The sequence below is a fragment of the Schistocerca cancellata genome, chromosome 6 (assembly GCF_023864275.1).
Source record: "Schistocerca cancellata isolate TAMUIC-IGC-003103 chromosome 6, iqSchCanc2.1, whole genome shotgun sequence".
In the NCBI taxonomy this organism is placed as follows: Eukaryota; Metazoa; Arthropoda; class Insecta; order Orthoptera; family Acrididae; genus Schistocerca; species Schistocerca cancellata.
The window spans coordinates 437,120,136-437,264,314 of NC_064631.1; the positions used below are offsets into that span (position 1 = coordinate 437,120,136).

General features: G+C 39.9%; 1 protein-coding gene across 1 annotated transcript; it reads right to left on the bottom strand.

The window, feature by feature from the left end:
- Positions 1-6,016: 6,016 nt before the first annotated feature.
- LOC126191236 (vacuolar fusion protein MON1 homolog A) lies at positions 6,017-112,715 on the bottom strand. The gene is made up of 8 exons (XM_049932040.1): positions 112,403-112,715; positions 106,674-106,849; positions 94,413-94,610; positions 81,844-82,087; positions 81,582-81,757; positions 59,324-59,444; positions 38,174-38,455; positions 6,017-7,023 (listed from the first exon to the last, which is right to left on the bottom strand). Exons 1-8 carry the CDS (start codon positions 112,682-112,684, stop codon positions 6,883-6,885), a joined length of 1,620 nt encoding a protein of 539 aa, XP_049787997.1. The 5' UTR covers positions 112,685-112,715; the 3' UTR covers positions 6,017-6,882.
- Positions 112,716-144,179: the final 31,464 nt, after the last annotated feature.

A 144,179-nucleotide genomic window follows, 5' to 3' on the forward strand; every position in this document is an offset into this window, starting at 1 on the left:
AGAGAAGAGAAAACACTACAACAACATGGTAAGAGAAGCGGAGGATGATTTCAAGCATCACAGAGCAAGGCAGATGTACCAGAATATAAAAAAGTCCTTGGGAAAATTCACTAAAAGGGAACAGTTTATAAAGGACCATAATGGGAAAATACTTACAAACAAGAATGACATACAAGAAACATGGAAGACATACTTTACACAGCTGCTCAACTGCAATGATCCACAATATTACTTTACATTTGAAGAACCAGATACAGTTGATATACAAGTCACCACACCATCAGTAAATGAAATAAGACAAACAAAGAAATTAAAGAACAACAAGGCCTGTGGGGAAGACCAGGTATATGCTGAGCTTTTAAAAAATGGAGGACCACAATTGGAAATAGAACTACATTCCTTAATTGAAACAATTTGGGAGACAGAAAACATACCGACCGATTGGAAAACTGCAATTATATGCCCCATCTTTAAGAAGAATGATCCCCTTGTCTGTGATAACTACAGAGGAATTGCCCTACTCGATGTCACGTATAAAATTTTGTCGATGTGTATACTACACAGACTGATTCCCATAACCGAAGAACTGATTGGGGACTACCAATGTGGTTTCCGCACTAACAGATCCACTTTGGATCACTTATTCACATTGAGACAAATAACTGAGAAGGCATGGGAATTTAATGTAGATATCCATATTCTATTTATAGACTTCAAGAAGGCCTATGATAGCATACACCGACAGACACTCTTAAACACCATGAAAGAATTTGAAATACCATTAAAATTAATCAAATTAGTTAAAATGTGTTTGGAAGAAACCATATGCAAAGTTAAGACACCTGCAGGAGAGACTGAAAATTTTAAGGTGTACACTGGACTGAGACAAGGGGATGCCATCTCACCTATTCTATTTAATATTATCTTAGAGAAGATTGATAGAGAATTCACCAAAACTAATCCACAAGGGATCCAACTGCAGGGACAGAACATTACTAGACTTGCTTAAGCAGATTATGTAGCCTTAATAAGCACTTCAAAAGCTGAATTAATCAGTATGATGCAAAATTATTACAAAATAGCTGAGAAAGCTGGACTTCATGTGAATGAAGAAAAGACAGAATATCTAGTCATAAGTAAAAAACTCCAAAAGAATACACCACTGACTGTAAATGGTCTCACTTTCAAGGCAGTTGACCACTTCAAGTACTTAGGGAGTCTTTTTAGCAGAGACAATAGAGCAGAAAAAGAAATAGACGCCCGTCTAGCAGCAGCTAACAGAACTTTTTACAGCTGTATCAAAATTTTAAGGATGAGATCACTTAGTACTGAATTCAAAATCCGTTTTTATCAGTCAACTATTGTACCAGTAGCATTATATGGACGTGAAGCTATTACATTCAGGAAAAAAGATGAAGAAAAACTGTTGATATTTGAAAGAAAAATACTAAGAAAAATATTTGGACCAATCTTCGATGAAAATGTCATGGAGTGGAGGATAAGGAAAAATGAAGAACTACGGGAGCTGTACAAACATAGTACCATTGTGGAAATGTTAAAGAAGAGAAGACTGAACTGGGCTGGTCATGTAGCAAGGATGCCGGAGAACAGACTACCCAAAATAGCATCCACTAAGAAATTAGAAGGAAAGAGAAGAAGAGGAAGACCTCGAATTAGGTGGATGGAGAATATCCGGGAAGATGCAGCTAGGATGGGCATCAACTCTGATTGGACAACAATTTCCCTGGATAGAAATAATTGGAAGAGGCTCGTAGAGCAGGTGTATGGTCGATAAGGCCTTAGCCACGTGTAAAGTAAAAGTAAAGTATATATTTAACAATGTGTGTTAGAACGTGTTTATGGTCCAGCCATAGGAATATTTATTTAATTTCAAGTTATTTAAATGTAAATCCAGTATTTTTTGTGCGTTTCAATATGTTTGTGAGTTTGTGCTGGCTTGGAGACATGGTGGGAGAAGCGCTCTAGCCAAACACAGCACTCATTACTACGGTAGCCAACTACGGAAGCCAATAGAGAGACTGTATGGAAGTGGGGAAGGAGCATTGGGTTGCAGAGGACACTGGGGAATGCTGGACGGGAAGGCGCGATGGACAATCACAGGAAATACTTGAAGAGTGTTGAGCAGTTTGCACATGGTCGCGGGAGATAAAAATATTTCGTAGTGCCGACTTGTGCACTTGTGAGATTTCTGTGGCTTCTGCAGTGAAGACATAATATGCATTTAGAAGTGAATATCTCGTGAGCTATGTTGTTGTTCATAATGAATTATGTGAAGTAGGAATCTATTGTTTCCCTGTTATTCAACTTATATTTTATTTAATTGCTGGATCATCGACACCAATAAGTGTTTTGCAGTAATAAACGGCATCCTTAAAGGTACTTCTGCTATCGTACTCATCATTTAAAGTTGTTAAAAATAGTAACTGCAGATTTTATTTAGTTGCAATCTTTCATTTATAAAAATTATGTTACATTAAAAATTCACAATTGCCGAGTGTCAGGAACCTTTGACCATTCGATTCATATGTATATTCATATTGTATCCTGTAAACTCAGCAGTATTTGGCTTGTAATGCAGCAACTATGTATCCCAGCCCCCAGACAACGAAATCAGCCAAAACTTTTAATATTTCAACTCTGAGTCTGAGGGTACATAGTTGAGGATCATAGTTTTTATTTGAAAGATCCACAATGCAAGTGTGGCCTGCACCGTACAGTCAGGGCGTTGACATCATTGTGGAGTTTACCTGTACTGGGGTGTGATGGAGCAAGTCGTCTCGGATATTTAGCAGAGGTGAGGTTGGAATGGGTGGAGAATATTTCTGGCTTCTTAAGAAGTGAATAGGGTGCAAACACTGCCAGATACAATGTAAGAATACTTTACTTCTCAGTAATTCAATCCTTCTCAGAGTGATTTCTTACAATGGAGTTTTACACAAACAATTACACTACCTCCCTATATCTTAGTCCTTTCCAGTAACTCTCGGTTCCTGTTCACTGTGAGAAATGAGTGCTCTGCTTGTAACTCATTCTGATGATACACCATGAAATACTTGAATTGCAATAGGAGATGAGAGCGAGGCAGCGCTCATGCATTCCTATATTCTGACACCCACAACAATACTTATTATCTTTCATTGCAATTCATATAACAGGACACCTTACTCACACAAGAAGACAAGTGTCCCTCTGTATATTCTGAAAACACATAGAAATACTATTATTCATTAATACTTCTAGAGACATGCTATACAGAGCTTGTTCTTTACTAACAGGCAGAAAATTCAAGGTAAAAATTGTGGCTGGATACTTCTTGGTAAATCAGTTGCCTCCATCCAATGTGTACAGTCTTCTCGTAGTTTACTGCAGCATTGCCGAACTGTCACTCTATAGTGACAGCTCTCGACAACTCTGATGACCCCTGGTACTGACCAGCTGTGACCCGAACTGTCGAGACTGCCTCCAACTGCCTTTTATATATTTCTTTTTCAGGGTCTCTAACAGTGTTGCTTTCTCCAGCTGTTACTGGAGGTCGTTTTAATGACAGAAATCTTGCCAGAAGTTACTCGAACCACCTAAAATAGTTGGAAACACCCAACTTGGGCTCTTACTTCCGTGTTTTGGCTGCTGTTACAGACAGGTCTGTTATTCTGGGGTCGTCTGGCCCAGGCCAGACCACACTACTTTCTCTTCTGGGTGTGATAACAGCTATGTTTGCACCACTACTCGGCCATGCTCATTGTGACTTTCCAGTACTATCCTTGTGTGTGGTGTTTAACACTGAGTACTTTAAGATGTTTACTTTCTTTTTATAGTGCCTCAGACATTTCTCATATCAATAAAATTTGACAGTGATAACTCTTCCAATAAAAACTTTATCCCTCATGTTAATAAACCTTGACAGTCACAGCAGCACTGTTACAGTGTGCAAAGAAAATTGTCAAACAACAATGCCAGACAACATTTCATTGTTGTAAATACAGAGTTTTGTTTCATGTTCGCTTTCCTTTTATGATTATATCAGGGAAACCTCAGACTATCTTTTAGGAACAAACATAAAAAATTAGATATATGCACAGACAAGGAAAGTTGAAGTTTTGGCATTAAATATGGACAACCAATCTTCTCTTCTTTATTTCAATGACAAAATTTTCCAACAAAACGGTTCTCTTCCTACTACCATCTAGACCAAAATCCTACAGAACACATCTGGAATTTTGCAAACAATAAGATCCACAGTCTTAAAATGTCAGGCATATCACTTGCTAACCTGAAAAAATAACAGCTGATACTTTCACTTAGATAAATGTTGTGTGTCACCCAGGATGGTGCAAGTCTTGTGACATAAGGCTATGTCAGCAACTTCTATGTCAATTTCGATTATTTTATTTTCAAGCATCTTTCCAGTTGCCTCACAAAACTGAATGGTACTGCTTCCAGACCTTGCACCAGAGAACAATTTGAGATGGTCACTGGAAATCAAACCAGGGACCCTGGTGTTTCTAGGCAATAATGATAGTCACCAGACCCCACTGCCAATTTGATTATGCAGCTGTGAAATTAGTTTTTGCTCTTGTGACATTAGAAAACCAGAAAAGTCAAGTATTATTCCTAAAAAGTGCATGATGAGCACTAGAGGAGAGAGATTTTAACCAACAAGGAAACTGGAAATATGATACAATCAGTTGGCAGAGATTTGAACACTGTGCAGTGTACCTCTGAAGCAAGTGATGTTTACACGAATCACAGTCTGTCCTAACCTAAAACCTTCTTATTCAAAGTCACCATTTATTAATTTCAGATGGTGGTTCTCACTCTAATAGAGAAGCAATGGACAACTCTAACAGAATTTGGTGTTAAAACAAAACCAGCAAACAGAATTCATAAAACACTAATAAATACTGTACCTACAGTGAAATACTGGAGAGAAAATTTTTTCCATTCAATAAAAGTCTTGGATAACGGATTGCCATCAAAGAAACAGTACTGTGCAAATGACAGTATCAATAAGCCATACAAGTGCAGAAGTGGTTGCAGCAATAGTATACTGTTATTTCTTGTTATGTTTCTCTCAGTGTTGAGTGGCAGTTCTTCACTCAAGGCTTCAGCTGGTGGGGAAAGAGACAGTATTTTCAAGATGAGGTTTTTATCGAGAAGGAAACTACTGCTCACTTGAAAGTAGCCAATGAAATTTTAGATTTATTTCTTAGAGTGATTCACAACTGCCACTCACTGCATCAATTATTGATTCTCTGCAAGTCTTCCCTTATTTTGCTACTTACCTCTGGTGTTGAATTTTCCCTATAGATAATAGCATCATATGTGAACAGTCATATGGAGCTTCCGACACTAGTAACATAGTATTTATTTATTTTTAGTTATGCAGCATGTATACATTTTTGTTTACCTTATTTGACTTATGAGATGTTCTTCAGCTTCACTGTAAAGAACTGAAAATTTGTCACTCCCATAGTAACAGCAGGTACAAGAAGTGAAGTATGCCAACTGAACATAATCCAGAAAATCAGAAAGGTCTGTTACATGGCATGATAGATAACCTTTACTGTTTAACTATGTTATGAAAGTATGACAAAAGTCTATAATTCATACCTTCATAGCCACCAAAATAGTACAATTTTTATGAAGAAAATCAACAAAGATTTAAGTATGCTGTCTAACTTTTATGGATGACTTGGCAATAACTTACAAGCTATTCTAGGAATTTTCATTGATAAAAAAGTTGAAGACCTTTTTCGAAAGGAAAAAGCAGCAAAATACATGCTAACAAAAGTAGGTAAAGTAAGTTAAGTAAAAAAGTTGAAATGCCATGCAGAAATCGGTAATTAGAGACATTCCTAAAATTTCTCTAAGTATTTCTAGCCACACATTCCTACCCCTTATCTAAACCACCATTTTAAGATGAGCAGTCCCCTATATTAGCATTATTGTTGTTGCTGTTGTTATTGTTGCTCTTGTTGTTGTGAATGCACACATATTTTGTACTGGAATGTTTTATTACAGCGAACAATATACACTGAGGCTACACAGTAGCCAAGGTCTATAACAGTATCTGAGAAGTTGCAAACGGAAGTGATCATACACACTTAAAATTCTCCACCATTCAGATACTGTAATTTATAACAACTCTTACAAAAAAGAGAACAGTTTTTCATCATGTACATAAGTATTCTGCTCACTACAGCATTCCACAGTATATATGACAAAACAGACTGAATTATGATTACGATCAATCATATATGTACATAAATAAGCAATATATATCACAGTATCCCTGAATGAACGATATTATAAAGGAGATCCAAACCTCTTTCTCTCTCCTTTCTTTCTCATTCAAAAAGGAGAAACACCTGACTATGTTTGCTACTGCATATCATCATTATGCAAGAATTCTGGATTTTGTGAACTGAAGATAATTGTCTTTTCTGCAAATCAATTCGTTTTGAATTTAGCATTTCTTGTGTAACTTTTGATGAAACTATGCTATTTCCAAAAAGGCACCAACAATCATCATCTCATTCACAAGAGAATGTCTAATTTACCTATATTAATACAGTTTATATTGTTTTCAAGTGGACTATTTAGCTTGTTATGTTTGGTCTGTTTTGTGTTCTTGAATGTATCATATATTTCAACAGAGAAGAAATGGCACCTGATCCAAAGACATCAATGTCAACAAAATCTTTACAATTCTGTTATTGCTGTAAAGCTGAAGGAAAGGCCAGAATTGCAGGAATAATTCAATTTTTTGGACGGGGCAACATAACTGGCGTTAGAAACAGTCTATTTTTAAGGTAGTAGCATTCAAACTCACAGCTTCATAAGTAATACACAAATACTTAATTAAAAGGTTGGTGCGTTTAATATAAACAGACGTTCCTCTTCTTTCTTAATCCAACGCAGAAGTTTATTGACTGCATTAATTGCACTGAGCTTTGTAACCAATGGTTCGAATGTTATATAGAGCTCGAACCCTGTAGTAACCTGAAAAATGAAAAGATAAAGTCAATATAATTACTACAAAGGCCAGCCTAAAGGATTAATTTCGGTAAATCAAAAATTATACTTTACAGATTAAATTATGATGATAAAACTGTGGGTTAGACCGCTATCTGAACACAGATCCACAACTCCCTCTCAGAAGCATCCTACAATTAACATCACACTAACACACTATCGACCAACTCAGAGCTGTAACTTCCATTGACTCTGCCTCTTTCCTTCCAGACTCTGCTTAGTGGAAAGATCTTTTCTCAGAAATAACCATGAGGCTTTGGATATGCCATTGCAATATTTGGAAGCAAACGGGAAGAGTCCAAGGCAAGCTGAGGTTTTGAGTTAGTCCACGAGGCATTATGAAGTAATTGATCCCATAAAAGGCAGGGATCTAGTTTCAAAAACACGGCCAGCATAAAGTTTTAATTTTTCACATGTTAGATACGCAACAACACTCTGCAGAAAGTGAAAGTTCTTCCATAAGTGTATACTAAACTATATCACATGGAAACCATTAGAAAATATAGCACAGATATCATTCTTTCTTTTGCGATAATGTAACAGGATGAATGACCAAAGATTTCCAAGTTGTACCAGTAGAGTCAACACACATGTTCTGTACCAAATAAGCCTTCCCATCCTCTGTAACAACATAAATTCAGTTGCTTACTAGACTTATATAATAACCTAACTAACTCATTACCAACGTTAATTCTGAAACTTGCAGTGAAAGATGTTTCAACATGCCTGACCTCATTACTCTTTCAGAGAGAAAGAGAGAGAGAGAGAGAGAGAGAGAGAGAGAGAGAGAGAGAGAGAGAGAATCATGTCAGAAACCCATCACAGTATGAGAAAGTAGATGTTAAGACAAGGTACCACAACCCACAAAGCAATTCAATCTAACTCTAAAGATCTGTGGTGAGCCATATCAAGAACCGTAGTCACAGTTGAGCTCACCTAAACAAATAGCATCTGCTCCCAATAACACTCAACACACAACAGCTGGTGATTTACCCTATCTTAGTATGTGAGAAAGTTATAACTTTATACAAATTTTAAGCAAGCTGTCTTGGACTGAATATTTTTTCTACTAAAAAAGTTTCATGTTTTACAGCTGTTGAAGAGGAAATAATTACAGAAAAATTTACAAAAACATACTGAGATGTGTGCTGGGAAGATGCATCCTCTGACATGTACCACTGATGCATAAACTGAAAAAAATTTAAATGATGACACCAAATGTGATTTTGATGACTTTGAAAAACAGTTGCTGCAACTAGAAACAGACAATGTAAGAGCCCTTTGGGGGAAATCGTTTAGCTGACATGGCCATGGGCAGTTCCCTGTTAACAGGCATTTCATGTAAGTTAAACGTTTTCATAGATGAACAATGGAACTGAAACACTGTTGGACTTGGACACATTCTGCTAGTGTGTAGCACTTGAAAAATTTTCAACAGTAGTTCGACTTGGAATCATTCAAAGTTGGGGGACTACAAATTTAGGCAGACAGTGCTAAGCTTTGAAATTAAAGTTCAGGCTTTAATTACTTGTTGTGAAGTGGGATGTGATAGAGAATTGAACATTGAGCATTAATTAACAGCCATCCGGAACATGCGTGACTCACAATGTGCTGTTATGTGTTGAAAGTACAATAAATTCAATTTATTCTGCTAAATTCTGAGACAATCCTTGGCAGTTTAGTTGACATACGTCATTGTTCCAAGATCTGATGAACTTCTTAATTTTTTTTGTGAGCTTACAGTATAAGTGAGCACCTCTTCTGCAGGAGCCACAGACATCCATAAAAATTTAAGCCCTCAGTAGGAGCAGCTAGATGGCAATATACATCCCTTATAAAGCTCACTTTTATGATTTATCTAGGTACTTTGCATTTACTTACAAATCTGTTCAGCCCACAAACAAGTCTATATCTTTCACAGACAAAATGCGATATCTTAATGGTTTTAAATATTTCATTACAAGAGAATTACTTGTTTTCTCTGAAAATTATGGTAGTGAAAAAAAGAAAGATTCCTGGATGTTTAGTTCTCCTATTAGATTCTACAGAGTTTGGTCCTTTCTAAAAATTTTGTGTAAGGTTCTTCACAGTCATATTCTATTAAACTTAAAACACCACTGACACCTTTGCCAATGACCCTAGCAACACTGTAATCTTATCTATCTCCTATGAGACATTACCTACAAACAAATCCGGGGTATGGCTATGGGCACCTGCATGGCACCATCCTATGCCAACCTCTTCATGGGTGATCTAAAGGAATCCTTCCTAAACACCCAGAATCCTAAACCCCTCACGTGGTTCACATTCATTTATGACATATTTGCTATCTGGATCGAAGGTGAGGACACCCTATCCACATTCCTCCAGAACCTCAACAATTTCTCCCCCATTTGCTTCACCTGGTCCTACTGCACAAAACAAGCCACCTTCCTAGATGTTGACTTCCACCTCAGAGATGGCTACATCAGTACCTCCATCCATATAAAAACTACTGACCTCCTCTTCGACAGATGCCACCCATTCCATACCAAGAAGTCCCTTCCATACAGCCTAGTTATCTGGATCTCCCAAAGTCCCGCAGTCCGGCCACAAATGAGCATTCCCCTCGTAACTTAGTACCACCCAGGACTGGAGCAACTGAATTACATTCTTTGCCAGGTTTTTGATTACCTCTTATCATGCCCTGAAATGAGAAGTGTCGTGCCCACTATCCTTCCCACTCCTCCAACAGTGGTCTTCCGCCGTCCACCGAACCTACACAATATACTCGTCCATCCTTACACAACCTCTGCTCCCAATCCCTTACCTCATGGCTCATACCCCTATAATAGACCCAGATGCAAGACCTGTCCCATACATCCTCCTACCACCACCTACTCCAGTCCAGTCCAGTCACTAACATCACCTAGATCCCATCAAAGGCTGGGCTATCTGTGAAACCAGTCATGTGATTTCAAAGCTAAGCTGCAACCACTGTGCTACATTCTGTGTAGGCATGCCAACCAACAAGCTGTCTGTCCACATGAATGGCCACCGACAAACTGTGGCCAAGAAACAAGTGGACCGCCCTGTTGCTGAACACACTGTCAAACATGATATCCTTCATTTCAATGACTGCTTCACAGCCTGTGCCATATGGATCCTTCCCACCAACACTAGCTTGTCTGAACTGCACAGGTGGAACTTTCCCTGCAATACATCTTACGTTCCCATAACTCTTCTAGCCTCAACCTTCGTTAGTCACTGTCCTCACCCATCCAGCCCCCTCCCTGATCCCATTCCAGTGCTACACAATGATCATTTCACCACCACACCCAGTCCTTTTATTTCTTTTTATCTCTCTCCTTTCCACTATCCTCCCCCCCTTTCCCACCTCTCCCCTGCCCTGTGTCTAAATTGCAGCATTTCACAGTCTGCCACCCCAACCATACTACCCCTCTCCCACCCCGCCCCAGCCTCCTCCTTAACCCCAACCAGTCGCCACTTCCATCATGCACTGGTGCTACTCACAGTGTGTTTTCAGTTGTCTGGAACAGCAGAGTTGTTTGTTTGTGTGTGTGTGTGTGTGTGTGTGTGTGTGTGTGTGTGTGTGTGTGTGTGTGTGTGTGTGTGTGTGTGTGTGTTGCTGACAAAGACATTAATGGCCAAAAGCTATGATCGTGTGAATCTTTTTGTAGTGCCTAACGCAACTCAGCATCTCCGCTATATGGTGAGTAGCAGCTTTCCTTCTCTAATACTGTTACTATCTCCTACGATATGATATCGGTTTATGAGGTGATATGGGTACTCCACTTTTTAAAAAAAAGGTTTTGTGTAACAACTCACTGAACACTGTCAAAAGCTTTTTCGAAGCCTATAAATGATAAATGTGTTTCCTAGTCTAATTCTCTTCTTTTTTATTTTGAATACAGCATATGTCCTTTCCAAAAACTAGTCCCTGGCTTTTTTGACTAAAACATTGCAATACATTTTAGTCAATAATTTAAAATTCCTCTGTAATTACTATCCTCAGATACAGGGGTTGGACAAAAACATGGAAACATCACAAGAAATGCACGTTGTTGTGGTCTTCAGTCCTGAGACTGGTTTGATGCAGCTCTCCATGCTACTCTAGCCTGTGCAAGCTTCTTCATCTCCCAGTACTTACTGCAACCTACATCCTTCTGATTCTGCTTAGTGTATTCATCTCTTGGTCTCCCTCTATGACTTTTACCCTCCAAACTGCCCCCCAATTCTAAATTTGTGATTCCTTGATGCTTCAGAACATGCCCTACCAACCGGTCCCTTCTATTGTCAAGTTGTGCCCCAAACTCCTCTTCTCCCCAATTCTATTCAATACCTCCTCATTAGTTATGTGATCTACCCATCTAATCTCCAGCATTCTTCTGTAGCATCACATTTTGAAAACTTCTATTCTCTTCTTCTCCAAACTATTTATCGTCCATGTTTCACTTCCATACATGGCTACACTCCATACAAATACTTTCAGAAACGACTTCCTGACACTTAAATCTATACCCGATGTTAACAAATTTCTCTGCTTCAGAAACGCTTTCCTTGCCACTGCCAGTCTACATTTTATATCCTCTCTACTTCAACCACCATCAATTATTTTGCTCCCAAAATAGCAAAACTCCTTTACCACTTTAAGTGCCTCAGTTCCTAATCTAATTCCCTCAGCATCACCCGACTTAATTCGACTACATTCCATTATCCTCGTTTTGCTTTTGTTGATGTTCATCTTATATCCTCCTTTCAAGACACTATCCATTCCGTTCAACTGCTCTTCCAAGTCCTTTGCTGTCTCTGACAGAATTACGTCATCTGCGAACCTCAAAGTTTTTATTTCTTCTCCATGGATTTTAATACCTACTCCGAATTTTTCTTTTGTTTGCTTTACTGCTTGCTCAATATACATACTGAATAACATCGAGGAGAGGCTACAATCCTGTCTCACTCCCTTCCCAACCACTGCTTCCCTTTCATGCCCCTCAACTCTTATAACTGCCATCCGGTTTCTGTACAAATTGTAAATAGCATTTCGCTCCCTGTATTTTACCCGTCACCTATACAATTTGAAAGAGAGTATTCCAGTCAACACTGTCAAAAGCTTTCTCTGAGTCTACAAATGCTAGAAACATAGGTTTGCCTTTCCTTTATCTATTTTATAAGATAAGTCATAGGGTCAGTATTGCCTCACGTGTTCCAACATTTCTACGGAATCAAAACTGATCTTCCCCGAGGTCGGCTTCTACCAGTTTTTCCATTTGTCTGTAAATAATTCGCGTTAGTATTTTGCAGCTGTGGCTTATTAAACTGATAGTTCGGTAATTCTCACATCTGTCTACACCTGCTTTCTTTGGGATTGGAATTATTATATTCTTCTTGAAGTCTGAGGGTATTTCACCTGTCTCACACATCTTGCTCACCAGATGGTAGAGTTTGTCAGGACTGGCTCTCCCAAGACCGTCAGTAGTTCTAATTGAATGTTGTCTACTCCCAGGGCCTTGTTTCGACTCAGGTCTTTCAGTGCTCTGTCAAACTCTTCACGCAGTATCGCATCTCCCATTTCATCTTCATCTACACCCTCTTCCATTTCCATAATATTGTCCTCAAGTACATCACCCTTGTATAGACCCTCTATATACTCCTTCCACCTTTCTGCTTTCCCTTCTTTGCTTAGAACTGGGTTTCCAACTGAGCTCTTTATATTCGTACAAGTGGTTCTCCTTTCTCCAAAGGTCTCTCTAATTTTCCTGTAGGCAGTATCTATCTTACCCCTAGTGAGAGAAGCCTCTACATCCTTACATTTGTCCTCTAGCCATCCCTGCTTAGCCATTTTGCACTTCCTGTCGATCTCATTTTTGAGATGTTTGTATTCCTTTTTGGCTGCTTCATTTACTGCGTTTTTTTTTATATTTTCTCCTTTCATCAATTAAATTCAATATTTCTTCAGTTACCCAAGTATATCTACTAGCTCTCGTCTTTTTTACCTACTTGATCCTCTGATGCCTTCAATACTTCATCCATCAGAGCTACCCATTCTTCTACTGTACTCCTTTCCGCCATTCCTGTCAATTGTCCCCTTATACTCTCCCTGAAACTCTGTACAACCTCTGGTTTAGTCAGTTTATCCAGGTCCCATCTCCTTAAATTCCCACCTTTTTGCAGTTTCTTCAGTTTTAATCTGCAGTTCATAACCAATAGATTGTGGTCGGAGTCCACATCTGCCCCTGGAAATGTCTTACAATTTAAAACCTGGTTCCTAAATCTCTGTCTTACCATTATATAATCTACCTAATACCTTCTAGTACCTCCAGGATTCTTCCAAGAAATGCACACTTTAACATAAATGCAGATGGTGGTTAAGCCTACAAGTTGTATTTGACTTCAAATGGCACCTGTTCAATGTCGTCAATATGCTGCAAGTGTCGGTCGTGGTCAGAACAGTGTTCTTTGTAGTTGTGAGTGTACATTATGTCAGAGCTAAGAGAATTCAAATGTGGGCAAATTGTTGGTGCTTGTATGGTGGGTGCTTCCACAACCAACGTCACTGAAGTGTTTGATGTTTCAAGAGTCACTGTATCAAAGATTTACACCACATACGGGGAAAATGGAAAAACTTCACATACTAAGTTACAACACAGATAAAAATGTGTGTTGATTGAGCATGACGGATTGTCATTGAAAAGGATTGTGATGAAAAAAAAGAGGACAGAGCAGCTGCAAAAATCACTGGAGATCTGAATGTCGCATTCACAAATCTTTTTAGTGGCAAAACATCATGAAGGGAGTTCCAAAAGCAGGAAACTGCAGGACGAGCTGGAATTCCAAAACCACTCATCAGTGATGCAGATGCCCGTAACAAGGAAAACATGGAGCCAGAGTCATAAAAAATGGATCATGAAGCAATGGAAGAAAGACATTTGGTCTAATGAGTTATCACACACTTCCCAACTTCAGGCTGAGTTTACATCCAAAGAGTGAAACCTTGTGATGGTTCAGTGACGATCTGGGCAGCCATACCGTTGTTTTCCATGGGCCCCAAAGTATAACATCTGTCAAGGATTATGTGAAAATTTTGGCTGATCAGGTCCATCCCATGGTACAATGTTTGTTCTCCAATGATGGTGCTGTGTTCCAAGACAAGAGGTCCCAGACTCACAGCTCACGTCATCCAGAACTGATTTTGTGAACATGAGGATGGGTTATCACATCAACACATCTCAATGTTATTTGGCCTTTGTGGTCTACTATGGAGAAAAGAATGCATAATCACTACCCATCTCCATCACTGCTACCTGAACCTGCCACTATTTTGCAGGAAAAATAGTATCCTGTTAACCATGGTTTCTGTACTTGAGTGAACACTTATTTCCCTTGTCTCAGCTTCAAAAAAAAAAAAAAAAAAAAAGCTTTTAAGAAAGGGTATATTCATTGATAAAAAGCAGAGTTTAGTGAGAAATACATGTAGCAACTGCTCAGTTAAAATTCCAACTATGACACAAGCAATGCAAAAACTGTAGGTTTGGTACTCAAGATGCTGATTTAAATGAAATTTTGTTTTTGCTAAGTTACTGTGTAACATATAACGTAAGTCAAATGTTAATCTCATTTGTGGAAGGATTTTGTTTTTATGCATTTTTAAAGTAATTATAATCTGTGTGATTTATTAAAATTGTATAACTGGTGTTTGTGAAGTTAAAAAGCTGTTTGTGTCAAATGATTTATCACCAATGGAAGTTCATAACAAAGTTGGTAAGCATTTATATGGATTCTGATGCTTTTTTTAAGTAATTAAAAAAAATGGATGACTGTATTCATATGTGCCCATACTTCTATTGAAGATATCTTATGTGGAATATGATGTAAAAACTGCAGTCACAGCTAACAACATCCACAATTTGAGCAATATGGTACTGAATGACACTGATTAAAAGTGTACAGAGTAGCTTATGCCCTAAATATGCCAGAATATGGTGCATTTTCCATTAAGAATCAACTATGGGAAATCTTTGTGCAAAATAGGCACTATGTTTGTTGAATGTAAACCATAAGAAAATGAGGAAGCAAATCTTGCAGTAAAGGTTTTAACATATTAAGAGGAATCCAACAGATTTTGTGTACAAGTTTGTTACTGTGGATGTAATTTGAGTTTACCACTTCACTTCAGAAACAGTGTAGCCCAATGGAAAAGACGTAAAATCATCTTTTATCTGGATCTACACTCCGCAAACCACCTTGGCATTTGTGGCAGAGGGTATGTCCTGTAGCAGTCTTTCTTACTCCTATCTTGTTCCAATAACTCTCTTTAAGAATGCAAAATGCATGATTAACAAAAACTTTTGACTCTAGCTACCAGAATCTTTAGGTCTGAAGTTCACTGAGAAAATACCATGCTTCTATGGCCTTTATCAGTATGGAAAGTTTGGAAGGTGATACAATTTTTAAACAAAAATACAATTAAGAAAAAAAGAAATCTGTGCAGACAGTACAGTTTACACAAGTGACGCAGTAGAAAACTGTTGAAAGAAGGCGTCGATCGGTCTAGCAGGTGTAAACAGTTCCAATAAAAGTTAAGTGAAAAGTGGTGATAACTGCAAGTTATATAACAAAAAGAGTCAGGAAAAGTATCCAGTGCAAATATTGTAAATGGTGGTTTCACAAAAACTGTCGCAAAATAAACATAAAATTAATAATTGTGGACTACTAGTGGTTGTGTGATGCGTGTGTAACAGAAACGTGTGAAAAGAAGTATATGAACATTATCAGAGCCAAGGATTCAATAACTGAAATGTTGCAAGGTGATACTGAAGCGCTACAAATAAAGTGTGCTGCTTTAGAACACACATGCAAAATCGTGGGGAGCAGCAATAATCTTAAAGTGAATGAAAACAAATGTACTGTAACTGTTAAATCACGTAAACCCAAGAAATGTACTGCAGCTGAAAAAATAGAACATGACAATTCAGGAAAGAGTAGTGTAAGAATAGCAGATGAGCACCAACGTTCCATAAATATTCAAAACCTGGAGGGAAAAAAGCAGCTTGTGTCTGACAATGCTGAAGGCACCTCTGCAGTGTTAAAAATCACAAAAACAAACAAAATTTCCAAAGAGCAATTCTTCAGCCACGCAAAAACAAATACATCATGCATTCAAATTAAAAATATTTGGAGACAGCCATGCCCGCAATGTTTCAAACTTTGTATCAAACTCTGCTTAGGAGAACGTGAGTGTGTCAGCTGTTGTTAAGCCTGGAGCAAAATTCAAAAATGTAACCAGCAATATACAAAAAGAATGTGCCAGTTCCACTAAAAGTGACTGTGTTGTTCTCCTAGCGAGATCAAAATGTTTACTGCAGTGAGGCCAGTGCATTTATAAGAAATCTGATCATTATCTTGCAGTTGCAATCAACTACAAATGTGATAGTAGTGAATTTACCTCTGAGGTTTGATCTGGCAGGCTGGTCTTGTGTAAATAGTGAAATTCAACGAACAAATGAAAAATTACAACATTTCTGTTCCAAGTTTAAAAACTTAGGCCTTCTTGATGTCAACAGCTACGAAAACACTATTTTCACAATGCATGGTCAACATTTAAATCTATCTGATAAAAAGAGACTTGCATAAGACATAAACAAAGCTGTTGGCATAATAATTCGTAAAAACTGCTGTGAAAACAGACGGGCTATCGCCCTAAATCCCAACACACAAGGAAATTAGTTGAAAGGGCCAACTCCAACTGGATTTGGCCCAATATCAACAATCCAGAACAGGAGGAAATTCAAAGTGACAAACTAAGAGTATCATTAAGGCTCATGCACTTAAATCTACAATATCTTAGAAATAAGCTCACTGTTTTGCAGAGTTTTGTAAATGATCATTCACCTCATGTAGTTGTGTTAACGACCATGGACTGAAATCTGAGGAAATTATTTACTTTAAACTAGATGGCTATTTACTAGGAAATAGCTACTGTAGACAGCATCATAAAGGTGGAGGTGTAGCAGTATTTGTTAGAGAGCAGCTCAAATTAAATAAATTAAACTATCTAGATCTGTATAATAATGAAGGCTTGACTGAAGTGACAGGCGTCGAACTGCATACAAAGGTTGTGGACAGGGCACAGTGAAACAGAAAATTATTGGGATTTATCGTCCACCCAAATCATAGGTAGGGCATTTCATAGATATTTTTAGTAGAATAGTGGGACACTGTGACCCAAACGAGGTAACAATACTTGGTGACTTGAATATAGAGGCAACATCTTGCAATAACCATAAAAGCAGACTAACAGATACCCTTAACTCCTATAATCTTATGAATGCTGTAAACTCAGATACAAGAATAACTCAGTTTACTTCTAGTAGAACAGACTACATAATACTAAGTAAAGAAGTAAAAGATAGTATTAGATAGTATTAGATGCTGGAATGTGGACTTCCACTACTCAGACCACAAATGTCAATTTGTAGACTATGAACACACAAGCTTCCAAGAAAGGACTCAGGTCGTAGAACATAAAAGAATGCTTAAAGACAAAAACATTAATGCTATTAAAAGTAAACTAGCATCTGAGGAATGGCAACTAGTTCTTCAGCAAAAAAGGTCCGAATACAAATGGGCCAAACTTTATGATATTATTTTACAATATCTTAATTTTTTGCTGCCCAGTGAAAGAAATCAAGAAAGTAGTAACTCACAACCAAAATGTAAAAAACACCAGACTGTCTCTTCCAGCTTACATGATTCAACTCAGGCAAAATATCAAGGATCTAAGTGTGCTACATAACTCAACTAAATTGCAAATATTTAAGGATAAGTAAATTCAAGCTAAAAAACAATTTCAGGGACAGCTCTCAAATTTAAGAAAACAGATCCTAGATAAGGAAATAGCTCAGTCAACAAATATAGGGAAGACTTCATGGAATATAATAGATAGATATTGCAAAGCCACTTCTAAGTTAGATGCTCAAATAGACAGAATCCAATATGAAGGAAACCATATTAATGATCCAGATAAAATCTGCAATATATTTAATGAATATTTTATATCTTCAGCTGTGAATCCAGTTAGTAACACAGGTCTGACTTGGATGGTAAAGCCTTACCCTAGGCTGGAAACAGCTTTTGAATTTAAGGAAGTGAGTGTGGAGGAAATAGGAAAAATAATAAATAACTTAAACAATAAGACCTCATCTGGCTGGGATGGACAGAGTAGTATTATAATTAAAAAATGCAATGAGGAATTAGTTGGAATAGTTACCCATATGGTCAACAGTAGTATCAGGGAGCACACATTTCCAAATTTATTGAAGAAAAGTATAGTTAAACCTGTGCATAAAAAAGGATCGAAAGAAGAGCTATCAAACTTCAGGCTCATATCACTAACACCAATTTTTGGTAAATATTTGAAACTGTTTTGTCGACACAACTTATTTATTATTTTACAAAGAATAATTTACTAGCAGACACACAGCATGGCTTCAGAAAGCATCACAGTACCATTACGGCAGTTACCAAATTTCTCCACAAGGTGTATGATGCCCTGGATGACGGAATGCAGACAGCAGGGGTATTTTTAGACCTTACTAAAGCATTTGACTCAGCAAACTGGAAACTTACAATTAAATGCCACATCCATACAACTACTGATCACTTATCTAACCAATCGTAAGCAGTGTACTAAGCTGAGTTATGAAATTAATGATCAGATCAAACATTTCCAATCCAGCTATGAAACAGTAAAACAAGGTGTATCTCAGGGCTCCGTATTGGGCCCTTTCCTTTTCCTGGTCTACATTAATGATTTAGAGACACATCTGTACTCCCAATTAGTAAGTTATGCAGATGATACATCACTTTTGTTCTTTAGCAAACAAACTAATGACTTCACATTGGCTGCAACTGATGGCTTAAGTCAAATAACTACTTACTTCGATGATCAAGGTCTAAAAGTCAATATTAGCAAATCCCAGCTATTGACATTTAAACCTGGTAATTCATACTAAAGCTGTATTGATAATATAAGTGACATCAAAAAAATAGACACTGACAAATGTAAATTTTTGGGAATATACCTAGACGAAAATCTTAGATGGGTAGAACATATCAATTTTTATGCAATAAAATCAGCAGTTCACTGCACTTAATTAGCAAACTATCAAAATCAGTCTCTGAACAAACATTAAAAACTGCTTATTATGGGACAATATTTGCATATACACTCCTGGAAATGGAAAAAAGAACACATTGACACCGGTGTGTCAGACCCACCATACTTGCTCCGGACACTGCGAGAGGGCTGTACAAGCAATGATCACACGCACGGCACAGCGGACACACCAGGAACCGCGGTGTTGGCCGTCGAATGGCGCTAGCTGCGCAGCATTTGTGCACCGCCGCCGTCAGTGTCAGCCAGTTTGCCGTGGCATACGGAGCTCCATCGCAGTCTTTAACACTGGTAGCATGCCGCGACAGCGTGGACGTGAACCGTATGTGCAGTTGACGGACTTTGAGCTAGGGCGTATAGTGGGCATGCAGGAGGCCGGGTGGACGTACCGCCGAATTGCTCAACACGTGGGGCGTGAGGTCTCCACAGTACATCGATGTTGTCGCCAGTGGTCGGCGGAAGGTGCACGTGCCCGTCGACCTGGGACTGGACCGCAGCGACGCACGGATGCACGCCAAGACCGTAGGATCCTACGCAGTGCCGTAGGGGACCGCACCGCCACTTCCCAGCAAATTAGGGACACTGTTGCTCCTGGGGTATCAGCGAGGACCATTCGCAACTGTCTCCATGAAGCTGGGCTACGGTCCCGCACACCGTTAGGCCGTCTTCCGCTCACGCCCCAACATCGTGCAGCCCGCCTCCAGTGGTGTCGCGACAGGCGTGAATGGAGGGACGAATGGAGACGTGTCATCTTCAGCGATGAGAGTCGCTTCTGCCTTGGTGCCAATGATGGTCGTATGCGTGTTTGGCGCCGTGCAGGTGAGCGCCACAATCAGGACTGCATACGACCGAGGCACACAGGGCCAACACCCGGCATCATGGTGTGGGGAGCGATCTCCTACACTGGCCGTACACCACTGGTGATCGTCGAGGGGACACTGAATAGTGCACGGTACATCCAAACCGTCATCGAACCCATCGTTCTACCATTCCTAAAACGGCAAGGTAACTTCCTGTTCCAACAGGACAATGCACGTCCGCATGTATCCCGTGCCACCCAACGTGCTCTAGAAGGTGTAAGTCAACTACCCTGGCCAGCAAGATCTCCGGATCTGTCCCCCACTGAGCATGTTTGGGACTGGATGAAGCGTCGTCTCACGCGGTCTGCACGTCCAGCACGAACGCTGGTCCAACTGAGGCGCCAGGTGGAAATGGCAGGGCAAGCCGTTCCACAGGACTACATCCAGCATCTCTACAATCGTCTCCATGGGAGAATAGCAGCCTGCATTGCTGCGAAAGGTGGATATACACTGTACTAGTGCCGACATTGTGCATGCTCTGTTGCCTGTGTCTATGTGCCTGTGGTTCTGTCAGTGTGATCATGTGATGTATCTGACCCCAGGAATGTGTCAATAAAGTTTCCCCCTCCTGGGACAATGAATTCACGGTGTTCTTATTTCAATTTCCAGGAGTGTATTAATTATGGAATAGAGGTAAGAGGATTTGCTACTGATAGACATGTGAACAGAATCCTAACACTGCAGAAAAAAGCAATCAGGACCATGCATCGACTTGGATACAGAGATTCATATAGCGAAACCTTTGTACAACAAATATCTAACAATATCTTCCTTGTATCTGTACAAATTAATAACATTCTTTGTGGCCCATAAAAATAATGAAACTAAGTGCTCTGATATGCATACCCATAACACAAGATCAAAAGATTGCTTCTTCAGAAACAGAACTAAACTAAAGACAACAGATCATAGTCCTTGGATTAATGGCCAGATATGGTTTAACAAACTGCCAAGTGTTATAAGATGCCACAGAGGTAAAGTACTCAAAAGGGCCTTAAAATTATTCTTAACTCTCAAATGTTTGTACTCATTGAATGAATACTGACATTAAAATGTAGCTATTATTAATGCAGGCCCAACTCTTCTATCTATACTATGTACTACTCTGAGGTGATTGTAATATATTTTATTTTTGTAACAACATGCTATAAATTCAAATGCCTATACTATGTAGCAACTGTATGTTTGCATTATGAAGTACTGTACCATATATTGCCAAGTGCATCACCCGTAAGTGGCTTCTTGTACACGTGAATTTCAAATTCCTACTGTTTGTAAAAAAATTGTATAAAAATGCTATGATGTTTGCAAAAGTCACCAGTTGGTGACTATATGCAAAAAAGATAATAATTAAAATAAAGAAACCCAACAGTTTGCAGGAAGAATGATTGCTGGTAAATCTCTATGTGAGCTCGAATCATCTCTCTCTATAATCACAGTCTTTTTGCAAAATATATGCAAGAGGAAGGAATAGATTTGTTAATTTTGCTGTGAACGTACATTCTTGGATCTTTAACAATAAACCACACCGTGATGCAAAACCTCTGTCTTTCAGCATCCGCCATTGGTGTTGGTTGACTATCTGTGCGATTCTTTTGTGATTACTAAATGAACCTGTAACAAAACACGCTGCTCTTCTTTGGATCTTCTCTACTTCCTCTATCAGTCCTATCTGGTATAGATCCCTTACTGATGCGCAATATTCACATATTGGTCGGACAAGTGTTTTTGAGCTGCTTCCTTTGTTGCTGGACTACATTTGCTGAGGGCTCTTCCAACAAATCTCAGTCTCAGCATCTACCTTAGTAATGATTTATTTTATGCAGTTGCTGCATTTCAGATCACTCCATATGGATACTCCTATGTATTTTATGGAAGCAATGCAATTGTGTAATCATACAATAGAAGATCTTTTTGTCTATGTATTTGCAATGCATTATATTTGTTTATGTTGAGGCTCAACTGCCACTCACTGCCCCAAGTGTTGATCCTTTGCAGCTGCTTCTGCACTTCACTACAATTTTCTAAGCGTCCCAACTTTTCTACATACAATAGCATCATCTGTGAAAAGCCTCATGGAACTTCCAGCACGCACATATGCGCTCACACGCACACACACATTGTGTACTGTTTGTTAGAAACTCTTCAACCCAGTCACACATCTGATCCAATATTGCGAACACTCGTATGCTGCTCACAAGGTGTCAATGCAGAACTGTATCGAATGCCTTTCAGAATTCAAGAAACATAGCATGTACGTGGGCATGTGTATCTATTGCTTTCTGTGTCTGATGAAGAAGCTAGGTTTTACACTATCATTGTTTTTGGAACCCACGTTGGTTCCTAGAAGAGATTTTCGTCCTTTAGAATTATCATTTCACATCATGTTTGCAAAACCAAAGAAATGCGGATAAATTTGACCATCGTGAATAAACTGACCATTAATCGACCGGACGTTGAACAGGTCCAGTCTTTCCTCTATCTCAGAGGTATAGTCACGACTACAGGAGGCGCTGAGAAGGGCATTTGTAGTTGTACAAACCCACCATTTGCTTTGTGGATACAACTGTACCCTTATTGGAGAAATAGGAACATCTCAAAGAAGACCAAACTCCGGTTTTTCAATAGCCATGTGAAGGCTGTTCTGTTGTATGGTTGCGAAACTTTGAAAGTGACTAACCATATCAAAAACAAGCTCCAAATTTTTATCAACTGCTGTCTCCAGAATATTTTAAATGTGAGATGCCAGATATATAGACAAATGGAGATCTTTGGAGGGAGATGGATCTGGACTGGGCATACACTGAGGAAACCAGATGGAGCTGTTGAAAGGGTGGCATTGGATTGGTACCCTCAAGGAGTTAGAAAATGTGGTCGTCCCAAACAGACCCGGAAAAGCACGATCGAGAGAGAAGCTGCAGAGGATGGGAAAACCTGATGTGAAGTGAACAGACTTGCTAGAAATCATACCAGGTGGAGGAATTTTGTCACGGCCCTATCTTCCAGAGGAAACAAAAGGAACTAAGTCTAAAAAGAGTCGAAGAAATATCATAATCCATGATTCTACAACCGACCATCATCAAAGATATAAGCCTACAGTTTTGGACATATGTTTGACAATGACGATCTGTGTTTTTTTCCAATCATTAGGAACACTTCCCTACTCCAAAGACCTATGATACACTGCTCCTAGAATGGGGCAAGTACTTTAACATACTCTATGTATACATTTCAAATCACTTCATATGCATACTTCTAGTATTTTATTTATCCCATCAGGTCTTGTGGCCTTCCCTCTGTTGAAGGAATTCAGCTGTTTTTCTATCCTGTGATTACTTATTTCGATGTTAGCCATTCTGTCATTCGTATGATAATTTAAAAGAGGCAATACACTTCCTCTGTGAAACAGTTTCGGAAAAAGACATTTACTATTTCAGGATTTTCTGTGTCCTGCTATGTTTCACTGCAATTACAGTCACAGAGTATCCAGACAGAGAACTTTGATCCATTTACTGATTTAACATAATAACTTCTTACAGGTTGCATATGCGGACAAGGAAAAAAAATTTCTGTGTTTTTTCCAGATCTCCCGGTTAAAAAATAAACTTTCTCCTGGGTGAAAATACAGTTTTTCCATGATAAGTGACAGTATACTTTCCTTCGAGATTGTAAAACTTGTCAATCCTTTGAATGGTTAAGGTTTTATACAGCGGTGTAGAACCTCCCGCAACTTTAGGAAATGAACCCGGAAAAAAAAAAGTTTTGGATATATCTTTGATTACCAGCAACATGCACGCGTTGCATATTTTCATATTACGAAAGTATATAGTCAATTTTCACCAAACACAGAACATTAGTTTCCGAAGCACTGAAATCGAGATTGCCATACGCTTTTGTAAGCCAATCAGAGCTCTTGTCACGTGATCATGCCAGGCGATGACAGCAGATGTTCATCGCATTTTCATGGGCTCCCAAAACCTGATTTCATAAATTGATCACTCAATACCGTTCCTCAGTGGTCACGAAAACACTTCAAAATCGATTCTGGAAATCCGCTTCTGTTTGCCTGTTTTCCATTTCTGCAATCAATTTTTGCTGCCATGTAAATGCAGCCGGTACTGAAATGTGCTTGGGCTGTCAGGTTTCATCTTTTTTTGTAAAAATTTTGGCTAATATTGATGGAGTGGCTTTTTGTACAGTGAAGGATAAGTAGAAATATTAGACTAAAGCTGTTTACACCTTGTCTAACTGAAGAGAAATAGTGATTGTGCTGACTGAATCAAACTACATTGGCCGTTTTCCAGGTGCCATAGCTAACTGGGCTAGCAAATCCACTTCAGATCTTAACGTGTAAACACAACAGCGAAAAACAGTTTCTGAATCTCAGTTTTCTCTTTCGGAAGATATGTCACGTGTAAAAGTAGTGATTCAGAGCATCACAAATAGGAAAAGTTTATAGTGTCAATTAATGTACATAGAGTAGCTACAAGAAAAGCTAAGGTTAAACATGTAATATTTGTCTTTTTTGCAGGTGTTGCACTTCAATATATCACACAAATGTGCCAGTAAAATTTTAAGTAATGACGTAAATGTCTGGTCTTCTGGGCTCAAAATACTTCTAAGAGGCTGGTCCTCAAAGTGTTAAACTTTGAATGAAAATGAAGCACACTGTGATTTAAAAAGTTCAAAGCATGTTCGCGCATGAGCACAGCTCATAATGTGTAAAATTAAAAAGTAACGCTTTTCAAAGGACCAATTGCAATAATTTCCCACAAACTGTTAGAATTCGTTTCAGCAGTTGTCAGAGAGCACCAGAAAACGGCCTGTGAAGCCACGATGACGTAAGTAGCCCATATGTTAGTGCGTTATGGCATTGAGAGATCTTACATTACATCATAAATGAAAAAGGACACCAGAGGATACTCCAAGAGCCACGGAATTTCGTTAACCATACTAAAATCCGTAATTTGGCTTAAAGAGCACTTTCGTATGTCCAGATTCACAAAGAAGTAGGCCCAAGCTGATATTAACTTTTCAGTATGGTTTTTGGAATGTAAATTTTCTTGATGTACCAGTGCTGTATTATCTCATGTTTAGTTCTATGGTATAATGCCATATGTTGCAAAAGATAACAATGTGCACTTGAAATTCTGCAAACAGTTGACACTAGCCAATAGTGTTTCAAATAAATCAACAGCCACTGTGGAATTTTTTTTAGCAAATCAATAAAAATAACTTCATTGTTCTGCAAGGCAATTAATACCAGACTTCCAAAAACCTAGAAATAAAATAAAATCAGAAAACAGACTAATAACATATTTCAGCCTTCCATAATTATGTTAATATTTTAATTCACTTTATAGCTCCCGGTCACAGAAATCTGTTTTGTTTTTGAGAGCTGTAAACCAAGAGGAAACAGCAAACAAAACTTAAACATGGTTCACGTGGAGAGTACCCCTCATCCCACTACAACTCTGATTGCTTTGCGCATGCGCGAATTTGGCAGCTTGGGTGCGCCAGAAAAATGTTTCTGGGTAGTATCTGGCTGCTTGTTTCTACTGCTGATACAGCTCGTATCTAGTTTACCTTGGATACAGCTAATAGCCGCATTTCAAGAAGCCAGAAGCGTGCGAAGTATAGCGTCCCCAGTGCCATATTACGAAAAGACAATATTTATAAAGAAGACATTCATAATTTGTAAGAGATTTTTTTTCATGTAGCCGTAAAATAATAATTTCTCTGTCCAGGTTTCAAATGCAAAGAAATAATTTATGACAAAATGATCTAAAGAGGTGACAAGATACACTCTTTTGTTAATTTTTTTAGTCGTCTTTATTACTTCTTCTCTTGTTTTTCTTGTGTGTCGAGGGACATCTTGCGTGTGCTGACAAATGTAAGCTTATTTGTATGAGTTAAGCATATAATATACTGATTTAATATTATTGTGCACTTTTAATTTGTAAGAGGTGATCCTGATTGCATGTCCGCCTTCCTTGAATTAACTTGCATTCAAGTAATTTACAGCTCAACAATTGCAGCGGCCGATGCAGCCAACGACGCCATTACATGGCGATATTAACTTATGAAAAAATTAGCGGAAGCTGAAAACTCGCCCGCTATTAGCATAATATTAATTTTTCTCCACAGCCGCCCGACGTTGCAGAAAATACTTAGCTCTAAGATTCTTATTTTCATAGCCGAGACCCAGAGCCAGGACTCTGACTACAATAAAATGGTTAACGGAGGTAAGAAAAATACTCTCGCGCGTGTGTGGGCCGCAATTTTAGTTAATAACTAAAGATTTCTTGCTTTAAAGTGAACTGACTAGCCGAGGAAATTAATATGCAAAGTTTATTACGTTGTTCAGCTTGTATGCTCATGTTTGTAAGATGCAGCGAGTGTAACATTCATTAACGTAACGAATAATTTGAAATTAATATTGTTAAAAAGGAGAACTTCAGGAATGCATTTAATCGTAAAATCAAAATTTAAATGAAATATCATTTTTATTAAGGCCCACCACGTAAGTCGGCAACAATCAAAGAATAATAATCACAATAATAATATATATATATTAAATTACGACGGCCGAAGTTACGCGAGATTGGCGCCGCAACTTTGGGGCCCGATTAATATGATTCTATTGTACTGAATGTAATTATGTATGTGTCTAATTGTTGTAAAATAATGCTTGTATGAATTCTTTTACATGTACAACAACAAAACCACACCCTGAGGAGATCTGGAGAGGAAAAAGAGTAGAAAAGAAAAAGGATTGCGAGAAAGAAAAATAAGTAAGGTAAGGCCTATTGTGCAAGCATCCTGTGTAGCTCTGTGCGGAATATCGAACCCATGTGCACATGAGATACCTTCGGTGTTTTGTGTGTTTATGTGTTTATTTTTGGAGGGTATAATAATTCGTTTTGTGTATTTATATGTTTATTTTTGGAGGGGATAATTATTTGTGTGTATATCAGTGTTAAAGATTTGCCAGTGGCTTAAAGTGAATTTAGTATGGGTAAGATAGGACAACCTAAAGCATCCGTACCAGAAGAACAAAATTCTGTTAATATGGAAAGTGAGGATCATTTGCAAAACGTAAACGAATCCCAAGCCACCGCCTCCGGTAACATAATTTCCGGAGCGGGGGGCGAGGATCTGTGGACGGTGAATGACGCTCCACAGCAGAATGGGAATAGAGTAACAACTCCACTGCCTGGGCAGGGGGGGCCAATCGAGTGCTAGATTAAGCGGGACACCAGTATGCTCACCGATTGCAGACCCATTTGCAGAATTTCTGCGCAGGTTAGAAGAAAGAGATAGGGAACGAGATCAGAAACTGGCTCAGATGCTCTATGAGCAAGAGCAACAAAGAGAACAGAAAGAAAGGGAAAAAGAAAGAATGTTAGAACAGAGGGAAAGAGAAAGAGATGAAAAACTGGCTCAGATGCTACGTGAGCAAGAGCAGCGCAATGAAGCAAAACTAGACAGTATCCGAAGCGAACTTGCCGAGATGCGGGACGCGTGCAAAGAAATACCCGATCTTGTGCAAAGCTTGGCCGGCGAGATGCAAAAACTACAGATATCGCAGGCTAGGCTTGAAGACAATGTCCAGACTTTAACCAACCGCGTGGATAATGTGGAGATAGATGCACGGAAAAGTATTGACGCATATTTGGAAGTGCAAGCTCAAAAAGTAGAAAAAGAATTAAATGAATGGCTAGAAGTAAAGGATCGCGAGATATCTGCAAGGATTGAAAGCGATGTAAAAGCAGCTGTAGAACAAGCGACTGCGGCCGCGAGTGTAAATATTGACGCTAGCGCTGCCGCACTACATGCCGAATTAGCACAGATAAAGTCCCGTGTGACAGCGGAGTTGCCAAATTGGCAACAGGAGGTCGCGCGAAGACTGTCTGCGTTGGAAAGCAATGTAAACAGTGGCGGACAGATCATGAATCCGACTCCGCGCACTGATTACTATAATAACGCTGACGGTAGGCAGGGTACGAGTGCGCAACCGCAACCTAATGCGAATTATGAGCACGAACAACATGCGATACCGTGCAGCGCACATCACGAAGTGATGAATGTCCCAGAATGTAGCAATCAGACGTGCAAAAAAGAGGACAATGTAATAAAACACAGGACATTCCAACCCTTCAATAGCGAAAAGCGAAATGTCCACCCTGTTGTATTTATGAAGAGCTTCAGGAATGTGTTTCCCAGGACATGGACGGAAAGACAAAGAATACAGTTCGTGGTCTCCTTTATTCAAGGTGACGCGGCACTGTGGGCCACCGACGTGTCCGAAAAATGTCTAACGATGCAACAGTTTGAAGGTGCATTCTTGCAAAAATTCTGGTCCGATAGCGTCCAAGAAAGACTACGAAAGGAGTTGTACAGTCCTGAAATGTACAATCCTAAGATGGGAACGTTACGCAAATATTTCGAAAAGTATATAAACAAAATCAGGTACTGGGATGAGCCAATGTCCGATCGTGACATAATCAGTTTGATAAAAATGAAGTTGCCCAGTGAAATTAAAAGATATTTCATCAATGTGCCGGAATACGATATAGAACAATTCATGGAAATAGTGGATTCTGTTGACTTATTGATCGAAGATACGAAAACCGAAAACAAGTGGAACTATGCAGGCTGTAATCAACAAAAAGCCGATTACAATAGCAGCCACAGTAACGGTAGTAACAACGGGAGTAAGCAAGAGCACCGGCAACAGAATCGAGGCACAAACAGTGGCAATGGTTATAACGGCAACGGTTATAATCGTCAAAATCGAAAGAGACATCATGATGGACGCATGAGTAATGGATATAATGGTAACGGCAATCCGCAATGGCGGAATAACCGAAACCAGTAGCGTGGTTGTAATGAACCGACATCACAGTGGCAACAAAACACAGCGCCACAATGGAACGCCAACCCAGGTCCATCACAGAGCATGTCAGGAAGTTACAACCGACCACCGCAAAACCAGAGCCATACACAATATCAAAATACACCATCGGGGAGGTAGGGTGGCCAACCCAACAGTAGCAACAACAACAACCAGAACCACAATGTGAGGTTAGTGGAAGTGACAGACAACTGTCAATCCACTAATGCTCATCCGTTAAACTAAAGACAGCCACAATACGCTCTCCGTTGTTGGCTGCAGGATGGTGTAGTGAGGGCACATTCACGGATGACAGCCATAAACTTTGTATGCTGAGATACAATGAAGGAACAAAAATAGAAAAGGAACTTGTAGACATACTGCAGAAATGCAACCGAACCGACAAAAGTGTTGTGCAGGCTATATTGCAAGCAGATATGTATGGAGCACCAATACACATAATAGTCGATACCGGTGCGTCAACCAATGTCATGAGTGCAAATTTTTACAAGTACTTGAGTCAAAATAATAGAATACCAGTATTGCCAGTGAAGAATTGTCGTGTTACAGGTGCAATAGGTGCACAATCTCATATCATAAAGCACCAGGTGCAAGTCGAGTTTACAGTAGGAAATGAAGCAATGAAAAGCTCGTTCCTAGTAGTTAAGGGATTAGGTGTTGCTTGCATCCTGGGGATGGAATTTTTACGCCAGAGGGACGCAAAAATCGACCTCTTGTGCGGGGAAGTAAGCCTTGTGAATGAGGACAGACGTGTAATTTTGCCATTGTTGAGGACACGGGACGTGCACGGTAAATATTGCCGGAACTTTCAGTCGAGATTCGAAGGAATACAGGTAATGAATTTATATTCTGACTTAAGTACAAGACAAGCATATTATAAAGAATTTATTACTGAAGATAAAGAGGAAAAAAGGAAACTGATAGCCATGAAAGTTATGGAGTCAGAACATTTGACTGAAGCACAACAAAACGAATTGACTCAGCTACTTACAGATTACAAGAATGTGTTTTCGGAAAAACCCGGTGTTATCGAGGGCTACACCTATGACATCGAAGTGGTACCTCACAATACTTTGTCACGCAAACTACACCATCCCGTGGTCAAAGAAGGAGGCAGTTACGAAGGAAATAAGAAAAATGCTTGATTGGGGGATAATTGAACCATCTCTATCCCCGTACAGCAGTCCGCTCGTGGCCGTAGCGAAAGCGGACGGCAGTATACGTCTCGTGCTTGATGCGCGCAATATTAACAAAATAATTGTACCTGTCAGAACGCGACCAGAAAACCTGGATGAACAGATACAGAAGTTTTATGGAGTTAAATATCTGACCTCTGTCGATATGCGTTCGTCGTATTGGCAAATCCCACTAACTGAATCATCAAGAAAGTACACTGCCTTTGTGTTTGTCGGCAGAAGTTACCAATTTAAAGTTTTACCATTTGGATTAAATGTTAGTGCAGGTGTCTTCATTGCAGCGCTCGATAAAGTATTAGGACTGGATTTGTTGGACCGAGTAACGTTGTATGTCGATGACTTATTAATAGCTACTCCCGATTGGGAAAGCCACATGGACACGCTGAGATGCGTACTAAAAAGATTTTCTGAGGTAGGCGTAATAGCAAACCTCGCAAAATCCAAATTTGGCAGGGAGAGAATAAAATTTCTTGGTCATGTAATATCACCTACAGGTATTGTGCCCGATCCGAAGAAAATGGCAGCAATTGAGAACTTCCCTCCTCCTAGAACCAAGAAACAGTTAAAGGCATTTCTGGGTCTAGTGTCATTTTTCAGACGATTCATACCTGACCAGCTTTTAAATGATAATACCCTGTTAAACTTGTTGAGAAAGAATACACCCTGGATATGGAATGAACTGTGCCAGCAGTCATTTGAGCAAATACGACAAGCCCTTCTAAATGCTAATCTACTGTCACATCCTGACATGTCAAAGGAATTTTGCCTTGCTACAGATGCCTCCACTGTCGGACTAGGCGCGTGTTTATTTCAAATCGATGGGGATGGTGGAAACAAGAACGTAAGAATAATCGGTTTTGCAAGCCGAGTGTTGTCAAGTTGTGAACGATCATATACAGTCGCCGAACTCGAAACACTAGCAGTAGTATGGGCCATGAAGAAGTTCAGATACTATGTGTACGGAAAAAATGTAAAAATTTTCTGTGATCATCAGGCCTTAAGTTTTTTGCTGACATGCAAGTTAATGCACGACAGGTTGACTAGGTGGGTGCTTGCTCTGCAGGAATATCAATTTCAAATAATGTATATACAAGGTTGTGACAACGTAGTGCCTGATGCTTTGTCACGGTTGCCGCAAGGTCTGCCTGAGTTAACAACAATACTAGAACAGGCAACGGAGTACAAAATTTTAGTTATGAAAGACCCTACTTGTCGAAAAAAGTTCCTGCAGACGTGCAAGCGACTGCCTAGTTTACAGGACGAAGATCCCGCCTTGGGAAAAGTCAAACAAGAACTCCTATCTTCGGGTGGAAATCAGATAGGTAGCCATTATTCTGTGCAAAATGGGGTATTATATTACCGGAAGGATGTTAACAAGGACTGGTGGTGTATCTGTGTACCGGAAGTATGTATCAGTGATTTAATCTGGCACGTGCACCTTTCGTGGGGACACGTGGGTATTGAAAAATGTAGAGCACTTCTTGCAAGACAATGTCATTTTAAGAATATGAAAAGAATAATTCAGAATGTTGTAAGGACATGTGTAGTTTGTCAAAGGACGAAACCTACAAATCTGCCCACGGTAAGTGAATTGCACCCTGTTGTTCCTAACAAACCATTACGACTAGTTTCTGTTGACATTCTAGGGCCACTACCCACTGGCAGAGGTGGTGTGAAATATGTATTTGCTGTATATGATGCCTTTTCCAAATTTCTAAAATTGTATCCTGTAAAAGCTTCAACGGCCACACCCCTCATTCAGAAATTACGAACAGATTATTTTGTTAATGTTGGCAAACCACAGATCATATTATCCGATAATGCCGCCTATTTTACTGGTCTCAAATGGAAAACGTTTCTACAAGAGCAAGGTGTTAAACACATTTTTGTAGCTCGATTTCACCCGTAGAGCAGTCTTGTAGAGCGTACCTTTAAAGAGTTGAACAGGTTCATGAGAACTTACATTCCGAATCGCCACACCAAGTGGGCAGAATACGTTTCAACTTTTGAGGAACTCCACAATAGATTGCCACATTCAGCCACCGGTTATACTCCATTAGAAGTCATGTTTGGAAAGAATGAAACCGACAGCTGGCTGTCACCATTACCAACTGTACCACGACAAGTTGTACCTCACGAACAAATTATAGCTGAGACTCTAAATAACTTAACGAGGTGCGCGGAGCGCCGAAAGAAGAAGCATGACAAGAAAATAAAGAAGGTAACAGTGTATCAACCAGATGACTTGGTGCTAATAAGGACTCATCCCAAGTCATCTCTGTTAGCGAAAAAGAATAAAAAATGGCAACCGGTGTATGCCGGGCCCTACAAAATCATAGACATACCACATGGATGTAGCTATTTGTTGGGTGACGTAGAATCGGGAGAGGTTAAAGGACTCTATCCATACAAAGACTTAAAGAAGTTTGCTCAGTAGAGCAACGTTTACATTTGTGTGTAGTAGGTTAAGTTTATAGTGTATTTTTTTTCTGTGGGTAAATGTTAAGATTTTAGTGTAACATTTAAAGACAATGAGGCACACAAGATTAGTGCGATTCAATTTTTGTAGATGTTAAGGAATAATAGTATTTTTAAACAATTGCATTTTGAAAAAAAAAATTCAACAGCATGTAACGACGAAAGAATTTTTCATTAGTGTGTCATGAATATTTTTGAACTGTAGTAGTAATGCAACTTATGAAATCTAATATTATAGTGTATAAGTCGTTTCATGTATTTATGTCTATACCGATCTTGAAATATGCTCAAGCATAATTTACTTAACAATATCAGTGCAGGGTGTACATCACCCAAGGTACCTCATGTGTTGTGGACAAGGTACAAAGCAAATCAGTAAACGCGACTACCGCTAAGCACTGTTAAAATATATTGCCATCTGCTAAGGCAGAGATTTGCACGAATTTGTAGTGTAAACAAAAGTCACAAATCTAACATTAATCTAGGAACTTGCACGCTAGGCCTAGATTATAAAATGTGTACAATAATGCGAGAGGCAAAGTTTTGTAAAGTCGAGCCTGGCTCTGGAGGGCAAGTACGCAATGAGTGGGCAGACATGACATGGGGACTTACCTCAGATGAGACGGAAATACAATTGTATAGTCAAAAAATCTGAAGGCAAGTACGACTCTAAGTGGAAAATGAAAAGAGATAATTAGTGCGAGAGACTGGTAAAATCCAGCACGAGCCAAAATCCAGTTCAGACTGAATGAAATACATTAGTGTTTGTGAACTAATCGAAACAGTTACTTTAAGCAGTGTGAAAAACTGTGAAGGTGAAACTGTGATACGGACAGTGAAGTGCTAGTATTGAACGTTCAACAGCGGTAAAGACGCCAAACGCCAATATTACGCACGAAAAACTGTGAATTTGCTTATAAATGTGAACTGTTAACGTGAAGTGAACCCACAGTAAATATTTTTGGGACAGGCTGTAATTTCAGTGAGTACAACAATGCGAGATTGGAATGCGATGCGTGGACTGTTGCAAGACAGCGACCGCAGAAACGGCGAATGTTTGTGCTAAGCTCGTATTGGGACACTCACCAGTGCCTGCGAGTGCGGCGAAAACATAATTTTATCAAGACCAAAAACTGACGTGTAATGGAAACAGTGGCGCATCAAAACTTCATTCACGGGAGAAGATCCATGTCATGTATTCTGCAAGACAGTGCTAGCTTGACACTCGGAAACTGGCGAAAACTTAACAACAACTGCCGCACTAATAAATTCTTCTTTCCCACTAGCGTAACCATCTGCAGCAGGAAACAAATATTACGTTGGTTGTGTGTATGTTTCATGTACTACGTCGGAGATGCGTAGCAGAGCTGACTCCTGCCAACAAGAGCGGGGGGCGAATATCATCCCACTCCGCCACGCCCGGGCGAGACAGAAGCGCATCACCAACGGTGCAGCCGATCAGCTGATTCTGACGATCCGCGACAGCGAGACACACGCTGGCGTCGGGCGGGCGTTGACCTCTCCGCAGCCGCCGCGAACGCCGAGCACCGAACACACCAACCGACGCCGTCGCGAGCCAAACGTCGCGGCGTAGATCATCAACGACACCGCAATCAAGTGTTATAATGACCTCATTTTTTGCATAGTGCAACAAAAATATTTGTATGCACATCCTGTACTCCAATGACATTCCAGAAACAATTAAGTGAAAGTGACCAAAGCAGTTAGTCTGTCGCTCCGCCGAGGTTTTCCCCAGGTTTCCCTACGGCCGCGCCAAATGGGGAGCGAACAGTTGACACCCCTGGGACTTCAAATATTCCGGACTAACTCGTGGTTATATACCTTGAACCTCATCTGTATTACACTTTGTGGGCAACACACCACAGTAATTTAACGCTTTAAATATACGATGTGACATATGTAGACTGTGAAAGAAAAATCTGCGTGTGGACACTGTGGACATGAAAGAGGAAATATTTATGTCAAAAAACACGAACATTTTTTATGACAAACATTTCGGGGGGCAATATAGCGTCCCCAGTGCCATATTACTAAAAGACAATATTTATAAAGAAGACATTCATAATTTGTAAGAGATTTTTTTTCATGTAGCCGTAAAATAATAATTTCTCTGTCCAGGTTTCAAATGCAAAGAAATAATTTATGACAAAATGATCTAAAGAGGTGACAAGATACACTCTTTTGTTAATTTTTTTAGTCGTCTTTATTACTTCTTCTCTTGTTTTTCTTGTGTGTCGAGGGACATCTTGCGTGTGCTGACAAATGTAAGCTTATTTGTATGAGTTAAGCATATAATATACTGATTTAATATTATTGTGCACTTTTAATTTGTAAGAGGTGATCCCGATTTCATGTCCGCCTTCCTTGAATTAACTTGCATTCAAGTAATTTACAGCTCAACAATTGCAGCGGCCGATGCAGCCAACGACGCCATTACGTGGCGATATTAACTTATGAAAAAATTAGCGGAAGCTGAAAACTCGCCTGCTATTAGCATAATATTAATTTTTCTCCACAGCCGCCCGACGTTGCAGAAAATACTTAGCTCTAAGATTCTTATTTTCATAGCCGAGACCCAGAGCCAGGACTCTGACTACAATAAAATGGTTAACGGAGGTAAGAAAAATACTCTCGCGCGTGTGTGGGCCGCAATTTTAGTTAATAACTAAAGATTTCTTGCTTTAAAGTGAACTGACTAGCCGAGGAAATTAATATGCAAAGTTTATTACGTTGTTCAGCTTGTATGCTCATGTTTGTAAGATGCAGCGAGTGTAACATTCATTAACGTAACGAATAATTTGAAATTAATATTGTTAAAAAGGAGAACTTCAGGAACGCATTTAATCGTAAAATCAAAATTTAAATGAAATATCATTTTTATTAAGGCCCACCATGTAAGTCGGCAACAATCAAAGAATAATAATCACAATAATAATATATATATTAAATTACGACGGCCGAAGTTACGCGAGAGAAGGTACTGCTCATACACGAATCAACTGTGCATGTACATAAGCCCACTGGCAACTTCTCAAACTAACTTAATGTTAACCATTGTGACATCATGCCCATCGGAAGCAGTTTGATGTAATGAATTATCGCAATCTTCATCCTAAAGCCTTCGACACATTTTGCTGTTGGCAGGTGCTTGTGTGTGAGCTGTTTTGTTGCTGTAAATGGTGTATTTCCTTTGCAACTTAAGTTTTATTTATTTATTTATTTTTCCTCGTTTACATTTTATTGCTGCAGTATTATACTGCAGTAATGAGCTAAAGTAAAATTCTTTGTTAGAGTATCAGTTTGACCAGTCACAATTACAAAAAATTAACTGAGAACTAAAACAAAGAAAAATTCCCGGAATTCTTAAAAATTCCCACGTTTTTTTCTGGTTTTCTCCTGGATGAAAAAATTCCTGGGTTTTTTCCAGATTTCCCGGCTGTCACACCCTGTTTTTAGGATTTTCTGTCATCGGTAGACAGAATTTTACTTTCAAATTTGCTTAACACTTCAATGCATGAGACTCCTTACAACAATTTTGGCTTCGTTTAACTTTTGTTTGTCTGTGAGGCACTGGCTATGTTTATATTTCCAGTGAAGTTTCCTTTGATTTCATAGCAGTTTTCTAATATGGCCATCTAACCACAGCGCGTCTTGTTTGTCCCTCATGACTTTGCTTGACGTGTACCTGTATAAAGCATATTGTATGATGCTCTTGAACTTTGTCCTCTGATAGTGCTGGAGATGAGACTTTCAAGCTGACCACTCAGGTAATCTGAAATCTGTTTCTTGCACTCTTACTGCATTTCTTTGTGTTACTATATACAGCTATATACTGTAAAAGCCTAGGGGTCACTGAATCCCTGTTCTACCCCAATTGTAACAAAAAGTTTGGGTCTGTCACCAGCAGGTCTATGATGTTATCTTCACAAGTCAGTTCTCCGATTAACTGCTCATGGTAATTTTCAGATAAAGCATTTAGAACAATTTCACGTGATTCTCTGCCCCTACTACACATCCTGATTCCTTGAGTCTCTCCCAGTCTATAGCTGGTGGATTAGAACCTCCACCTGAAACTGTAACATGACGACAAAATTCATGTGAAATGTTCTCCCAGTTTCCCCCGTAACTGTTCTGCCACTACTACTGTTGCTGCTGCTGCTGAGACAACCAAACAATACACATGCCTACAGAAGTACTCTGACAATGACAAAAATTAAGGTGCATGAGAACGAATTGTTGTAACATTTATCCTATTCACCAGATATGGTATCATCTGATTTAATATATTCCCACACCTAATGGAATCTTTGGATGGCAAACATTTTTAATCCAATGAGACCTCCTACAATTCTACACCTACATCTCACAGCTACTTTGTACTACTACTATCCATTATCTTTCCTTTTCCACTCACAAATGGAACAAGGGAAAAATGACCATCTATATGTCTCTATATGAGCTTTAATTTCTCTTATCTTGGCTTTATTGTCCCTACATGAAATACACTTTGGTAGCAACAGACTCACTTTGCAGCAAGCCGCAAATGCTGGTTCTCTACATTTTCTCAATAGTGTTTCGGGAAAAGCGTGTCACCTTCACTCCATGTATACCCACTTGAGTTCACTAAGCATTGTTGTAATACATGCACATTAATCAAACTTACAGGTAACAAATCTAGCAGCCCGCCTCTCAATTACTTTGATGTCTTCCTTGAACTCAGCCTGTTGGGTGTTCCAAGCAAACTTTCTGTATTCAAAAGTGGGACCCACTAGTGTTCTATAAATGGTCTCCTTTATAGATGAGCTACACTTTCCTAAAATTCTGCTGATAAACCAGTCAATCATTACCGTTCCTAGTATTGTCCTTACATGCTCATTCTATTTCGTATCACTCTGCAATGTTATGCCTCCTCACTTAATCAACATGACTATGTCAAGCATCACTCCACTAATACTATATTACAATAATTCTTCAGGTCAACTACAAATTTTGTCTAATTCATCTTGTATCTTCTTACAGTCACTCAATGATGTCACCTTCCTGTACACTAGGCATCAACTGCACACAGTCACAGATTGCTGCTCACCCTGCCTGTCAGATTATCTACACATACACTTTCAGAGGGTACTCCTGATGATAGCATTGTCTCTGGTGGACACTCACCATCCAGGACAATGTACTGGGTTCTATTATAAAAGAGGTCTTCAACCCGCTCAAATATCTGAGAACCTATTCCATATGCTGGACCTTCATTAACAATCTGCAATGGGGCATAATATCAAACTTTTTCCAGAGATCTATGAATAATACCAATTCAGGGATGAAAACCTCCTGTTGGAAAAATGTTGGGCACTGACTTAAAGAGGAACTGTGGCAAAAAAAAAATAAGTACACTTTTGCCATAAAATGGTTGTTCACTGCCTGGATGAGTAATTTTTTCCTTGCAATCTTAGTGCCAACTGTAGCTTACCCATCCAAGCATTGTCTCTCTCTCAAGCTGCTGATGAAGCAGCTTGAGCGGTCGACTTGCAGAGTGTAGTCGTTGATGAAGAGCCTGGTAAAGACCGAGTAGGCGCTCTGCTTCCTCTGGTGAGTTGTACGGTGCTTCCATTGCTGGGCTCCAAAACTGTGCAGTCGATCGGCACTTGTATAAGAAGTGGCGCATGTCTGCCACCCCAACTTGGGACACAGTCAATGTTGGCCGTGAGAGTGACTCATTGATTGCTTCCAGACAGTTACCTCGACGCAATTTCTGCAACAGAAGGCTTACAACATTATTTTGTACCAAATACACAATATGAGTAGTGTTAATTACTAGTATATCAGGATTGCTAAGTATTATATGTCAAATTTTACCAAAAGAATTTGCAATTGGTATACAAACTGGACACATTTTTTAAAATGTGCAGTATCTTATTTGTGCACATACAGTTACATTTACTACTGCAACAGCTATTTATAAGAACGTAGTTCTCGTGTATAATGAAATGTCACTGAACAAAATGCACAGTTATCCAAGTATGACCTACAACTGTCTCAGATCTTCCACAGATAAGTAACCCCCCTTACTTTCCCTATTACTCAGAAGCACTTAAGCAATCCTAGCAGGATTAAAACTCCTATGAGAGGGAGTGTTGGGGAGGCTGGATTTGTTTCGGACTAAACTGAATCTCATTTTGAACCGGTGTGTTCACTGTTCTGCAAAGAAGTACACCTGCTGCTAGGAATAATGTATCATCACATTAAGCAGCAGTTCCATTTCGGCTACTGATACACCTGGAAATCCACAGGCCATGACAGCCACATTTCATGGTATTGCACCTTTATATCTTTGTGTATCATTCAGTAGCCAGCCACCTCTGCGATATATTGCAAGTCATGTTCATCATTAATTTGTGTTTGTTAATGAATCCATAATAGGAAAAACAAATAATGTAAGGTCCAAGGTAAGTAACACTCACCAACATTACAGCGTGTATTTAAAGCAAACCTGATTTGCATCCCCATAGTGGTGCTACTAGCACAAGATGGCATCCGGTACAGTTGTTTATAGTGAGAAAGTGAACAAAAGTTATAGTTGTGTGGTGAAAAACGGAACATACGTAAATTATAACAGTGAAATAGTGAAGCTAAATGAACGTGTATCAAGCCTGCAATTAATTGTAGATGTACTAAGGCGGGACATTGCGCATTTAGAAAATGAAAATGCCAAACTGAAAAAGGCGCGTAATATCCTGATCGCCAAAGCAAGTAAAACACAGAACTGGGAGCACAGGACTAGCATGATCACAGAAGAAAGAAGCGAAAAGGTGATAAATACAACGAATGGAACGAACCGCGGCAATAAAAGCAGTTTCAGTGTCCTACCTACAATAAACGAGTGCTCTGAAGTGGATATAGGCCTAAAGGCAGAAACAACAAGGCAACATATGTTTACTAGGCCAAAAAGGGTTAGTCGTGTGAAACCCAGTGACTAGAATTCCCGTGGTAACAAAAAACTGTTTTCATGCATTAGATTCAGGTATAAATGTGGAATCCACGGAAAACTGTGATGACAGCAACACACCAAATCTATTTAGTGACAAGCACATGAGCAGAAACTTCCGCAATAAACGTGAATACAAACTCAAAGTGAAAATATTCTCTGACAGCCACGGACGTGAGATCACAAAAATACTACGTTACAGTCATTGTATACAAGCAACTAGTATTGTCAAACCAGGTGCACCCATCCAAGAACTCATTAGAAACATACAAACTGAAAATGATTGTCATATTGTCATAGCTGGAGCCAATAATGTGATGATGATGATGTTTGGTTTGTGGGGCGCTCAACTGCGTGGTTATCAGCGCCCGTACAATGACCCAATCTTTGCTCAGTCCAATTTCGCCACTTTCCTGGATGATGATGAAATGATGAGGACAACACAAACACCCAGTCATCTCGAGGCAGGTGAAAATCCCCGACCCCGCCGGGAATCGAACCCGGGACCCCATGCTCGGGAAACGAGAACGCTACCGCGAGACCACGAGTGGCAGACAGGAGCCAATAATGTATATAAAAATGACCTCCACAGTTCAACACGAAACCTTAAGGCAATACTAAATTCAACAGAAGAGAAATCAGTTTTTGTAGTCGGAATTCCACATAGGCATGACCTTTCGGAATGGTCATGTGTGAATGTGGAAATCATAAAAGCAAACAGGCAATACTCAAAGATTTGCAGGGCCTACCAAAATGCATATTTTATAAGTATGGACTCCTTGCAAAGAGACTGTTACACGAGACATGGTATGCACCTTAATAAGAGAGGCAAGAAGATTCTGTGCCAAAACATCAGCATGATACTGAAAGCATCTGACAACCAAGAAGTAATTGCTGCTCTTCCAGCTCCTTGCTTGACGCAAGCAGAGCCTGAAGAAATTGTTACTTCTATTACAGCAGTAGAGGTGGAAGCAGCAATTGTACCTACACACACAACAAACGCTGCAGCAGCAGTACCTACCACATTTCATCTACAGGATTCAACAGCAGCAGAAGATGAAGCAACATCCAAATCTCCACTGTCACCAGTTGCCACAACAATGCCTGCAGCAGCAGCAGCAGCAGCAGCAGCAGTACCTATCACAATTCATCAGCAAGATTCAACAGCAGCAGAAGAAGAAGCAACCACCTTATCCCCTCAGTCACCAGATGCCACAACAGTGCCTCCACACACCATAACAGCAGTTCCATCAATTCCTGTAGTAGCAGCCTCATCTACAATATCATCACAAAGAGGGAAGAGTAGGCATACAACAGTAGATGTGCTACCACTCCAAGTGAACAATTTTTTAGTAGAAGGCAACAAGAGGCAGAAATCCAAAAGATAAGCCCTGAAAAAGGTTTGAAAACCAATCACCATAGTGTTCAGTGTGTAAGCAATAAGAGCATGGATCTTAAAATATGTTACCTTAACGTTCAAGGACTAAAAGATAAAGAACTTATCATAACTGAGCTTGGTCTTGATAACCAGTTTGATATTTTTTGTCTGAGTGAACACTGGGCTAATGAGAATGAACTTGCAGTTGCCAAATTTGACAATTTTAGTATAGTAAATAGCTACTGTAGGAAAGAGCACATTAGAGGCGGTGTGGTAATTTATTCCAACCAGTCACTCAATTGTACAATAACCAAACTAGACCTAAATTCCTTGTGTGATGAACAGCACTTTGAAGTTAAGGGTATAATCATTAACAGCCATAAGCTAATAGTAGTATCCATGTACAGAACACCAAAGGGAAGCATTAACATATTTTTAGAAAAAATGGACATGCTATTGAGTGAATTAAGTAATATTAAATGGCTACACTATGATATTGCAATAGGAGGTGATTTGAATGCTGATTTTGATGTTACTAAATGTAAGGGTAGTGTTGCAGCTCTGGAAAACTTACTAAGACAATACAATTTACATCATATTAATAACAGGCCCACAAGAAACAAAGCATGTTTAGATAACATCTTTGTAAACTTCAAGACCACTGAAAACACATGCGAAGTTGTAGTGTTCCCATTCTCTGACTATGACTCTGTATCTCTAAATTATGCAAGTAAAATTCCCCTCAATAGGAGCAATGCAAACAGACCTGTCCCAACAGTTGTGATTACCAGACCCGTAACTGAGGATAAAACTAACACATTTCGTAATTCTCTTGCTGACAGAGACTGGTTTGGCCATTGTAGTGTCAATGGACATTACACATCAAGTAATGACCTGCCAGCCAAAATAATATTTGATAGATTTTTTAATGCATTCTTGACCCTATTTAACCATAGTATTCCCATAAAAAAATCAAAATAATGGACAGCAGCCACAAATCCAGATCTCAAAACAAACAAAATATATGGTACACTAAACAGCTGACAGATCTAAAGAAACAAGTTTTGTTACTGTACAACATATACAATATGAAGTCTGACTGTGCCAAATCAGCCTATGTGGAATGCAGGAATGAATACAAAAAAGCCATCCTGCAAGCCAAAAAAACCTACAATGCCAACAGCATACATAATTCCACCAATACCTGCAAAACCGCTTGGCAAGTAATTAACAGTGCTGCCACAGATACTAAAAAAGACAAAATTAATATCCCACCACAAACACTCAATGAGGTTTTTATTAATTCAGTGAAAGAAATAGGAGACGCAAATATCAAACCAGACATTAATCCATCAGAGTTACTCTCCCAAAATTGGGGTAGACAGTCACTAAATACAAGCATGCTAAACTTCTCCGAAGTATCGCCTAGATATGTACAAGGGGTCATAAAACAACTGAAATCATCTGATAGCTTAGATATATATGGCATATCATGCAACCTGCTAAAAAAAAAGTGTGTGATTGCATTCTGTACCCTTTAACCCATTGCATAAACAAGTGCTTACTTGAGGGAAATTTTCCTGACGAGTTAAAACTGTCTAGGATCGTCCCAGTATACAAAAAGGGAGATAAATACTCTCCAACTAGTTACAGGCCTATTTCAATAGTACCCACATTCTCCAAGGTAATAGAATGCATCATGTACCAACAATTATCATCTCGCTTTGAGAATCTATGAATAATTAATGCTACACAATATGGGTTTAGGAAGAATCTGTCGACCATTGATGCAATCAATATGGTAGTCAGTTACATCCTCAAAGTTTTTGAGAACAAAGGCTTTGCTCAGGTCTCATTCTGTGACCTAAGCAAGGCCTTCGACTGTGTTGAGCACACGCCACTACTAGAGAAACTAGAATTCTATGGCATCAAAGGAAACAGTCTCAGACTATTAAAAGCTTATCTCAACAACCGTAAACAGGTAGTTTGTGTTGGTAAGGAAATGTCAAACATAGAAAATGTTAAAGTAGGTGTGCCTCAGGGATCTGTACTGGGGCCCTTCCTGTTTCTGATAATGATCAATGACCTCCTCTCGTTTATTAGATCCACCACTGTATTGTATGCAGATGATACGACTTTTCTTCATAGCAGTAACAATCTTAATGATCTTAAAACCTGTGCTGAAAATACACTCACTCATGCAGCATATTGGTTCAGAGCAAATGGTTTCCTGCTAAATGAAAATAAAACTCAGCAGATAATCTTCACTCTAAGAGACAAGCCACTATCTGATGACCCAAGTTCTGTTAAATTCCTGGGAGTTTATTTAGACGAAAAGTTATCCTGGGACCAACATGTAAACTATATTAGTAGTAAGCTGTCTAGTGTTATTTATTTATTAAGACAACTCAGAAATTGTGTACCTGAAACATACATCAGATCATCTTATTTTGCATTTTTCCAAAGTATAATATCCTATGGCATTATCTTGTGGGGTAACTCTAGTCATATACACGACATCCTATTATTGCAGAAGAAACCCATTAGGATAATTACAAATTCTTCACATAAGGCTCACTGCAAACCCTTATTTACCAAACAAAAAATTATGACAGTAATAAACCTCTATATACACAATGTCTTAATCTTTACGAAGAAGAACCTACAAGATGTGAAACATAGAGAAAATGTACATTCTTACAACACAAGAAGCATCAAACACATATACACACCTTACCACAGACTATCAAAATCAATAAATAGCTATGAAGTCACAGGGCACAAACTATTTAATAAGCTGCCACATGCTATACAGGATCTTCCTGAACATACATCCAAAGAAAGACTGCATGAATGGTTTATTGCCCACCCGTTCTATGATATCAATCAATTCTTCAACTGTAAAATGCAGTAATCCAACAGATGACCCACTGTACATTTATTGTAATATAAGCTAAAATATTTCAGTAGTCAATACCTTATCACACTGTATTATAAATTGTAACTTCATTTGACGTTATCAATTGATGTAATGGCCTAAAGACAATAAAATCTTTATTATTATTATTATTATTATTATTATGCAAATACTGCGAAATTTGAGCAGACGTCACAGACATCATCTTTGAGATGTAGAAACACATCTACCAACTTTTGTTTATGTCACACTACTGCTTCTTGGTGTTGCAATTTTTTTCCATCAGTGTACAATGCGTAGTTACCTTTACTTCTTCCGTCATTTGTATTTAACCTTGTATTTGGCATTGCTGTAAGTAAAACAGGAAACTATACCCAAGACACTTGAACATAGGTTTTTGAAGTAATCAAATAATGAAGAAAGTACTTGAGGTATACATCAAATCAGTTGCACATATCATCAACTAGTTCAGGGATAATTAGGGATGTAGTGCTGTCATGGAATTGTGCAGTGAGAGAGAGGGAGAGAGCTCATATAAATAACTGCTGTGCTGCCTTGCAGAGATGTAACAAACATTTCACACTACCATGTGGCTATCATTCATCAGAAATACATCACACTAAAACACTATAAAAATGAGAAAATAGTAATAATCAAGAATATGCTGCGCAAAGAAGATGAAGCCATGATGAACGCTCACGCAAAAATTGATGGGATTGGGCAGGTTAAAATCTCGACGGATGAGTTGTTAATTCATAGTATTTCAAAGATCCAACTACAGCCATCAAATAATATACCAAGTATAGATCCTAATACAATTGGAGAAACAGGAAGATGTACGGAACATTACTTTGTATTAAAATACAATATCATTAAACCAAAGATACTGTGCATATTCTTTCAGTTATATGTACGGTATTAGTACACCACTAGGATCAAAATAAATAAATGAATGAATAAATAAATAAATAAAATAAAAAATTAAACAACCTTCACTAACATTTTTTGCTCTTCAGGTTACAATGGAAGTTATTTGATATCTGTTACCCACACACATTCATTAGTAACAGATATGCGCAAACACTCCTCCTTCATTCTTACACTGTTCTGGTTATTATTTTCTAATTTTACTTATGCAATGGTCTAATACAATGGTACATGTAACTGACTTTGGTATAAAAAGATTTTTTTTTTTTTTTGCCTATTCATAGCATTACTTTTGGCTCTGTACCACTACTTTAGTTTTTGCAAACATTATTTGTGTGCACGCCAAAGGAACACTGTACTGCATGCAGCTCATATGGCATTTATTTTCTAAATATGGCCCTATTTTGTACTGCTATGTCAGAGTCAATTGGTGTGCTCAAGGTCCACCTCGCACTTTATATGTTTTTATGACTGATGGCTTACATATGCAGTTACTGTTGTGTCCATTTTCCATTCTATAAGGCTTTATTATGGATAGGTTACATACCCAGCTACTTTTACACAATCTGATGATGCCACAAAAGCGTTAAACCCATCACTGGTATTAAATAATTTCACAACCGAGCCTGTTTTTATTCTAAACTTTTCTACACATTTGTGATAAGGCATAATTTTGTCATATCGTTCATAGTGTACAATAATGTATATGAAACACAAACATATTGACAAATTTCCTCTCTTGAGCTATTACCTAACTCCCATGTATCAGATTTACTTGTGAATGGGGCAATTAATAACAAAAATAATGAATAAACATATCTTTTGAAATACCAAATGATTATATTTTTTTACATTTATGAGATGTTAGCACTACCACACTACAGAAATATACAATTACGTAAATAGTGATTTTGGGCAATACATTTTTTCCACTGCAGTTTTACTTTGAACTATCTTACATACAATTTGATTTTGTACTGGAACATCCAAGAATGAAACAATTTGTCTCAAAGCCTAGGTAAAGATTAAGCATCCTCAAACTGAAGAATGGTGTAAATACTTCGGTGATTTCCTAGGCAGAACCCTACTGGGGGCTGCATGCCCTTGCCTTCCTCTATCCTTCAAATTGACTTGCCAAGTCAATTACACTGACACCCAGTCTCTATCAAAAGTTGTAAGAAGACAACTCGCAGTTCTCTCAACAAGAAAATCTGCCTGCCCATTCAGCTTGTTAGTAGTGTACAATAAGGTATATGAAACATGCCCACACCTACCTTGAGGTATTGCCTACATCTCATGTTTGGCAGTTTCTTGCCAAAAGCATGTGATTGTCCTGTACCACCCAACTTATTCACTACACTTCATCCTATGTGACTATTGCTTCTGCAGTTACAATCAGTGCTTAAAGGACATCATTTCAAACTAATGATGACATTATGGGGTTACTTATCACCGACATAGGAAAAAAACACTTTCCAGGTTACATGGAAAGGCAGGACCATCATTGTGACAAGTGTGTGAATATATTGATCACCATATTTTATGGACTATAAGACGCACTTTTTCTTCGAAAAATTGCCTCCAAAACTCAGGTTCATCTTATACTTGAAATTAATATAAAAATGTCCATTGTTTGATTTAAAATTCTTAAAAACGGCCATATACTCGATGCCACAGGAAACTTCTCTCTCTGGTGACATTGGATTCAAAAGGAGGCTGCAGTGCACAAATGTGACTAACACAAGTTGCAGGGATTCACAAGCTTGCTAACACTGTCTCCCTCTTACACTGACACCAAAAACCAAGAACACTGTCTAGCCTATGATATATAATTGCGATATACTGTGCCAGCGAAATTAAACTGAAAGTGATTTGTGTTATTGGCAACAGTACAATATTTTTGTTAGTAGCTAGTTTTGTAATTGATATAAAAAAAGGTATTCATATGACGCAGGTTATAAATTGAAAGTAATATAGTATATGGAGAAGAACATGGAAACACTGCAGCCGAGCAGCATTTCAGTCCTCCACCAACAGAAAAAAAATCATTCGCAATTGGCAGGCTAGTAGAGAAGAACTGACCAGAAAAAAGAGGAAGACTGAAGGTGCAAATAGAGGACTGAATGCAAAATTGCCAAGAAGATGATGCATTTTAATGGATTCAAGGACACCATCAAAGTGGCATTGGAATTAATACAAAAACGATTCAAATACACGTTTGTAAGCTAGTGCTATAGTGATAGTTGACACACTTTAAGGGTGAAGTTGGTTGATGCTACAGGTTTATAAAGCATTATGGGCTTCACATGTGAACCAAAACGAAATATTTCAGAAACTGCCACAAGAACATGAAGAGAAAATATTATCTTTCCATCGGTTTATTATTCAACATCGAAAGAAAACCGGCGTGCAACTAAGCCAAATGGCGAATATGGACAAAATTCCTCTGAAATTTGAGGTGCCAAGTAACAGAACTGTTTCTATGAAAGGTGCTAAAATTGTAACTATAAAAACAAGTGGACATGAAAAAATGCACTACACTGTTGCCCTTTCATGCTGCACTGACAGCAGTAAACTTAATCCAATGATCATTTTCAAGTGCAAAACAATGCCAAAACCTTCTGAAATACTGCCAGGTGGTGGTGTTCACGTACATGACAAGGGTTGCATGGACGAGGCTCATAAGACATTATGGGTTAACAGAGTGTGGGAGAGGAGGAAACATGCTCTGTTAAAGAAGAGTTCTCTTTATATGCTACATCAGTTTAACAGTCATTTGAAAAAATCTGTGGAACAGAAATTGAGGCAGGGAAATGCAGAGCTTGCTATTATTCTGGGAGGACTTATTTTACAATTGAAGTCTTGATAAATAAACCATTTCATGTGTATACGAGAGAGGCATGGAACAAGTGGATGATAGATGAAACACAACATCAGTTTGTGAAAAATAAGCTTTTGGTCAACAAGGCTTACGTCACACACACACACACACACACACACACACACACACACACACGACCAGCCTCTGTTGGCTGAAGCCAGACTAGCAGCAGTAGCAGTGTATGATAAGACAGGCAACTGAGTGGGTTAAGGAGGAGGGTGGGGCAGAGGGGAGGGGGAGGGATAGCAGGGTAGGGGTGGATGACAGTAAAGTGCAGCTGGGGACTGTGTACGGATGAACTGGATAGAGGGTAGGGCAGCTAGGTGCAGTCGGGACATTAGACAGAAGGCAGGGGAGAGAGAGAGGGAATAGCGGAAAAGGGCAGAAGCAAAAAGACTGGGTGCATTGATGGAATAGAAGACCGGGCAATGCTAGAATGTGATCAGGGAAGGTCTAGATGGGTGAGGACAATGACTAACAAAGGTTGATATCAGGAGGGTTACAGAAACCTAAGATATATTGCAGGGAGAGTTCCCGTCTGTACAATTCAGGAAAGCTGGTGTTGTTGGGAAGGATCCATATTAAGGCACAGGATGTGAAGCAGTCACTGAAATAAAGAACATAGTGTTGGGAAGTGTGGTCAGCAACAGGATGGTCCAGTTCTTTCTTGGCCATAGTTTGTCGGTGGCCATTCATGCAGACAGACAGCTTGTTTGTTGTCATACCCACATAGAATGCAGCACAGTTGTTGCTGCTTAGCTTGTAGATCACATGTCTGGTTTCACAGGTAGCCCTGTCTTTGATGGGATAGGTGATAGTTGTGACCAGACTGGAGTGATAGGTGGTGGAAGGATGTATGGGACAGGTATTGCATCTAGGTCTATTACATGGATATGAGCCATGAGGCAAGGTGTTGGGAGCAGGGACCACTTAGGCATGGGCGAGGATATTATGTAGGTTGGATGGACGGCAGAATATCACTGTCGGTGGGAGGGAAGAACAGTGGACAGGGCATTTCTCATTTCAGAGCATGACAAGAGGTAGTCAAAACCCTGACGGAGAATAATTCAGTTGCTCCAGTCCTGGGTGGTACAGAGTTATGAGGGATTATGCTCATCTGTCGCCGGATGGTGGGACTTTGGGACATGGTGGGCGGCTAGAAAAATAAGGTATGGGAGATTTGTTTTTGTAGAAGGTTGGGAGGGTAATTACAGTCTGTAAAGGCCTCCATGAGACCCTCGGTGTAGTTTGAGACAAACCATTCATCACTGCAGATGTATTGGCCACAGGTGGCTAGGCTGTATGGAAGGAACTTCTTGGTATGGAACAGGTGGCAGCTGTTGAAGTGGAGCAATTGCTGGTGGTTGGTAAGTCTGGTATGGACAGAGATACTGATGCCGCCATCTTTGAGGTGGAGGTCAACATCTAGGAAGGTGGCTTGTTGGGTTGAGTAGGACCCAGTGAAGCAAATGTGGGATAAGGTGTTGAGATTTTGGAGGAATGTGGGTAGGGTATCCTCACCTTCTGTCCAGATCATGAAGATGTCTTCAATGAATCTGAAACAGGTGAGGGGTTTATGGTTTCTGGGCATTAAGGAAGGATGCCTCTAGATAGCCGATAAACTGGTTGTCACAGGACGGTGCCATGCGGATGCCCACAGCCATACCCCAGATTTGTTTGTAGGTAATGCCTTCAATGGAAAAGTAATTGTAGGTGAAGATACAGTTGATCATGGTGACTAAGAAGGAGGTTGTTGGTTTGGAATCCATCGGGTGTTGGAAAACGTAATGTCTAATAGAGGTAAGTCCATGGGCATTAGGTATGTTATATAAAGTGAGATTGCATCAACTGTGATGAGCAGGCACCATGTAAATCATCAGTGGTGGAGCCTATGTCTGCAAGTAGGATTATAAGGCCGGTATGAGTTTTTATGTGAAGGACTGCAGTTTTTTCTGTGGATGTAAGGTTTGTTTGCTTGTTGAGGCATTTGGGGAATGATTGCGGGGCAAGGCTTGAGGTTAAGAAATTCTGCAAAGTTAACAGGGCGGAATTTGTGGGCAGTGGGGATGGTTCACGATTGGATGGGGGAATGAACTGAGTCAGGCAGTGTTCAACATTGGTCTTTGGTTGAGTCTGATTGATAGGGTTGGTGGCGAAAAAGTATTTCCACTATAGGGAGTGGGAGAAGGAGAGAAGGTCTTTAACAAGTTCTGCACGATTGAATTTGGGGGTGGGGCAAAAGGTGAGATCTTTGGAATGGACTGATATTTCTGTGAGGCTAAGGCTTTTGGAGGAAAGACTCATGACAGTTTCGGGTCTGTTTAAGTTCCAGGTAATGTGTGGTGGTGGGAGGGAGTTTTGGGGGATTTGGTAAATGTAGTAGGTCTATGAGACAAGGTTTGTCAGCTATGAGGGGATGCGTGTGAAGTTTGGAAGCTGTTGTAGAGGTGGTGGACAACTGTGCTCCAAGTGGAGAGTAGGATGTAAGCAGGGCGGAGAGTTTTTTGTGGTGGCATTGTACATGTCACTCTAGTTCTTGGAAGGCAAGAATTTCAATGTGTATTAGGGGTTCCAGGTATTTAAGATTGCACAGCAGGAGAATATGGATAGAGAGAAGGTATTGCAAGGTGGTTTGGGCTTGACTGATAAGGTTTTGCAGGACTATGTTAGCGAGGGCTAAGGATGTGCGGACTCTGAACCGATGGAGGTCATTGTTACATTCCTTCCCAGATTTTCCATTGTTTCATTTTGCCTGGTTTTCTTCCACCCTAACCGACTGCTGTTTTCCTTTGTTTCTATTTTTTAATGCATTACTATACTCTATATCCATCCTTTTTCTTCTTTCCTGTGTTTCTCTTGTCACATTACAAACCACACTGCACACACTGCTTAAGAACTGCACTTATGAACCATCTAGGTCGCGCGAAACAGACAGCTGCAAGACGACGACATCGTTGGTGCATGTACCACATTATCTCTGCTGATATCATTAATCCTATATCTTCAAATTGATCACTGTCCGTGCTTCACTCTTCCACATTTTCGCATGTTATTTCCTGCATCTTTCCTGTGCCACACGATCTTATATCTCATCCCACCAAAACCTCCCCAACCCCCACTCCTCCGTTCAGTCCCAGTTCACACCTACTAATTTCACTTATTGCAGTCACATTTGCCGTCCCCCTTATTCACAGTTATCCGTCCTCAGACCTACAATCCATAGTAAAATTTTTTTCCTATTAATTTTTTTTTTATCTCATTGTGACTTCATGCCAATTCTAGTAGGTTTTTGCCTTCCACTATCATTATACTTCCATAAATTTCATCTTGTTTGCTCTTATTTCATCCTTTTTGTGATTCTTCCTATGTTCTGCATTTTCGCAAATTGTTGTGGATGTAATTCTATGTTATTTACATAGTTTTTTTGCGTTTTTCCACCACCATGGATCCTTGCTTCCTTCACCTGCATCCTTATCCCTACCCAAACCAATCCCACATAGTGTTCCTGTGTTGTTGCTTGGCTCATGGAATCCCCCTAAATGGCCTTACCATCAAATTACCCATCTCCGGCTACCATCCTTCCTTCCACAATGAACTCCATCTGTTCCGATACCACCAATACTTAAACCTCACCAAGATAGTGCTGCAAAACCATACACTCAAGTCCAAACCACCTTGCAATACCTTCTCTCTATCTGTAAAATTCTCTTCTTATGCAATCCCACATACCTGGAATTCATAACACACACTGAAACTCTTGCCCTCCAGGAACTAGAGAAACATGCTCAATGCCATCTCAAAAAACTGTCCACCACCTCTACAACAACCTCCAAACCTCCTCTATGTGATTGGGAGCTCCAGCATTAGGCGGGTGATGGAGCCCCTTAGGGAAATAGCGGAAAGGTCAGAAAAGAAGGTCAATGTTCACTCTGTCTGCTTGCTGGGGGGGGGGGGGGGGGGGAGGTGGGGGGGGGGGGGCTCTTCCGAGATGTGGAGGAGGCCCTGTCGGCAGCAATAGAGATCACTGGGTGCACCAGACTGCAAATTGTTGCTCATGTCAGTACCAATGACTCCTGCCATCTGGGTTCAGAGGTCATCCTCAGTTCATACAGGCGGTTGATGGAGTTGGTGAAGGCAAAAAGCCTTGCTCGCAGGGTGGAATCTGAGCTAACTGTTTGTAGTATCGTTCCCAGAACCGATCGCGGTCTTCTGGTTTGGAGCCAAGTGGAAGGCTTAAACCAGAGGCTCAGACGATTCGGCAGAGATCTGGGGTGCAAATTTCTCGATCTCCGCTATCGAGTGGAGAAATGTAGGGTCCCCCTGAACAGGTCAGGTGTGCACTACACGCAGGAAGTGGCTACAAGGTTAGCTGAGTATGTGTGGCGTGCACATGTGGATTTTTTAGGTTAGAGAATTCCCTCCCTAGGCCCAACAAGACACCTCCTGAGACACGACAAGGTAGTAGTAGGCAAAACAAGGTAGTAGTAGGCAAAACAAGATAGTAGTAGGCAAAATGCAACAGGGAATAACAATATTAATGTGGTAATAGTACATTGCAAGAGTGTCTATAGAAAGGTCCCAGAACTGCTCTCATTAATAAATGGTCACAACGCCCATATAGTACTAGGGACAGAAAGTTGGCTGAAACCAGATGTAAACAGTAATGAAACTCTAAACTCAGATTGGAATGTATACCGCAGAGACAGGCTGGACAGTGAAGGGGGAGGTGTGTTTATAGCGATAAAAAGTGCAATAGTGTAAAAGGGAATCGACGGACATCCGAAATGTGAAATAATTTGGGTGAAGGTCGTGGTTAAAGCAGGCTCTAACATGGTAATTTGATGTCTCTATAGGCCCCCTGGCTCAACAGCTGTTGTGGCAGAGCACCTGAAGGAAAATTTGGTAAATATTTCGAGTAGATTTCCTGACCATGTTATAGTTCTGGGTGGAGATTTTAATTTGCCGGATACAGACTGGGAGACTCGAATGTTTATAACGGGTGGCAGGGACAAAGAATCCAGTGAAATACTTTTAGGTGCATTTTCTGAAAACTACCTTGAGCAGTTAAACAGAGAACCAACGCGTGATAATAACATATTAGACCTTCTGGTGACAAACACATCCCAACTATTTGAAACAGTTAATGCAGAACAGGGAATAAGCGATCATAAAGCGGTTACTGCAACGATGATTTCAGCCGTAAATAGAAATATTAAAAAGGTAGGAAGATTTTTCTGTTTAGCAAAAGTGACAAAAAGCAGATTTCAGAGTGCTTGATGGCTCAACACAAAAGTTTTGTCTCAAGTACAGACAGTGTCGAGGATCAGTGGACAAAGTTCAAAACCATCATACAATATGCATTAGATGAGTATGTGCCAAGCAAGATCGTAAGAGATGGAAAAGAGCCACTGTGGTACAACAACTGAGTTAGAAAACTGCTGCGAAAGCAAAGCGAACTTCACAGCAAACATAATCGTAGCCAAAGCCTTGCAGACAAACAAAAATTACAAGAAGCGAAATGTAGTGTGAGGAGGGCTATGCGAGAGGCATTCAATGAATTCGAAAGTAAAGTTCTATGTACTGACTTGGCAGAAAATCCTAATAAATTTTGGTCTTATGTCAAAGCAGTAGGTGGATCAAAACAAAATGTCCAGACACTCAGTGACCAGTATGGCACTGAAACAGAGTATGACAGACTAAAGGCCGAAATATTAAATGACTTTTTCCAAAGCTGTTTCACAGAGGAAGACTGCACTGTAGTTCCTTCTCTAGATTGTTGCACAGATGACAAAATGGTAGGTATCTAAATACATGACAGAGGGATAGAAAAACAATTAAAATCGCTCAAAAGAGGAGCTGATGGGATACCAGTTCGATTTTACACAGAGTACGCAAAGGAACTTGCCCCCCTTCCTGCAGTGGTTTACCATAGGTCTCCAGAAGAGCGTAGCATTCCAAAGGATTGGAAAAGGGCACAGGTCATCCCCGTTTTCAAGAAGGGACGTCAAACAGATGTGCAGAACTATAGACCTATATATCTAACGTCGATCAGTTGTAGAATTTTGGAACACATATTATGTTTGAGTATAATGACTTTTCTGGAGACTAGAAATCTACTCTATAGGAATCAGCACGGGTTTTGAAAAAGATGATCGTATGGAACCCAGCTCGCGCTATTCGTCCACGAGACTCAGAGGGCCATAGGCACAGGTTCCCAGGTAGATGCCGTGTTTCTTGACTTCCCCAAGGCGTTTGATACCGTTCCCCACAGTATTTTAATGAACAAAGTAAGAGCATATGGACTATCAGACCAATTGTGTAATTGGATTGAAGAGTTCCTAGATAACAGAACACATGTCATTCTCAATGGAGAGAAGTCTTCCGAAGTAAGAGTGATTTCAGGTGTGTCGCAGCGGAGTGTCGTAGGACCGTTGCTATTCACAACATACATAAATACCTTGTGGATAACATCGGATGTTCGATGAGACTTTTTGCGGATGATGCTGTAGTAAATCGAGAGGTTGTAACAATGGAAAATTGTACTGAAATGCAGGAGGATCTGCAACAAATTGACGCATGGTGCAGGGAATGGCAATTGAATCTCAATGTAGACAAGTGTAATGTGCTGCGAATACACAGAAAGAAAGATCCTTTATCATTTAGCTACAATATAGCAGGTCAGCAACTGGAAGCAGTTAATTCCATAACTTGTCTGGGAGTAGGCATTAGGAGTGATTTAAAATGGAATGATCATATAAAGCCGATCGTCAGTAAAGCAGATGCCAGACTGAGATTCATTGGAAAAATCCTAAGGAAATGCAATCCGAAAACAAAGGAACTAGGTTACAGTACACTTGTTCACCCACTGCTTGAATATTGCTCACCAGTGTGGGATCCATACCAGATAGGGTTGATAGAAGCGATAGAGAAGATCCAACAGACAGCAGCACGCTTCGTTACACGATCATTTAGTAATCACAAAAGCGTTACGGAGATGATAGATAAAGTCCAGTGGAAGACTCTGCAGGAGAGACAATCAGCAGCTCGGTATGGGCTTTTGTTGAAGTTTCGAGAACATACCTTCACCGAGGAGTCAAGCAGTATATTGCTCCCTCCTACGTATATCTCGCGAAGAGACCATGACGATAAAATCAAAGAGATTAGAGCCCACACAGAGGCATACCGACAATCTTTCTTTCCACGAACAATACAAGACCAGAATAGGAGGAAGAACCAATAGAGGTACTCAAAGTACCCTCTGCCACACACCGTCAGGTCGCCTGCGAAGTATGGATATGGATGCAGATGTACCCTCATAGCTGACAAACCGACAAACCCACAAACCCTGTCTCTCAGACCTACTACATTTACCCCATCCTCTAAAACTCCCTCCCACCACCACACAGAATCCACACCCTAAACAGACCCAAAACACAGTCCTGGACCTTTCCTCAAAAAACCTTAGCGCTGCAGAAACATCAGTCCTTCCCAAAGGCCTCACCTTTTGCCCCACCCCAAAATTCAATCTTGCAGAACTTGTTAAAGATGACCTCTCCTTCTCCCACTCCCTACAGTGGAAATACTTTTTCACCACTAACCCGATGAATCAGACTCAACCAAAGACCAATGTTGAACCCTGTCTGACTTAGTTCACTCCTCCATCCAAGCGTGATTCACCACCACTGTCCACAAATTACCCTCTGTTAACATTCCAGAATGTCTTAACCTCGAGCCTTGCCTCACCATCATTCCCCAAATCACTCAACATGCAAACAAACCTTACATCTACAGAAAGAACCACAGTCCACCACCCAAAACCTTATCCCGACCTTATAAACGCACCTGCTGACAAACACTCCACCACTGTTGTTCTGATCACAAGGATTACCTGGCAGAAGGAATCCCCCAGTTATCAGATACAGCAACCTACCAACCTTCCCACAGTGACTCAATTCCAGAAATCCAGCAGGCTCTCTCCTCAAATCCTTAAGCACATCCAACACCTTATCCCACATTCACTTCACCTGGTCCTACTCAACCCAATCAACCACCTTCCTAGATGTTGACCACCTGAAAGATGGCTGCATCAGTATCTCTGTCCATATCAAACCTATCAACCACCAGTAAGACGTCCACTTCAACAGCTACCACCTGTTTCATACCAAGAAGTCCCTTCCATACAGCCATCCATGACCATCGCATCTATATTTACAAGCAGCCCCTCTCGAGATATACTGAGGGTCTCACTGAGGCCTTTGCAGACTGTAATTACCCTTTCAACCTTGTACAAAAACTAATCTCCCATGCCTTATCTTTCCAGTCACCCACCAACATCCAAAGCCCCACCATCTGCCCACAGATGAGCATACCCTTGTAACTCTGTACCACCCAGGACTGGAGCAACTGAATTACATTATCCGCCAGGGTTTTGACTACCTCTCGTCATGCTCTGAAATGAGAAAAGTCCTCTGCCCACTGTTCTTCCCCACCCCCCACCCCCTGCCCCCACAGTGGTATTCCACTCGTCCACCCAACCTATACAATATCCTCATCCATCCCTATACAACCCCTGCTCCCAATCCCTTGCCTAATGGCTCATATCCCTGTATCAGATCTAGATGCAAGACATGTCTCATACATCCTTCCACCACCACTTACTACTGTCCATTCACAAACATCTCCTATCTCAAAGACAGGGCTACCTATGAAACCAGACATATGATCTACAAGCTAAGGTGCAAAAACTGTGCTGCATTCTATGTGAGCTTCACAACCAACAAGCTGTCAGTCCGCTTGAATGGCCACTGACAAACTGTGGCCAATAAACAACTGGACCACCCTGTTGCTGAGCATGTCACCCAACACAAAGTTCTTCGTTTCCATGACTGCTCCACATCCTGTGCCATAATGTGGATTCTTCCCACCAACACCAGCTTTTCTGAATTGTGCATATGAGAACTCTCCTTGCAATATATCTTATGTTTCCATAACCCTCCTGGCCTCAACCTCCACTAGTCTTTGTCCTCACCCATCTAGCCCTGTCCCTATTCCCATTCCAGCACTACACAACCCTCTATTCCACCAACATACCCATTCTTTTTGCTTCTCCCCTTTTTCACTATCCGCCCTCTCTCCCCCACTTTCTGTCTAACCTCTCAACTGCACCTAGCTGCCCTACCCTCTCTCCAGCTCGTCAATGCACGCTCCAGCAGCACTCTACTGCCACCCACCCCTACCGTGCTATCCAAACTCCTCCTCACCTCAGCCTCCTCCTTACCCCCACTCAGTTGCCTCTCTCATCATGTGCTGCTGCTGCTGCTCCTCATAGTCTGGCTTCATGTGTGTGTGAGTTGCATTTGCTTGCTTGCTTGCGCGCGCGCGCGTGTGCGTGTGTGAAGAGGACAACGATGATGATGAAGAGGAGGAAAAAGAAGAAGAACAAGAACAACAACAACAACAAGTGTAAGTCCAGATGATGATTTTTAGGGATTTTACAGGTCAATTCAGTTTCATAAACTAAGGGGTTTTTTGTCTGGCTTTGCAATTTAATAATAAAAATGGTAAAAATGTTATTTAAAAAAATTGCTTAAAAATTAAAGTGCGTCTTTTAGTCTGTAAGATATGTTGCATTGAAAAAGACCAGTACTGAATGTCTACGTTGAATAAAAATACACTATTAAAAATGGTTTGCAATATTTCTGGTCAAACTTTGTAGTTATTTACCATTTGTTGTTGTAGATCAGGGGTCTCTAAACTACAGCCCGCGGGCCGAAACCGGCCCGCGAGGGCCGCAAACCGGCCCACCTTAGCTGGCCGGACATCCCCGGTATCCGGCCCGCCAAATATTTGAGGTGGTACCTATACTGCCAACAATTGAGTTTCGAGGCCTATCGTGACCAATACACCGCGACATTGGCTCTGCTACTCGCTACAAGACTACATAACTAAACTTATTGTTGCGCCGTTTGAAATAACAATGTGTTGACATACGCTACCTCTGTTACATCTTGCAGTAATAGTGTTGCTAACAATGATTTTGAGATTTCATTAACTTTGCAGGACGCTTTCGTGAAGAATGTGCAGTGACATGCTTTTTTGTTGGTAAAATTCGCCAGAATAAAATACACCAGAATTTCTGGTCAGAAACGTCCACCAATCAAAATTATCTAACTAAATAAAAATCGTAGTTCGTTTCAGTGCTAGATATTCCCACAACCTTAAATTTTTGTGATTTCATCTTTCCTTTAGCCTTACATTACGGTGATCATGGAGTGCTAGGGTGCTTTAATCCCACTAGGTAGATCTTGGCCCTTATGACTTCGTGGAGGAGTCAATGTGGCCCGCGGACTAAGAAGTTTGGAGACCACTGTTGTAGATCATTGAATTGATGGGTGTATTGCTGAACTGTGGCTAATCCACACATATTAAAACCTCCAATTTTCAGTGGTGACTGACGGATGGGTTTTCTATGAATCAAGTAGGCTGTGTGAGCTAAAAGATGGAGAGTCACACATGTCAAACAACCAAGATCTAAAATGAAACTTCCTGGCAGATTAAAACTGTGTGCCCGACCGAGACTCGAACTCAGGACCTTTGTCTTTCGCGGGCAAGTGCTCTACCATCTGAGCTACCGAAGCACAACTCACGCCCGTACTCACAGCTTTACTTCTTCCAGTATCTCGTCTCCTACCTTCCAAACTTTACAGAAGCTCTCCTGCGAACCTTGCAGAACTAGCACTCCTTAAAGAAAGGATATAGCTGAGACATGGCTTAGCCACAGCCTGGGGGATGTTTCCAGAATGAGATTTTCACTCTGCAGTGGAGTGTGCACTGATATGAAACTTCCTGGAAGATTAAAACAATTTTAATCTGCCAGGAAGTTTCATATCAGCGCACACTCCGCTGCAGAGTGAAAATCTCATTCTGGAACCAAGATCTAGACATGAACACATGCACTGATATTGTGCTTCTTTATGATTCTGTGCCTGACTGTCGTGCCAATAGGCATTACAAGATCTTGCAAGATCCAACTCACATGACACTCCAGACTATTTTATGCACTATAACAATGTACAGTCACTCTTCCTACTGAACTATCCTCAACTTATTCACGAGTGCTAATTGTAATAGCTGTTACTGTATTTCTTGACTTGTTCTTAGAATGTTTCCCTTGAATACAGAACAAATATGAAAAATTTCATGTGAATGAAATAGTCAATCTATTTTTTTATCCCATTACACAAATCTGTGGGAAATAATCTTACAATACCAACCGTTTTTACAGCTTTTTATTTAGAATTAGGATATTAATTTCTGCTCACTAAAAAACTGGTATATACCAAGTTCCAATAGTACGTTTAGTGAAAACTGACAAATAGAGAATGTATCTTTAATTACAGGCAAACATCAGAAAAACCAGAACAGCAGCACATCTGTCTAACACAATTATTACCATATAATGATGATGTGGTTTCAGAATGTGGTTGCTTAAATTACAAACAATGAATAATTATCTGTCGTTTGAAAACTCACCTCAACTACTTTTTGTTTTGCTTCTGATAATGTAAAAAATACATCTCTGTCAACAGTGAGGAGTAACAGACAGGCCTGACAGTCTTCTGCTAGGTATGACACATGGCCATGCAGAAAACCACTAGAAAGAAGAAAAAACAAGAGAACACTATAAATGTACTGAAAACAAAAGATCAAAATTAATTTTTGTTACATAACAGTTTATTTTCACACTTCTAGTAAAAATACAATGTTTCATTCCTTTTCCCTTGTTTTTGTCTATGCCAATCACACTTTTGGTTCCTAAGCTTTCTGAAAGACGCTTGAACTTGCTGTAATATCTCGATGGTAAAAGTACAACATTCAGACTCTGACATATGTTCCTTTTACCTACAATGGTAAAAGATGAATAGGAAAAAACAGCAGAAAGTAAAGCTGTATACAAGATTACTCAGAGACACCTAGAAACTGTAAAAATTAGTAATGGATGGTGGTTAATGTCCTTCACTTGTCTCCTCCTCTTCTCTTCCAGTTAGAAGAAGGGTTAAAAAGTTTTCAGAAACTTGATTTCTAATGATCATGTGGTCTATTTTCAATAAAACTCTTCTGGGCACACAACTGTATCAACATAGTTTACTGAGTGATACCGCAAGTGGCATTCATTATGGTGGTGTTATCACAACTAGTACATATGAAATACTTTCCTACTAATATACACCACCCTAATGAGCTCCACTGCAACAGTGGCCAAAACATTAATCTATAAAAGAACTTGATGATGTGGTCACACAAACTTGGAAATGTTTATTCCAATTGGCAATGGTCTTGGAAGCCTGTGCTCATCTATGTACTTCTCATGCGCTTACTTTCCCGCTAAATAAATTATGTGAAGCCATATCAAACAGTTCAGTTTAGCAACACTAATATAGATATAGACGTGCAGCACATAAAAAATGAAGAATTTAATTAATGGTCAAATACACTGCTCGACAAACAAGTGAAGCACCCAGAAGACATAGCCAGATGCCAATGCAACTTAATACACTTCCACACAATTGGCTAGTATGTAAATGATTAGAGGGGTAATTCTCTGTGACAAGGACAAAGACCTCCAAACTACATTAGCACTCTTTGTGCTTTGTGTGGTTACCAGGCCTGGTAAGATATATAAGAGGAGGGAACAGCGTCAGATGTTGAGCATCACTGTGAAGGATGAAGAGTTCCCATGTACTCATTTCAGAGAGCATCATTAGCACCCGACTGAGTTTTAAACGGGCCTTATAGTGGTTGTGCATTTGGCCTGCCAGTTGAATCTTGCAATATCCAGACTTGTGGGGCATTTGGCTCGGTGTTGGACTGCATGGGAACACTGGGGCAGGCATATTTGTTGTCGAAGGTCTAGGTAACGATGTCTAACCAAGCACAACGTGATCCAGCAGCAAACCCGTGAAGACTATTTACAACACATCCACCGGTAAAGCTTGAAGAGTCACACACCATAACCCCTGCACATGTGCGCCTGCCACCCGAGAACAAGTAATGAACTTCGTACAACATTCAGTATCATCCTGCACCACTAATCAGAAGCTAGCAGAAGCTGGACTAGGGAATATGCCATGCACAAGACCAGCCCTTACTGCAGGCCGATGAGTGACAGAGCAGCTGAGACTAGCTGGAGGGTCAGTGAAATGTGTACTGAATTAGTGTGCAGCTGATACATATTTGCTGCAGGTTGCTTAGCTTGTGTATGTGATTGTACAGGGCTATTACAAATGATTGAAGTGATTTCATAAATTCACTGTAGCTCCATTCATTGACATTTGGTCACGACACACTACAGATACGTAGAAAAACTCATAAAGTTTTGTTCGGCTGAAGCCGCACTTCACGTTTCTGCCGCCAGAGCGCTCGAGAGCGCAGTGAGACAAAATGGCGACAGGAGCCGAGAAAGCGTATGTCATGCTTGAAATGCACTCACATCAGTCAGTCATAACAGTGCAACGACACTTCAGGACAAAGTTTAACAAAGATCCACCAACTCCATTCGGCGATGGTATGCGCAGTTTAAAGCTTCTGGATGCCTCTGTAAGGGGAAATCAACGGGTCGGCCTGCAGTGAGCGAAGAAACGGTTAAACGCGTGCGGGCAAGTTTCACGCATAGCCCGCGGAAGTCGACGAATAAAGCAAGCAGGGAACTAAACGTACCACAGCCAACGGTTTGGAAAATCTTACGGAAAAGGCTAAAGCAGAAGCCTTACCGTTTACAATTGCTAAAAGCCCTTACACCCAATGACAAAGTCAAACGCTTTGAATTTTCGGTGAGGTTGCAACAGCTCAGGGAAGAGGATGCGTTCAGTGCGAAACTTGTTTTCAGTGATGAAGCAACATTTTTTCTTAATGGTGAAGTGAACAGACACAATGTGCGAATCTGGGCAGTAGAGAATCCTCACGCATTCGTGCAGCAAATTCACAATTCACCAAAAGTTAACGTGTTTTGTGCAATCTCACGGTTTAAAGTTTACGGCACCTTTTTCTTCTGCGAAAAAAACGTTACAGGACACGTTTATCTGGACATGCTGGAAAATTGGCTCATGCCACAACTGGAGACCGACAGCGCCGACTTCATCTTTCAACAGGATGGTGCTCCACCGCACTTCCATCATGATGTTCGGCATTTCTTAAACAGGAGATTGGAAAACCGATGGATCGGTCGAGGTGGTGATCATGATCAGCAATTCATGTCATGGCCTCCACGCTCTCCCGACTTAACCCCATGCGATTTCTTTCTGTAGGGTTATGTGAAAGATTCAGTGTTTAAACCACCTCTACCAAGAAACGTGCCAGAACTGCGAGCTCACATCAACGATGCTTTCGAACTCAATGATGGGGACATGCTGCGCCGAGTGTGGGAGGAACTTGATTATCGGCTTGATGTCTGCCGAATCACTAAAGGGGCACATATCGAACATTTGTGAATGCCTAAAAAAACTTTTTGAGTTTTTGTATGTGTGTGCAAAGCATTGTGAAAATATCTCAAATAATAAAGTTATTGTAGAGCTGTGAAATCGCTTCAATCATTTGTAATAACTCTGTACTATGTAAAAATTTTAAAATTATATCAATGCATGGCATATGGAATATAGGTTCATAACCTTGACATGTTTTACCAACATTGGAGTTACAAAGGTGGGATGTATGGCCACAGTTTTCAAAAGGTTTACTACTAAATTTTTCTCTATCACTCTGCTTTCACCTTGCTGTTGAATAAATATGAAACTACTCTTTCCCATTTCTCTTTCAGTCCTGACATGCACATCAAATCTTCACATGGGATCACACATTTGTAAAAATTAAGGAAGTTGTGCAATTCTTCTACAACAAAATATTCCTCTAGCAAAGGGGTCTCAAAAATACAGCCCACAGGGCACGTCCACCACACATAGGAATTTAATCCTGCCCGTGCTTCAGCAAATGTTTTTAAAGTAGCACACAATTCCCCTTACTCTTAATTCTAGGCCGCTAGGACCACTGCCTTTATCTGTTTGTAAATAACAAACATATCAGCAGAAGTGCGCTGCCAGCAGCTGTGATTTCCTAGTTGTGTTTTCTGTGTTATTTCAAGTTTCTTTTCTTTCAATAATATGTGCAATATGTCCACTGGAACTAAGTGATAAAAATGGATTTTGAATGTCATATATTCAGTACAATGTGCGAGCTGTGAAATATTTTGTTTACAGAAAGTCAACAAACCAATGTGCACTATCTGCATCAAGGTCATGGCTGTTCTTGAGGAACAACATATTTACCACAACAACAAAAAAGAATGGTGCACAGCTTGATAATTCGAGGATGATACATGAACAAACTCTAAACATCGAAACATGAACTGCTTTCACAAAAAAGTTTTAGAGAACTTGTTCACAAAAGTGAAACCATTATGAAAGTAAGTTTACGAAGTGCCAATGAAGTCCTCAAACCAGGAATGCCATTTACTGATGGTGATTACATAAAAAGGTCAATTTTAGTTACTGCTTATGAACTGTTTCAAGACAAAACGAACAATGTACAGCAGTTACTCTTTCACCAAATACAGTGATGGCTTGAGCTGAAGATATTGCTTGTCATTTATCGAATGGTACAAGCTAAAACATCTCAATTTACTTGGTCCCAATAATTCTGGATGAATCTACAGACATCTCTGATACTGCTCAAACCATGTTTTCTTTAAAGGTATTAATATAGACTTCAAAGTTAGTGAAGAACTAGCAGATCTGGTCTTGCATGGTACAAAAACAAGTCAGGATATTTTTCAAGTTGTACAATAACTTTTGATGGAAAGTACAACCTTCCTCTTCCTTGGCTGAAATATGTTACATCAGATGACAAAGAAATGTGTGTAGCAAATATGGAGGTTTTGTTGGAACACAAAACTCAAAATGTAAAGCCAGTGGAATTATCAAATTCTTGACAGTACACTAGCATCTGCATCAGGAAGTACTCTGTGTAATGTCAGTGGCTATGTCGTGTGTGATAAAGCCTGCAATTTCTGTTGCCAATTGCATCTGATATCATCGAGCCAAACCGCATCACTTCAAATCTTTTCCAGAAGAGGTGGAATGTTTGTCAAGTGATCTCCCATCCCACTTAGCAGTAAGGTGTTTAACCTATGGTAAAATTTTGTGAAGTTTCTTTTCTTTGAGAACAAAAATTTAAATATTTTTTGATAAGAAACACAATCCTTTCAAAGTCCTGCCAGAGAGAGAATGGCCAGGGAAACTAGCTTTCTTATCTGATATTGCTCTAAATTTGAATGAACTGAATAAAAACTCCTGAAGGAGGAAAATATTTGTGACCTTCATACACACCACAGCTTTCATACATGAATTGACACTTTTTGAACACACATCAGACAGATATTTCTCACATTTTGCCAATTGCCAGTGACTGAAGGGTGAAACGGTTCAAATTTTGCACTCTTATTTGCAATGGAATTTCTTGGTGATATGAAGGAAGTTCTTTTCCAGGTTCTTAGATTTAGATTCTAATTCCATGGAGAAGTGGGAGATGTTCAAGTAGCACTGCAAATGGAAGTCACTTATTTACAAGCTGGTGACAAATGAAGGACAAGTTTAAAGAGTCATTTTACTTGAGAGATAACTGTGTCCTCCAAGCACAAATTTTACTACAAGTTTATAAATGTTATGTACTTATTGCTTCTCCCATAACCTTTAATATATTAAAATTATTCTTACAACAATATCATGAAATGTAGAGATTGCTACACACCATATAGAGGAGATGCTTAGTCACAGACAGGTGCATTGAAAGAGACTGTTAAACACATGAGCTTTTGGCCAAATGGCCTCCTAACGTATAAAACAGACATGCATTCACATAAGCACAACTTACACATGTATGACCACTGTCTCTGGCTGCTGAGGCGCGTGAGGGGGAGTTGTGCTTGCAAGAACATGTGTGTTTTTTACATTAGGTCTTTTGGCTGAGAGCTTACACGTGTAGCAGTCTTTTTGCTATGCCAGTTTGCAACTCAACAACTCCTCTATCCTTTTAATAACATTGCCACTATTCCATCCTGGATTTTCTATTGTTTAAAATTATTCTTAGCCACAAATGTTCACACAAAGAAAATTGCTTATATAAGTAATTAGCAGAAAGTTTCTACATTCTCAAATGATAGAGAGAGAGAGAGAGAGAGAGAGAGAGAGAGAGAGAGAGAATCACTAGCTTTTATGTTGTGGGCAATATTGGGAACATGTGCTTTTTTTCTGTGCTCTTTTAGGCAATCACAGCTGCTATAATGGTTTTTTGAAGTAGGTAAATGTCAGTTTTTTAGTCGGACACAGTGTAGGTTGCACCATCTTCAGAGACATACTTGAGATCTTACTTTCTCATAGTGCAGTTGGTTTCTTATTTGTAATCTGTACTTATGATATGTTAACTAAAATTGCATATAAAACATAGAAAAGTTCCAATGGCATCCAAACACACATTGCATTCTTTTGATATTATATTACTGTATTTACTCGACTCTAAGCCGCACTTTTGTTCCGGTTTTTGTAATCCAAAAAACCACCTGCGGCTTAGAATCGAGTGCAATGCAAGCAGAAGTTCTGAAAAATGTTGGTAGGTGCCGCCACAACTAACTTCTGCCGTCGAATATATGTAGCGCTACACAGGCATGCTTTGTAGGCACAAAGATAAATACTGGTGCTAAAACCTCTGCGTCAGTAAAAAAAAAAAAGGGGTGGAAGACGAGCTTTTTTTTCTCCGCCCCGAGTTTCGACCACTGTATTTTCATACATTATCCAACGAAGTAAATACAAATTCTGTATTGTTCATCTTCGAATGTAGCAGAATTTCAATGTAATACGAAAATCCAACTGGCAAGACTGTTTTGGATGTTTGTCAGTACGGCCAACTCTATGTTCTGAATTTTTTCCTACCTGTGAGAAGAGATGGTTGCTAATAGGAACCTGATGAAATGTGAATCACATGTAGTATTCTCTTCACCATAAGAATAATACGAATATAAACATTTTGCCATGTATTCTTTCATGTTTGCTGCTATCTTATTTAAATCCTGTCTGCCTAATAAACTACGAAACTAGATTGAGACAACAGCAAACGCGGAAGAATATACGTATCGTGTCATGTTTATATTCATATTATTCTAATGCCTAATAGTGATACAGTCAGAAATGAAGCACGGCAACTGACTAGATTTTTAAATCTAAGATGATTCTAATTTCTGTGCAGAGTTTGATGTACTAAAGAAGCGGCCGCAAAGATTTTCAAACGGAGAAAAATTTTTGCCCAACTCTCGTTCAGAACATGTTCTATCATATGCAGCCTATTATTTGGTTCTTGTTGATCATTATCAAAGAAAGCAGCAGTGTAAGTAACAACAAATAGCAGTCTCTTGCCATTGTTTTGCTAATGAGACGATTCCTCTTTTTTAATTGTAAGCGGCGGTAGCACGCAGCGCACAAAAGCAAGCAATGCTGCGAGCAGCCACAGGCTGTAAACACGCACTATCAGAATGCGACAAACAATACATGACACAGTACAGTAATGCATTTTCAGATTAGAGTAACATAAACACTTATAACAAAGAAAACGGCACTTATCAGATCAAAGCAAAATAAGCAATCGATTCAAACCAGACGAAGCATGTGAAAAATCAAGAGTACCCGTATATATACTGATGGAGCGCCTGATGCATAGCAATGGCTACCTGGTAAAGCTTAACTGCTAAGCTTACGACTTGAACCAAACTACTGTAGCTGTATCGTCATTCATTCGACCTAAATTGTCTCATATTACAGTGGATCAACTTTGTTTCGATTTGGAGGTGCAGCCTAAAACTTCTTTTCTCCCCTCGAATTTCGAGTCTCAAATTCCAGGTGCGGCTTAGATTCGGGAATATTTTTTTTTCCTTTATTTCGAGTCTCATTTTTTAGGTGCGGCTTAGATTCGAGTAAATACGGTAGTATTCCAGACTGAATTTTCTAAATTTAGGATAAGGGCTACATATTCATTACTCTAAATCTGCTAAACTAATTATGGAGCATGTTTTGGAATAAAATAATTTTTTTGTAATGAAGAGAGTTGGTTGGTTGTTTTCGGGGAAGGAGACCAGTCAGCGAGGTCATCGGTCTCATCGGATTAGGGAAGGACGGGGAAGGAAGTCGGCCGTGCCCTTTGAAAGGAACCATCTCGGCATTTGCCTGGAGCGATTTAGGGAAATCACGGAAAACCTAAATCAGGATGGCCGGACGCGGGATTAAACCGTCGTCCTCCCGAAAATGAAGAGAGCTTTAATTTGATACGCACATCTCTTATTGAACCGTAATGCATCATATACTTATTACGATTAGCATTTCAAACTGTTCGTTAGTCAGTTCGGTGGTATTCAATTGGTACGCACACAATGGGATTGATTGTGTGTTTCCATTATCGTGCCACTTTGACATGTGATTCTGTCAGTGAATCAGTCTGGATGGGCACACAACTCGAGCAAAGAGAGCTTCTGCTGTCTGGGCACTATCCAATGCGTGCCAAATGGCCCAACACCTCTTCCCATACTGGCAGGTGCACTTGTTTATGTGAATTCTGTCAGAGCTCAGAGTGTTCTACTATCTATGTACCCCACAGATTATCCATTGACAACTATCTTATCAGCTCATCAGCATGCAGCTCAATGCTCAGGTGTTTTTAAAGCAGGTCTCTGTACTTTCCTCATGATTTGCATAGTTAAGTAAATATCCATTCACAAACACTCAGCACTGTATTATAGTGCTTACTGGTGGTCACTAACATTCACAGTTTATGGTTACGGAAGTTTGTGGCACTAACCAGTCACGAATTAAGAAACCACATGTTCATCCTCATTCAACTAACATTAATTGAGTCCCTGGAGCCCTCTAAGTCATCTGTAGTGGCAGCCTAAATCTGAAAGATGAGCTGCGAAGTTCATCCTCTTGCTTATACACCTATTAACTGCTTAATGTCTACTTATTCCATTTTTTGTATCCCACTGAAGACATCCTAATATTGTTATATACACTAGATGTTTAATTCTGAGCATGGTGTTTAAGTCATAAGAACAAAGAAAATCAGTCATGTTACCACACGTCCGTTGTAACTCCATCAAAATTTAATTCACACACTCAGAAATTCTCTCTCCCATGCACAAAATTTCCAGTAACTAAGAGATCAAAAGTTACATTAAATAATTCATAAGCATTTAGATGGTAATAGACTGGTCTATCAGTGCTCTGGTATTTAGGGGTGCACTAAGAGACTGAGTCAGTATGCACACACTGACAAATGTTAGGCTTATAGCTGAAACATACTTTAAAACATATAGTGGAATGGCCATATGATAATTAGGTTAACAGTGAAAGGAGGAGGGAAATTCAATGAATAAAAAGTCACACAATTTTAGGCCAGTCAAAATTGAGTCCGACAGCTAATATTCAAAAATCATTACTTGAAGAAATATAGTATACACCTAATAATGCTGCTGTGACAATATAAGTAATCCTTTGTCTAAATAAATGCACCCCTGAACTAGAAAAACTAGTTCACTACTGCAAGATGGTGACGGCAAGCATGATACGTCTCGTCCAGCAACACGGCAGAGCAACTGTGTGAAATGATAACTTCACTCTTTGAGGGAAACCAATTCATTTGACTTCTTTGTGTAACTGTGCAGAGAAGATTAGTGCCTCTCTTGTAATAAAATATTCAACCAGCAAAATTGCTCTGTAATTACATTTACAGATCAGTTCATCTTAGCTTATAACACAACCATGACATGAAATACGAATTTACTTGGTTACTATGGAAAGAGGGACTAAATTTTGATGTTACAAGTGTGCATAAAATGAAATAGCCTAGGAAAGAAGATCTCTCAATTATGGTTTATAATTACGTTATCAGAATATTAACTACATAAAATTGAACTTTAAACCTCAACTTTTTAGGATTGTTATCATTGCTCTCACATTTAGGATACAAAAATCTGGCTGTAGTTTGCACTACATAGATCTTCCTACACAAAATCAGAGATTCCTGATACTGGGAGATGTTAATCATCATCATCAGCAGCAGCAGCTGTGGCAGCAGCCACCACCGTTTCACATCCAATGCTGGATAAACGCCTCCTCTAGACTCCTCTTCAGCAATATGCATCTATGTTGTTCCTGCTTCTTTTTAATGTCTTGTACCCATTGTCTTTTCTTAGCCCTTGGAACCCAGTAAAGTACTTCTCTGGTCCCTCTACCATTCAGTTGCATAGCTAATATCTCGTCTACCTCAGTTTCACATACTTCACGACTGAAATTACATCCGCCACTTAAGTCTGATCCCTGATCCATTTATCTGTTTACTTGACTCTCCTACAAATTCCCAACATGCATCACTTTTGGTTTTTGAATAGTTTTCCCAGTAGCAGTCCATATCTTAACAGTCACTAGTGAAATGTGGTGACTATTTCAGGCACACTGTAGGTTTATTTTTGAAAACTGTATTTAGCTCACTAAAAGAACTTTTAACCATTTTTACTCTTCTGATTACTTCCTTTTCTGTCCATCCAGTCACTTTCAACTGCCTACATAGAATAAAAAATATATGACTCTTTGACTTAATTATTAATTTGTACTATTTGCATACAATATGTTTTATATACATTAATTTATTCACTTGTAATTGATTTTCATGCCTACCATCAAATTGCTTTATTAAGCTCTATATGCTGTTAAAGTTTGTCAGCACTAGAGTCAAATAGTGCAACATCACCATTAAAACAAAAGCTGCTTACATAAATTCCACTGTCATATTCCTTAATACTGTGCTTCTTGGCATTCTGCTGAGTTTTATAGCACAATATTTTGACCACCGACTCAGTCGTCATCTTCTTGTGCTGTGAGTTTTGCTGTTATGACTATTCACTGCCTGGACTCCAACCAGACAGAACTATTGTTTGTCTCTCATCACTATCTATAGCAGAGTTAAATTCCTGGCACCCAATACACCCTTTGATGCTCTTTTTATTTTTAAGGGCCTGCCCTGATATTCCTTGAAACACAAATTCTCTCAGTGTTTTCCAACATAGGTGGATGCGGTGGCCAGTAACTTTTTAATAAGGGTAAACTTCATGCCAGACCCCAAGAGTTATTTAAATTGAAACTGTCACCTTTTTTTATTAGGCTTTCTGATGTCTATTTTGATAGACTCATTAACTATACTATCCCAGAAAATGTGTTTACACCATGATACTGGTCTAGTCATATTTCATTTCATGATTTTATGTGAGGCACAGCATAAAATGAAAACATCATCTTTGCAGAATACTGGGAAGCGCACTATTAAGGAATCACACCAAGTCTACAGCTTCATATGGGTGTTTGAGGTGATCTTTTAGTTTTGTAAATGACAAACAAAAACTGTGAATAATGTTCTGTTTGTTATTGTTATGCACAGAAACAACAACAAAAGGTTGATGCAGAAAAGTATCCTGCTACCTTATTGAGTCAGTGTCACCATCTTCACTCTAGGCAAAACAATATGTGGCTGCCAAGACTCTCACCACAAATGCTCACACAAGAGAAACTGACAAAGTGACCTATTTAGTTGAGCTGCTGCTTTCGTTCTAGTGGCTAGTGGTGTCATTCCCATGGCATCAGACAAGCCCTACGTCAGATTTACAATGTGTCTAATTAGTCAATTAAGGATTATGTACATTTAAATTATATTGTTGACTAATTACGCACAATTCAGTGCACCCATATCACATTGGGAGACCATTACAAATTTCCAGTTTCATCCCATACAAATCGCATTCATAAAATACTGACCTAACCACAATGAAAGGCATTACAAAGCCTAAAAACATACTCTTCTCTTTCTCTCTTATACTGGCCACACAAACCACAGTCGGTCTTTGGCCGGCCTCAGTCCAGACTTCCACACTTTCCTGTCATCTGCATCTTCATTTCGCAGACCCAGTACCTGCATGTCTCCCACAATATTATCCTTCCATCTCATTCTTGGCCATCCCAGTGGTCTCTTTCCTTCAGCTTCTTCATCCATTACACCCTTTATTACCATGTTCTCCCCTCTACTCCTCACATGTCCATACCATCTTAGTCTCTTAATTTTCACACTCACTACAATGTCAGGCAAAGTATATAGTTGTCCGAGTTCTCGGTTTTTCCTCATTCTCCACTGTTTATTTTCTTTCACTGATCCATATATTTTTCTCAGTACTTTATTTTCAAAAGTGATGAGTTTTTTCTCTGTTTTCTTTGTCAGGGTCTACGTCTCACTTGCATAGCGCACTATTGGCTTGATGACGGTCTGATATTTCTTATTTTTGCCTGCCTATATAGTAACTTTGATCTTATGATGCGCACAGCTCCTAGACATCTTCCCCCAACTTGAATTCTTGTTACTATCTCTTGTTCTATACGGTTTTGCTGGTTGATGTTGACACTGAGGTACGTGAATGTGTCTGTCTTCTGTATTGTTAGATTTCCAATTTTTAGATGGTTTGGTTCTAAATGAGTTCTTCTTCCTGCTATTACGAACATTGTTTTCTTTCATTTGTACTTAGACCAACTTTCTTCCATTGACACAGTCCCCATTTTCTCCAGGTCTTCTATGTTCTTTCCTATCAGTACATACAAGAAACAAAAATGCCAAAATAAAAAAAATAAAATTAAATTAAAAAAGAAAATAAAACATTGCAGTGTGATGTATATCATGATTCCACTTGTGAACAGAACTACAAAACATATTGGATTTTGTCTAGGCAAAGTGTTATGTAAGTTACTGATATAGCTTTACCAATGCATCTTCACCAATGCTTTAATTAATAAACATTCTTACGACATCTTTATTTTGATCTCCAGCTGTGAGTGACATACATCAATTGCTTGAAGAGGCTTTACTACATAAATATAAAAACAAAATGAGCAGGATTAGTTGATGGAAGCAATCCTTCACAAAACATAGTAAGTCATCACGAATAAAAGGTTCTTCTGACTTCAAATACATGCTAGAATGCTGCGCATAATTTCTAGGAGAGAAACCAAACACAAAATATTTAACCACATGAAGAAAGCTGATAAAGATAAGTTAAAAGAACAGTATGGAAAGGGATGGGTGATTTCAGGCAGTTTTGTGTAGTGGCCAAAAGTGTGTTATATTACATCAGGACCAACTATTATTATTATTATTATTATTATTATTATTATTATTATTATTATTATTATAATACCAGAATTTAAGTTATGATGAACAAGGCAGTTTTCATCTGAACCAATGAATGCAGAATAGAGTGAGTGGTTGCCATCAATCTTTGATTTCCAAAAAGCATGATGAGATGAATAGAATTTAATCACAGCATGCACGTATAAAGTAATCTAGAAGCATTGCAATTACAAGTGTGAGCAGATTAGCACTAGTCATAATTTTTTGTTAGTATACTTTACAGAAGTAGCTAGCTTTGGATTCTACTGCCTGTCAATGTATAACTTGATTCTTCTCATATCACTGAAGCCTCTCCTTTCATTATGAGATTTACAGAAGACCATGTGTGGGATTGAATGAACTGAAGCCGTAGTAGTTATGTCTATATCCTTCAGTTTACTAACAAATATTTAATCAATGCCTTGTTTCTCAAGAGGTTTTAGTATAGAATTTGTTGTCACTGGGTACAAAAGTGCCCTTTATCTATGAATTTGGAATACTCTAATATGAACTTAAATGCATCCATGTCATACGTATCATGATGAGATCTGTAACCATTTTATGAAAAAAAAAAAAAAAAAAAACAGTTTATTTTAGTCATGTTTAATAGCGATGTTTACTTTGGTACTAAGCACTTTCGCAATATGCTGCCACCATCAGGTGCGCATTTATGAATTAAACACTATTTTGCACTCCACAGGTAACTACTATGTTTTTCTCGTGTGTGCCAATGAGGTTAGGTGGTGTAGTTCAGCCAAGAAATTTACAGGGGGGTACGATTCAACCTTTTTAACATGGCATATTATACCGATTAAAATAACACTTACGAATGGAATGACTATACATTCAAATGTCTGGACTTCTGGCATATAGATCACTGCACAAAAGTAATAATATTGCTTACAATTTCACATGATTATGTTTATACTAGAGTCAAACTGATTGTACTGGTAAAATAATGAAGTTGAAAACACAATAGTGTAACTGAATTATACTAGGGCAATTATTAGCACAGAATGAATGTTTTTCTGACAATCACAAAAAATATTACATATATTAAAATAGTTTTCTTACAGCAAGGCTCGGGAAGTATACAGGTATTTATGGTGTTGCCGAAACTGGCAATTAACTGTGGTAAATTTTTTGAAAAATCTCATTACTGCTTTCCATACTTCATTAAATTTATTGCAATTTCTAGTTCTTTGATAACCTCTGTTCATTCATTTTCAATATTTTGGAACAGGTGTCCAGTGTCATTAATACGGGTAGCTACTATTGATTTGGAGTAACTGTAAGGTGTGCATTATTGTTTTCATTGTAGCAGTTAAATCTCTAATCTCTTCCTGTTTGGTCTATAATCAGAGCTTCACTTGTAGCACAGACAATTTGTATATGCCTGACTCTCTCTCTCTCTCTCTCTCTCTCTCTCTCTCTCTCTCTCTCTCTCTCTGTGTGTGTGTGTGTGTGTGTGTGTGTCTCTCTCTCTCTCTCTCTCTCTCTCTCTCTGTGTGTGTGTGTGTGTGTGTGTGTGTGTGTGTGTGTGTGTGTGTGTGTGTGTAGGGGGAGGGGGGGGCACACGTGGATGAAAGTGTGAAGTCTGAATTCATAGGCTACTTTGTATGAAAGGTGGTGGTGAAAGGTAGACAGGCAGTAGCTTTCTTTTCTAAGTTATTTGTGTCCACTGGCTTTTTTTACTTCTACATGTGATACTGTCTCAAGTGCATCATACATATTGGCTTCTGCTATTTGTTGGGTTTTACTGTGTTCCTCTTGTTGTGTATTCTTATTAAGTGGAATTTTGTTAACTCTATGAATATGAGTGATGTGTAAGCAGCATCTTTATTTGATACAGAGTGGAAAAATTAATTATGTTTGATAGTGCCAGATGTAGCTTTCCTGTGGATTCTGAAAGTGTGTTTAATTTTCATTGCTAAAGGCTAAACCAACAAATTTGATAATATTGTTCTTTTGACATTATGCTGTAAATTTCTGTTTGTATCTAATTTATTCAGAGTATATATAACAAAAATAATCAACTTTTGACAAAGTAGTCTAACTGGATAGATAAAAAATCTATTCACCAAGTGGTGGCAGTGCTCACCACTTATCTACTACTCTCAGTCATGAACATCTTTTCTCTGACATATGCATTTAAAGAATGTGATACTTCTCACTCAACAAATGGGGTGTATCACTACAACTGTATTTTGTCACTGAGGATTTTTCTCCTTGCCTTTTGTGGCGTACAAAAATTTCAAGCTCCTCCATTAAATCCATTGTATGAGACTTTTGGAAATGGTGAAGTATCTTAAGATCATCATCTATGTTTTCAAATGGGTGTCCAGTGTTTTTTGTGTGTATTGCTATTGATGATTTTGTAAACTGTTTATTTGTGTAACAGTTGATGTGTACAGTCTATTTAATTTTGGAAACACCTGTCAGTTTGACCTATGTAGTAGCTTGAGCACGTTTTACATGTTATTTTGTATATTTCTGAATCCTAGAATTTATCTTTTTTATTGTTCATGGTGTGGACAAGTTTCTGTAGTAGTTTGTTGTTTGTGGAGAAAGCTACTTTCATTTCATGTGACCTAAGTAGGTTTGCTATTTGTTGGGAAATCTTACCTATGTAGGGTATGCTAGCCATAAATTTGACTATTATTAGTTGCTTCTAAAGAACCAGGAATTTCTCTCTTTTTTGGTTATTTGTCTCTGCATACTATCACTGAGCTGGGGAAGTCACTGGCCAATGTAATTTGCTTATTGATGTCTAATTCTTTCTCCCTGTCCTCTTCGTGCATTGGGATTTTGTTTGCTATGTGTATCACTGTTTTTTGATGCAGCTTTCTGGTGAACACCTGGGTGAGTTGGAGTTGTTGGAGACAGGAATTATGGTACCTGTGTTGTGACTACAGACAAGCTATTTTCATTGTACACAAGGAACAAAAGGAGGATTAATGCTAATGAGAGAGTTAATATTTGGTGCAAGATTGAAGGTGTTTTGATGAAATATATTGCTGTACAAGGAGATGTAACTGTATATTATCATGCCTAATATGCACTGAAGGGTGCGGGAGTTACGACTCCCGGGGAGGTGGGTGGGTATTCCATCATGATGTGGTATGTATTGTTTTGCTGGAGGCTGTCTTTTTCTGTATATCTTGAAATTGTGCCTGTTGTTTTAGTTTTCTATGCACAAACCTGAAAAATTAATGCTATTGTTTTTTGGTATTCAGCTGTGAAATTTATATTCTTGTGTACATTATTAAACAAATTTATATTTAAAAAGAAAGATGATGAGACTTACCAAACAAAAGCGCTGGCAGGTCGATAGACACACAAACAAACACAAACATACACACAAAATCTAGCTTTCGCAACCAACGGTTGCCTCGTCAGGAAAGAGGGAAGGAGAAGGAAAGACAAAAGGATATGGGTTTTAAGGGAGAGGGTAAGGAGTCATTCCAATCCCGGGAGCGGAAAGACTTACCTTAGGGGGAAAAAAGGACAGGTATACACTCGCACACACACACATATCCATCCACACATACAAGACACAAGCAGACATTTCAATGTCTGCTTGTGTCTTGTATGTGTGGATGGATATGTGTGTGTGTGCGTGAGTGTATACCTGTCCTTTTTTCCCCCTAAGGTAAGTCTTTCCGCTCCCGGGATTGGAATGACTCCTTACCCTCTCCCTTAAAACCCATATCCTTTTGTCTTTCCTTCTCCTTCCCTCTTTCCTGACGAGGCAACCGTTGGTTGCGAAAGCTAGATTTTGTGTGTATGTTTGTGTTTGTTTGTGTGTCTATCGACCTGCCAGCGCTTTTGTTTGGTAAGTCTCATCATCTTTCTTTTTAAATATATTTTTCCCACGTGGAATGTTTCCCTCTATTATATTCATATTATTAAACAAATTTATAATATTAGACTCTTTGGTGTCATCTTTGAGTAAGATTAAGGTACCATCTACATATCTTTTGTAGTATACACTGTGTGTGTGTGTGTGTGTGTGTGTGTGTGTGTGTGTGTGTGTGTGTGTGTGTTAAGCAGGTTTCCTGGCTGCTGAATATAGTCTGCTCTTGGAGGTTTATGAAAATGTCTGCTACTGTGCCAAATATGGACGAGCCCATGGAGAGCCCATCTGGTTGTTGACAAATATTACCAATGAATGCAAAGCAGCTGTAGTTGAGGATTATTTCTAGTAACTCTATAAATTCAATAATTTCTTTACTAGTCTTATATTTTTTAGATTTCAGACTGTTCAGTTTCTTACTGTGTGATTTACAGATCTTGAAGCACTCCTTACAAACTATATCATGAATTTTCTCCCGTACAAGGTTCCATATATTATTGTCGATGTTGTTTGCTATTTGTAAATGTATGTCCAGAAGTTGTCTGTTTAGAATGTCTTTCTTCCTGTATATTAACTTTATTTCTGTATTTAACTATATTTCTTCTGTTTTCTGATTTGTAGTCTTTGTACAGAGACTTATGTAGCCCAATTTAACATTAACGTAGTTAGGATTCAGACCTAACTGCCAACACTCTTTGTTGAATTTGATGTGTGCAATTGTTTTGAAAACTTCCATTCTCAAGCTTCTGAACTTACATATTACTTTAATTGCCTGGTCAGCCACTAATAACTTACTTTTGTTCATCATATTGATGTACCAGGAAAGCCTGCTACTGTGTCATTCACAACACATGAACCAAACAACACAGTCAAATGTATAGCTAGCACACCTTATGTAGGTAAGATTTCCCAACAAGTAGCAAACCTACTTAGGACACATAAGTGAAAGCAGCTTTCTCCACAAACAAACTACAACAGAAACTTGTTCAAACCTTGAACAATAAAAAATATAAAGTCTGACTCGGGACTATAAAAAATAACACACAAAACGTGCTCACGCTACTACTTAGGACAAACTGGCATGAATTTTCAAATCAGATACACTGAAAACATCAACTGTTGCAGATAACCTGTTTACAAAATTAGCAATAGCAACACACACAAAAAACACTGGACATGCATTCGAAGATTTTAAGATTCTCCACCATTTCCAAGACTCTCATACAATGCATTTAATGGAGGTGCTCGAAATTTGTGTTCAACACAGAATGATGATGATGATGTCCCATACTCCGAGGAGTGTAGGGAACGATGCAGGAGACCCGCACCGCCGACTAGGCAAGGGTCCTAGCAGAGGTGGTTTGCCATTGCCTTCCTCTGACCGTAATGGGGATGAATGATGATGATGATGAAGACGACACAATAACACCGTGTCATCTCGCGGCAGAGAAAATCCCTGAACCTGCCGGGAATCAAACCCGGGACCCCGTGCGTGGAGAGAAAGAACGCTACCGCAAGACCAGGAGCTGCGGACTTCACCACAGAAAGCAAAGAAAAAATTCTCAATGACGAAATAGACAGTGAATCAGTTAATTTCTTCAAATTATTCGCCTGTAACAATTTTCATAAATTTGTACATCTCCTCATTAGAAAAAAGTGATCAGTAACTTAGTAGTCAACAGTGGTAAAAATATATTTTATAATTGATAACCTTAAATATATGCATACAGAATGTACCACAAAAGCACTGTAACACCTCAGCCTGTGTACAAATTCCTTGTAAACTACAGTGTCATAATACCTTTGAAGCATGTTTTGTAAATAAAAACTGTAAGTGATGATTTGTGTGTATGTAATATTCTGTGATGATCTGTGTTTATGTGATATTCTGTGTAGTGGAGGAGGCACAATACCTGTAAATAGACAAACAAAAATACATTTTCCAACATTAGTGTTTAAAAACACTCATTTTGTTCAATTTTCTGATCGCAAAAAGACACAATAGAGGCAGAAAATCAGCATGCAAATATCACCAAACATATTCATGTGAACAAATGCACAAATGAACTTGAAAATGAGGTTGGTTGGTTGATTTATTTGAAGGAGGGGACCAAACAGTTAGGTCATCAGTCTCATCGGATGAAGGAAGGATGGGGAAGGAAATTGGTCATGCCCTATCAAGGGAACCATCCCTGCATTTGCCTGAAGTGATTTAGGGAAAACACAGAAAACCTAAATCAGGATAGTCAGATGCAGGTTTGGACTGTCGTCCTGCCGAACATGAGTCCAGTGTGCTAACCACTATGCCACCTTGCTCACACTGAAAATGAGAATAAATTCTCTGAACACATTGTGCTAAGCATGAAAATATAAGTAACTGCTGCAGTTTTCATTATTTAAATTATGAATAACACAGCTGCAGACTTTCTTGAAACATCTAATATGATGATGAAATTAAATCACGTGATTTGGCTCACGCATCACATGGCACCAAGAGTATGCTAGAGAAACTCCAAGATAATGTATCAGGAGGAAAGTTTCAAAATTTGTTTTGTGTGTAAATCTTATTGTTTAGTATCTGGTTATGCTTATATGGTAAATTTTATAACCAGGGCTGTTTCCTGAGATGTCTAGGCAGTCTACCTTTTGAACTTCAGGTTGGACACTTATCCTCGGTTCCTGTGGGTTCCAAGGGACATATTTCTTCTCATTCTCACTGAATAAGAAATATGTGGATCTTGAGCTGTGATTTAAGTTTTGCCTGAAAAGTTTGTGGGGGCTTTGTGTCTTTCTGCAGAATATTGCTTTTAAATGTGGTTGAAGCAGCAAATTGCGTCAATTTTAAAATATCCTAATTGCACTACCCTTTCCACTTTAAATTGTTACACTCTTCTTAATTAATATTTACTGCTCATTCACCTCTCCTGTCACCTCTGAACTGAGGGTGGCATAGTGCTTACTAGATATCTACCTTTGACCTCCTGCTCTGACACCTCTATAGCCTCTCATAAATCCCAAGTGACCTATCTCCCCCTTCCAGCTTTCCTCAACCAGACCCTCTTTCTTACCAGAAAAAGGACGATAAAGTTCCCAGAAAGCTATGATTTATGTTTTAAGTGTATGAACAGTATAAAGTCAAGTACTGGGGAGCCTCTGTAATAACACAGAAGCACTTAATTTTCACAGGTATTTTCATTTGAGAAGAATGATGAATGTTAAAAGGTAATGCCTGACATTTATGTGATAACAATCTAATGCCATCTACAAGGTTGAGGAAAGATGTTTTACAAGCAAAGCACCATGACAATGACAGAAGCCTTATATAACTATTCAAGTACTACAAGTATTACTATTATCTACAAACAAAAATAATTTTAAAAAGCAGGAAATTCTGAAATGCTCTAACATTTAGAGATGAAAGTTAATAACTGGCATGACTGTTTGCTGATGGACTCAAAGTATGGCATCAATTTTGAACATAGTTCAACAGAATGCAGTACCTGTGTCATTATGTTCCAATATTTAGAATGTTATATGGATTCACAATTTGCAACTTGTCAGAATAATGCTGTATTTACATCCATACAATTTTCTGAATACTTTGTTCTGATGGACAGAAAATATGTTTTTAGCCTTATACAAGGAGCTGGATAAATACACAAATATTTTCATTAATACGAAACATTACTAGGTCTTTCTCTGTACAGAACTACTTGCAACTATATTGATATCTACATATTGACAATGTCATTACACAGGGTGAACCAGAACTCCAATGAGAAAATGTTCAGTAAACATGGGCTCTAAAGACATATATTAAGAGCTACGAGCATTTGTTTATCTTCACTACTGTGAAACATTTCCACCAAACAGGAGATCACAGCTTATAAAACTTGCATTTTAGACCCAATATTCATGGGCATTTCTTTCCTTTGTCTATACTATAGTCTCTGAAAGTTAAGTCTGTGGAGTTCTGGTTCACTCTGTATAGGGTGGTCTTTGTGTACAAATACTGTGAGGAAATCCCTGTGCAACAAAATGCTTAAGAGGTCTAGTCAACAGTTCAAACTGTTTTAGCTGGACGCACACACAAAGTGAAAGAACTGTTCTGTGAACTATGCCATTGGTATTTTATTGTCTTGAGACAACATACATATTAATGTACATACAATGTACCCATGATGTAACACTCTCAAGCAAACAATATGGGAACAAATGAAGAACAATAAGGAAGCCTGCTAGAAACATATCCCTAAGAAGGTTTTATAGGAAATGTTTATAGTGACAACTGTAAACTACAGTACATGCATCCCAGAAACCCATAACTGGGGAGAGGTGAAACATGTCTGGAATGCTCTAAATTCTCATACAGGCATCAGTAGTCCAGGAGCGGAGTTAAAAGCCTGTATCAACCAAGCTCTCCTATACCACCATCTTGAAATTACAACACATGAAAAAGAAAAATGATAGAAAGAAAAGTGGTATCATGTATGGGGAGCATTGTGTTTTCCTCAATAGTCCACCTCTGTATGAACACCACTCACTAAATTAGGTGTCAACAAGCAGACAATCTGAAGTCTGCAGACCACAGAAGCTCCAGCTTGTTGGTATAACGTACATTAATATGTTCATAAATTCACATTCTCTAACAGGATCAGGAATGTAATATCTAAAAAAATTAATAAATAAGACTAGTCAAATGGGAGCAGCAAGATGTTTAGTCCAATATGCTGTTGTCGACACAGCCAGCCCGTATCTTAACATCAAATTTCAGTTGACAGCAGTGTCCTAAAAATGTACACACTTAACCCAAGCAAAACATGACGTAACTGTCAATAACCCCACCACAACCCAAGTGGCTTCATCTGACCACAGAATGTAGCAGTGTAAACAATTTTCATTTTGCTGTATAGGTTATACTGCACAACTCTCAAGGTGTGTCATGGTATGTTCCAACCCTTTCTCCTCAAATTAATTTTTTCTGACATTCCATTGCACTTTGGTGTCCTATATATTTGTTGCAAATGTTTTGGTTATGTGCAAATGTATGCTAACAGATGAGTATATTTGAAAACCTGGATAGGTATGGAAATTTTTGTTCATATAAATATTGTGCTGCTGCTGCATTATCTTCCCTGGCAACATAGGTGGGATGCATGTCTCATTTCAGAATCAACTGTTCAAAGCTACCCTGTCATATATACTATTGGTACTAACACTGATGCACATGCAACTATTTTCACATACAAATTGTCTTTCTCAATGTACAAGGAAAGTACTTCACAACTGTTTGTAGGTTTCCCATCTTCATCGAATAAAACTTTTTCACAAAACTGCTCCTTCATCTCACATAATTTTTCTGTTACAATTTAAGTGTTCATTGTCATAGCTACCTCCTACTACTACTACTAATCACTCTACTACAATAATTTGTACAATGTTTTCTAGCCAATTTTACTTAGGAATCACATCACAGAATTTGTTACAGTAGTTGGGCTCACCATATACACATAGAAAACAATGGAGACCTTCGATACTTCCCGTACCCTTTTCATGTGTTACAAGTATCAAATGATTAAAGGTATACAATACTAATAAATTAACGCAAACAAACTTTGTTTCAAGGTTATCTATACACATACGTACGTTGAATCAAACTTAGGGAGGCAAATTGGAGTCCAGCTCTCAGCTGCCTTAAATGATTCTGAAGAATTTACTAAGTTGAATATCAGGTGAAGGTCAGCAGGATGAATGAAGTACTTCTTCATGCGGACTAGAGTTATAAGTTGGTTGTTGGCCAGCAGTATAGCAAAAACCAAATTCTGCAATGGAAAACATTAAACAAAATTTATAAAGGAATCACAATCCTGTTGACAAAATACAGTTGCAGGTAATAGTCAACATTCACCTTTATTTTTCCACATATCTGAATAATAGTTTGTGTAACTGCATCTCTTACAGATGCAGCTAGTGGTAGGCACTTGACAGCACCCAAAAGAAATGCTGGCTCACGTTCCATAAAGTTTAAAAGGTGGTCAATCAATCTTTCTGCACCAGCCAGCAGTCGGCGGAGATCATAGTTCCGCCTCTGTTCATAAATCCTTGTTAATTGTGAAGAAGTCAGCACACTGACAATTTGGTTATATACATACCTAGAAACAAAAAGAAAAGCAAAAAAACAAATTTTTCATGCCCATCCACAACTCACAATGCAGTAGTTAGCTAAGTTAAGTCTGATGTCTGTGGGAAACTAGTTAAAGAATTTTTGAAGGAATGAAAGAAGGAACGAAGAAAGGAAGATTAGAGTTTAATGTCCTGTTACCAAAGGGTCATTACAGACAGCACAGGCTCAGATTAGGAAAGGATGGAGAAGGAAGTTAACCAAGCCCTTTTCGAAGGAATCCACCCAGCATTTGCCTTCAGCAATTTAGTGACATCATGGAAAACGTGTCCCACAACGGCCGGACAGGGATTTGAATCTTTGTCCTCCCCAACGAGAGTCCAGTGCACTAACCACCGTGTCAACTTTTTCTATAAGAATTTTTAAGCCAAAATAGATAATTCCATTCAGACTAACTCCACAGCGAAATTATTTTTAAATTTACAGTGTACCTCCTCATTTTGGACATATTCTAATTAACTTGTCCACAAATTGCTATTACGGTGCCTTAAAACTTTCTTGACACTCGCCTCATAATCGGCTAAAATTGAGGGCAGATCCCCACTAATATTAACTTTCGCCCTGACAGAATGATATACACAGCAGGGGTTCCTCTCGCCGTAGTAAGAAGGCATGCGTAAGAGGACAGTGCCCTATGCGAAGACGTGTAAGGGTCACTTCGTCACGCCTAGGTGACCGGCAGGAGGAACACCACGGCTGGATGGTGGGTTTCACCAACCGCAGCTTATTTTCCCTCACCGCCAGCCATTCCTCCTCCCACTTCCGCCGCAGCACAGAAACGAGACCTTGCAAAGGAATAGAACATTGTGTCACCTCCGGTAATCTGCAGGCGTTCTTGGCAGCTCTATCAGCTTGTTCATTTACCCGTATGCCCACATGCCCTGGCACCCAGCAGAAGGACACTTGCTTGGCCTGTCGTTGGAGGATGTACAGTTGGTCGTAAATCAGCTGTTCCAACTTCTCCGCATTAACATGATCCAAGGGTTTACCAGCCGATTTAATCTGTTGGTGCTGCTTCACATGTGCTTTCCTTTGTTTAGAGGGCTTTGCTGGAACTGGAGCTGGGGTGTTTATGACCATGCTGGGCTTTGGAACAGCCTCAGCACTCAGAGATACCTGGGGGCTCTTCAATGTTAGCTACTGTACCTTTCTCTGCTGTTCGAGGAGGGGCTACAGGCTCTGATACACTTGCTGCCTTGCAAGTACACTGACATGTGCAGGTGTTCGTGCCAACACTAACAACCTCTGTCTGTGTAGATGCATCGACTTCTGGAGGCGGCTTCTGAACAATGGAAGCAAAAGACGTAACGAATGTGGGGGGCTGCATGGCCTTAAAGATCTTTTTGGCTTCACTGTAGGGGATATGCTTAGTTTTTTTTTTTATGTTCCTCTAGGAAGATTCTACAGTCCCTACTCCAAACAGGGTGGCTTTCAGAACAGTTTATACATCTGACAGGCGACGAACAGTCAATTCCGTCGTGGGCAGCCTTACTACAGTTGCCACACATCGCTTCTCCTTTACACCCTACAGCTGTATGCCCAAAACGCTGGCACTTAAAATAGCGCATTGGGTTTGGGACATACGACCAGACGTTTAGTCGAAGAAATACTGCCTTGACGTGTTCTGGGAGTTTGGGAGTATTGAAAGTAAGAATGAAGGAGTCAGATTTCACCAGGTTCCCATCCACCTTTTCATGATGTTCTGAACGTCAACAATTCCCTCCTGAGCCCACTCACTCAATAATTCTTCTACAGGAATGTCAACGAGATCCCTAAAGGTAACAACACCCTTACTGCAGTTCAGGGTGCTGTGAAGCTCTGTATCGATTGTGTATTCCCCCAAGCTTTTAGCTGTTTGAAGGTTAACTGCTTGCTAAGCAGTTGATGTTTCAATAAGCAGTGTCCCATTCCGTAAACGCTTCACTGGTTTTAAAGTTCCAGCTATTCATTTGAGACCCTTTTGGATATAGATTGTCAAAACCTTTTCAAAGGAACCCTCTTTCCTTTTTATTGTTAAAAACACATTCTGGTTGTCAGTATGTGCTCTGTTACTCCGAACTGATGTACGTTTGCTGACACCTGACTCAGGAGGACTGGCTAACCTAGCCCTCTTGTTGGATTGGGCGGTAGTGCCTACCAGCGGTCCACCCATCCCACTGGCCAGCGAAAAATTAGGAGGAGGAAAAGAGGAAGAATTCATGGTATCCATGGTCGTCCCACGAGCAGCTAGGGAAACTTATGTCCATCCAGACAGAGCCCCGCATGCCTGGATAAGCCTTGTATAACTGAGGTTCCCCAGAGGTTGCCCGCTAGCGACTGTTCCACCTCAACAGCCATGCATCTTATCGGCGCGCAGCACACCTTAAGACTGAAGGGTTTTTTATAGAGGTATGTACCGTCCTCGCGATCCAGGCAATCAAGCCAAGATCCCCGGTCCCTACGACACAAAACATTCCACCGTTGCGCCACACGATGGTCACTGAAGCATGCCCAGAGCTGTAGACTGTGAGAGAGTAGAAATATAAGGCACAGGAGATTTGTTTTTGTACAAGGTTGGCAATATAATTACAGTATGTAAAGGCTTCAGTGAGATGCTCGGTATATTTTTAGAGGGACCGCTTGTCACTACAGATGCGACGACCACGGATGGCTAGGCTGTATGGAAGGGACTTCTTGGTATGGAGCGGGTGGCAACTGTCCAAGTGGAGGCATTACTGGTGGTTAGTAGGTCTGATATGGACAGAGGTACTGATGGAGCCATCTTTGAAATGGAGGTCAACATGTAGGAAGATGGCTTCCTGGGTTTAGTACAACAAGGTAAAGCATATGGGGAGGGGGGGGGGGGGGAGCTGTTGAGGTTCTGGAGGAATGTGGATAGGGTGTCCTCACCCTCGATTCAGATCACAAAGATGTCATCAGTGAATCCGAACCAGGTGAGGGGTTTAGGATTCTGGGTGTTTAGGAAGGATTCTTCTAGATGGTCCATGAATAGGTTGGCATTGGATGGTGTCGTGCAGGTGCCCATAGCTGTACCCCGCATTTGTCTGTAGGTAATGGCTTCAAAGAAGAAGTAATTGTGGGTGAGGATATAGTTGGTCATGGTGACTAGGAAGGAAGTTTTTGATTTGGAATCCATCTGGCATATCGAAATGTAGTGTTCAACAGCAGTAAGGCCATAAGCATTAGAGATGTTAGTGTAAAGGGAGGTGGCATCGATAGTGACGAGCAGGCACCATGTGGTAAAGGGGCAGGAAACTATGGAGAGTCGGTGGAGGAAATATAAAAGATACCAACCATTTCCTCCACCAACTCTACGCAGTTTCTGTCCCTTTACCACACGGGGCCATGCTCATCAATATTTTTGCCACCTCCCTTTACACTAACATCCCTAATGCCCATATCCTTACCACTATTGAACACTACGTTTCCCAATGACCAACGGATTCCAAACCAACAACCTCCTTCCTAGTCACCACAACCAACTATATCCTCACCCACAATTACTACTACTTTGAAGGCATTACCTACAAACAAATCCGGGGTACAGCTATGGGCACCCGTGTGGCACCATCCAATGCCAACATATTCACGGACCATCTAGAAGAATTCTTCCTGAACACCCATCATCCTAAACCCGTTACCTGGTTCAGATTCATTGATGACATCTTTGTGATTTGGATTGAGGGTGAGGACACCCTATCCACATTCCTCCAGAACCTCAAGAGCTTCTCGCCATTTGCTTCACCTTGTCTTACTCAACACAACAAGCCACCTTCCTTGATGTTGACCTCAACCTCAAAGAGGGCTACATCAGTATCTCTGTCCATATCAAACCTACCAACCACCAGCAATACCTCCACTTTGACAGCTGCCACCTGTTTCATACGAAGAAGTCCCTTCCATTCAGCGCAGCCACCTGTGGTCATCCCATCTGCAGTGACAAGCGGTCCCTCTCAAAATATACCAAGGGTATCTCTGAAGCCTTTAAAAAAACAACAACAACTCCTGTGCCTTATCTTTCCAGTCTCCCACAACTTCCCAAAGTCTTACAGTCTGGCCGTAGAGGAGCATTCCCCTCATAACTCAGTACCACCCAGAACTGGAGCAACTGAACTACATTCTTCACCAGGGTTTTGTCTACCTCTCGTCATGCCCTGAAATGAGAAATGTCCTGCCAACTATCCTACCCACCCCTCCCACATTGGTATTCTGCGATCAACCAAACCTACACAATATACTCATCCAACCCTCCACAACCCCTGCTCCAAATTCCTTACCTCATGGCTCGTATCTCTCTAATAGACCTAGATGCAAGACCTGTCCCATACAACCTTCCCACCACCACCTATTCCAGGCCAGTCACAAACATCACCTATCCCATCAAAGGCAGGGCTACCTGTGCAACCTGTCATGTGATCTACAAGCTAAGCTGCAACCAAACTGTGACCAAGAAACATGTGGACCACCCTGTTGCTGAGCACACTGGCCAACACAACATCGCTCATTTCAATGGCTGCTTCACAGCATGTGCCATATGGATCCTTCCCACCAACACCAGCTTTTCTGAAATGCGCATGTACGAACTTTCCTTGTAATATATTCTACGTTCCCATAACCCTCCTGGCTTCAACCTCCATTAGTCATTGTCCTCATCTATCCAGCCCCTTCCCTGTTCCCATTGCAGCACTGCAAGCTCTCATTCCACCACTGCACCCATTCTTTTTACTTTTCTCCATTTCTGCTACCCCCCCCCCCCCTGCACCTCTCCCCGACCCTCCGTCTAACCTCCCTACTGCACATAGCTGCCCTACCCTCTCTCCACCTTGTCCCTGTGCGCTCCCCAGCAGCACTCCACTGCCCCCCCCCCATCCTACTTTCCCACCCCCTCCACACCCCCGCCTCCTCCTTACTCCCCATTCACCACTCTCAACAAGCACTGCTGCTGCTTGCAGTGTGGTTTTAGTTGCCATGGATTGCAGTTGTGCATGTGAGTTGTGTTTGCAAGCATGTGGCTGTTTGTGTGTGTGTGTGTGTGTGTGTGTGTGTGTGTGTGTGTGTGTGTGTGTGTGTGTGTTTTTTTTGTGTGTGATCTATTTTTTTATGAAGGCCTTGCTGGCTGAAAGCTTATTTGTGACAGTCTTTTTGCTATGCCTATCTGTGACTCAGCATCTCTGCTATATGGTGAGTAGCAACTTTTCCTTTTATAACTGTTAATCCTTATATTTTATGCTGATGTTTGTTATTCAATAAGAGTTGGTGCATTTCATTGGATGAAATGTCATGTGGCTAAGGCCTCCTGTCGGGTGAACCGGTCACCTGGTGCAAGTCTTCTGAGTTGATGCCACTTCGGCGACTTGCATGTCGATGGGGATGATATGATGATGAAGACAACACAACACCCAGTCCCCAAGCAGAGAAAATCTCTGACTCAGCCTGGATGATTCTGAATGTAGTAACTTTCAAAACATAGAAATTTTGAACACCACGAGCATTGTGGGATGGCAGTTTGTCCCAATTTATTTTTTTTGTATTAATCTTACTTGTGAAAGAAACATCATTAACGTTCCCAAATATTTCACACATTTGTATTAATGTAGTGGCAAACCACGCATCACTTTACCGAAAAAAGGTGCTTGCAATTACATACACTTCAGTAATTTCACCAAAAACAATTTCGAATAATTTTCTCATCTTTTTTAAAATTCCTACATCAGATATGCCATTAGTATACAAATAAGCACAATGTTACTACAATATAAACTAAAGAACATTCATAAAGTTAGCTTCTAAGGGAATGGGTAGATACACGAGAAACAAAAATAAAAATGATGTCAGGTTTTGAACATGGGGTGCAAAAGTGTTAAGCCATGACAGCAGCCACTGTGCCACCACTTCAGCTGAAATATTTACTCTGCAAAAGGCACATAATGTACCTAAGAAACTTTGACTGTCGTTTTCTAGAAATGCTGAAGTATCTATGGATATGCCAAGATACGTTTGCTTATTTTGATCACTCTTTTACTGAGTGAAGTTCCTCAGAAATAAGGTTAAGGCACTTGACTATTCTCCTCCTAATCTCTTGATCCCCATGCTTCCATTAAACTGCACTGTGGCACTAAGACTGTATGATCTCTATGCTGTGTTTGAATTCCTCACAAGATTTTTATACTAGCAACTAATACGAATGCACTCGTGTATGTATTATCCTGAGGTCTTCTGCTTACATGGGGCCATAAAACTCTTCAGTTAATGCTGCAGGTCTCCCACACCTACCTGGACTGGATGCTTTTACTATTTCTGTAGGTCTCTCAAGGTCCCGAGCACCTCTGCTTTGTAGTCGGTGCTGCTGCTGTTAGCTCTTGTGTTCTTTCTCTCACAAAGGGACCCTCCATACTGTAAATCACAGATTTTGATGCACTTCAAACATGTTGTAGAGGCACTTACCCTGAGTACTTGGCTATCCGGTTATTTAGTGACGGCCCTTGGTTTTTGAGAAAATCGATTTTGAAGTTCATTGCATGCTTTGTATACCCGTAACATTACATATATTCTGAGCAAGTCAGCGTAGCGCAGCAGGTACCGTGCTGGAGGTACCATGTTCAAATCCTGCTTGTGTACTTTTTTTTCCCAAAAATCGAACCAGTTTTTCAATTTTATTTCAAAGAATATCAACGAACAGTGGAAGGTGTGCGGAGACCCACACACAGCAACATTTCCTGAAAGGTTGTTAAGGAGACACTGTTGGTAGTCTCTTGGTTCATCTGGGAGGGTCAGTCGCTCAGCAGTTGTACGACTGTTTGTCCATACACATCTCTGCAGCTGTCGTTCACCCCTGTCACCTACGGCCTGTGGTGCACCACAGTCGCTCAGCACCAGTTTTGGATAGCGCCCATTTGCCGTGTGTGGTGTAGCCCACTTCAAGCAAGGCAGCGTTCAAACAGTTTTGAAAATTAGCAATTTAAAGAATCCTTCCACCCTTGATGTGAAAGCCAATGATCATGCCCTTTTGGAAGTCAGATAAATGGCATCGTTTCCACATGACAATGACTGCACTGTTTCCAGCTCTTCCCGACAACCTTTGATGGCCATTCATGGTTAGTGCTGCCACCCACTGTCTGAGTGGTTAACACACATTGATGTCAATCAGATGTGGTTGTCACGTTATTAGGTCTGGACCATGTATAAAAGAAGAAAAAAGACAACTGGATGTCTCCTTGCTGTCACACGCAGTTTAGTTTATTTTTCCCTAATCTTCATCAATCCCCCCCCTTTCCTTCACTGGTATTTCATTTTTTGATTAAAAATTCATCTTTTGTCCCATTGGTGATTTGAGATTTTGCCGTAGACCTGTGCCTTGTCAAGTTATCAGCAGCTCTTCACCAATCGCTGAAACTTGTTTTAGCTGCTAATCTGCTGCATATTTCACATCCTCCATAGAATTTCGCATTTCTATTCATTGAGTATTTGTAGTTAACTTATATACCACTTTGCTCTTTCCTGTTGGTCATACTTCTACTTATGAAAGCACTAAGAATTTCAAAACCTAACTTTTCCGTTCTGATTATCAAGTTGTGCATTGTTGTGGCTTGTTCTGCACTTCAGTTAAAAATTGATATTGCATAATCCAAACCAATAACACTGACAATTATATGGAACACAGCACACAATAAAGGATTTTTCTGAATTGCAATATTTCACCGGACTTACACTATTGCATTTTCAAGTTTAAAGCCATTTTCAAGACATCAGATGCTGAACATAAGCATTTGTCAACACAATGAAAAGCTTCAAACCGCTCAAATCATTAAAGCTAAACAAACCTTGAGGGCCCAGTAGAATTCCTATCAGATTCTATAGTGAATGTGTGGCTGAGTTAGTCCCTATTTTAATTATAATGTACTGTAGATCCCTAGAACAAAAAACCATGCCCACATGTTGGAAGGAATCACAAGTCACACCTGCCCACAACAAGAGTAGCAGAAGTAATCCACAAAACTACTGCCCAGTACCCTTATCCATTTGTTGTAGAACCTTGAAACATACTCTGTGCTCCAGTGTATTGAAAAGAATGACCTCCTCAATGCCAAGTGGCATGGATCACAAAAATGGTGATAATGTGGAACACAATTCACATTTAGCTCACATGACATCCTGAAATCCATGGAGCAAGGCAGTCGGGTAGAGGCAGTATTTCTCGTTTCCTGAAGAGCATTTGACTCGGAACCACATCTACGCTTATTACAAAAGTACCATCATATAGGGTATCAAACTAACTTTGTGACTGGATTGAGGAATGGAGGAGGCAGCAGGTTATCTTGGGTGGAGAGTAATTGACAGACATAGAAGTTACTTCATGTCTATCCCACGGAAGTGTGTTGGGTCCCTTGCTGTTCATGTTGTACATTCATGATCTTTGTGGTGTGCGTACTGTAAGACCTTCAGTACACACACCATCAGATTATCTGACTTGTCGCTCTAATGCAGTAGGCAAGTGGCAGCAATGTGTCTCGTGGTCTTATCGTGGCGTGTTCATCTTCTGCCATTAGGTCAGATGATAGAAATGCCACTTGCACGCTTAGAGTAGCAAATTGACAGTGACCAACTTTAAACAGAACTTGATTAATTTTCACACACATTTATTAAAATAATAACAAGCATAAAAATTACTTAACTTGGTTCTGGATGCTATTTACAATTGACAATCTGGAGTTCCTTTGGTATTGGTACGTTAATCTTATTCTCACATATATCTCTGATACTTAACAAAAGTGTCTATACATTTATCTTCATGGCTATGTACAGGAATACGGTAATCTTATTAGGCGCAGACTGAAACTTGACTATAGACTGGTACAGACAAATGTAGAACTTTTACAGACTGGTACACACGAATGCAGACAAATGCAGACTGACTGATCGGAGGTCTGTACACTCATTATAATACCTCGCGGGTTCAGGTATCACTGCGCGAGTGTGATGCGCGAGGAGAAAAGGTTCTACGTTAGCAGCAATCTCATTGCCTGCGTTACATATTAATACGCGAATCGGAGGAAACAGAATTTGGTCCATCTCTATGGCAGCGCCATCTCGAGGTGCGGAGACGGACGAGCGCTGCGCCTGCGCTGTTGTGCTTAGCAGGGCGCGCTCTAGTGGGAAAGTTGTGTACGCGCTGACTACGGGGAACTACGTACACAACAATCTCGTGCACAAAATTAATAGGAACCTGGACTTTTCACAGATGATGCAGTTATCTACAACGAGTAATGTCTGAACAAAGCTGTGCAAATATTCGGTCACACCATGATAAGATTTCAAAGTGGTGCAACAATTGGCAACTTGCTGTACATGTTCAAAAATGTAAAATTGTGCACTCCATAAATTGAAAAAAAAAAAAAAAAACTAATATTGTAGGAATATAATATCAGTGAGTCACAGTAGGAATTAGTCAACTAATACCAATACCTGAGTGTACGCTTTGCAATGATATAAAATGGAATGATCACACAGGTTCAGTTATAGATAAAGCAGGTGGCAGACTAAGTTCATTTGTAGAATACTCGGAAACCACAGTCTACAAAGAAGGTTGCTAACAAATCACCCATGTGATCCATCCTGGAATATCGCTTATGTGTTTGGGACCCATACCAAATAGGACTAGCAGGGAATATTGAATGTATACAGAGAAGGGCAGCATAAATGGTCACAAATTTCTTTGACCTGTGGAGAGTGTCACTGAGATGTTGAAAGAACTGAACCAGCAGTCTCTTGAAAATAGATGGAAAGCTATCCCAAGAAAGTCTGCTAGCAAAGTTCCAAGAACAACCTTTAAATGACAACTCCTGGAATATACTACAATTCCCTATATATTGCTCCTCTAGGGATCGTGAACACAAGATCAGATTAATTACAGTGAATGTAGATGTATTTAAGCTCTCATTCTTCCCTACTATGTTCGTGAACGGATTGGGTAAAAACCATAATAACTGGTACAGGGGGGAGCAGGCTTTTTCACGCACTTCTGCAGTTTAAAGAATGTGGATGTAGATATAGAGCTTAGGGTGGTCATATTGACATCTTGCTACATTTCCAATAATATGAACATAAAAATTGTACACCAGTCTTCACTCACATCACATCTTTTTACCTTTATTGCCAGGATTATTGCAACAGGTTAACCTATATCAAGTCATAGTGCAGCTAAAAGAGATTAAAAAACAGCAAATTTGTAAATTGTAAATTTAGTGCACACACAAGTTCTACTTGTTGCTACTTTTTAACATTTGCTTCACTGTTTGCTTAAAATTACATTTCCCCAGTTCAGTTGCTACAGGATCTGCATATTTGACTCAGTTACTAAGCATTCCTGGTACCTAACAATGTTTATTCTGTAATCCCACGTGTTTTTCCAATCTTAAATTATTATCTGACAATACTTTAGAAATTTTTTTACAAGTTGTTTGCTCAGTGCTACAGCCTGCCAAAGCTAACATTATATTGCTTCAGTTTTTATTCACTCATCTGTTTTCATTCTATTCTTGCCATTTACAAGTACATGGCACAGAATAATCACTGTTTAAATGCAGAATTTAATTAAAAGAATCTCTCTTCATCCTAGAAGAGAAAACAAGTTGCAATTTAAACTATGTGAATTTGAAGCCTATAGAGAAGACGTATTGGTGTGAAAATTCTGACTATGGACAGACTGTGAAAACAAAAAGTGCATCACATTAAAAAAAGAGCTAAAAGAAAAACTCAAACAAAAAGAGTAAACTATTTGTACAAACTGATAGCACTGTAAAATGTGTAGCATCTAAAAGACAAATGGTGACAGGATAGTAGACTGGAATCTGCATACCAGTACAGCACCTGGACCTCCACTAAGTGGTGGCAGGTGACTTTTCAGGTGAATCATGTTTTATACTCCATTGTGCAGATGGCCATTGGCATGTCAACGTGAAATGCCTCAAAGAAAATCCTCTGCAGCAATCATCTGGAGGTTCCAGCATTATGGTCTGGGGAATGTTTTTGTGACATTCCCTGGGCGATGACGTCATTCTGGAAGGCACAAGGGATCAACACAAGTAGGCATCTTTTCTTGGGGACTATGTCGTCCCCTTCATGCAGTTTGTTTTTCCCCAGCATGATCATAACTAACAGCAAAACAATGCAACATGCCACACACCTCACAGTATACGTGCGTGGTTCGAAGAGCACCAGGATGAGTTTCCCATGCACCTATGGTCAAGCAACTTGCCAGATTTAAACTCAATTTAGGATATGTGGGATGACTGATCAAGCTGTACACACCACGGATCCTCAACTCAGAAACTTAGTACACCTGGCTGACACCACATCTCTGTCCATAGCTTCCAGAACCTCATCAACTCTTCCTCCATGTCTTGCAGTGGTCCATGCTACATAAGCTAGTTTTTCAGGCTTTTGACAGGTGTGACTGGACAGTATATTTACCTACTGTATATTTCCATTAACATTTAAATTTTTCATCAGGATTTAGTTGTATTGGATCCCCAACTTTATTATTAGTAATACTACTGAACTCAAATGTTGGGTTATAGCCGATTGTTACTGCTGAAATATTTCCTGTGATCCAGGGAGTGAAACATTTTTGCTTTCACTTCAACAACAATAAACATTTACTCATATAGGCTTCTGAAGAACAAAACAAATTTTTTCCTGAGGTTTTAGAGTCATCTGTAGCTTTAAATTTGTGTCTTAGCAGCTTTGTCTAGCTTGTTCCTGTTTCATCAGCAGCATGTCAAAAATACTAATAGTGCTTGATGTTTTAGTTTCATTTTCAGTGGATATATACTTATTATTCCACAGCTCGTGGTCTCGCGGTAGCGTTCTCGCTTCCCGAGCACAGGATCCCGGGTTCGATTCCCAGCGGGGTCAGGGATTTTCACCTGCCCCGAGATGACTGGGTGTTGTTGTGTCATCTTCATCATCATTCACCCCCATTACGGTCGGAGGAAGGCAACGGCAAACCACCCCCATTAGGAGCTTGCCTAGTACGGCGGTGCACGTCTTCCGCATTGTTCCCCTACACACTGTCAAGAAGCATGGGACTTCATCATCATCATATACTTATTACAAAAATGATTGAAAGCTGAAACTGGAGACACTGGGTGTATAGTACACAATAAAATCACATTTGTTATTCCTTGTTCATACCCTTTGTCACAATAGAAATAATATGAATCAACTTTGAAATTAATTTTAATTTGCAAATATTATCCAATGGTAATTTAAAGTCAAATGGAAAGTTAAGTACTTACGTAAGCTGCAGAACAAGCTGGGAGACGTTTTCTTCTGTACGAGAAACAGACACCAGTATTATTGGCCCTTTTAAAAGGAAGACAAACTTAGTTTTTCCTGCATGTATTGAACGTATGGTGTCCTGATTTGCTTGTACAAATGAAACAAGTGCTTGCATTACACCAAATATAGTCACCAGTTTATCTTCGCTGCCATATCTAAAGAACAGAAATAATGAAACACTAAGTTAAAAAGTTGTTTAGCAATCTACAGTAACAAGCTTCACTAGGAAGCTCTGGTCAAACAAATTTGTTTAAATTAAAGACTATTTATGTGAGTGTCCTATACAAGGTTAAAGGGACATAACAAATGGAATGTAGCCACTAATATCAGATGATTCTTGTCACTAAGTCCGCTATTCCTGTTAATGTAAGACTAAAATATAATGTGACTGGGAGAGTCAAGATGGCATTAGTAGAATTATGCAGAGACATGAGGCTCCAAAATCAGTTTAATTTAAATTGTTCTTCATGCAGAAAGGGTACAAAAAATGTGTAGCCAAAGGAATTCAATGCATTAAGTGCAAACTATGGTTACACAAGAACTGCACAAAAGTGTTTCTGAAATTTATAAATGACAATCTTCAGTGGACATGTATCAACTCTGTAAGTGATGAAAATGTGCTATTAACTACCACATTAAGTTCTAAAAGTGAATTTATTCTTGTTCTTCAAACTGACATTAACGACCTGAAGGAGAACTTTTATAGCTAAAGAAGGAAAATATTGTGTTGGAGCATGAAAAGGTGTTTGTAATAAGAAAAAAAAAAAAAACTGTGTTAGTAGCTGAATGTAAAATTGGCCAATATGCAGAGTGGTACAACTAATCAATTGCAAAAAAGTCAGTTGCCATTATGGAAGAAAAAGAAGCGTGCACCAAGTCGCAGGGCGGACAAGTCGCAGGGCGGACAAGTCGCAGGGCGGACAAGTCGCAGGGCGGACAAGTCGCAGGGCGGACAAGTCGCAGGGCGGACAAGTCGCAGGGCGGACAAGTCGCAGGGCGGACAAGTCGCAGGGCGGACAAGTCGCAGGGCGGACAAGTCGCAGGGCGGACAAGTCGCAGGGCGGACAAGTCGCAGGGCGGACAAGTCGCAGGGCGGACAAGTCGCAGGGCGGACAAGTCGCAGGGCGGACAAGTCGCAGGGCGGACAAGTCGCAGGGCGGACAAGTCGCAGGGCGGACAAGTCGCAGGGCGGACAAGTCGCAGGGCGGACAAGTCGCAGGGCGGACAAGTCGCAGGGCGGACAAGTCGCAGGGCGGACAAGTCGCAGGGCGGACAAGTCGCAGGGCGGACAAGTCGCAGGGCGGACAAGTCGCAGGGCGGACAAGTCGCAGGGCGGACAAGTCGCAGGGCGGACAAGTCGCAGGGCGGACAAGTCGCAGGGCGGACAAGTCGCAGGGCGGACAAGTCGCAGGGCGGACAAGTCGCAGGGCGGACAAGTCGCAGGGCGGACAAGTCGCAGGGCGGACAAGTCGCAGGGCGGACAAGTCGCAGGGCGGACAAGTCGCAGGGCGGACAAGTCGCATAAAAATTTTAATAACATCTTAAATTCGAGAGAGGGTGCAACAGATAAGTTTAACGAGAATCCAAAAGGTGTTTTTATCCATGTGGGAACTAACTCCTTTTGAAGAAACAGTGAAGAAATTGTAAACCATAAGGAACCTAATTTGAATGGCCAGAGGCCTCTACCCGACTTCCAGAACAATAACCAGTGACACCGTGTTCAGGTGATCAGAGAGTGATAGCTATGTGTGGAGAATGAATGGCAATATTAAAGAACAATGCAATAAATGAGCAATCTTTTCACTTATTCCAATAAATACCTAAGTGCAAAGTGTCTTGCCATAGATGGTTTACATCTTTACTATCAGAATATCAAGTAGCATTTTCCAATCAGCACTGTCACAAGCTTTATCTAAACCTACAAATGCTATAAATTTATGTTTGCCTTGTAAGCCACAGCATCAGTATTGTCTCTGATGTTCCCACACTTTTCTGCAATCCAAAGTGATCTTCTGCACAATCACCTTCTACCAGGCTTTCGATTCTTCTGTAAATAATTTATCTCAGTATCTTGCTAACTTGACTTATTAAACTGATGGTTTGGCAGCAGTCATATCTGATGGCAACTACCTTTGAAATGGGATTTATTACAGTCTTCTTGAAGTCTTAGTGTATTTCACCTGTCAGATATATCTTGAATACAAGGTGGAATAGTTCTATCATGGCTGGCTCTCTCAAAGATCTCAATAATGTGGAGGTAGTGTCACCCACTCCAGGAGACATGTTTGGAGTTAAGTGTTCCAGTGCTCTGTTGAATTATTCTCACAGTTATTTCTGCCATATGATTTTCATCCACTTCCTCTTCCCTTGTACTGACGAAGTTTTTCCTCTGTGTGGCACTTCTCTAAATTCCCTCCGCCAATCACTCTTTCCTTCTTGGCTTTGTACTGGCTTGCCATCTGAGCCCTTTATATCCATACTGCTGCTTGTCGTTTCTTCAAAAGTGCCCAATTTTTCTGTACGTGGCATATATCTGTTCCACACTCATACATGTTTTAACTGCTTCGCATGTCGTCTAGCCATTGTTGCTTTGCTGTTTTCCATTTTCTGTCAGTCAAATTTTTTAGGTGTGTGTGTGTGTGTGTGTGTGTGTGTGTGTGTGTGTGTGTGTGTGTGTGGGCGCGCGCGCACACACGTTTCCTCTTGTTGGTTGATTTGCTGTGTTTTTATATTTTCCCTTTGATCAGTGAGAGTTGTTTGTCTGTTATCCAAGAATTTCTACTGGGCCTCGTCTTTTGCCTAGAAATTGTTCTTGTGAGTTTACAAGCTCAGCTGGCTCTTGGCTTGGCCTAGGACTGGAGTGGACAGGTGCAGAGAGGTGAGGTGGACCTTTGTAAGCTTGGCCAGGACTGAACAAGTATAAAGGCAGAATACCACAGGGAGAGGATGGAATTCACTTAACAGATTCTGGTTCTCACAGCAGCTATGGACATGCAACCAACTGCCGAATGGGTTACTTTGCAGTTGCAGAATGTTGCTCATCAATATTACAAAAGCTTGATCCAAGGAATCTACGTAATAAACGAGGATATCAAATTGTGTGTCTTGACATCATGGGTTCATTGTGGCATAGGACAGCACTGTGTGAACTCTAGTTTTCAACTGACATTGATTTTCACAAACAATGATTGCAAAAATACTTTAAATTGCATTACTGGTACCATCAGTAAACCAATACTGCCACATTCATAAACAGCATGTCAAACTGGAGCAGAACAGTGCAGTCAACATATGTTCACAGTTTATTTGGAACTCAACTGAATCCAGAATAATGAAGTTTTTGATTAAAACCACTCAAATTGAGCATACTTAAATGTAACCCGCAATCACAGGTATCATGAAATCAGCTTGTGTTACCATATACCGTAAGTGTTTCCCCAAATTTAAGGTTGAATAACAAGTACATAGCTTTTGTTCTACTGATTTTTGTGTATGTGAAACTAGTTTTCAGCTTCTTGGACCCTATTCAGCAAACCTAAATGTATTTTTGTTAAGATACATAAGACATTTCTTTGTAAACATAGTGTTATGCAAATTAACTGCATCATCTCTCAAAGCTATCCATTGATTTTCTAATATGTTCTTCAACACTCTCTACAATCAGTAAATCTTTCAATTCATCTGAGTCCTATCACATTTGTTTCCCACATTTTTGGAATTTCTTCAGTTTTAATCTGCGGTTCATGTTGAATAATTTATTGTCAGAGTGCATATTAGGTTGGTGCATAAGTTTTTTCGGTTTTTGTTTTGCATTTTGATATTCTGGATGCTATGGTTTATTTAACAATTGTCATTCTTTATTTATTGTTCACTGTTGTTATTTAAGTTTACATATTGTCATTTTGTTGTCACAGCGAGTGGAGCTGTCGACACTAGAAAATGTACAGCCAAGTGCAGAAATCGCAGCATTTCTGACATATTCTTCTGTTTAGAATTCAATTGACAGCAAGAGAAGCAGCCAGAAGCATTTGCACCGTGTATCGGGATAATATCACTGGATGAAGCAAGAACATGGTTTTCCTTTCTTTAAGGAAGATCACTTTGACATTAGTGACTCTCCACTTTCAGGAAGACCTTTGGGATTTGATGACTATCATCTGAATGCATTGATCGACAATGATCCACACCAGAGAACTCAAGAACTGGCAAATGTGAAGAACCGTGATCATTCCACCATTGTGGGACATTTGAATGCAATGGGAAAGGTTCAGAAACTGGGTGTATGGGTACCACATGCTCTTCGCCAAAATCACAAAAATCAGTGGCAGGTGATATGTGCATTTCTGCTTGCTTATCATCAATTGTCTCATGAACACCACCAACCATTCCTCTCCTGTATCATAACTGGTGACAAGAAATGGTGGCTGTATGCTAACATAAGGAAAAGAAAAGAATGGTTGAGCCCAAACCAAGCAGGAACTCCCTGCACAAAGACCTCCACACATTCACAAAACAGTCTTATGCATCTGGTGGAACAACAATGATGTGATGTACTACAAACTGCTTCCCCGAGGTATAACCAACACTGTTGATGTTCACTGTTGACAACTGAGAAGTCCTGCAGATGCAATCAAGAACAAACAGAAGGAGTGCATGAAGTGATGCTACACCACTGTAACGCCTGTCAGCATTTTCTTGGAATGAGAAAATGCAGTGTACAGGAGTTTTGTTGGGATGTCATTCCACATCAATCTTAATCAACTGATATTGCATCCTCAGATTTTCATCTGTTCTGCTCTCTAACAAATAACGTTCATGGAACTTTTGTTCTGGATGAAAATGGGCCCCTAACATGGCTCAAAGAGTTCTTCGCCTCAAAACCAAGTGATTTCTACTGAATTGGAAAGTTACCCCAGCATTGGCAGACTGTTGTAAATAGTGAACAAAAATGTATTATTGAAGGCTGACATCTGTTATGTGTACCTGTTGCATTTATTAAACTTATGGAAAAATACTACAAACTTATCCATCAACACAGTATTTGCTCTGGGACACATGATGGCTTCAAAATCTGTTTTACCACTACATAATTGACTTTAAACCTTCTATGTACAACTTCTTTTTCATTCACCACATACTAGGCATTTGCCTGTTATGCCCTCTTGGCTTAAATTTTTGATCTTTCCACCTTTGACTCAATATTCCTAAAGATCTACTGCCCACTGGGCAATAATTCATTATTAATTTTGGTGTTATGTATCTTTAATTCTTCCAGCTGTTTCTGTATTCCTTAACCTGGTCATTTAAGCTTTTCTCTCCCAGTTCCTCCCTGATGACAGTGTTCCTCCTCCTATCAGAGCGTGTCTCCAGTTACTCTTCTTAGGAATCACATCTCTGATGCTTTTATTTTTTTCTTCACAGCTCATGACTCACTTTTGTATGTCCAGGTTGGTACTGACATTGTTTTGCAAAACTTAAGCAGAGTTTCCTTTCTTGTTTTAGTTCTAAGGGTTCAATGAGGACAGTTACTGTTTAACGTTCTGCCAACAATGAGGTCATTAGAGATGGAGTGTAAACTCAGATTAAGGATGGATGGAGAAGGAAATTGGCTGTGTCCTTTCAAAGAAACCAGCCCAACATTTGCCTTAGGCCATTTAGGGAAATGACAGAAAACTTAAATCAGTATAGCTGTATATTGATTTGAATAGTCATTGAGGGTTCCACACATTGTTATATTAATGTAATTAAATCTTTCTTCTTTCTTTTGTACGTCCATTTCTGTCACAACCAAGATAGAATTTCCTGAGAAGATGAACTAGTTTACTCATTCTATTCTCTGATAATGTATTATTATTTTGCTGAAAAATAGCTCCCGGCCCATGAAAGCCAAAACTTGCTTTCTTTGAAGGTACTAGTAGATTATGTAACTTCCCTGTTTTGTATAAAATACGAGCATGTGTTTGGAGCATATTCTCCTCCCAGTATCGTCAATCAAGTGTTAGCAATGATTCATTGTGCTCTATGCAAAAGTCTGCCAAGCAGCTTCCCCCCTTGCAGTGACTTCAGGTCACAGACCACTCCAAATCTCTGCACTGGCAATGTCGTGAACAGCAAACATTGGAAAGACTACTTTCCAGCAGTAACACATCACTATCTGTGATGGCACTATGGTCGAAGCGTGTGTGGTTGTCGTGAAACTCTTAGCACAAAATAATTATCAGAATGATACTAGCATATTTGTGATAGTTATTTATTTTTTGGTATACAGATCAATAAAGTGCCTTGTTTTTACATGAAGTGTACTGTTTATTAAGTACCTCACAAAGTAGTGACCTCAACGAAAGTATCACGGAACAGTTACAACAGCAACAAGAACAAATGCACCAACAGTTACAGCACCAGGAACAATTGATACAACAAGAGCAGCACCTAATGTGCAATCAGCAACAGCAGCACATGGTAGAGATGGCCACACTGTAACAGCAACACTAGGAGCAGCTATGATTATGGCCAGAAGTAGAGGGGCTACCTACAGTGCAATTTCAAGAACTGTCGCAGTTGCACAGCCAGGAAAGCTCGTATCCAGGCACTTTTGACGTCACCTGCTGCCACTGACTATCTGACAACATTAGTTCTACACACACACTGGATGAGACTGTCTGTATCTGCCTGCAGGCTAAAGACCAACGAGTCTTACTACCCACTGCCACCCCCTGGACCTGTCACAGCACCACAAGTGAACCACCTGGCATTTGGAGCACCAGCCCTCTGGACAGATTGTCCACACTTAGGTTCACACACATCAAAAGCCATTTCATCACTGGCAGGAAAAGACTACCATATGCGCACATGCGGTGCCACTATTAGACAGCCACTCTGCCAGCAAGGTTAGCGACATCACAAACCCATCTGCCTATGGAAAGTACAATTTATTAATAGATGAGTTCATTTGGTAGCTTTCCCTCTCTAATATACAACACCTAAGACACTTGTTGCACAGAGAGGATATTGGCAACAGGAAGCCATCATAGACCCTGTGACACCTCCGCACCTTGGCCTGACCAGACGTCAGACATACTGTCCATGTGGATATCTGCTTGCCAGAGATGCATTACATCCTAGTCTTGGTAATCCAAGACTCAAACTTGATCATGCTAGCAGAGATCACAGAAAAATTATCCAAGGCTTCTGGCCCACAGGCGTTTACAACACCACCTGCCAGAAACAGGCTGGATGGCGTCACTTCTCATCTCGATGAGTTGGCACAGCAGGTCGCTGCCCTCAGTGTATAAAAATGCAAGACTGTATGCCATCAAACACACAATACAATGTGTGCTTTCTGCTCATCACAGACTGGAATAAGTGTTCACCACCATCAATTTAGGTCAGAGCAAGTAGATGCAGAATGCCATGTTCTTGGGTTGGAAACGTGAACAGCAGCCTCCCACGCCTGGTGAGTAAATCTGCCATGAGCACCAACCCGGGCAATTACCACAACATTTAATGGTAACACACAGACCCACTAAAAAGCAGTTTCTGGTGGATACCAGGTCGGATGTGGGTGTTTCCCAGGCACCTACTGTGGTTACCATGAGCACACAAATTACGACTTAGCAGCCACAAATGGTCTGCTCATATCTATGAGCAAACCATTTGGGCTCATGACTCTAAATTTGAACACTGGTCTATGAAAGTCATTCGAGTGGCAATTTGGCTATCTATAGTCACAGACATGACCTGCGATAACACTGTGCTGGATTCCCTGTTCTATGACTTCATACTAAATGTGTGGAATCTCTTCATTTTGGACGGTGTCACGTCACTGCAAGTTGGTCTATGAAGGTCATTTGAGAGGCAATTTGGCAATCTATAGTCACAAACTGCAATAACATTGAGCTTGGTTTCTGTCCCATGACTTCATCCTAGACGTGTGGAATGCTTTCATTTTGGTCAGTGTCACATCACTACAGGTCGCATGCCAACCCACACAGAGCAGCGATCTGTCAGTACACTTCCTCCCCACACTGCTGCCACTGGTGCAACTGCTAAATACGATCCCGTCAGTCATGTGACCTGCAAGAGTGCCATCACCACCACACCACTCAAAAGAGCATCACACCAGGACCAAGACCACATCTGGTCCTCCTGTTTTCTCACAGCCTAGATGGCTGGCACCCAAGAAGTTCCGCATCATAAAGGCAAACTTTGACATTGTAATCCAAGCAGGCACAGCACAACCAGCAGAAAGCAACTGGGCTTCTTTCCCTTCATCTGGTACAAAAGAACCCAGACGCCCTGGTGTCGATAATTGATGATGAAGCTCTGACAATTACTAACCAACACCCTGTGTGTCATATTGGAGAATTTGCACGTCTCTTGACAGGATGCATCATTTTTGCAATGTTGGACTTAATAAAAGCCTGATACCTATAACCATATAGAAGTGGGAGCAGAGAACATCCTCAAACTGCAGTAACTATCCCCTACGGATTATCTGAAAGTCCACACGTCATACTGCCTACAGAAAGCAGCACAGACTTTTCAGTACTTCATCGATGAAGTTTTGTGGGGACTAGACTTCTGCTTTGCATGAACATATGATGTGTTCGTGACATCATCATTCTCAGAAGAACATGAAAGTCAGCTACACATAATATTCTGGAAGTTTTATGACTACATAATCCTCATAAATCCAGCTAAATGCGTCACTGATGCTAACAATGCGACATTCTTGGGATTTTGGGTACATATTTAGCAGCTGAACACATCACTGCACTTACATCTCACCCAGCCCTAAAACCAGTGAGTGAAATATTTCGGTACATGTAGATAATAAACTTTTACTGTCTTTTTTAACCCAGAACTGCTAGGCTGTCCTCGGCAGCCCCATGCATCATACCATGACTGCGCATCCTGTCACCGATGCCCCACTAGTGATTTTCTCAAACACCTCATGCCATGCTGCTGGTGCTGTGATGCAGCAGAATGCAAACTGGCAGCCTTTAGGTGTCTTCTCCAAGATCACGGAGAAGCAGCACTCTTGGCCACAATTTACACAGAACTTTGGGGAGCCCATGAAGCATTTAGATACTTCTGATTCACAGTGGATGGGCATAAGTTCATAATGTGTATACAGACCATCGGCCACTGACTTATTTTCACTGCCACAAAATACCTACACACCAGTGTAAATCAACTGAATAAATTTTATTTCACGATGTACAACAAACATTCACCATTCTCAAAATGGTTTGAAGAACGTCATCGCCAAAATTTTGTCTAGAGTAGACAGCATTTCCAGAACTGTGGCTTTCACAAAACTAGCAGCACCACAAAAGACTAAGGAGTTAAAGGGTCTGCTGCAAGACCAGATGGCCCTGCAATTCTGTCACATACTGTTACTACGCATCAAGGAACAGATGTACTGTGACGAGCCAATAGTGGTCATAATTGCCTGCTCTTCTATGACCACAGGATTTCAACTTACAACACGCACTCACCCATCAGGGAATTGGCTCTACATGGACACTAGTAATGCGGCATTGTGTGTGGCCCGGTGTACAGAAGCAGTGCCATACGTGGACACAGACCTGCAACCCCCTGCCAGAAGTACAAAACAATGCTGTATGTACGAGCTCTGCTCAGAAGTTTTGACATACCACAGGCATGATTCTCACACAACCATGTGGACATGGTAGGACCATCCCCAGTCGCACATAACTACCAGTACTGCCTCACTGTGACTGACAGGTACACCAGCTGGTCAGAGATATTTCCAGTGGAAACACAACTGCTGAGAATGTGGTGCACACACACACACCTGTGGTTGAATTTCATGTTTCAGCTGAATCCAGAGTCAGAAGTGGGAAGCAGGGATATTCTGTGCAATGGCCTGGCTGTAAAGGATACAGAGAACAAGTAAATACCATGTCAGGCAGTTGCAAACATTACTGTGGAGGCCTACACCCTTTCTTGAAAGCCGCTATAATGTGCCATACAACAGATTTGGGTACTGACACCTTCCCTGTAGTGCTGTTGGGATTGCACATTGCATTAAAAAAAGACCTGCAGGTTTCCACATCAGTGCTGGTGTATGGTGAACCTTTCCGTCTACCAGGAAAGTTTTCAAACAACACTATGCCCCCCCCCCCCCCCCCCCAATGCCCTGTTCAAGACTTTCTCACAGATCTCCAGACAAATGGAGGCCATGTGATGGAGTGGAACTACACAGCACAGAAAACATTCTACTTGTGTTTTCAAAGATCTGCCACTGGCAAAGCATTGTTTTTTCCCAATGTGCACAACTTCACAAATAAACGGAGCTGCCTTACCAAAGCCCATACATGATTACAGGATGAAATGCTAGGCCAGTCCCTCTCAGCATTAAAGGAGTAGGTGATGTAGTGTCCATTGACTGGTGAAAGCCAGGCTACCTAAGTGCAGAAAATGCTGTTGAAAAACAGGCCACCCCCAGACATAGAAAATCCACCATGCTGCAGCTGCCGGCACCATATTAACCAGAGCACAGCTGCACACCTGGAAACCAACTAACCACTGCCCACCCAGGTGTAGCAGCCAACTTCGACACCCGCCGTCCCACAGCATCTAGCAACAATACAAACACATTGCAGATGAAACGCGCTGTTCCCTTTCAATCCAACACACATTTCTTAGTTAAAGTTAGTTGAAAACTTTTTTTTCCTTGTAGGTGTGTAGTGTAGTGTCTTCATTGGAAATGTTGCAAATGACCTGCCGGAAAGACTGTGCTCTCCAGCAGCAGTGCAACGCTACCTGCCGCACTACAAGGATCAGAGTGTGACCACTTGCCGGACATGCGTTATGCAAAATAACTAGCAGGACAGTACTAGTATATTCTGTGTTAGCAGTTGTTTATCTTGTTTGTGTACAGACCAATAAAGTGTCTTATCTTTACATGAAGTGTACCATTAATTAAATACCCTAAACCCTTTCTTACCTTACCCCAAGTATAAGATGAAAACTATCTTCCTTTACCTTCTATTGAATTTCTGTATCCCATAATAAACGTTCTGTTAATGTGTTAATGATGCAAATAATTTATTTTGTTCAACATAAAATCTTTCTGTCTCTTCATCATCTGTTGAACTAGTACACACATATACTTTTATTGTGGGTCTTGGCTTTTGTCTCTATTGGCTATAGTAATACATTCACCATGCCATTCATAGCTTATCTGCACACCAATTTTCTTATCTGTTGTTACATCTACTCCTGTATTCACCTGACCAGAAGTCCCATTCTTCTTGTCATGCATTTCAGTAACTCCCTTGATAACTTCCACCAACTCATTTATATTTTTTAAATCCATTATCCTCCAACCTGATAAAGGATCAAAACAGTCCACATTCCAACCCGTAGAATTCCAGATTTGTTTTCTTTGGTGACAGCATCCTCCTGAGTAACCCCATCAAAAGATCTGAATGTGGAATTGTTTTACCTCTGGAATATTTTATCCCAGAGGATACAATCGTCATTAATCCATACAGTAAAGCTGCATATCCTCATGCAAATTAATGATTGTACTTTCCCCTTGCTTTCAGTCTTTCATGGCAGCAGCACGCCAAGGCCATATTAGTTAATGTTACAGGACCAGATGAGTCCATCATTCTGCCTGTTGCCCCTGCCACTACTGAAAAGGCCGCCACTTCCCTCTTCCAGAACTATATGTCAGTCAGGCTTCTCCACAGATACCCTCCTACTGTACAGCTGTCTGTAACATTGACACACATAAGCCACCTTTCTGCAACAAGGTCCATGGTTCATGGCTGGCAATTTTTTTTAAAGATTTTAAACATAAAGATAAGACTGCCAGGAATCTGCAATATGATTTTATTCATTTCATTGACAATTACATAGTCTCTCTACTCTAAATCACAATGACTTCGGGTCAGTTGATGATGCTACTGAAGCTAATTGCTGAATAAGGAGAAGTGATACTGCAGCTTCCTGGTAATCATGTCTTTCTTTTTCAAACACAAAGATGTGGAGCACCACTTACACAAAATACACTGTAGGAGATGGACAACTTGTTAGGATCGGATGCTCCACCAGGTAGTCAAAGGTTGTGTTGGCCATTGCTACAAAATTTTAAGTAAGCTGTAGAACTTAACTGCATTTTGAGTTCCAGATTTCACATTATGTTTCGCCATACACCATAAAACGAATGCCGAGATAGCTACCTTGAATATATAGGTTTACCAGCTGTACTTAGAATGAATACATGTTTCTTTTTTGCCTTCCATTCAGTGTTGTTCCAATACTCTTCTTCTGGCACAGAACCAACTGGAGTAGCGGCTGTTGTACCCTCTTCATTTGAAGTCAAACTTGCTTCACTTAGTTGTGAGGCTAATTCCTCCTGTAATCAAAAAAATATTTTTTGTCAATTTCTCACTGCTATTCAAATAAATTACAGTTTCATAATGCATACACTGCACAATCATTTTGTTCTTCAGTACGAATTTCTGAAAAGCAATTCAATCAAACCTGTGTGACCATAACAGACACCTTAATTATCACACCACAGTCTTTATAAAGACATATGAGTAGCTTCATCTTAAAATTACTGAAAGGATCATGCCATGGCAGGCAGAAGCATTAAATAATGCTACTACAAACTTCTGGCTCCTTCTCATCTCACCAATCAGCAGCCTACTGGTGCAATAGCAAAATGGTAGCCTAAAAGGGAATGGCCTGATTAGCCTTCAGTCCCCATCATTATTTCAGCTCACATGTTTACCTGAATTCTAAAGTATCTTGGATCCAAACTGAATTATATCTGCTATGTTATGAACTTACAGAAGCTACCAAATACATCTGCTACATGCTTCAGGGCGCACTAAGGAAATCAGTAGATAAGAACTTTCTTCTCTGGGTCACATCTCATTTGCTCCAGAAACCTGAATGCAGAATACAGACTTGCAATGATCGTAAATTTCTCATCTAAATCTTGACGAAATTATCACAGAAACAGACTGAAAGGCTATGGAAGACTCTCTTATTATAAGTTATTGTAGTGGCGATCTAAAATGGTAATGGATTTTGAAGTGCTGCGTGCTTTAAGAAACTGTCCCACCCTCTCCAACATGTGAGAATGAGGACTGAACACAAAACCAGTTTTATCTTATCATCCTTCTATCTGCTGAATTGTTGTTAGTAAGGCCGGTATTACACTATCAAATTTCTTTGTCAAAGATTTGATCAAAGATGTGATCCAATATTCCGTCCAATATATTTGACAAAGATCTTTGACGTAGCGCTAGAGGGGGTATTACACTGTCATCAAATTTTTCGTCAAAGTTCAAGATGGCTGACAACAACTTGTTACTAACCGCAGCAGTTCTACGTACTCCAATTGCATTGTGTGCACATGCGGAAAAGAAGTGGGGGAAAAAATGGAACCATACATACGAGGTTGACAGTCTTAAAAGTCCTGGGATTACAACTTGGTAATAAATTCAGTTGGGAGGAGCACACCACAGAACTGCAGAAAGGCCTTAACAAATCTGTATTTGCAATTCGTGTGTTAGCAGACATAGGAAACATAAAAATGAAAAAGCTTGCATACTTTCATTCCATAATGTCATATGGGATAATATTTTGGGGTAAATCTTGAAGTCAAACAAGTTTTCAAGGTCCAAAAGCGTGTAATATGTATTATTTGTGGAGTAAATTCACGGACCTCCTGCAGAAACCTCTTCAAAGAACTGGGTATACTAACTACTGCCTCTCAGTATATTTACTTCTTAATGAAATTTGTCATAAATAATATATATCTTTTTCCAACAAACAACTCAGTTCATACATACAATACTAGGAACAAAAATAATCTGCACAAGGACTTAAAAGCGTCTGTGATCTATTCTGTTACTCGTTTTGATTCTCTGTGGGTGTTTTTAGTATTTGGAAAAAGGGACCGATGACCATCGCAGTCTGGTCCCTTTAATCCCACAAACCAACCAACTTACTTTAGTTCAAAAAGGGTTCCACTACTCAGGAACACTCATCTTCAATAATTTGCCAGGAAGCATAAAAAATTTAGTTAGAAATAAAAATCAGTTTAAAAGGAGCCTGAAAGACTTACTACTGGCCAACTCCTTCTACTCCATTGGCGAAATTTTTAATAGAAACAAATGATGTATTGTATTTATTCATACTATTAGTATTGTTATTTCAGCTTAAAAAAAAAATCGACATGTTCCACATCCACGAGGCTCTCCTCAGCATGGATCTATGGAACGAAAAACTAATCTAATTTGGGTGAAGCCGTGGGTTTTACGACGACACGATAAAAGCATTCAACAAAACTTGTTAGGTGAGCTTACAGTGGAAGACGTCAAGTCGTACATCAATTACTTAAGAATGGATGAGCATACATTTCTGTATGTGCTCAGTGAAGTGTATCCTCATATCACAAAGCACAATATTCACTTAAGAACTGCTACATCTTCTGAAGACAGGCTCACTATAACACTCCCATTCCTTGCTACAGGAGAGGGTTATGTTAGGTTAGGTTAGGTTAGATCAGGTTAGGTTTCCAATCTTCTTAATCTATTTTTGTATTCAGGGTGCCTCACATTGTAAAGCGCCTCATCAGCTTCAGACATCTCTATTAATTTTGTAGTTGTCGGCACACACCAATTGTATTTACCGGCAATGGTTATAAAAACACTACAGACGACAGTACGCTGTAGCGATGCTAGCGCTCCATGTGGTAACATGTCACATTGCAGTGAACAGAAGACAAGCGGTTTCTTTGATCAAATATACAGCGAGGCCCTAGATTTGATCAAATATTGGACGACATTTGACAAAGTCCCTATTACACTATCAAATATCTTTGACAAAGATATTGGACAAAGAAATTTGATAGTGTAATACCGGCCTAACAGATGTGTCATGATCATGTAACTTAATGAAGAGCGAGCTACAAATATTTTCCACAAATAAAGAACACTGAATTGGTCTCCTCTCTGTGGATACTACACTACTGGCAGTCATGACGATCACCAAATCAGCAAATAAAATGACATTGGGACAGAAAGGCTCAAAAATTTGAAGAAATCCCTGGACATGTCTTTATATCCACGTCATATGGTAGATCACGGCATGAGTGAGAAATCCATTAAATGATGTCATGTAAGAAAGACTCTTGTACAGTTGCCTACAGCATGGCCAGGTTATAAATGATGGAATGGTATTTGGTGAAAAACTACCCTGATGGTGACTTCAGAGCTGTCAGGATCTGAGAATCCAAGGAAATTGCCAATTTACTAAACTGTCAAATGACTTCCCTGCAAACTGTATCTGTACACTACAATGGTTGCATGCCCTAGTTTGGTTCTATCAAGGCAAAATAAAACTGTTTCTTTCCCCAAGTCAGGAACTGACATGTCTTGCATAGAAACTATCGTCTTTTGGTGCATTGTCACATGTTTTTGTCAACACTGTATCCAAATTGGATCAATGGAAGCATCCACTTTCACCCGTCTGCTTTGAACTGTGCATAATAGCGTTGGGGGGTGGTAAATCACTAAGGCACAGAGATTTTGAGTTGGTCGTGGTTGTACATGTGTTGTTATATTTGATGGTCCCCTCTGATGGCAAATCTGGATGTGCCAAGTTTAAACGTTGTGGTATTCATTTCATTTGAGTTTTCATTGTTATCGTGCTAACGTGGTTTTCAGTTTGGGTGGTTGGTGCAATAACATGGATTGCAGAAGAGTTTTCAGTGAGTTATTAAACTGTTTTTTGTTTATGTGTTTGGCATTTTTGTTAAGTCTGAGAAGTTTGGTGTTTGTTGTGTGGAAAGATGTGAAATTTTTTAAATTGCTTTTCCTGTCAGGTATAGATATGACACTGAAGTTCACGAGTGTACCACTATGTTTTGAGATGGGTGCTGATATGACGCCTCTCATAGAGTTTCTGCAGATTTTCGGTCTTCTAGCTGAATATGTTTGATGTCATATTTGTGGCTTCAATGTGAGATTGACAAGAGCTCTGGCGTTTAATGAACAAAGTAAGAGCATATGGACTACCAGACCAATTGTGTGATTGGATTGAGGAGTTCCTAGATAACAGGACGCAGCATGTCATTCTCAATGGAGAGAAGTCCTCCGAAGTAAGAGTGATTTCAGGTGTGCCGCAGGGGAGTGTCATAGGACCGTTGCTATTCACAATATACATAAATGACCTGGTGGATGACATCGGAAGTTCACTGAGGCTTTTTGCAGATGATGCTGTGGTGTATCGAGAGGTTGTAACAATGGAAAATTGTACTGAAATGCAGGAGGATCTGCAAAGAATTGACGCATGGTGCAGGGAATGGCAATTGAATCTCAATGTAGACAAGTGTAATGTGCTGCGAATACACAGAAAGATAGATCCTTTATCATTTAGCTACAAAATAGCAGGTCAGCAACTGGAAGCAGTTAATACCATAAATTATCTGGGAGTACGCATTGTCAGAGTTGCAGATGTTGGTTTTTTGGTATCTGTAGCTACAGTTGAGCTATATAGGTCAAGGGAAATGTCCGAGTCTTGTGGTTTTTTTGGTACAGCAGAATTCTATAATTTAAATTTTTTGGGTAGTATTTTTGTGGGGATGGTGTTTTATCTTAATTGTTGTCCCCGCCCTAAACCCCCAATTTTCCAGTCATTTTGTTAGTTCCATTTTATTTTTGTTTGCTTTTGTTGGCGTGTGTATGTAGTGACACCACTGTCATTTTGCATATGCTGGAAGTAGCCATTTCTGCCATATTCATGACGTCACGTGTCAAAGCAGAGCACCTCATGGAGAAAGCTTAGCTGGAATTTTCATCAATAGCAGAACAAATTCCAAATGCTACCTTCCACAATACTTCTTTAATACCAAAAAGACTGACCATACCTTGAATAAGCAATTCCGGTAAAATTCTCAGAATTTGTCATGACAGGAAGAAATATTGTATTGAAAAAGAGGATAATAGATGGATATCAACTGAAGCAAAATGAAGGGTAATAGAATCAGACAACACTGAGAGAATTAGATAAGGAAATGAGATATTAACAGTAGCAGATGAGTTCTGCTATTTAGACAGCAATTTACGTGATGACAGATGAAGTAGAGCATATGCAAAATGCACACTGACGATAGAAACACCAATGAAAGTGAGGTTAGTTAGCATCAAATATAAATTTAAAAGTAAAGAAGTATTTTCTGAATGTATTTGTACGACGTGCATCTGCGTACGGAAATGAAACATGGACTACAAATGGTTCACACCATAAGAGAATAGAAGCTTTTCAGATGTGAAAAAAACCAGAAGAATGCTGAATATTAATTCAGTATATTGAATTACTAATAAGGAGGTATTGAATCAATAACTTATGGCTCAAACTGCCTAAAAGAATAGGTCAGTCGATAGGACACACACGCATCAAGGGACTGTCAGTTTGGCAATGGAAGAAGTCTGTGGCGTAAAAATTATAGAGGGAGACCACAACTTGACTGCAGTAGGCCTAATCTGATTCAAAAGGGCACAGGTTGCAGCTGTTATGCAGAGTTGAAAAGACTTGACTGAAGACCAGAACAATTACGCAACATACAAAGCGTGACTGTAAATTATATACAAACTGAAGGCAAGTGTTCACTCATACTATAATTAGAGACATGATCTATGACAATATAACATACAAGTTCTGCCACAGTGATTCTAGCATTATTTAAAAGTGAAGACAGTTAATAACACTAACAAATCCTGTTGTACATTACCGTGATCCGAAGTAAATAACTGAATGTAAATATGTAGAAACTTCAATAATATAAATGAAAGGGATTTTATACATACTCTGAATTTCATGTGTAACTCTTAAGATACTTTAATGTTGTGTCAACTAATGTTAACATAATTGAACAGCGTGTCTCACTTACCACATCATTTTTAAGCTTGTCATCATCAGATGCTGAATCTTCCGGAACAGTTGTGTCATGCAGTTCCTCTTGAATTTCGCTAATGGTACTAGTAGTACTTTCCTTCATCTGTCTGTCATCAAAACTAGAGTCCATTTCCTGTTCCAGTTCTTCAAAAGAATCTGTCGTGACGAGCATGCTTTCTTTGCATGCTCCTGGTTCAAAGTCAGCGACGACATCAGGATCTTCGTTCGTTTCGGAAAGCAACTGTTTACTTTCCACTTCATTTACACTTGACGCCATTACTTTGCAGCAAAGCACTTCGAGCGCAGTATACACACTAAATAAACAAACGGGTGAGCTCTAATCTTTCAGGTATCAAGTCGATAGCCAGCTTAGTCGTGGCGACGCATCTAACTGCAGCTTCATAGCGTTCCCTTTAATTTTCAATAATTTGAATACTTTTTGTACGCTGTATTGATAGATTTTTAAATGGTGTTAATATTTTCTCATGAGTCTGCGAAGAGTAGTTACTGCTGCAATTTTAAGTACATGTCATTCTGCTCCAAACAGTCGCCGCGGAATAAGAGAAGGGGTGAGTGCTGTTTACCCCTTCTAAATATTTTTCATGGCAGTACACCGTGATATATAATGGTGATTACAGAAAAGGCGGTCAGAAAACATCTCTCTCCGACAGTTGCACAACGACCAACAAGCAGTATACTTGAAGGTAATAGTATTCCAGATGTTCCGCCATCCTTGTGTATCAGTTGCAAGCAAATATAATAAATACGCAATTGTCGAAGCCACAAAGGTTAGATATATTCAAAACACTGGAGATTTTAATTGCACTATGTGACTGCATTGTCTAGTCAGTTATGCACATTGCAAATAACGGATAATTTCTACACAACTGCTCTGTTCATGACCATCAAACAAGATCTAGGCTAAACTTACATTTGCCAAGAATGAATAAACATAAAACTCAAAACAGCATTTTTAACTGTACAATAAATTAGCAAAGGAGATTAAAGAAATGCTAAAACAAAATTATTCAAAAAGTTTATGGGAACACAGCTCACTAGAGAATTTCCACGATTTCCACGTCAGAGTGACGTATCTGTGAACAGCGTAAGCAGGGTAGTTCAGTTTAGAACCTGATGTGATGTTGTAGCATTGTATTGTGATAATAAAGAATTTTTAATCTATATCGTGTCATCTACGTTTATGGTTCAGTCAGCCGCCTTATACAAATTAACCAATTAGGGAAATCTACCACAATGGCGACCTGCGACAACGTTTCGTTCCGTTCCGAGTTACTGTGCACTAACAATGCAGCCATCTCACTCTATTCTTTTTACACCACTTCCTTCAGGCCACTGCACATCATGGGTTCCGTCAAGTGATGTGCATCGCCAATTTTATCACTGCTTTAACCGACAAACGGTCTAAAATCTGAACTGTGTAGTAGTATTCATGCTTCCTCGCAAGACGTCGTATCTCTGGACATGCCACAACAATTGCCGCCATTGACTGGCCTATTATTAGATTTTGTGCAAAATTCAGACCAATCTACTACAGCTCTGGATTCCAGTGATCAGCTCTTGTTCATCACGACCGACCCCATGACAGCTGCAACACCTGCACCAGCCATGCTGGTGCAGTGGCTCGACAATGTGACGATCTTGCAGGATACAAGACACCAGCGTCTTCACTACACATACGCCATTACAGGATCGACAACCATACCACAAGGGATTCTGACACCATCATATCATTTTGCACAACTCCCATACTAGGACCACTTACAGCCTGTGCATTGTTTTGAGGACTTGATTCCCAACCCAAACTATCACTGTCTTGTCTGGAACAATCAGCCCTGAGGTTTGTGTCAGCAGAATGTCTATTTGCATTGCTAGGAATTTTGGACGACAGCTCCAAGTTTGTGACATTGATCTGCTACCTGGTCAAGCATGCCAACTTCAACAGTAACATCATACTCACATCCCCCATGCACAACAAATATCCAGCCACCAAATAAGTCTTGCATCAGTGTCTATCTTACACACCAGATCAACAACTTTGTCAAGCAGTCTATGACAAACAACTAGCAGATAAAACCCAATCTCAGCTGTAGTATCAGCAACAAACATTATTGTACACGAATCTGATGTCAGAGACCACGTTAAGGACGCTTTGGATTGTTAAGCTACTTGCACAGCTGGAACTTGGAATGATCGCATATTAAGCAGAATTGCTTGACAAGAATCTCAGCCTCATGGATAGGCTATTCACCATAATGCAACATATGCAGCGCATTGATTACAAGAACACCACTCCCCAGCTGAAAGTTGGACCTTGGTTGGCCACCTGTCATGGCGATCTAACCAGCCAGAGCTAATATCAACCGATGGTGACGTCAGCGCTTCCAGCCCACACACCATTCCTGCAATTGACAGGACTACGCCAATTGCCCTAGTTGCCTCAAGATCACAGCTCTGCTAGTACAATGCCCATTTTGGAGATGCTGTGCGCAGCTGCCAGTCTCCATGCAGTTTTCCAAACTTCAAATGCAGGCCACCATTGGCACATCATCTTGTGCTGAGACACCAAGTCGCCTTTGCATGTGCCACATGGGGTGTATATTGTCCATGCCAGCCAACCTGATGAACAAAAGACTGTATATTTTCGAACTCAAGTCAATATCATATTTGCTCATAGATACAGGATTGGATGCTAGCATAGTACCAAAGGACATATCTCACTCTTCACCGTCACAACCAGGTTACAGCTGTGTGCTGCAAAGAATTCTCCAGTCTCCGTACAAGGAGAAGTACATCATATATTACAACTCAGCATGGATCTCCAGTGCCTGCAGACCTTCTTCATCACTGATGTCACCGAACTGGTGGTGGGAAGTGATCTCTTCCAACAGTTTCAGCTCTCCTGGGACCTGGAGCATAGGCACTTTTACACCACATAATCCGTCATCTCATCCTGGGAATTTTTGCTCTATTGCTGCCTCCTTGAAAGCACATCACTTTGACATGCAGTCTGCCTTCATAGAAGATTGCTACGACTGTGGATGTCATTGTGAAGACACACAAGCATTACCTAGAATTGCGCAAAATATCGGAGACCCTCCGAGCTGAAAATGCATGCCTGCATCAATGCATCCACAATGTATAGGATGCACTCATTCACACACGCAAATTGATTCAGAGCCTCTCAACAACCCTGATTTGTGATGAACATGCCTCATCTTCTCCACCTCAGATAGTTATGCTACAAGTTCCCTCAATCACACTATGTCTCCCAAAAGTTAGTATTGTACCTTTTGCCTCAGTTCCCACTGCATTTCCCAAGCGTTTCACCTCCTCCTCATTATGAGCAATCGTTCAGCAGTGCGCCATCTAAAATGGTATGATGCATAGCATTCTCATGACTTCCAGCCCACCTGTTCCTCAAACACTTCCTCAGCGTTTAAGGTATCAAACCCAAGTCTGAATAGATGGCACTAATTCTACAGTTATCTGCCCCACAAACTTATCACGACCTATAATGTTTTACGACGCATCCTTAACTTTTAACAACATCACCTACCATACCTCAAGTGGTGGCGATTCAGGCTCTGCTCACCAACGCCCTCTCTAGGTTGAATACACAAGGCAAGGCAGACCCCAACATGCAAGCTGCATTCGGCTATGCCACAGCTTGTTTTGCAAAAGTGGCCATTCGAGCACACACAATACCAGACACACAACTCACGGTCACAACGGCCACTAGCAATTCGGCCATCGAGGTGATCCTGCAACTAGTTGTGGCAGGCAAATCGAAAACCACTCTGCTTCTTCTCTAAGAAACTCATAGCCTCATAATCAAAATGGTCTACATTCAATTGTGAGCTGCTTGCTGTGTGTGAAACAGTTCAGAATTTCAGAGAAGATATCAAAGGTGAACATTTTGTGATCTGTACAGTTCACAAACTACTCGCTAATGTAATGCATCACCCATCAAAGGCTGTGATCCCCTGCTAGTTTCACCACCTTGACCTCATCACACAACACACGATAGATGTATATTCATGAGTTATATGGAGCTGACAGCATACTTGCCTAGCATCTCTTGTGCATCAGTACTATTTCACTTCACCTCGACTATGCCAAGCTGATAGATGGACAAGACTGTGATCCACCCATCACAGACTTATTCAACGTTGTACATTGCACACTGAATGATGAGCAATTTCCAGCACTGCCCATATCCTAAACAACATGTCACAGAACGGAATATGACGTCTCATCCCCTCATCTATGCATCATCTGATCTTCAGTCAGTTCTACAACCTGGGTGTTCTGTCAATGGTCTGGCTCATAACTGAATGGATCGTTTGGATGAACATCAAACAAGATTGTTGTACCTGGTTGCGTGCTTGTTTAGTGTGCCACAATAGCAAGGTCAGTCAGTATGTGCAGCCTCCTCTTAGCCACTTCGTTATACAGTGTGCTCGATTTTGACATGTGCACCTTGATCTCATCGGCCCCCTGCCGAAATTGGAAAGGTACATATACATACTGTCAATAACTGATCAGGTCTCAAACACTGGGTTGAAGCCATTTCCATGAAAGTCATCACATTGGAATCTACCACTTGAGCTTTCATTGAGGCATTGATATCCTTCTTTGGTTTTCCTGAAATGATTACCAAAAACCAAGGGAGAAAATTCAAACACTCTCCGTTCAACACACTCTGCCCCCTTTGCAGCATTACCTGCAATCATACAACAATGTACCACCCACAGTCTAACAGGCTCACGGAGTACTGACATCTTGGATGGAAGCCTTCCCATAGATGTATCTCAGCACTTGAAGAACATTTAAGGAGGACCTACGGGCATCCCATGTGGAAGTCTTGTATGGCGATTCCTTACACTTCCAGCAGAGTTCATTCTTCCGACACCAACCACTGACACTAACCTTCGATCTGGCAAATCTGCCAGTATTAGTGCAACTGGTGAAGTGGCACATTAAAAATTCGCAGGTGCCACCATCTATGGCACACACCATTCTAAAAACCTTCAAACACGAAGTGCTATCGGCTGTAACTACATCATGAAACTTGATGATATTGTCCAGCTAGCTCTACAGGCAGCATATTCCTGACCATTTCTACTTGTCAAGCACAGCCCACATACCTTTGACATCTTGCTCAATGAGAAAACAACGATGGTCTCTCTGTATGGACTCAAACATGTATGGGGCCTCCATGACTCCATCACTCTATGCCCTCCGAATCTTGACACCTCACAAGATGACCAAGACAACTCCCCCATCAGCATGACATCACTCATTACACAGCCCAGAGATCCAGCACTCATCACGTGCATGACTTCAATCCTGAAGAGTCTGAGTCTGCCTCCAGCTGCTGCAAGTTTCTTATTTAGCTTTTCTTGTGTTTTCCTAGTAATATATATTGCTTAAATTTTTGGGATGTTTTTGTATTTAAGAGGTTTATCCTTGAATTTTGTAAGTTTATATTAAAGCAGTCAGTAGCGCAGTAGTTGCTCATTTGTTTGTTTTGAGGACAAGTGACCGTTTGGTTCAGCCTCGTTAACCACTTAGTCTGGCTCCAGCTGCCACCTGCGACACATCTCCAGGGAGTAAGTTATGTATTTAGCTTTTCATGTGTTTTCTTGGCAGTATGCATTGCTTAAATTTCGTGCATGTTTTTGTATTTTAAGACGTTTATTCTCGCGTTTTGTAAGTTTTAATTCAGGCAGTCTGTAGCTCAGTTGCTGTTTCTTCTGAACAGCCCGCTACAGAGTTCATTAAGATATCAGCGACCATTGGTGACACAACAGGAGGGTAACAAATTGCGTATCTAGGTATCTGTCAGCTTTTATGATTTAATTCGCCAGTCTATCTCGTCAGGATGGGCAGGACGTTTCTGTGCTATGTACAGACGCAGGAGGAGCTGGCCACAGTTCAAAAACATTTGAATGTGATTTTGACTATGATCAGCCACTTGAGGCTGCTCTCTCAGGGTGTAGAAGTAGTGGAGAATCTGGCGCATCACATGGAACACCTCAGCGTTGCTTGTTTTGTCCACGAGCTCTGGTGCCAAGGCAACTCCTTGTGTACATGACATGGTGGATCTACCCTCACAGCAAGGTGAGTGACAGGATATAATGCATTCAGTCGCTCGGAGCAGAGAGCCAATGCGGAGGCTGGGGATCTGACCTCTTCTATTCGCCTTGTGAATGTACAGGTGGCCATTCCTTCAGCAGGGCCTGAGCAGGCATACGTGGGCAGGAGGTTGCTAGTTATTGGGAGCTCCAATGTTAGGCTCATTATGGACTTTAGGAAGATAGCACTCAAGGCTGGAAACAAAGCCAATGTGAACTTGGTATGTCTGCTGGGGGACCTCATATGAGATGTGAAGCCACCCTTGCCTGCGGCTATCGAGTGTGCAGGGTGCAGTCGTCTGCAAATTGTGGTTCACTTCAACACCAATGACACCTGCCACATGTGTTTCCGAGGCAATCCTCAGTTCACATAGGCGGCTGGCGGAAGTGGTGAAGGATGTTGGCCTTGAGTGTGGGGTACAATCAGAGAGTGCAACTTGCAGCATTGTCCTCAGAGTTGATTGGAGTCCTTTGGTTTGGAGCCGAGTGGAGGGTCTCAACAAAAGGATTCGTTTTACTCTGTGACAGTCTTGACTGCAGATTTTTAGACCTACGTTATCGAGTAGGGAATTGCAGAACTCCCCTTGATAGATCAGGAGTGCACTGCACAGAGGAAGCAGCTACATTAGTAGCAGAGTACTTGCGGAGTGCATCTGGGTTTTTTTAGGCTAGGTAGTAGTTTGAGATATTGTATGGTATTGTATGTTAACTGGGGACCTAGAAACGCCGGAGAGGCTCCGTCCCCGCCGCAGCCGCAGTGGTCCACAATCCCACGACGACTACTGCAGTCCACTCCACCCCTCCGCCGCCCCACACTGAACCCAAGGTTATTGTGCGATTCAGCCCCAGGTGGACGCCCCAGGGAGCGTCTCACACCAGATGAGTGTAACCCCTATGTTTGCATGGTAGAGTACTGGTGGTATACGCGTACGTGGAGAACTTGTTTGCACAGCTATCGCCAACATAATGTAACTGAGGCGGAATAAGCCTACCATTGGAGCTCCCAATAACTAGCAACCTCCTGCCCACGTATGCCTGCTCTGGCCCTGCTGAAGGAATGGCCACCTGTTCATTCACAATGCGAATAGAAGAGGTCAGATCCCCAGCCTCCGCATTGGCTCTCTGCTTCGAGCGACTGAACGCATTATATCCTGTCTCTCACCTTGCTGTGAGGTCAGATCCACCATGTCATGTACACAAGGGGAACCGCATTCGCCGAGGCAGACGGAAAACCGCCTAAAAACCATCCACAGACTGGGGACACAAATCCGCCGGGCGGATTTGAGATGGAGAGCAGGCGCTCCTTCCTGCACGGAAAGCCATGCGTTAGACCCCACGGCCAACTGGACGGGCAGTTTGAGGTACTCTGACGAATACTCACCAGTTGATTCGCAGATAGGGACATAAGACTGCGTTCAGGGTAAAGAAGCTTTGACTGTCAAAACTTTACCAGTAAATTATAGAAGTGTTCGTAACAAAGTTCCCAAATTCACTGACTTTCGGGAATGTTCTCATGCTCATATTATTCTTGGGGCCAAGAGGCGGTTAAACCGAAGCAGAATGCTCTGACATAATTAGCGAGTGATGGAATATTTATTGGAAGGACAGTTTATATACCACAGAAGGGGGAGTGTTCACTGCAGTTTACAAAAATATCGTCTCTACTGAGGCTCAAATTAAATGTGACAGTGGACTTATCTGGTCACATATAACAGGTGTAGGTGAAACCAAGTTAATCGTTGGGTGATTTTACTGGCCACTCGATTCTGCTGTGACAGATCTAGGGTCATTTAAAGAAAGTGTATGGTCAGTAGTGATCACGCAATATTATTTGTAGGCGACTGTAACTTACCGAGTATAGAGTGGGATGTCTATCAGTTCATTATGGGGGTACAGATAGACAAATTTGCTAAGTACTGCTGAACAGGTTTTCCGAAAACTGCCTTGAGCAGCTAGTTCAGCAGCCCACATGTAATGTAAATATCTTATACCTTGTAGCTACAAACGGCGTCAGTACAGAGATAGGGATTTGTGATACTGATATCATTACAGCAAGTATTGTTACTATAGTTCATCAATCAGTCGAGAGGTCTAGGAGAGTGCTTCTGCTAGAAAGAGCAGATAAGCAGTTGTTATCATCTCACTTAAAGAATGAATTGCAATCATTTAGTTTAAGTATGAAGGAATTATGGGCGAAGCGTCGACAGATTATAAATCATGCTGTCGATAACTATGTGCCTAGTAATTGGATTAAAGATAGAAAAGACCCACCGTGGTTCAGCAACGAAATTCGGAAAATGCTCATGAATCAAAGGATGTTGCACTCTCGGTTCGAAAGAGTACGCATAAATAACAACAGGCGAAGGTTAGTAGAGACTCATGTGTCTGTGAAAACATCTGTGCACGAAGCATACTTAGCCAAAAGTCTGGCCCAGAACCCGAGAATATTCTGGTCCTATGTAAAATCGCTAAACAAGTCTAAGGCTTCCATCCAGTCACCCACTGAGCAGTCTGGTGTGGCAGATGAAGATAGCAAAACGAAAGTTCGCATTTAAGAAATCGTTCATGCAGGAAATCGTACAAACATATTGTCATCTGAACACTGAACATTACGCAGAGTCCCATATGGATGACGCATTTATAAGTATCCCTGGCATAGAGGAACAACTGAAAGAGTCGAAAACAAATAGTCGCCAGGTCCGGACAGTACCCCTACTCAGTTTTGCAAAAAGTACTCTACGGCAATGGTCCCATACTTAGCTTCTATATCACTAATCTCTCGCCCAGCACAAAGTCCCAAGCTACTGGAAAAAGGGGCAGAAGGCTCCAGTTCATAAGAAGGGCGAAAAAACGGACCTGCGAAATTACAGACCAGTAGTAGTAGCTTTATTCGTCTGTAGATCTCTTTTTACAAGGATATAGGACATGTCAAAATATTTACAAATTTAGATCAAATTAAAATAAGCTAAATCGTGTACACATATATTTACAGACTTCTAGTTAGAGACAATCATTAGATTTACTCCTGGTATACAATACTTTTTTACAAATAACTTATTAAATAATGTAATGCCACATTGTTTACTCATATCTCACTACCAGTCACTGCACACACTATTCACACATTGTTTCATAACACTTCACTCACTACACACACACACACACACACACACACACACACACACACTTCTGATCTCTGTGGCATTTTCTGTACTGCAACTTCCCATTTGCTATCCTGAAAAACTGAGTCAGCATCCCTCCATAATGAGTGAGATGTTGAGCTCAGAAAGAGGAAGAAGTGTTAGTATGGTGCTATGCATAGCTCAGGGGTAAGTTCTTCTAGAAAGGAAAAAAGGAAAGAAACATTAAGTGAAGGTGTTATGTGGAATTTTGGATATTTTATAATCATTATTAATATTATGTATTTGTATAACATTTTTTATCGAACCCCTACTCTGTTTTAGCTAAGTAATCCTTCAGTGTATAAAATGTATTGCATAACAGGTACTTTTTAGCTGCCTTTTTAAATAAGTGTATTTTTGCAATTTCTTTAATCTCTTTTGGTAATTTATTGCGCAGTTTTATTCCTTGGTAGAAAATGCTGTTTGGAGTTTTATGTTTACTTTTTTCTTGGTAAATGTAAGTTGAGTCTATCTCTTGTTGCATGGTCATGGACAGAGCTATTTGTGCAGTAATTACCAATGTTATTTTTGATGTGTACAACTGACTGGTAAATGTATTCACATGGAGTAGTTAAAATCCCCGGTGTTCTGAACAGATCTTTACAATGAGCTCGACTAGTATTTTTGATTATTATTCTTATGGCTCTTTTCTGGAGTCTGATAATTGTGTTCATATTTTGTGCATTTGTTCCTCAAAAAAGAATGCCACAGCTAAGAATTGAGTTTACATATGAATAATATGTAACTAAAAGACACTGCATGTCACACAGCGATGATAGGATTCTAAGGGTATAACATGCTGATGACATTCTGTTTGCAAGTACCTTTGTGTGTTCACACCACTTAAACTGAGAATCAATACCCATTCCTAGAAATTTTGCATTTGTTACACAGTCTATAGAGGTGCCATCTACATTTAATTTAACATTGTCATTTTTCCTCTTCAAATTGAAATTCATGGCATTAGTTTTCTTCATGTTCAATGTCCCTTTATTACTTATTGACCAATCATTAACTTCCCTGAGAGTTTCATTTGCTTTCTCGGCAAGGAGTTCTCTTGTTACCTCAGTGACTATAATATTTCTGTCATCAGTGAAGAGGATTTTTTCACAATGAGTAACATTACTGCGAAAGCCATTGATGTATATCAGGAACAGTATTAGTTCTAATACGCTACCTTGTGGAACCCCCAGTATCCTTAACAACGATTTGCTACACAATTCTAGAATATGTTTTGAGTTTGAATATAGTAAATACCAGAGAGACCGAAAAGCTTCTCTCCACGAATCAGCACAGTTTTAGAAAACATCGATCGTGTAAAACTCAGCTTCTCTCTTGGTTGTATGATATAATGCGAACTATGACTGAAGGGTAACAGGTAGATTCCATATTCCTAGATTTCCAAAAAGCATTCGATATGTTACCCCACTGCAGACTGTCAATGAAGGTACAAGCACCTGGAATATATTCCCAGACATCTGATTGGCTGGGAGACTTCTTTTAACAGAACCAGTATGTCTTCTTGACACAGAGCGTTCATCAGATACAAGTGTATCATCAGAAGTGCACCAGGGTAATGTTATAGGACACCTATTATTTTCTACATGCATAAATTATCTGGCAGATAGCGTGAGCAGCAATCTGCATTTGTTTGCTGATGTTGCTGTGGTGTACAGGTAAGTGTCGAAGATGAATAACTGTAGGATGGTACAAGGCGACTTAGACAAAGTTTCTAATTCGTGTGATGAATGGCAGCTGGCTCTAAAAGTAGAAAAATGTGAGATAAATGTGAATGAGAGGGTAAATCAAACCTGTAATGTTCGGATACAGCATTAGTAGTGTCCTGCTTTACACAGTCACATCATTTAAATATCTGGGAGTAACACTGCAAAGCAATATGTAGTGGAACGAGCATTTGAGGAGTGTGGTAGAGAAGGCAAATTCTCAGCTTCAGTTTGTTGGAAAAATTTTAGGAAAGGAGAATGCTTATAGGACGCTAGTGTGATCTATTCTTGAGTACTACTCCAGTGGCTGGGATCCACACCAGGTCAGATTAAAGGAAGACACCGAAGCAATTCAGAGTGGGACTACTGTATTTGTTACCAGTAGGTTCGAACAACATGCAAATAGCGGTACAGGGTACCCTCCGCCATGCACCGTACAGTGGCTTGTGGACTATGCATGTAGAAGTAGATGTAGATATCAGTGTCAAACTAGTTGACAATGACCTCTTAATAGACACTTGCTGCAATGCTCCTGACATGCCCACTGCTCCATTCACTCTCCTCCTCACCGATGTTTATCGATTACTCCACACGTTGACTATGTGGCCTTATCCTCTCGTCTGTTGGCAAATGGCATGCTCATCAACACTGCACCGGAAGAAACTTCCCACCAGCCATTACTTCGTGCTATACCACCGACTTTGCCTCCATGACTCCCAAGTCACCGCACCAGCCGGCACTCCGACGGGCACCACCTGCATCCAGTGTAACCCACTTCTGCCACCCCCACTGCCCCTCATCACTTGGTGTTGCATCGTCTCTACACAGTACACATCTATAGAAGAGTGGTCAGTGCAGCAGAATGCCTTGAAAGGGGGCCAGGTTCGATTCCTGGCCAGGATCGAGATTTTCTCGATTCAGGGACTGGATGTTGGATGTTGTGTTGTCTTCATCATCATTTCATCTTTTCCAAAGTGGCGTCAACTAAAGAGACTTGCACCTATTTTATTTATGTCAACACTACTACTGCAAGGCACCAGCCATTGAGCATAGTCAATCGTGTCCTGCATCGCAGATGGTCTTGAAACGACTGGTCATGAGCATCTGTGTATGGACTGCATGATCGACGACATTTACCAACCTTCACTCACTAGCAACATTGCTGACCAGAGAGTTTCTGTAGCAGAGTGGAGTATCTGTGAGCAACACAAGCAAGGAAGTTTCTTAGAACCTATTGTTAATTGGCTTTATGGTATGATGCTCTGTGGTAATAAAGAACTGTTACTCTGTATCTATCATGTTGCTTACATTTATGGTACATCTCCCTATACCAACTAGGGAAATCTACCACAAGCAGCAAAAAAACTGGAAGACTGCTTAGATAACACAAAGTAGAGGGTTTGGTAAAACATGTAACACAAATAAATAACAATAACGAAAGTAAAAGTCTAATATTCCACATAACACTTTCCCACTACATTTTTCCCTTTTCTTTTTCTCTTTTCTGGAGAAACGTACCCTGAAAGCTATGCATTGTGTAATACTAACACATTATCCTCGTTCTGAACTCAACATCTCACTCATTAAAGAGGGATGCTTACGCAATTTTTCAGGCGAGCAAATGTGAAGCTGTGGTGCAAAAAAGGGTCTTGACACTGGCTGACAATAAGTTTACTGTTACAAAACAATGTGTGTATAGCGTAGGTTGTGTGTGCAGCGAGTGGGTGTGATAAGTGAATGAATAGTTTAGCATTAGCCTTTTTCATTATAAAATAATTTATTTGTAAATCGTTATCGTCTCTAGGGGCATACTGAATGAGGTAGCCCAGGGTGGTCTTGTATCTGGGAGGGCAGAGGGTCCAGTATTCATCCAACCATCCTGATTTAGGTTTTTCATGATTTCCCTCAATTACTTAAGGCGAATACTGTGATGGTTCCTACCATAAGTCCATGGTTGACTACCTGTCCCATCCTTGACATACTAGACCCTTAAGTCTCTACATGTGAATTATTTTATTTTTATTCTTCTAAATTGTAATATCAAGATATGTCCAATATGTTTGTACAAGAGATCAATGGATGAATAAAACTACTACTACTACTACTACTACTATTACTACTACTAGAAGCACAAAACACTCTGAAGAAGAAATGCCACTTCAGAGAAAAAGCGAAAACAGCTCACCACAATGATTCTGGAAGATCCATGTACTCGTAAAACAAAGAGAACATTGGACAGGAACACAAAGGCTGCAGGAAGATATTATAACAAGCCTATGACTTTGGGAGCCATGCACCAGTCTCTAGTAACACCATCATTACGGCAGCAGGTATACCTGCAAGTGTCACACATCAGCAAGTTGAACAGTAAACTTCTATCAAGCTTATGATGGAGGCCCTGTATTTTATGTGTGTCGAAAGCCAGAGCAAGAAATATGTAGAGTGCGCCAAATGTCAGTTGGAAAACCATTGTGTCAAGTAGAAGACAGGATCAGCAGAAGTGTTGTGTGAGTAATCCTCGTTGTGCATAATACGATACATATTAAACTGAACTCATCCAAGTAATCCAGTTATCTCCTCTGCCACAAAATGTTTTCAGAATAGCATCTAGAAGCAAAAATTCCAAAGCTAATGACAATGAAGCAAGGCATCATTCGTAATGCCCTAAATGTACTACCAGATCAAAACGTCACAAGTGCTATAAGAGGTGAAGCTTAAGTTCCCTCTGTCAGGAGACATTTCAGAAAGATAAAATAAGTTGGTGCCACAAAATATTTTCCTATAAGTGTGTGTTCCGCTACTTTCAAATCACAGAGATGACCATATTATGTTTATATTCACCAAATCTGCTGACCTGTAGAACTATATACAAGCCCAATACTACAATGTTTCTCGTGTTTTGCCTTGGAAACTGCAAATATACCAGCTAACAGAGGTGCTCCCATTGCATAGGGCTTGTTTGAGATCATGGAGTGCGACACCACTCCCCTCATTTATATCGACTGCTCCTGGAGTCATGCTTCTAATCAAATTGCTTGCCCATTGAATATCACTTCTGTTGTGCCACTGGCTTCATGTTTTCCTGTGAGACAGGCCACAATGCTTACTAATCGACCATCCGAGCAAAGCAGAAGTGATATCCAGTCTTCCCCAAGGAAGTGTTATAGGGCCTCTGCTGGTTCTAATCTATATAAACGATTTAGGGAACATTCCAAACATGCCTCTTGGATTGTCTGCAGACTATCCTGTCATTTACTATTTAGTAAAATCATCAGAAGATCAAAACCAATTGCAAAATGATTTAGACATGATATCTGTATGGTATGAAAAGTAGTAATTCTCTCTGAATAAGGGAAAGTGTGAGGTCATCCACATGAGTACGGAAAGAAATCTGTGTGAAACGAAGTCTTTCGACATGGCTCTGAGCACTATGGGACTTAACATCTGAGGTCATCCGTCCCCTAGAACTTAGAACTACTTAAACCTAACTTACCTAAGGACATCACTCACATCCATGACTGAGGCAGGATTCGAACCTGCGACCGTAGCAGTCGCGCGGTTCCTGACTGAAGCTCCTAGAACCGCTCGGCCACCGCGGCCGGCTCTTTCGACATCAACTGCTGTTAGCAAGGAAGGAAGAAGCAGTGGCGTGGAAAATACATAAAGAAACACTGTAAGTAACTTGCACTCCAACATTATAAACAAAACGCTGTTTTTAATGTAAAACAACCAAAAATGTAAAAACATATGTATCCAATTTATAGAATAACCATGAAAGATGCTTTATAAATACAAGAGGAACGTGTCTGATATAAAAATTCCCTTTAATTAAACTGCAGTAACCTCTAGACGGAAAAACCAATAATAACTGAAATCTGTTAAATTTCGCAATACGCTAAATCACAGGAATACGAAAGCCACCAGTTCAGCTAAGTATCTAGGAATTGCAATTGTAAACAACTTAAATTGGAACGATCACACAGATGTTATGAGGAAGGCAAACCAAACGTTCATTTTATTGGCAGATCACTTAGAAGACGAATAGGTCTATTAAAAAATACTGCCTACACTACGCTTGTCTGCTCTCTTCCAGAGCACTGCTGTGCAGTATGGGATCTTTACCAGGTAGGATTGACGCAGGACATCGAAGAAGTCCAAAGAAGAGTAGCTCATTTCGTATTATAGCGAAATAGGGGAGTAAGTGTCATGTAAATGCTAAGCGAGTTGGGTGGCCATCATTAAAACAATGGTGTTGTTTGTTACAAAAAGGTATTTTCAAGAAATTTCAATCACCAACTTTCTCATCTGAATATGATAACATTTTATGGTTGCCAACCTATTAGGGAGAAATGATCATGGTCATAAAGTAAGAGAAATCAGAGTCTGTACAGAAAGATTTAAGTGTTTATTTTTCCCACGTGCTGTTAGAGAGTCGAAAGGTAGAGAAGTAGTCTGAAGGCAGCTCGAAGAGTCCTCTGCCAGGCACTTAAGTGTGAATTGCAGAGTAGTGATGTGTATGTAGATGTAGATGAGTGTAGCAGGTACAGAATAATAGAGTGATGAATCCACGGTTACTTATCTTTATTCCAGCAAATTAACTTCACTGATGGAGAAGTCACATTGTACTAGAAGGGTATGGCTCAGTGCCTGCCACTCGGTGTGATGAAGAAGTAAGTTAATTGGGAATGAGGAAACCTACAGGTGCCCAAGTAGAGTCCGCACAGGGTCAGGTGGCCAATGCACTGTGACCAGTTTTCGTCCAAAGCGCTGGGCGAGTTCATTCGTGTGTTCGGAAAGTGAGGCCAACAGAGTTTTGCCACCTTTTGGCGATGACAGAGTCGAGGTGCACGCTCTTCAATCTTCCTCAAAACGACTTTACAGAAACTATTCAGTAAAACAAATCAATTTTGCGTTATTTACAGCTTTATATGTCAGGTTCATGATGATGTGCCCATCATTTCGTTAATGGTCATAATTATTGTGATATTTATGTCAAAGTAAACACTGCATGAAATTCGAAAAAGTTTGCAATGAATAATGGGGGTCACTACGATTTTGCGTTTGGTGCAAAATACATAATATGTTGCCATGTATGAAATGTAACTAACATATCAGTTTTTTTAGTCTTGGGTGGTGGTCTCTATCTGTCCCCAATCTTGAGAAAAGTGATCTGATGTAGTACACTCATTTGCGATCGCACTGCTCCAGTAATAAAGCCAGAATGCAATATCCACAACATTCCTCATATTTCATAAGTGGTTTGAGATGTCGAAACGAGATTCCGCCAAATGACAGCACACAAAGACGAGAGTATCTTACAATATGGTTATTATGATAAATTTCATCATCTACCATGTTATTTCACTAACTACAGACTTTTTCGATGAAAGAATGTAATTTTTAGGGGCCATCGTTCTACATCTACATCTACATAGATACTCCACAAGCCACCGTAAGTTGCGTTGCGGAGGGTCCCCTGTACTTTTCATTTTTCCTCCTGTTCCACTCGCAAATAGAGCGAGGGAAAAACGACTATCTGCACGCCTCCGTATGAGCCCTAATTTCTTGTATCTTATCTTCGTGGTCCTTAAGCGCGATTTACGTTGGCGGGAGCAGAATCGTTCGGCAGTCAGCTTGAGATGCCAGTTCTCTAAGCTTTCTGAATAGTGTTTCCCGAAAAGAACTCCGCCTTTCCTCCAGGGATTCCCATTTGAGTTCCTGAAGCATCTCCCTAATACGTTTTGTTCGAACCTACCGGTAACAAATCTAGCAGCCCCCCTCTGCATTGCTTCGATGTCTTTCTTCAATTCGACCTGGTATGGATCCCAAACACTCGAACAGTACTCAAGAAAAGGTTGCACCAGTGACCTATAGGTGGTCTCCTCTTTCCTAAAATTCTCCCAATAAACCAAAGTCGACCATTCGCCTTCCCTACCACAGTTTTCACATGCTCGTTCCACCTCATATCGCTTTGCAACATTACTCCCAGCTATTTAAACTACTTGACTGTGTCAACCTGGACACTAGTAGTACTGTATCCGAACATCACAGATTCGTTCTTCCTACGCATCCGCATTAACTTAACATTTTTCCACATTTAGGGCTAGCTGCCATTCATCACACCAACTGGAAATTTTGCCTAAGTCGTCTTGTATCTTCCTGCTGCCACTCAACTTCGACAACTTACCGTACACCACGGCATCATCAGCAAACAATCGCAGACTGCTGCCCACCCTGTCCGCCAAATCATATACGTATATAGAGAACAAGAGCGGACCTATCACATTTCCCTGGGGCACTCCTGACGATACCTTTGCCTCTGATGAACACTCGCCATCAAGGACAACACACTAGGTTATATAATTTAAGAAGTCTTACAGCCACTCACATATCTGTGAACTTATTCCATATGCTCATACCTTCGTTAAAAGCCTGCAATGGGGCACTGTGCCAATGCTTTCCAGAAATCTAGACATGTGGAATTTGCCTGTTGCCCCTCATCCATAGTTCTCAATATATCATCTGAGGATAGCTGAGTTTTGGAGAAGTGATGCTGTCTAAAGGATTTTTTCGTCAGCTGGCGAAACGAGAAATGCTATGGATTTTGGAACAACATTAGTGAAGACATTACACATTTATTTTGTACCAAGGATGTGCTTCTTTAATAAGCTACTGATGTTACTTTTCCTCAGTTCGTGACTTAATAAGTTTAATAAAGCACTGTCTCAGAATTCTCTCGCAGTTGTGTCTGCTCAACATGTTAGATAGGTGTCAATGTGTAAATTCCACTTTGTTTTGGCAAAAAAAATGACAACAAGAGAAACGTATAGGTTTTACTCAAAATTCGCCCCTCATCACGCGTCTCCGAAAGTTGCAAATGGTTAACAAGCCAAGCGAAAAGTAAATCGCTGCATTTTCAGTGGAATTCCTTGGGCGTGGAGGGTCTCCACTTAACATTTACAAAAAAATGTGAGCATAGGCTTTAGTTTAGAACGGCACTTCTGCCCCATCGCTCGGCATTTTCCCTACAGCACCTGCCCGTAACTCCCACCAATACCACTCTCCCCACGCTTGCCCTGCCGATTGCGCATTTACCAGCGACAGTATTCTGTGCGGACGTCTACCAGGAGCTCGTGTTCTGCATGGTCATGCATGAGAAAGTGAATTAGTTTCGTGATATTGCAGAATATTTAGAGTACTGCCTGAGCTCTCTTAAAGAGAGGATCACAAACGTGCACATGGTACCTGGTTGGGAATACAAGACATTAATTGGTGGAATTGAAATTATTTAGTTAATCAGGGAATGATTTTAAATTGAGGACGACTGTAAGGAACTTACCAGGAATGGCAAACTCGATTAAAAAAGTGTTAAGTGCACAAATGCAGTTGCAGAACGAGTGTGGCTGGGCTCGTAGGGATAATTTTGTTTTTGATTAAATTGCACTGAGTGTTGTCAAATGAGTGTGAACTTCATTTAACATGGCCATGTTAGTGATAGTATTTTGGTGGGGGTTTGATTAAAATTGTGGGATTTGTCGAAATGGCATGTGTCAGGGGGCACATAGATAAGAAATTGCTCGAATTGGTGCACCTACCTTGGAATTAAGTTCGCCCTCCATACCGTCGTAACCGTCAGTCCAATTAGGTATTAAAATTCATAGAGCCAAAGTACATACCTTAGCTCAAACACAAGGAGGGGCAAATACATTTGGCGGCTGTGAAAGGACGTTAACTGTTTTAAACTTTGAATGCGATCACGAGAAAGGAACAATGAGTGCAGCAACAGTTTCCAAACTTTCAGATAAGTCGAGAACATTGATACAAGAAAGAAGAGAGAAGAAGAACGTGGACCATAGAGCAAGCCGATGACAAATCACAGCACGCAGCATAAAACAAAGAATGCAAATGTTGCAAATTGCTGTATGCCATTCACAAATAGTTCCCTGCAGTAGAAAAATAGTCTAACAGTGCCACTGTATGCGAGTAATGATAGCTGCTGCAATGCGCTAACCGTACTCAAAACTGCGTGTGACTACATACCTGGGCACGAGCTAGTTGCAGATTAACTTTGAAGCTAATTTTGAAAAACGCCGACGAGCTCTTTAACACTCTAACACATTATTTATGACAAAAATAACCCTGCGTCGCCCGCGTAAATCATGCCCTCACGAGTTCGGTCATGTAGCTGGAGGGTGTGGGGGCTATGACGGAGTGTGCGATTGATGTAAACAATCGAATGCGAGCCAGAATAACTGTAATACGTTCATCCCAAGAATAAATCTGATGAAAACATTACACTATGTATTCTTCCGCGTTTGCTTGAATGTCATTGGATTTCGTTTCACGTGGAGCGGAAGCCAAGCTGTGAGCAGTACAGTCAATTACGATCATAAGGATACGTTTTATGCTGTATTAAGGTGCGTTTACACTGCTATTTGTATCGGCACATGTATGAGATACATGTACATGCGACTTCGCGGCATGTATCGCGACTTGTATGAGTTGACAAGTATCAACCTCGTACATGTATGAGCATGCGTTTACACTGGTTGATTTGTATCACTGTGTGATGGCTTCCGACGACGATTTGGAATATTTCACATTTTTATGTACTGGTACACTTGCTCTTTTGGAAGATGATAGGAAGAAAAGACAGAGGAAGCGTAAATGGTGGCAGAGAGAGAGAGTTTCTTCGCAAACGCGCTACTCACGGAGCTTACGCAATGCTCGTTTAGGAATTAACGCTAGAGGATGGCGCATATTTTAAAAATTATGTTAGGATGAGTATGGAGGATTTCCGCGGTTTGTTATCTCTTGCGGTTTCCTCTTGTGTCCAAAACCAACACAAACTTTCGGGAAGCGATTCCACCAGAAGATCAGTTGGCAGTAACACTCCGTTTTTCGGCCACTGGGGATTCCTTTTCGACGTTAATGTATCTGCATAGAATATCAAAAAGTGCCATATGCAACATTATTCTTCGTGTTTGCGAGGCCATTGTGAAAGTTTTATCCCAAGAAGTGAAGGTAAACGTTTTATATATGCCGGAGTATGTAATACATTATATAATTTTTTTCATGCATCTGGCACGTATATCAATTTTTTGCTATTATTCCGGCGGCCTCGCGTGATAATGTTGACAACGGATGCTAATGCCGAAAATCGTGTGTGAGACGTTGGCATTAGCAATTGCGCGACAATGCAAATGTTTTGTCATGAAATCTTCATTTTACGAGGGCAATTATTTTTAACGAGCGGACCAGGAACAGCAGCACAAATTTTCTATCGCGTCGTTGACGTTGCCAACATAACTGCGTGAAGCTGGTGGAATAGGAACTAAAATTTTAACGGCACATGCATTTTGCACTATAAATTTCTCAAATTTTGCTGAAATGGGTTAGCTTTTAGTTCTTTGGAACGACTGACATGCTTCACTCAGTAATACAATATCGCAGTTTCTGAGGACACTTTCTGCAGAAAAGATATCCAACAACATTAATTTGTATTTTGTTTTATTAAGTAGTACTTGACAGCACATGACATGCATATTTCAACATTTATACACGTTTTTAAGGAATCCATAAATTATGTTGCATTTGCATCTATTAGTTCATCGTTTGCCTCCTGCAAACATCTGTATATTCCGTTCTCAAGTCTTACCATAATTCTAGTATGGCCATTTTCATAAAGAAATCTGACTTATTGGCGACAAAGTCACCCAAGTGGGTAAACTGGTCCCATTTTCTGCGTGCTAAATGGTCGCCAACTTTTCTTAAGATCTGTAAAAGACCTTCTCGGTCTCCATCCAGGTCTCTCCTGGCTCTCTTCAGTGCACTTGATCTACCACTTCCACTCGGACTTGGAGTGGTACAGGGTGACACGGTTGCAGATCCACTTTCATGTGGAGGCACAGAGATGACTGGAGTGGTTTCCACTTTCACAATGTCTTGTGGGGGCGTGGCAAATGTACCTCCTCCATTTCTGTTACATCGAAAGGGAAACCAATGCTTCCTTCTCCTTCCCCTTCTCCTTCACCATCTCCTTCTGCAGCTGGGGCTTCCATGACCTTTACAATACATAACACATTTCTAAGGCAAAGTGAGCTATATGTTATACATACATTATAATCAAAGTATCTTAATGTATTGAGAATTTTTTTAGTGTCCATGTGTAAATTAAATTAAAAAAGTAACAATTTTCTTTCCAGCTTCCTGCTACTGAAGAGGAATGGCTGAAAATTGCCAAATAATATGAAGAAAAATGGAATTTCCCCAGGTGTATGGGAGCTATAGATGGGAGGCACATTGACATTGTGGCACCACCCAACAGTGGAACAGTTTATTTTAATTATAAAGAGCGCTTCAGCATTGTTTTGCTAGCAATTGCTGATGCTGATTATAGAATAATTTACGCTGATGTTGGCACACAGGGGAGGATTTCAGATGGTGGTGTCCTTAAAGACATCACATTTTACAAAATGCTAGAAACCAAAACGCTAAATATACCACCATCAACTCCTCTTCCTGGTAGGAGCAAGCCTGTTACATATGTTTTCATCGCTGACGAAGCCTTTGGCCAAGAGGAAAATATTGTTAAACCATTTCCAGGTCTGCATGAAAAAAATACTTGGCAGCGTATTTTTAACTATAGAGTAAGAAGAGTAATAGAAAATGTATTTGGGATTATAAGTGCTGTTTACAGAGTACTGAGGAAGCAAATGCTTCTCAGTCCGGAAAAGGCTACAATGGTGGCACTAGCCTGTGTTTATTTACATAATTTTCTTCAAAACAGAAAATCTCAAAGGTATTGTCCAGCAGGAACATTCGACAGAGAGGGAGATGATGGCAATGTAATACCTGGGTCCTGGAGGGACACCCCTACTGTGCTGGAGCCACTGCCCAGAACTGGCCGAAGAACTTCATTGCTGAATGACAACAGAAGAGAATATGCTGAATACTTCTGCAGTATTCAGGGGCCCATCCCATGGCAGTATGGAAAATAAGTTCCACATCTTTGTTAGATGATGACATAAAGGAATATGCTCTATTCTTCTGCAGTATTCAGGACATCAAACCATAGCAGTATGGAGAATCATGTTTTTCAGTGAAATTGTAAATAATTGTAAATATTCACATTACGTAAAGCATTAGCATGAAAAAATGTTGCCAAATATATGATTAATAAAATAATATAACAACTTTACTTACTGGTACTACTTCATGTGTGCTCCTATGAGAGAGTGGTTTGTAATTGTCTCTTATGAACTGCATACTTTCAAAAGCATACCATGTAGAGTGGTACACATTGCTTGTAGCACTTCCAGTTCCTTTGGTGCTCTTCCTTTTCGCTAACTCGCGACTATATTGGCCTTTTAAATTACGCCACTTGTCTTCACATTCCTTCCTTGACACGTTAAATGCCTTAGCAATTTCCTCCCACTCGTACCTTTTCTGAGTGTTGTTATCCTCCTAGTTTCACATCCTATATACAGGGACGCCAGCACACTGCCTCTATAAAATGCAGTGTATTTTGTTTTGACCAAGAAGTCATGGCAAATTTTAAAGTATTACACACGGGCACAACACACGACACAATACACAAATACCTACACAACAAACGACAGTCGGCACCTCCAAAACTCAAACAGCCGCCAAAGAACCTGGTACTACACATGCGCTAATCGTCAAAATAAGCGGCAGGCGGCAAGACGACAGGAAATGATAGTACTGCGCATGCGCGAGTTCTTCAAATGTCGCTCATACATGTCGCGTATATGGCCAAAAAGCAATATACAAAATGTATACGCGACATGTATGAGCTCGAGGGTCTGCATACAAGTTCCGTGAATCGAACAGCAGATGGTAGTTCAGACGTTTCACAAAAAACAAATAACATTGACAGTAGAATTGCAAATGTCTTTCCTAATATACAGCTGATGAGAACTCTGATGAAAATGCTGAACCTAATGAATCTGTTACAAACACTGAAGAGGTTAGAGATCAAGATGTAAGTGATTATGACAGTGGTAGGGGTGACAATACGACATGTTTTGAAAACACTGTAATTCTGTGTAAGGAGCCAAAATCTAAAGTAGATTTCAGTGTAATAGGCAGTGAATGTGTTTATTTTGAGAAACTTTTGTGCAAAAACATTATCGAGCACATGTGTATGCAAACAAATTTATATGCTGCTCAAAAGAACAGTGTCAAATGGAAAGAAATAACTGTTTATGAACTGAAGGCTTTCATAGGCATGCTCATAATAATGGGTATCCATCAGCTACCAGTAGCTGACAATTACTGGAGTTCAGATCCAATGTTGAAAGTGAGTTCAGTTTCAAATGTCTTGCCACTGTCAAGATACAAGGAAATCGTACAGAACCTAAACAGCAGTGACAAAAGTGTTATTGTTCCTCCAAAAACAGAACCGAACTACAATGAACTTTATAATATTAGTCCCATTATTGCAGCACTGAACAGAAACTGTTTGGCAGTGTAAGAGCCTTCTTCTACATTAGCAGTAGACGAATCGATGGTGGTATTCAAGGGTCGCACATCTCTCAAACACTATATGCCCATGAAGCCAACAAAAAGAAGCCACAAAATTTGGGGTCTTGTATACTCTAAAAGCAGTTTTATTTCAAATTTTGATGCGTACACTGGTAAAACCAGCACCCTAATACAAGACTTCAAGAACTACTAGATGTGTCAGCTAGTAGTTCTGGAACTGTGTAAACTGTTTCTTTACACAGGCAGAATCATTGTTTTCGATAATTTCCTTACCACTTACATATTGATGAAAGGACTGAGGAACCATGGCCTCTATAGTTGTGGAACTGTAAGAGGAAACAGGAGAGGATACCAGTAATATTAGCAAAAAAAGGTGACCTCAAATGTGGAGAGTTTCAGATTGCTGTGAAATGACAGGACAACAAAACAGGTTGCCTTCTTTCTACATACAACAATCCAAATAATCTCAAATTTATTGAAAGGAAACTGAAAGATGGCTCTGAGGTAATTTTATCCTGTCCTGAAGTAGAAAGTCATTACAACAACACAATGGTTGGAGTTGACCGATTTGATCAGCTACATGAAAGATATATGATAGGCAGAAGCTTTATAAAACCGTGGCATCGACTATTTTATTTTTTGTTGATCTGGATATTATCAACTTTTATGTATTGTATCGAACACAATGGCAGAAAACAGATCAGTTAACCTTTCACCTCAGATTAGCAAGACAACTGATTAATGGGTATTCATCCAGGGAAAAGAGGGGTTCAGTGCCCACTTTCTTTTGAGCCAAGAGAGGAGTTTCTAATGTGCCAAATGATGTCTGGTTCGTGAACATAGACAAACATGTACCATACGGCACTGACATTAGGAAGCGATGCAGATTCTGGAGCACAAACTCTTAAGAGAAGAGAATAAAAGTTCTTTGCACTGCTTGTGGTGTACCACTTTGTGCCATACCATGTTTTTCCAAGTGTCATGGCATGTAAGATTCTGTAAGTTCTAATAATCTTTCATGAAAACTGAAATGTAATGAATTTTTTTTACAGTGGCAGTAAACAAATGAAGGATTACATGCATCTATAATTTGTAGTTATTTTATTCCCTGAAGAAGCCTGTATATGTCTAAAAAAGGAAATTACAAAATCATTCAGTCAACAGAAAATGTATCCTGTGTTGGTTTGTGGGACATATGTGTCCCACTTCCTATTATGAAAAAAATGGAGAACTAAAAAATATTTTGCTAGTGAAAGTATAATAATGGGATTGAAAAGAAACCATTACCACCTTAACATTTTAAAAATTTGTAAAAAATGAATTTTATCCACAAAAGACAGCACAACAATCAGAGCACAACACTGTGAGGCTGTGAATGTACACGATTGTTGAAATAAAAACTATGTAGCTAAAGCATTATTAAGAAAAACGTTGACGGCTTTTAATACATTTCAACACCTTAAAGTTTCATTCAATGCAACGTAGTAATAATATATCTAATACATAAGTAGGACCTACTTCCAAGAGCGTAACAACACCGGTGTGCCTGTACTACAGCTTCTCAACAACCATCGCGTTTGTGTTTGTTTACATTGGTTTTATTCTTATGATAAATGGATTAGAATTGTTGGCAGTTTATTGTTGTTTGTTTACTGAGCTTGCATTAAATACTACTTTTTGTTAGTGGATTGACCATGGAATCTAGATCGTAGCATCGGATTCTAGCTCTACAACTGATGAAAATTCGTGACTGCATTTAAATGATTACATTTATTTTATATCCAGGTCAGGGGAACAATTACTTTTCGCTTGTACGCCGGTCTTGCTTAAAAATCAACACTTAGGGCTCACAATTCGTCCCCTAATGATTTGGAACAACATGTCAGCAGAGCATGTGAATTGTGGTATGAACAGGCTTAAGAAACAGTGATGGCAAGTTCTGGTCGAGGAAAGCCAAAAAGAAAAATTAAATTTGGCCATTTAAAAATCGACAATAGAGTCAGTAGCAGTAATCCAGTTAAAAGAATATGACAGAGAAGCACTGAAGAGTCTTTTGACATTGCAGCAATTGGCAGCGGAATCTCTCTAGCTAGTGTGGACCAACGCATAATACATTTTTTTGTTACAACATGGTTCCCAATGTATAATACACTTTTTTGTAGCAAACATGATTCCATAATATCCTCGATGTCCCACCTGTAATTCCCCAAACTAAACTTTTTATTTAATCTATGGTAAAACGTTTGATTCAGTTGCTCATTTCACCACACTCACAATATAAAGTTTGCTATTACGAATTAATGATTGACTTTAACTTCCAATAAATATCTTGTAAAGTAATACCTTAACAATTGAAGAGGTAAACTTATTTTGTAATGGGTTAACTATTACCGAAGTTAAAATTTTGAATAATGTTGCCCAGCTGTGGTTAGAAACAGTGGTATTCGCGAATTTTAAGTAGTGTTACGAGTTGTGTATTACTCAGGACAAAAACAATATGCTTAAAATAGTGAAAATAAATCCAATATGACTAGCAGATAAGGTCGAGCAGACGAGTGAGTCTGATGAGGACAATAGTCAATTGAATGTAGAAAATATAGAACAATTTTTATCACGGAATGAAATTAAACAGTTCAGTGGGTCTGATGAGGAGGTGTATCCAGTCTGTAACTTTACATAATTGTCCCTTGAGAACAGCATGAAGCAAGAAAGCACAGGAAACTTGAGCACTACAAGAACAATAAATCAGGAAATCATAGTAGAGAGTCCAGGTAAGGCTATGATGTGTATGGAGAAACTCCTAAGAAAAGGGTAAAAAATGAAGACAATGAGGAAAACGGAATCAACAATAGACGAGAAATCAGAGAAGCGAATAAAAGAAGTAAAATCAAAATTTCATGTAATTAAACAGAACCAAGAAAAATAAGTGACATGTTCTGAATAAATGTTTCAAACCATGGAGAAAGGAATATATGAGAAGATAAGATTAAGACAAGCAGAACAAAACAATGCTGATGAAATACACTGAAGAGTCAAAGAATCTAGTACACCTGCCTAATACTGTGTAGGATCCCCACGAGCAGGAAGAAATTCTGCAACACAACGTGTCATGGACTCCACAAATATCTGAAGTAGTGCTGAAGGGAACTGACATCATGAATCCTGCAGAATTGTCATTAAATCCGAAAGAGTATGAGGGATGGAGATCTCTTCGGAATAGCACATTGCAAGGCATCCCAGATATGTTCAATAATGTTCATGTCTGTGGAGTTTGGTGCCCAGTGGTGGTGTGTAAACTCAGAAGAGTGTTCCTGGAGACACTGTAGCAATTCTGGACGCGTGGGGTGTCACATTGTCCTGCTGGAATTGCCCAAGTCAGACAGGACGCTTACGTATGCGTCACCTATCAGAGTCGTATCTAGATGTATCAGGGGTCCCATATCACTCCAACTGCACATGCTCCATACCATTAGAGAGCCTCCACCAGCTTGAACAGTCCACTGCTGATGTGCAGTGTCCATGGATTCATGAGGTTGTCTCCATTTCTGTACACTGCCATCTGCTTGACACAATTTGAAATGAGTCTCGTCGAACCAGGAAATATGTTTTCAGTCATCAATTGTCCAATGTCGGCTTTGATGTGCCCGAGCGAGGCTTAAAGCTTTTTGTCTTGCAGTCATCAAGGGTACATGAGTGTGTCTTCAGCTTGGAAAGCCCATATCGATGATGTTCTGATGAATGGTTTGCACGCTGACACTTTTTGAGGGACCAGCACTGAAATCTTCAGCAATTTGCGGAAGAGTTGCACTTCTGTCAGCCGTCGATGGTCCCGTTCTTGAACTATCTTTTTCTGGCCGCAGTGATGTAGGTGATTTGATGTTTTACCGAATTCCTGACATTCATGGTACACTCGTGAAATGGTCATACGGGAGAATCCCCACTTCATCGCTACCTCGAAAATGCTGTGTTCTATCGCTCATGCACCGACTATAACACCATGTTCAAACTCTCTTAAATCTTGATAACCTGCCATTGTAGCAGCAGTAACTGATCTAACAACTGCGCCAGACACATATAGGCATTACCGACAGCATCGCCGTATTCTGTGTATTTACATATCTCTATATTTGAATATGCATACCTGTACCAGTTTCTTTGGTGCTTCAGTGTAAAAACAGCGTGGGACAAAGAAATAAATTTGGTACAAGAGAAACAGGAGCAACAGTCACAGACAGTACTGCAGGAAATAGCACAAATAGAACCTGAAGTAGACAATATAAGCGAAGTGATATAGGCCATACAACAACTCGTACAAGAACCAGTGAGAAATGCACTAGAAGAACAAATACTAGAGGGTAAATTGAAATTCGAAATATTTTCTGTTAAAAAGAAGATGGCAATAAATGCTAGAAACGACCTGCTAGTAGTATTAGTGTGAAGATGTGCATTCAAAATGTCCCAACAGACAGAATACCTTTTTTTGTAAAATATATAGACATTTGTGCAGTGAAGATCAGTAACCATGGTAATGGAATTACGATACATGAAGAAGAATTAAAAGAAGCTAATCTTTCAGAGACAAGATGTGATGTTGCACACCACTTGTGTTACTGGATGCACTAATACATTTTCGAAGGTGTTGCTCCACACAATTGCCAAAAGAACTAGGTTCGATTCATACTCTGTGTCCCAATCATGGTCTATAGCACACAAAGAGTGCCACTATTGCAAAAGCAGGACAACACCCATAAATCATTGCTAAACAGCGAGCAGAGCCCAAACGAGGCAGTATTACAGTACCCAGAACAACGTTCTGAAAACTCTACAGTACAGTGTAATAACACACAACATCTGAGTTCTCCTGCACCATGGCGTTCTAGTACTCTTGAGAAAAGCCAGGGATAGGGAAAACTGTCTTCACTTTCAGACAGCTAGGTGTAGATAGTACTGTTGACACCTCTGGTTAAATGAGGTCAATGGCTGCCTAAGCTGCTGCAGAGATGTGTTGCCTGACTTTAAATACCTCTGTTCCAAACATCCCTTCATCAGTGTCTGGACATTTTATCTCCATCACCAGTTGGAAAAATAACAAAGTATAAAAAATTAAATATCATAAAAAATAGGAATAAATACAAATATTTCAAGAAAATAAAAGAAAAAAGAAATAATAATAAAAAAGAACTGCACTGTCGTTCATGACCACAACAACTTCTTTATTATTTACAATGAAAGGAAATATAGAACAAGTATACCAATAAATGTGTTACACTATATCTTTCTATTTAATCTTTCTTTTCTCTAAATAATAAAGAAAGATTAAATAATATAACAAATATATCAGATACAAATATGTAATTTATTATAATATGTTTTTAATATAAAATTAACTTTATATCAAGTTAACTTAAGTACCTAAGAATTAAATTATCTATTCATTGATAAATATATAATTATATTATTGTAATTAAAATAATTGATTATATTAATATGATAATGTATATTGAATAAAATAACTACATATTTTATATCCAATTATACTAACACAAGATATTTAATTACATATAATAATATATTTTATTATACAATAACCTATTTTAAGCTAAAAACATAAGTAGCTATAATCCTAGGTAAATATATAAATTAAAAAAATTGATAAATAAAACCATTAATTATGTATTGTATTAAATGTATTATTACAAATCGTTTATTATATATATATATATATATATATATATATATTATTTTGAATTAATTTGTTGTGCATTTGAACAAATTTCGTTACATATATAATTCAAAATAAACAAGATTATACACAATCTAATTCTTAAGAGATTAAATTTATATATTATATACGAAAAATGATGTGCCTGATAAATGGGTCACCTTGACAGGATGAATCAAGTAAATAAAATTACCTTCATTAAGCATATTATAGAAGACAGAATTAAACTACTTCCCTTAGTATCAAAAACTAATGTGCATCATTCATTTTAATGTAAAAAGGTAATCCAACCAAGGTAATGGGTACATACCCCAATTAAAGAGGTATCAATCCTCTCCTTTTGAATGACTGACAATTCTATAAAACTTCTCTTCCTAACACTAATGATAGGATCCATCCTGCCCATTTCATCAAATTCCCGATGTGGGGTTTGAGTAGGACTAGAGATTAACTTACTTTCATTTATTCCACTTCTAACAAGAAATTAAAACATAATAATAAATGAATCATCAATTAAATATTTTATTGTCCAAGCAATAGCATCGACAATACAATTATTTTCAATTCTGCTGATTCAAATAAAATATCCAATAGGATTAGAAAGAGAATTTATGCATTCAATAATAATCAGATCTCGATTATTGATGAAGATTGCAGCTACACCTTTCCATTTTTGGTTTACAGAAGTCATAGGTGCATCAAGTTGAAATAACTGTTTAACATTAATAACATGACAAAAATATGCTCTAATAATAGTTCTATCATATTGTATTCAACTAAGAACACTTATTTCAACCATTACTATTCTAAGAATCGTTATTGGAGCACTAGGAGGTTTAAATCAAACATCATTACAAGAACTATTAGCATATGCCTCAATTAGTCATTTTGGTTGAAGCATTAGATCATTAACGATTAGAGAAAACACTTCAGAACTCTATTGCATTATTTAATCATAGTTTTCGTATCTAAGCAAATAAATTTATTCTGTATAAACCAAATTTACTGAGTGAGGCAAATAAAAACCGAAATTAAATTTATAATATTCTTATCGCTCATATTCCTAGAAGGGTTTACCGCTATTTATTGGGTTCCTACCAAAATGGATTGTTGTACCATCACTTATAGAAAACAATGTAACAACCATTATACACAAATTAGATTTTCAGCACTAATTATATCATAGACAGAAAATTCGTGATCAATGAAAATAAAGTAACAAAAATCAAGATTTATTCTTCCTATAACTGTTCTAATCTCAAAAATAGGATTAATTACAACATCAACCCTAATTTCGTAATACTAAGTACTTAAGTTAATCAAACTAATAACCTTAAAAGTTATAATTAAAAGAGTATGCAGTCTAGAATCATAATTGAATATAAGACCAATAAATAGTAAGAGAGAAAAATCTCATAAGTAGATTTACAGTCTGCTACCTACAACTTCAGTCATCTTACCAGAAAAATGATTATTCTCAACAAACCATAAGGACATTGGTACTTTATATTTTCTATTCGGACCATGAGCAGGAATTGTAGGAAGATCAATAAGAATACTTATTCGAGCTGAACTGGTCCAACCAGGATCACTAATTGGAGATGACCAAATTTGTAACATTATTACAGCCCATGCGTCTGTAATAATTTATAGTAATGCCCATTATAATTGGTGGATTTGGTAAATGACTAGTACCACTAATAATTGGGGCACCAGATATAGCATTTCTCCAGATAAATAATATAAGTTTTTGATAATTACCTCCTTCATTAACCCTTCTTTTTACATCTACCATAGTAGAAAATGGTGCTGATACAGGAGGGACAGTTTACCTCCCACTAGCAGGAACTATTCCACATGGAGGTGCATCAGTAGATCTAGCTGTTTTTTCATTAGACTTAGCAGGGGTTTTACCCATTCTCGGTGCAGTAAACTTTATTGCAAAAGCAATTAATAAACGATCATAAAGCATAACTTTAGACCGAACACCGCTATTTGTTTGATCTATTGCCATTATAGCTCTTCTCCTTCTTCTTTCACTTCCTGTTTTAAAAGGAGCTAGTACCATATTATTAACAGATTGAAACCTAAACATATTATTCTTCGACACTGCAGGAGGAGGGGACCCAATTTTTTGATTCTTTGGGCACCCGCAGGCTCACATTTTCTTTGGACACCCACAGGCTTATATTTTCATTTTACCAGGATTTTGTATTATTTCACGTACTGTATGTCAAGAAAGAGGGAAAATTGAATCATTCGGCACACTAGGTATAATTTATGCGATACTATCAATTGGATTTATAGGATTTATCTTATGAGCACTTCATATATTCACAGTAAGAATGGATGTTGACACAAGCATACTTCACATCAGAAACAATAGTTATTGCTGTACCTACCGGAATTAAGGTATTCAGATGATAAGCTGCATTATACGGAAATAAATTTAAGTTTAACCCACCATTATTATGAACTG

Excerpts from the sequence above, each read along its gene's own strand:
- LOC126191236 (XM_049932040.1), bottom strand. The coding sequence starts at position 112,684 with ATGGCGTCAAGTGTAAATGAAGTGGAAAGTAAACAGTTGCTTTCCGAA. Across the intron at positions 94,611-106,673 it reads GGTAAACCTATATATTCAAG|ATATGGCAGCGAAGATAAAC; the intron begins GTAGCTATCTCG and ends TCTGTTCTTTAG. Across the intron at positions 38,456-59,323 it reads CAAAACAAAAAGTAGTTGAG|AAATTGCGTCGAGGTAACTG; the intron begins GTGAGTTTTCAA and ends CTTCTGTTGCAG.